A 144179-nucleotide genomic window follows, 5' to 3' on the forward strand; every position below is an offset into this window, starting at 1 on the left:
TAAGAACAGGAAGAAAAGCAAGATGAAAAAGGATGAGGAGGAAAAAAGTGAGGAGAGGAGAAGGATGAGGAAGAAGAGAAAGTGGAGGACCACAAAGAAGAGGAAGAAGATGAGGAGGAGGAGGACAGTCTTCCTCGTAGAAGCTTTTATCTGTGATCATCGGGTCTGTGGCGCCATCTGGTGTCTGACCGGAGAACTGCAGCAGCTCCACGTTTATTTACCCTGTAGCTCCATCTAGTGGACGAACTACAACATGACAAGATAAACCTGCTGTCACCTGTTCTACCTGAGAAACAAGAGAGGAAGAGGAGGAGAGAGGAAGAGGAAGAATAGGAGGAAGAATAAGAGGTGAAGGTTTATGGAGTCCTTCAGTCTCTTAGAAAATAAAACACATTCATTTCTGATCAATCTCAGGATCATTTTGGAGCCGTTTTTATTTTTAATAAACTCCTTTTCTTTCCTCCTTGCTCTTCGTCTCCTTCCTTGGTTCGTGTAAAAAGAAGAAGTTTTTAAAATAAAAATCTTCTTGTGGAACAATCCCGTCGTCAAAGTCCCCCGCCCGTATCCCCCCCCTCCTCCCCCTTAACTCCCCCCCCCCAGGAAATAAATCAATTCAGCGTCTGGGCTTTATCACAAAACAGGTTTAATTTAATATCTCTTTATTTTTTAAAATAATTAAACATTTGTATTTCTCCAACCCTTTTTTATCTTTTTTTTTTTTCAGCTTTTAAATCATATTATATCTGGGCCATTCTAAAGCACACATTAATCCTGCAGGGGGGAGGAAGGAGGGAGGGAGGGAGGGAGGGAAGGGGGGGAGGAGGTTCACCGTCAAAGCTCCACAACAGGGCAAGAAAAAAAAAACAAAAAAAAGCATCTGCCCTCCATTCTCAGCCTCCCCCCCTTCCCTCTCCCCTCCCCTCCCCTCCCCTCCCTCACCCCCTCCCCTCCCCTCCCTTCCCTTCCCCAACTAAAAAATATATCCAATGGTCAAAAGAAACTTCATCAAAATATCCAAAAATTAGATAAAAAGTGAGAGAAGAGGGGAGGACAGAAAAAGAAGAAACAGACTAAAAAGAGGGGTGGGGGAGGGAGGGAGGGAGGGAGGGGGGACACTATCATAAATACCAGGAAGTCTTGTTCCATAATACCTCTTTATATACTGGATACTCCTCTCCACAGGTTCCTAAGCAAAAAACTAAATTACTACAAGATACAAGATTATCAGTGTACTGCATTCAATAACAATGTACAGGGTTGTCTCTTTTTTGTTGTTGTTGTTGTTGTTAATACTGTGAAGTCAACGCGGCGCCCCCCCCACCCCTGGTGGAGGAGCAAGGGGGAAGAGAGGTGAGGTGAGGGTGAGGCGCTCAGTTTGTGGCGCTCCTCTGAAGATTTTTTTTTTTGTTTTTGAGCTGTAAGTCCTCATTGATGGCCGGACGATGGTACCAGTACCAGACTGATACCAGCCAATCAATACCTGGGGGGGTGGGAGGGAGGGGGGAGAAGGGGGGAGTCCATCATTTCCAGAGCAGGGTTGAAGTGTACGGAGTGTGTTTACATGCTGAATCTGAAATGATTATGTCTTTAAAAGCCATAAATCCAAAGTATTTTTATTTTAATTTAAAGGGATTTATTCACCGTTTATCCTCAAATTAAAAGACTCTTATTTTGAAGGAGCCACAGGAAGTGAGACGCATGTAAACACACTCAAAGAAAAGCCGTCTGTGGTTGTGAGGAGGTCCCTGGTGGTTAATTTAACGTGTTGTTCAGTTTATTGCCTGTTTAAAAAAAAAAAAATCCTTTGGGAGGGAGGGGGGCGTCCCATGAGGAGGAGGGCGAGGGGGGGGGGGCACAAAGATGGGAGGCGACGAGAGGAAAAGCAAAGAGGAGAACCAGGAAAATAAAAATTACATATGGGACTGTACTGAAGAAGAGGAGGAGGAGGAGGAGGAGGAGGAGGAGGAGGAGTGGGATGAAGAGTTCAAATCAAACTATCTTCTCTTTTTTTGTGTTTTTTTCTGTTTTCAAAGAGTTCTGTTCATGTCCTACAGTCCAAAAATGTTTTTTATTTTTATTTTTTTTGTTTAAATCCCCTCTCACACAAGTCATTTTCTCATTTTCTATTTTTCTTCCTTTTTTTTATTCTTATTTTTTTTTGTTTTTCCGTTTGCAATAATATCAGTTTAAGGGAAAAAAAAAAAGAAAAAATAATTATTTACAGTGCTGTTGAAATAATGAAAACAGACGTGATGAATCTACTGTAAAGTAAGTCGCACAAACACAGGAGAAAAAAAAAACAACATAAGAAAAAACAAAAAGGAGAACGATTAAGAAACCAGCGGCGCTGCGTGTCCTCCCAGAGACGACGCCTGGACCAGGAGCTCTGGGCAGACATGGCTGATGTGGAGGAGGGTGAGGACGGGGGGAGTTTGGGGGTCAGGATCGGGGGAGTAGGAGTCAGATGGGGGGAGGACGAAGGAGGGGAGAGGGGAGCGCGGCGCTGTCTTCGTTAAGTTGGGATGATCCCGTCGCTCCTAAGGCCCCGCTTCAGCTCCAGGTCCTCCAGCTTCTTCCACAGCTCCTCCCGCTCCTTCTCCTTCTTCTTCTCACTGGGACACGAAACAAGGAGACACGGGGTTAGAGCTCTGAATAAAGTTTAAACATCGCAATGAAGGCACACTTAAAGCCCAGAATAAAGTTTAAGCTCTAATTTAAATTGAAGCTTTAAATAAAGTTTAGGCTCTAAATAAAGTTTAAGATCGATCTAATTTAAATTTAAGCTCTATATAAAGTTTAAGTTCTAAATAAAGTTCAAGCCCCAATTAAATTTTAAGCTCTAATAGAGGAAAAGCTCTTTATAAAGTTTAAACTCTAAAGTTTAAGCTTCAATTTAAATTTAAGCTCTAATAAACTTTAAACTCTATTTTAGATGTAAGCTCTAAATAAAGTTTAAGCACCAATTTAAGTTTAATTTGAAATAAAGTTTAAGCTACAATTAAAGTTGAAGCTCTAATAAAGCTTAAACTCAAATTTAATTTTAAGCTCTATATGAAGTTTAAGCTTCAATTAAAGTTTAATTCAAAATAAAGTTTTTACAATTAAAGTTTAAGCTCTAATAAAATTTAAACTCAACTATACATTTAAGCTCTATTTAAAGTGTAAGCTCAAATTAAAGTTTAATTTGAAATAAAGTTTAAGCTCTAATAGAGTTCAAGCTCTATATAAAGTTCTAAATCAAGTTTAATTTCTAATTAAAGTTTAAACTCTAATCAAGTTGAAGCTCTAAATTTAGGCTCTAAATAAAGTTAAGTTTGGCTTTAAAGGTAAAGCTCTAAATCAGGTCAAAGCTCTTAAAAGAAAGTTGAAGCTCTAGTTAAAGTTTAAGCTCTGACTAAAACTGATAGCCCCCGTTAAAGTGAAAGCTCTAAATCAAGGTTAACCTCTAAATAAAGTCAAACTTTGATAACAAAGTTAAAGCTCTAAATAAATGTAAGCTCTAATACAAGTTGCTAAAAGTTAATAAAAGTAAAGTATCTGTAAACGTCTAATAGGATTTATTACCGTTTGTTTTACTCTCAGTCAGATCATCTGTGGAGTTTGAGCTCACTTTGAGCTCTGGAGAGAACATCTATGGTTGAAACTATTTTCAGTTTAAAACATATTTAATTAACTGATGAAAACAGTTTCCTGGTCCTGAGACCGTCCCTGTCTGTGTCTGGTATCAGTCCAGATGTTTATAGAGTGACAGCGACCGTCTCCATCAGAGCTTCTTACCGCTGGCGGTCCGACTTGTAAGTGGCTGTGAGTTCATCAAATAAGGTACTGTTCATCTCCATGAAGGCCTTCAGTACGTTGTAGACCAGCGCCACGATGGCCCTGAGAGGAGGAGGGGGGGCAACAATGAGACAACAACTCAGACTCTTCATCTGACAGTATGTGCTTCACATATACACCAGTCAGCCATAACATTATGACCACTATAGCCTAATATAGTGGTCGAGGCCTGGACTCCTCTAGAGCTCTGAACGTGAGCTGTGGTATCTGGAACCAGGATGGTAACAGCAGACCCTTTAAGTCCTTCAAGTTGAGAACTGGGGCCTCTGTGGATCAGACTTGTTTGTCCAGAACGTCCCACAGATGCTGGACTGGACGCTGGAGGGGACACTGTCTCCATCTGCAGTAATGCTGAGGTAGGAGCTACGAGTCAAAGGATCATCTACATGAAGGACCCAAGGTCTCCTACACCTGAATCCACCTGCTTGTCTTCAGACCTGAACCACCGTCCTCCATGTCTCCTTGGTCCAGGTCTGATGTGTCCATTCTAGGACGTTCTATCAGAGGTCAAAGGTCAGCATAGACGCCCTGACTGGTCTGAGATCCACTCAGTGTTCTGACTCTTTTCAATCAGAACCAGAACCACACGGGTCAGAGTCAAAGATCCTGACAGGAGCCATGACAACCAGAGTGGTCATAATGTTATGGCTGGCTGGTGTACTGATTTAACCGTTATGTATTTAAAGCTCTCACGGGTTCCAGTGCTCTTTGGAGATCCTGTAGAGGCTGGCGAACATGATGGGCAGGATGACGCTGGAGTTCTCCTCGATCAGACTCATGATGTACTCGTTGTTCCAGTAGTACAGAGCTCGCTCCGCCACCTGGAACCACAACCACCGAGTCACGTCTACGTTTTTTATTTAGTTCACTGTAAAAACACGTTGGCCGCGCGCCGACCGGCGGGACGGACCACGCCACCGACCTGGAAATGTGGGCTGGACACGCATCTGGAGATCTGCTTGAAGAGTGGCTCCTGGATCTTGACGAACTGCGTGGGTTCGATGACGTCCAGGATCTCCTCCAGCTCCCCGAGAAACATCACCTGCACGCACACCAAAAAACATTAAAGCCATTATCTACACATCCACACACACACACACACACACACACACACACACACACACACACACACACACGGTTGAAGCCAGAGGAAATAACGACCTCACCTCTTTTTGACTGCAGGTTTTTGGCCAGAACTTCAGTAAGCCTCTGATGACCTGAGGGTGGAGAGGACGGAGAGGTCAAACATAGGAGACCTTGGTCAAACCAAACACAAACTCTGAGACCCTGAACACAACAAGATACTCACTGGTTCTGTTAATGTTGGGTCTTTCTCTAGGAACTGTACAATGCAATACGCCAACTGCAACAAGAGAGGAGACCAGAGGTTACTAAGAATCTAAACACTTTAGAAAAGTTTACAACAGCAGCTCACACACACATTTAACATGGATTCATACTCTACAGATACCTACAAGGGTCTGTGTAGATTTTGGGGTTTTGAAGTTTGGTTGAATTTATCTTTGGTCTGAACACAATGATCCATGGACCAGAGAGACCTGGACCAGGGGTCACCATGGAGACTACGTCCAGGACCAGAGAGACCTGGACCAGTGGTCACCATGGAGACTACTTCCTGGTTCATTCAAGGAGAATACAGAAGTAGAAATAAAATAAAATCTAATATTAACTTTCTGTTTTTCATTTAAGGCTACAGAATAAGAGAAAGGTTTTATTATTTAAAAAAATAAATAAATAAATAAATAAAATAAAATAAATAATAATAATAAAAAAAAACACACAGGCCACCGATGTGTCAAACATATGGCCTGTGGCCTAAAAGCAGACCGTCAGAGGGTCTAATCTGGCCCGAAGCATGAATTTGCAAAGTGACTAGAAGACAGTGAATAGAAGATGACAATTTTTCAATGAAAATAACTGCTATCCCTAATTTGTCCACTGTTTTTAGTCAGAGAAGTGAACAGAACACAACACTGAGACCCAGGAGGAAACAGCTGACAGCAATGTGCCCAAATTTCACTTATTATTCTTAAGATATTTCATTGTTTTTAAAGGATAGTTACATTCTCCTAATTTACATCTTATTCCTTGCACTACAACAAATGGAAAAAGTCTGGAGTTGTCTTTACTTATATGTTATTATTCTGTTATGTTACTGGTCCGGCCCACTGGAGATCAAATTAGACCGTATGTGGCCCGCTGTTGTTAACTGGGAAAAAAACCATTTCTGTATATTTAAAAGTATTTGAATCTTCAACATTTCTGCATAAAAATAAAACTCAAATCATTCCATAATGTTTCAGTGTCATGCGTCTGACTGAGTTATATCTCTGTCTACTTTCAGGACTTTTTCTTTTTCAGTTCCAGACTCTGCAGCCGTCAGATATTAACACAAATGACCTGTGGAGACACGAGCAGACGTTACCTGTGCATGGAAGAGGGACAGACTCCTGACGGTGTGGAGGGGGATCAACACTTTGACCAGAAACTGTTTATGCTCCGCTTTGAGCGGCAGAGCGAAACCATTGATTATACTGCAACAGAGAGAGACAGAGAGAGAGAGAGAGGAGATGAACACATCAAAGAGCTTCACTGTGATCGTCTGAAAGAAGAAGACGATGCAGCCTGAAGGAGAAATAAAGACACAGAGACATCTGAGGAACATCTTTACAAACAATCGTACAGTTCATGTGTTTATCACTGACTATAAACCGAGTGTTCTGCTGAGAGAAGGGTTCATTTCAGATCCTCAGATTAAATACGGTCTAAAAACAGACGATACCAGAGCAGGGCTGGAAATGTGTGTGAGGCTCGGAGGCGTCCACATACCTCCCCAGGATCTCCAGCAACTCAGCCACCCCGTTGAAGTGCTCCGTCTCTGCAGGACAGAGGAGGAAGAGGAGGAAGAGGAGGAGGAGGAGAAACACAGGAGAACAGAAGAAGGTTGAAAACAAATTCACAAAAACGACAAAACCAGATGAACACACTGAGTGAAAACATTTAAAAGGTTTATTCTGACGTCCTACTTTATTTCTTTATCGTTTGGTCTCTTGTTCTTTTTAACTTGTTGCTTTTGTCACTTTTGTTTTTCTGTCGTGTCGAGAACGGTTCAGGGATTCAGCTCTACTGTTGGTTCACTGTTTTTATTAATTCACATTCACTTCTATTGTACTGAATTTCTATTTTTTTTTTTTTGTATTTATTTAATGCTACATCCTTTAAACCATCTGCTGCTGCAACACTGTTAATTCCCCCGCTGTGGGATAAATAAAGGATTAACTTAATTCTGACTATATACTCCGATCAGGCATAACATTATGACCACCTTCCTAATATTGTGCAGGTCTCCCTTGTGGTGACTCATCAGAGAATGGACATGGGCCTTCTGAGGGTGTCCTGTTGTTAGTGGGGGGGTCTTTGAGGGGAGGGGCCTCTGTGGATCATCCCACAGATACTTGATCAGTTTGGGATCTAGTGAATTTGGAGGCCAGGTCAACACCTTGTGCTGTTCTTCATGTTTTTTTTTAGTTGTTCCTAAAGTGTTTTTGTGTGTGTGTCTGTGTCAGGCTGCATCCTGCTGGGGATGGCTGCTGCCATCAAGGAGTGTCATTGCTATGGGGTGGGCGTGCCTGGTCTGGTCTAGGTGGGTGCTACATGTCTAAGTAACATCCACACCAATGAATGCCAGGTCCAGAAGTTTCCCAGCAGAACATTGAACTGTCACAAGATGGTTTAAATGTTATTCACTTGTCCTGTCAGTGGTCATAATTTTGTGGCTGATCGGAGTAGATAATGTATAACAGTACATATCTACCTACCTACACTGTCCTCACTCAATCCTGAATAATAACAGAAAGTAAATCCTCTCACAGTTCAGTTTGTAATAAATCTCTTTTCTTGTCACTTGTTTTCCTGCTGTGTTATTTTTTTTTTTTTAGTTAATACAGAGAATAAGTTATTTCTACATTCATTAGAGAAGCAGCAGCATTACTATTCAGCAGTGGTTGTGTTTGTGACCTGTCAGCTGTCTGAAACATCAGAGGAAGTGGACTCACCGTAGAAAAATATTATTGATCTGTTTTCGTATAAAAGCCCTCAGCCCCAGGAATTTGCCGTAGATTCTATGCAAGACTGTCTTCAGATAGTCCCTCTCCCGAGGATCCTCGCTGTCGAACAACTCCAAGAGCTGCAGAGACAGACGGACAGACGGATGAAGAGGAGAGGAGCAAGTGTAAAGATAAAAGAAAGCTTCATGTTCAAACGACAGACGGGAGACGCTTGAAGACGATCCAGAAACTCACCTGTAGGACAAACTTCTGGTCTATGTACTTTTTGGCAATGCTGGGCTGGAATTCCTGACTCTCCAAGAACCGAATGAAGAACTCGTATACCAACTGAGGAGGGGAGGAGAAGAAAGAACAAACAAGGTTAATAAGAAAGTTGTGCTTCGTCTGTCTTGTGCAGGAAGTTAGGCAGGCACAGCTGTAGTCCTGAGCAGCAGCATCTCCTCAAGTAGCATGTTGAGAAATATTCTTATTCACTTTCTCTGTGAGAGTAAGATGACAAACAGCCAGTATGACTAGCTCAGTGTAAGACCGGCCTGGAAACAGATCTAGAGCTCACTGATGAACGTGTTTTATCTTGATCGATTCATTTAAACTCAAGCAAATAATCAACTGACTCGTTTTATTTCTGAGGCTTAAATGACGTGTGTTGAGAAGCGTGAAGGTGTGAGTTCTGTTCACCTGTAAGTGCGGCCAGGAGGCCTCGAGTGTGGGCTCGTCCTCCTCAGGGTCAAACTCGTTACTGTCGCTGGGCGGAAGGGTCCGGAATATGTTGTGAGACACCTGAGAGGAGACGGAAACAGGCTTTAAACAGCTGACTGAGGAAATGTCTGAACGTCTGGCTGCTCTTAATAAACGACGACATTAATATGTTAACGCTTCTAAACGATCCTCTTTCATGTCTCATCCTATAGATTCACGTAAAGTAAACGATCTCATTGGAGCAAATGAGCAGAGGTCAGATTTATACTCTAATCTAATTTAGTTCTCATCTCAGTCTGGTAACAGTCCGTTGGGGTTAGACTGTATTATGGGTCACGTTTCAATCAATACAGAGCAAAAGAAAACGCTCTGCACACTCAGAGCAACCAAGTATGTGACATTAAGTGATTTAGGCATTTGTTGGGGATGCCTTAATTATATAATTAACTGTTTAGCCCTTTAAAGTCATTACTCTGTCAGGAGACAAGGTAGCGGACTATAAACAGCTCGCTTATCCCAAGGCAGTCATTCAGTTGTAAACAACTTAAACTCCATGGTATCACCACATTAAGCCCCGCCCCCAAGTGATCTGATTGGCTGGAGCATAATTAGTTAGAGACTTCAGTAACAAAACAATTTGTAGACAAGGAAGTCAGTCTTGTCATGAATTTATGTTTTTTTGTGCAAAGGTTTCAGAAAGGTCAGCTAAGCACTATGCTAATTTAATGAATGTAAACTGCCATAGGAGTATGCTAAATGTATTAGCATGTCATTTACAAGTTAGACCATGGGATGTCTTCAGCCAATCAGCTGGTTTCTAATATTAAAAACAAAAGAAGAACATTAAACTGTGTAAATTATTATGGTGCAAAGTAAAGATGTGCTGTGAACTGTTTTGCTTGTGCTCCTAACATTTAAAGTGATAAAACATTAATATATTCAAGATTTTAATATTTCTTTACCATTTTGACGACCTCAGGGTAGGCCTGCTCCGTCAGGTAGCCCCGGCTGACGGTCACGTAGTCCACCAGCTCGTTGAGCGTGGATCGCTTGTACTCCTTCATCTTGAGATCCGACAGCGTGTCCATGAAGTCAAAGACAGTACAGCACTGCTGCAGCTTCTTCAGGAACAGCTCCGGCTGCTCCGGCGCTGGCACGTCTGCAAGAACGAAGCAAACAAGAGAGGCCATCAGACACCAGAGCATCACCTCAGGTGTACTTAATATTGTGGCCGACCAGCCCAGGTGAGTCCCCAGAATGTAATAAATGGAATAATAAAATCAAACGTTTCTGCAGCGAGATAAAGGGAGCGCTGAAAATAAGACTGGGTTTATAGATGGTTTTTACTTGTTGAGACGTTTATTGTTTTATCACTGAAAGACAAGAACTTTTTGAAAAAACATAAAGTTCATCCTGTTTTTGGTAAAGTTGGAGTAAGAACTGTAAAATAAAACATAGCCCAGTGTAACACAGCCATCACCTAGCTCAAATAAAAGGACGTATTATTAAATTTTTGTAGTAAGAAGAAGAAGAAGCAGGAAGAAGAAGGAGGACTAGAAGAAGAAGAAAAAACAAGAAGAAGACAAGAAAAAGAAAAATGAGGACAAGACAAAGAGGAAGAAGACAAGAAGAAGAAGGACAGAAGAGGACAAGAGGACAAGAAGAAAAAGGAGGACAAGACGAAGAAGAAAAAGGAGGACAAGACGAAGAAGAAGACAAAAAGAGGAAGAAGCTGGAAGACAAGAAGAAAAAGAAGAAGAGGATGAAGAAGTGGAAGAAGAAGAAGAAAAGAAGACAAGAACAAGGAGGACAACACAAAGAAGACAAGAGGAAGTAGAAGAAAAAGGAGGACAAGACGAAGAAGAAAAGAAGGAGAAGGAGAACTAGAAGAAGAAGAAAAAACAAGAAGACAAGAAAAAGAAAAATGAGGACAAAACAAAGAGGAAGAAGACAAGAAGAAGGAGGACAGAAGAGGACAAGACGAAGAAAAAGGAGGACAAGACAAAGAAGAAGGAGGAGGAGGACGAGACAAAGAAGACAAAAAGAGGAAGAAGCTGGAAGACAAGAAGAAAAAGAAGAGGATGAAGAAGAGGAAGAAGAAGAAGAAAAGAAGACAAGAACAAGGAGGACAACACAAAGAAGACAAGACGAAGTAGAAGAAGAAGGAGGACAAGACGAAGAAGACAAAAAGAGGAAGAAGCTGGAAGACAAGAAGAAAGAAGAAGATGAAGAAGAAGAAGACAAGAAAAAGGGGGACAAGAAGAAGAAGAAGCAGGAAGTAAGAGAAGAATGATCAATGACAGACGTTTCCAATAAGTTTTAAATCTCTCTAGAAACATTTCTGAATGGATTTTAATAAAGGATGCTGCCACCGCTCAGACTCCCGTCTTACATCAACTCATCAATCTTCCCTCATAAAGAGCTTCTGCTCATGGAGGACGAGTGTGACGGCTCATTATCTGGCAGAGCTGAGACAGAGGCAGGTGTCTTCATTCAAACCTCACAGTGACAGACATGGTAGAGGGTCGCATGGAGTTCAGACCTCCCCCCCCCCCCCCCCCCCCCCATCCATCCCATCCCAGCAGGACCGGCCCGTTATTATGCAACAGATAAGCTGCTGTTGCTGCTGCTGCTGCTCTGAAGAAGTGGATGAGTCTGAAGAGTAAGTATGATTAAAAAATTACACTTCAAAGCGTCAGTGTGTCGCCTTTAATTCTGCAGCAATTTATGTCGAGCAGCAAACTACGTTAGAATGAAAGAGAGAGAATAGGACTCTTTCACTCTTTCACCTCATCGTGAAGCCGTTGATTCATTCATTCATACACATGAAGAAGAAGAAGCAGAAGAAGCAGAAGAAGCAGAAGAAGTGTTTTCCTGTCCTGGGAAAGGAGCCTGCGCAGATCTCATCAAGCGCATTTAAACTAATTCTACCCAGAGTGTTTTCGGTCCAAATACCCACGACCTGCTGCCCTCCTGCTTCAGCTCAGCTCATTGAGGCTGCGTCCAACCGGGCCAGCCACAAACAAAACCCAAACCTGGACCGAGTGCCAGGAGTCCCGGGCTCTGCAGGGTTTCATTCCAGCTGGACAAACTTTTACTGGGATGGAAGAAGACTCCTGCAACAACCGCTCATTTATCAGTGAACGTGCAAAAATAATCCACAATCTAGTCTGTATGATATGATCAGTGCTACACATATCTAAAACCTGTGCTGAGCAGAATATTAAGGCTCCATGTGCTCGAGGAAGACATTCACTTTCTTTTCTGCTCATTCTTAGAATATTACGATAACGATGAACCCAGAAAATCATCGCACAGCTCTGCAGCTCCTCTGTGTCTCTAAGACGTCAAAGAACAAGAAGAGCTACTACTAGCTGGGATGCTAGGAAGCTTGGGGGAGCTGCTAACCGCCGTACAGAGCCTCCTAGATCTCTACGGTTTATTCCGTATCATCATGCCGTTGTGGAAAGTATTTGTTTATTTCCGATCAGATCGTTGTAGCACATGCTTCTTGTTGTTGTTGTGTGTGATCTTGCTGTCTCAGGTTTTCATGTACAGTACGCTGTGGTTCATTACAGTAACTACTGGCAGCACATTTCGGGGCCGGCTCGTGTTGCAGGAGCCCGGGACCTCCGGGTCCTGCAGCTCTGCCTCTATAGGAGCATGTGAACGACCTTAAAGGAAGCTATTAATAGACAGATAATCACACAGGACACTGTAATCCCTCTACAGAGACAGAGAGATAGAGAGAGAGAGAATACAGCTAAGTGGTTGGGTGAGGGAAGTACGACTGTGAATGAAGCAGAGAGAGAGACAGAGAGAGAGCATGAAAGAGTTTTCAGCTGTAGTTAAAGTGTGAGAGAAAGTGTGTAGCCTGGAATAACCCAGAAACTAGGCCTGCTGCACACACTCAGTCTAGTCCTAACATCAGCCAGCCACAACTCAAAGCTCTGCTCAGCCACAGCTTGTTAGCCTACCGATCCAATACTAATCTTTTAATATCGAGTCCCGACCTGATCTTAAATGTCCTGAAGTCTGTCTCCTGTAGCTTCCTAAAGTCTTTCCTTGTCTTCTCCTAGAGTCATGAAATGTTCCGGTCATCCAGCGCTGCCATAAACTCCCTCACCCTCTCTGGAAGACTTCACCCCGACAGATGACTACAGTTCTTTCTGATGCTAGTTCCTAAATGACTGAATATCCCGTAAAATACTTCCATGAGTCACAAGAACTGCATGGTTTATAGTTGAGTGAGTAGATTTTTTTTTTTTTTTTTACTTCTCTAATTTCTCTACAAGTATTTCATGTTCAGTTAAGTTAAACAAACCAGAGACCAGAATGTAAGACTCATGGATGTGTCAAATTCGGTGGAATACTGTGCTTACGTCTTATCCCCAGTTATGACAGCTCCAACTGCCAGGAAGACTGAAAATATCCACGAATAAGTTAGCCATAAGTGAGTACGATAAGATACTTGAATCAACTCTTTGAATTTAATTTAATCTAGAGTCAAACATCTGCCAGAGGATGATCAGTCCCAAACAGAGAGGTTCCAGACAAACAAATCTGAGTAAATGTGGAGTTTTGTCACTTCATGTTGCCGAGCAGAGACGCCACATCGACCAAATGTGTCCGCAGACAGAAACACAAACACCTGACAAAGCACCCTGCCACCTTACCACACCCATACAAGCTGCTGCAAGTCGAGGTTGATAAAGTCAACACTGGCTCAGGAAGGTTTAGATCACACCGATCAACTGAAAACAACTGTTTAACAACCGCTAACAACAGCTGTTCCTAATTTGTCCGCTGCTTCAGTCAGAGCAGGTTTGTCTGCTGGTCTGGTTAACGGAGCGGGGGGCGAGTTTTGTTTCGTGTCTATACGCGAGGAAGCTGTACTGAAGGTGAGTAAGGATTAAATAAGAGAGGTAAAACATAGATGCTGACACTGAAGGTCCTTCCTCAGCAGGTGGAGGCGCTGTTGAGTTTTTTCTGCACGCTGGGGAAGAGGAGAGGCAGTTGTCCAGGTCAGTTCTCAGGTGTTTGAAGGACTCAACCTGCTCCACCAGCTGACCCTGGATGCTGAGAGTTACTGACTCTCCTCTGGTGATTACTACGTTACTGGTCCGGCCCGTTTGAGATCAAATCAGGCTGAACTAAAAAGAGTTTGACCCCCTGATCCGGACTCATCAGAGACAGATCAACGTCAACATATTTATCACTAAACAACAATGGATCTCTTCTGTGTCTGTGTCTGTGTCTGTGTCAGAGCTCGGAGCAGGATATAACTTCTGGGGGAATGAACGACCGTCGAGGATTAAACGCTGACACCGGGTCGTACGACTGTAAACGCGTTCCAACTTCCTATGTTCTCAAACTCCTCTCGTATCAACGCGACTATTCTGAGATGCTTTATGAGCGCTGCGCCCCGGCCTGTGGAAACACTGATGCTCTGCTCTGGATTCAGCCTCCTCGGCTTTGGAGAGAGAGACTCTCATCTGGGCTCTCTTGGCAGAGGAAGAGAGAAGTCGCTGCTGCTTAATTAATGGTGGAAAAAAAAAAGAAAAGCTTAACGACTCGCAGTACGAGAGAGAGAGAGATAGAGAGAGAGGGAGGGAGGGAAGTCGGATGTCTCACCACAGGAACTCCTATAAGTTAGGCTAATTACATAACAGCATCAACGATTCAGCACGGGGTCAGCATCCAGCAGCTCACATCCGTTTTTAAGAAAGAAACTGTTAATATTTAATTATGTAAAGCTTAATCAGTTTATATACATTCAGCCAAACACAGGCTTAAAAAAAAAAAACAGATTTAAAAAACTAAACTAAAACTAAGAGGATGCAAGCAAAGCAAACAGAAGCATATTTTTCTCCACCTGCCAAATGACATGCAGATTAGATCAGCCTCTGATCAGTTTAACGACCAAAACAAGGAGCTCACATGGTTTATTTCCATACAGGCTCCATATGTCTGCCCAAGACGGAAATCTGAGAGTTCAGCGTTTGTAAAATGTGTTTTAAATTGAATTCTCATACTGCAGTGAAAGAGAAACCGGTCCGGGTTTCTGCCTGACGGTGCCAAGCAGTGAAAGTGGAGTGCAGCCAGTTAACTGCAGCTAACAGCGTGGCCTGAGATGAACTCACAGTCTACCGTGTTGATGCTGTATAAATAAATACTAGGGCATCGCTATTCCAGATAAATATAAAGGATTATTTTAAGAGAGCAGCCGGTCTGTAAACTGAGACAAAGAACACGTCAAGAGGACCGAACGCTACGGTTAAGAAAACTACAGGAAACAAAAGGTAGAGACCAGAATAAATCACTTAAGACTAAACTGATTCAAGGAGGAACTGTTTCTATGGAGACTAAATAAAATGATCTGATCAGATATGTGTGTATATATGTGTCACATCAAAATGTTAATCACTGTAGAAGTTTATTGATAAAGTGGTTCTGCTGCTGTGGAGCATTACACCTACTGGAAATAAAACAGAAGAAGAAGACGAAGCTGAAGAGGATGAAGAGATAAAGGAGAAAGAAAAAAAGTAGGAAAAGGAGGTGGAAGAGAGGGAAGGATAAAGAAGAAGGATGAAGAGGGAAAGGAGGAGTAGAAGAAGAAGAAGACGACAAAGAAGGAGGAGGAGGAGGAGGAGGAGGGGGGTTGGAGGAGAAGAACAGAGAAGTCAGAGAAGAAGAAGGAAGAGAAGAAGACGGAGGGAGTGAATGAGAAGAAGAGAAAAATGAAGAAGGATGAAGAGGGAAAGGAGAAGGGGGGTGAGGTGGAGGAGAGGGGGAGTGAAGGAGAAGGACAGGGAAAGAGAAGAAGAATATGAAGACGAATAAAGAGGGAAATGAGAATGAGAAAAAAGTAGGAGAAGATAGAAGGCAGAAGAAGAAGAAGAAGGAGGAGGAGGAGGGAGTGGAGGAAGAGGATGAGAAGAATGATCCAACAAATGAGGAGGGAGGCAAAGAAGGAGAACAAAGAGGACAAGACGAAGGAGGAAGTGGAGGAGTAGCACACAGAAGAAGAACTTCCAGTGTGTGTCCTGAATTGACAGAGTAGAAGACGACGACCAAGATGTCTCCACGTCTCCAGGTCTGATCTGACGGGACGGGGCTGCTACAGAAACATCTAAACTCTCTGGACGTCCCGGGCTACGATACGGCGGGGAAATCCATGAGTATTTTTAAACAGCCTGCGTTCAGTGGAAACACAAGTCTAGGAAGGTGTAAGACGAGCGGTGGACACACTCTTTAAGAACAGTCCACACACACACACACACACACACACACACACACACACACACACACACACACACACACACACACAGTGTCCAGGGGAAAGCCCCTTGTCTCTAAAAGCAGTGAATGTGTGTGACAGGGCGATCGGGCTTGAGTTACAGCAGGAGAGAGAGAGAGAGAGAGAGAGTAGCTCCAGCAGATGGACTCAGCAGGTGACTGAAGGTTAATGTGGAGAATATAATGTGCTGGCTATGACGAAACACAGAAACACTAAGAGCTGGAGATCAGTGCAGACGTGGGGGGGGGGGGGTTGAGGAGGCCGTGACCTCTCACCTCCTGATTGGTTATCGGTGGCTTCCAATTAGAGTGATTTACAGTAATAAAGGTGTCCTGCAGGAGAACCAGCAGCTATTTGTCCCAGCTCTAGATGTCGAGACGTCCCGATCAGTGTCTCTACTTGGTCCACGTATCTGGGACTGGAGGACATTTTGGGAAATGATCTGATGTTGATCTTGCGTCACCTGATCATCCGTTATCGAGGCTGCAGATATTTAGGAAGAATATCGGCCGATAATCATATTTAGTTGTGTGATTTATTGGTCAGTGTGCAACAAGTCAAGTGTCAGAAGGAGATTGTGTTCTGGCAGATGTTAAAACATCTGGTTTGGAGATGAAAACTGTTCAGGACTATTTTTCCCTCCACACATTAAACTAATCAGGAACTGAAAAGGGACTTGAACAGGCCTGTAACTGACTTAAGGGCTTAGTTTTCAAATCAGGTATTAAAACTAATAAAACATCTGGATTCACTCAACTCTGTGGCTGATGAATTGATTTTTAAGCTGTATGCAAAACATAAATAATCCAACCGTAAATTATATAACTCAGAAACGCAGCAATCAACGTCCTTAAAGATCAAACGGAGACTGAATCTGTGTCTTTACTCAAGCAACGACGACTAAAGGCTAGACTTTAAATGCACGGCGCTGATTAGTCGAACACGTTTCTAACTCAAAGCTTCTGAATCTCTGGAAATTGTACCGACTTTGTCCTGTGAAAAAAAGAACCTGGAGTTTTAGAGATCAGTATCTGATGGCCAATAATAACAATAAGAATCTCAACGAACTATTAAATACGGTCTCAACTTCTGCAGCGGCGAGCAAAAAGAAAAAGAAATCCAGGCACGTAAGCAAGTTCCTCAAAGTGAAAACGCGTGTCATGTTTCCTCGTCTCCGTTTCCCAGCAGTCGCTGCCGTCGATACATAAGCCGCCGAGGTTAAACATTACATAAAGGATTACAGGGACGACACAAGCTGACATCTGTTCCGTTTGGTCCTCAAACAGATGTGACCCAGGAACACGGCGGCCATCAGCTGTCAGCTGTCAGCTGATGAAAATCTCCACAGGACGCAGAGTCACGACAAACCGACCCAACAACGACAACGATGTGTTGACATTAACACGCATGTAGATATGAACACGGATACTCTGAGTCAGGCACACGGAACAAAGCAAGGTCAATCTGACTCATGGGTATGTTGAGATGAGTCAGACAGCGGCTAGCAAACAGGTAGAAGAAGGAGGAGGAGGAGGAGGAGGAGGAGGAGGTGTGAAGAAGGAGTACTAAAGGAGGAGGAGGAGGAGGAGGTATGAAGAAGAAGGAGGACTGAAGGAGAAGAAGGAGGACTGAAGAAGAAGAAGAAGAAGAAGAAGAAGGAGGAGGAGGAGGACTGAAGAAGAAGGAGGAGGAGGACTGAAGAAGGAGGAGGAGGACTGAAGAAGAAGAAGAAGAAGGAGGACTGAAGAAGAAGAAGAAGGAGGACTAAAGAAGAAGGACTGAATAAGAAGGAGGAGGAGGAGGACAGAAGACGAAGAAGAAGAAGAAGGAGGAGGACTGCAGAAGAAGAAGGAGGAGGAGGACAGAAGACGAAGAAGAAGAAGAAGGAGGAGGACTGCAGAAGAAGAAGGAGGAGGAGGACAGAAGACGAAGAAGAAGAAGAAGGAGGAGGACTGAAGAAGGACTACTGAAGAAGAAGAAAAGGAAGGACTACTGAAGAAGAAGGACTACTGAAGAAGAAGAAGACGGACTACTGAAGAAGAAAGACGAGGACTGAAGGAGGACTGAAGAAGAAGAAAAAGGAGGAGGACTGAAGAAGAAGAAGAAGAAGAAGAAGAAGAAGAAGTACCGTATTTTCCGGACTATAAGCCGCACCCGACTATAAACCGCTGGTGTTTTAATGTTTAATTACCGTAAGGGTTTCTTCTACCACGGAGGGGATTGTCGGGACAGAAATGACTGTTTGGAAACGCAAAGCGTCCCATTTAGTTACATTTGACAAACATAAATCTTTCGATCAATCAAACAAAAAATCAATCGATCAAACTTTCACATCTTTGACATTACAAACAGCATTCGTGCAGTGCACAAATAATACAACGGTGCGATCCTAGCGCACTTCCTGCAGTCATAGTAGCGTATAACAAGAAACAGAGCTTACAACGCTTGACGAGGCAATAACGTTAAATGGCTAAATTTAATTTGTTTGTAAAAGTGCTTGCCTGTAACACGGCAGCAAAAGTGCAGTAACCCTGCTGCTCAACAAAATAACCAGCATCTTTTTCGAAAACAGCCAACACAGCAGTAAAGGTGCAGTAACACGGTTTACTGTATCAAAATAACCAGAAAAGTCAGTTCTTAATCCTCGTGTCATCGTCTATGACATGATAGTGCGCACCTGGTGACCGTTAGCTGTAAAAATCCATCCGCCGTTGTATGAGCCGCAGGGTCCAAAGCAAGTGACAAAAGTAGCGGCTTATAGTCCGGAGTTTACGGTAGTAGTAGTAGTCAGTGATACCGAATGTTGTTGAATGTGGCTGTCTGGTGAGGTGGTAGTAGTTGATCATCATTCAGTACTATCAACAATAAAATGACTAAACAGAAGAAGGAGTCCATGGAGTCCACTCAGGTTAAAGGCTGCAGCCAAACAGCAACAACATTTAAAAGAGGAGAAACATCTTCCAGAGAGGGTTAGGGAGTTTATGGCAGCGTTGGATGACCAGAACATTTCTGGAGTAGAGAACACAAGGTACCAGCTACCCTCTCCACACTACATTAACTCTGACACAAAGATTTATTATTCATCTTTCTCAGACATGTTTTGGATCTCCCTCACACGTCGACTAATCTCGTTGTGTCGTGAGAAAGCATTCCCGCAGGACGACTTTTAAACCCAGCCTTAGAGGGAACAGATCTTAAAATCACGTCATACAGGAAGTCTGGAGTGAGAGAATTTTAGAGATTTAAATCTAACAGGTAACTAACTGGAGCAGCAGCTTTACAAGCAGGTCATTTAACTCATTTAAAGTCTAGAACAAAATAAGAGACCGATGTGCAGAGAGACAGAGTGACAGACGTGCATGAGCTGTACATACATGCACTGAGCCGGTCCAGGTAACAGGGCAGAGCTTGTGTAACGGAAAACTTGAACATATAAATATATATTGGTGACCCAGATAGAAACTATCCCTATCTCCATGTTCTCGCGTCTCATATAAGCGCCCGTTGCGAGGCGCCAGGTTGCTGTCAATCATTAACACATGCAGTCAGGCGTCCCGGGTAAACTTTGCTCCCTGCTCCTGCAGCCAGCAACACGACAGATGGCAGCGCCCCGGAGGCCCCGGAGGCCCCCGGCCACTCTCTCTGCAGTGTTTAGGCAACAAGGCGCTGCAGGTACTAAACACCTGAACTACTGACAGACTGCAACCTGTACTCTGGAGCTTAAACCCTCAGAGGGGTCAGAGGTTACAGTCACTCTTCAGTTTAATGAGTAAACAACATAAAATCAGGTTTCTTTACTCCCACCTGATCGGTTCATGCTAATGAGGCTAATGAAAACACAATCATGGATCATTACGTTGGTTTCTCTGTGGAGTTAACGGGACCTAATCAGGTCAGCTGACTCTGTGATCGCCTTCAGATCTCTACTTCAAACATACTTCTTATATCTGAGTGAGTTTTAAGTTTTTAACAGTTCGCTGAGTGTTCTCTTGTTGCAGATTTCTATGTTTGTTAAATAAAGAAGAAGAACTAATAGACTAAAAGACAGCTTCTACCCTCAAGTCGTCACATCCCTCACACCTTCATAGGCTGCTGTATAATAACCCATCTCTAGTCCCCAGTCCACCTTCCTCAATAGACTTATTTGCACAAACATACATACCATTTGCACTATTGTAGGGCCCTATGATTTCCGTGATCACGGAATCGCGGAATTGGCCGATAAAAACGGAATCTATTTTTTAACGCGGAATATCATGGAATTTGACATAATTTGACATAATTTGCTGTTTTCATGTAGAAGAGGAACGTACGTCTGGGGAAAACTGCACGGAGGGAAGCGAATCTGGGCGGCACAACGAGCCCTTTTCCAAAGACTGAGCCCCTCCCCCTTCAAAACATCGTAAGCATGGCGAAGCAGCTGCCTATGCCTATGTCTTCGTCGGCGACAAAAAACGCGAAACTCGACGCTAACCCCCCACTACAGAGCCGAGCAGTTCCCAAACGACTTCTATGCGTCAGGCAGAGGTGGCGCTGGACATTTTGACTGACAGGGTCATAAAAATCCCGTCATAATCTATTTTTACCTGTCACTTTATTTTTAAATGATAATAATGACATATTCAATAGCATTTAATTTTCATTCATTTTTAATTATTACTTAAAACTTTGCTGCTTGTTTTTGATGCACTTTAATTTTGCCATATTGAGGAAACGTGTCGTCTGTCACCTCAGTAAAGTTAATTTCTATTTAATTTGTGTACATTTTAGTCATTTACATTAAAACACACTGTTTTTGAAAGTAAAATAAGAGTAAAAGGTAAAAAAAATGAGATTCGCAAAAACTATAATGGAAAAAACGGAATTTGGGAAAAAATAAAACGGACTGTATAGGGCCCTACTATTGTTTAATTGTTTACCGTTTTAAAAAGCTGCTATTTTTTTTGCTACTGTGTGCTTGTATTGTATATATTGTATTTTATTGTGTAAAGCTGTTATAGTTTTTTATTCCTTCCGAATCAAAGAGCTGCCAAACTTCTTATTCTTTGCATTATTCTTTGTAAAGATTCGTATTATTATTCCCTCTATTATTAGTGTGAGATACTGGGCCAAGGTTACTGAAGTACTTTTACTGCAGGAGGATTTTATTAACTTTGTCATTTATGAATGTTATTGAAAGTCTTATTAATTCAAGTGTCACATGTTCAAGTTATTACATTCTGCTGCAGTAAGTAACGTCTTGTTTTTGTCGTGATTTAAGCACCATATGATGCAAACCTCAGATTTGAAACTTACACACGCTTTGAAAGAAGCTTAACGCATATAATCATTAAATTATAACATTTTAACAGCTGCATTATTAATACGATCTCATGTATTTCAACGTTGTTTTACACAAGCAGCTATAAAGATCCTGCAGATGCTTCAAATCCTCTCGATCAAAGGTGACATTTATTATTTTAATATAACTCAATCAGAAATCTTAAATGCTTTATTTAGTGGCAGCGTTGCTCAGAACCAGCTGGACGCACCGACACGTAACTGAAAGGTCAGCGGTGTGACAGCTGAAGCTCTGCGTCAGACTTTCCTGGAGTAAGACGCTGCATCGTTAAAAAACAAATCTGAAATCTCTCGAGGCGGCGGAGGGAGCGATCGTCGCACAAAGACGGCTTTCACGAGTCCAGGTGAGACGCTGGCAGGTCTCACATAGCAGGGATTCCAGCAGCCGAGAGCACGGACCGACCTGAATCAGGAGGGTCTCAAACACCGGCAGCTTCCAGACACGGCAGCCGAGTGAAGCGTCGGTCGACTTGTTCTAGTGTTTGAGACGTCCAAAATAAATAAATAAAAAGAAGCTTAACTCATGTGACAGAGCCGGATTTTACGATGTGTGCAACCATGTGAGCACAGAGTGAAGAAAACCACGAGTTACAAAACCTGAGATGTGCAAAAAAAGTCCCGTTCAACATATTCATATGAGACTGAAACTAATAGTTCCCAATAGTTTGGTTACTTCCAGATGGTTGTACTCAGTCAAAACTCATTCCTTATGCTCGCCTCGTCTCAAGACAACATTGGAGAACTGAGATTTCTGGCTGTGTGTAAACTGAACAGATTCCTTTCAGGGGAGAACAGGAGGTTTTAGGATCATGTCTAAAGGACTTCTCTGCAAAGTTTCAAACGTTACCGACAGCAACTCAACTCCTGTTTCTTCTTAATCCTGATTGAGACTCTTGACATATTATTTGAGTGATAACAGAAGCAATTAGTCGAACATTTTGTGACTCGTTTCAGTAAAACTTAGTGCTGTTTAATATAACCGCTCTACATTTCTACGTTTGTGCGCTGAGACGGGCAGAACAACAAAGTAGATGGAAGCTCAGCGGGCCCAAACTTCGCCTCTAAGACTTCCTCTGCAACAAACCAACACATCAGAAGGATAGAATGTACTCCGTCCACCGCTGAACTTTCCATTCTCCTCTCGGCCAATGAAAACACTCGTCTTCTGTTACCATTCCCAGTCCATTTTAAGTCCACCTTTCCATCTGCCTCACGGCTGGTAGCAGAGGCTAACTTTAACACTCTGCTTTGCTAGCAGCTATGTGTTTCCACCCCCCCCCCCCCCCCCCACCTTCTCCTCCACACACACCACAATACCCGCGCATAAAAGCTGTCACTCACTTAATCGGGTTTCCTCTCCGCGTTGGGAACCGACGGTCATGAACGTGGCCGTGTGAGCCGACCCGACTCGAACATGTGGACGGCAGAAGTTTGACAAAGCCACGCTCCTCCTGTGGCTTGTTTGTAGCCGAGTGGAGCTTGAAACATGTAAAGAGACACCTCGTGGATCGGGTTTCTCCTGAGGGGACGTGGAGGGGAGGGAAGACGAGGCAGCGTGCCGGTGGGCTTCATTGGCCGAACGGAGACACCAGAGGAAGACTCAGAGAGGGAGAGGCAGGGGGTGGGCTGGGGCAACACTGAACATCTCCCTCTTTCTTTCTTTCTATTTATTGCTCTTCTCTTTTTTTTTTTTAAAGCCCTCTGCCCAGGGAGGTCAGAGAAAGATCAGTCCTCCTACAATCCAGGTTGAAAATGCCAACAACGCTCTTAAACCACAGGAGGATCTGGCCCACGTTATCCCGGGGTTAGTTTCAAAAAGTTTTCCCCCTCATTTATTCCACGGTGTCTACGATGGGGGGGGGTTATACAACGCCATGGAGACTAATGTCAGAGAACACCCACAGCAGAGAAGGAAGCCTGAAGGTTTACTTCAGATTTATCACCAGATAGACAGAACAGGTGAATTTTCTATTGGTGTTATCATTTATTTGTTCTAGATATCTAGATAAAAATGACTTAATCCTCCTCATTGGCTGGTGTCAAAGGTGTCAACAATTGAAGGGAGGAGGAGGAAAGAAGAATGAGGAGGAATGAAGAATGAGGAGGAATGAAGAATGAGAACAAGAAGAGGGAGGAGGAATGATGTAGAAGAATGAGGAGGGATGATGATGACGATGAAGAAGAAAAAGAATGAGAACGAGAAAAAGAAGAAGAAGGGAGTGGAGAAGACTTTAACTTTTGGAGAAGAAGGGAGTGGAGGAGAGGAAGAAGAAGAAGAAGGGTGAAGAAGAAGAAGAAGAAGAAGAAGAATGAAGAAAAATAAGGATGAAGAAGAAGAATGAAGAAGAAGGATGAAGAAGAATAAGAAGGATGGAGTGAATGAAGAAGAAGAAGAATGGAGAAAAAGAAGAATGAAGAAAAAGAAGGAGGGAGTGGAGAAGAAGAAGGGTGAAGAAGGATGAAGAAGAAAAAGAAGGAGGGAGGGGAGGGGAGGAGGAAGAAGAAGAAGGGTGAAGAAAAAGAATGAAGAAGAAGGATGAAAAAGGATGAAGAAGAAAAAGAAGAAGAAGAAGAAGGGAGTGGAGAATGTTCATTAAGAGAATTACTATCCATTAACATTATATAGTTACTGGATACGAGATAGATGAAGTTTAAAGTCAACCCCTCAACCTTTGACTTTGGTTTCAAGTTGTCAGCTAAAAGCACGCTAGTCCAGTTAGCTTGTGAGACGACTGAGAGAAAGAATAGAATTACAGTCAAATGGATTTAAAATAAAAAAGGTGCAGTATCTTCAAATGAACGTGTTAGAGGCTCCTACGTTTCTTCAGGTGACACACTGTGCTCTAAAAAGAAGTGTTTTAGGATTTTGTCTCTGGTCTCGTAGAAAGGAACCCATAACAAGAACATAAGAACACAACTGGGACAAGTGTTAAAACCAGGTGGGGGGGGGGGGTTGGCTATGAAGTGGCACCGACTTGAGTCTATTGTGAAAGATTCCTGACGGCGTGCGTCATCCTCCTGCCCGGGGTATCCCTGGAGGAAACTGCTCCTTCCTCGCTCGTCTTCCTATTAAAGACGTTTAGGATCGAGCTGATCCACAGACCAACTGATTTATGTAATCCAGCGTTTTACCAAGACCCTGCTTGTCATCTCTGGCTCAAGTCTGACCTGTGACTGTGACTAACTCGTGAAGAGGAGGAGGAGGAGGAAGAGGGAGGGGGTGGCAGAGAGCTTATGGAAATGATGGATTATCTTCACTATGGTCTTATATTATAAAAGATATTGAGGCATCCTACAAAACAATCACGCATATATATATCTCCTGCTTCTTTGTCTAAACGCTGGTGTATAACACTGAGCCTTAGGGCGGCCGGTTAATAAAACACTCGATACACATCACCCTGCAGTTATATAATGCAGAGAGATTAGAGGTGGGAGAGGCTCTCGAAACAAAATAAAAAAGAGAGAGACGACAAAAGGCAGTCGCTGTGAGGTGAACCTGAAGACCGCGAGTGCACTACGGCCTCCTGAGTCTGTCTGGTGGTTTGAGTTATTGATTCTAATTTTCCTGGTTGGTGGTTTAACGCCGGGACTTTAGGAATTCCTCGCCGAGGTTCCGGCTGTTTATGAGCGGCTTACAGTTCACGACAGACGAGGAAGGAAGAGACGAACCTAATCCTCGGCCTTCCACTCGGTTCACGTGGACATATATGGAGCGGACGGAGGCTCAGGAGCTGCACGGATACAAATCCTGGGAAATAAATGAGACACTTCAGCTCTTTTACAGACTCCAGGCAGAGGTACGCATGCAGCTCAGCAGCTCAGGATGAACGGAAGCGTGAGGAAGTGTCTGTACGACTGTCAAAGCCACCTCTACTGGCTCTCTGCAACTGATCTAGGATATGTTGAGCTACGTTTCCTTTAAGTTTTAAAAGGAAACGTGTCAGCGTCTGTGTGCCGACTCAGTTTGTGCTCACCTATCAGCATTTATGACTACCAGAAAGTTTATTAACTGAAGTAATAACTCAATGACCTGCGACATCTTTGCTGATTGCATCTTAAAGAAACAGTTCTGTATTTTCAGAAATTAAAATATTCACTTTTCTTTAAAAAGGGGGCCAGGTGAGGAGGTTCAGGCCTCTGGTGAGGTCTACCAGGCGCTATGAGGAGATCAAGGGTTAGACCAAGAATTTGAGGACACCTTGGGATTCCTCATGAGGAAGTAGGGGATGCTTAGCCTGCTGCTACTACGACCCAACTCTGGATAAAACAGAAGGACGGATGTTGTTTGTCCCTTTCCGTTCATGACTTAATCGCACTTTTGTAAACAAACAAGATACGAGTGTTTAGAGTTGGTGACATTTATGAGTATAAGTAATGTCTGGCTAGGTTTATCCAACTAATTCCAGTCGCTACGCTAAGCTATCATACATGATTCACTTCTGGTATCACTACTGATTCCCTGGATCGACACAGTACATATTCGATTTGATTCAATGTCAATTTATTTAGAGATTTGCTGTCGTCCAGCTCTTCTCCGTCATCATACTTCTTAAATCCAATCAGCTTCTAGTCCTGACGGTGCTCTCAAGAGTTGGAGCTTTGGATCCGACTCACACGTCGACTCATTTCATTTTAAATCCGAAACCACAACGAGATGCAGGAATGCATTTTCATGAAGCTATATCTGATCTTTTGGAATATGAAAGTCTATTTTTTAAACCCAACCCCATTTAAAAACATTGTAAAGCAAAATTCAGACAAGCAGCTAAAACTGGGAAATTAAACTTACAAGCCAACAAAAACAAACATCAGCATCACTTGACAAAACATCAGTGCCAGAAGACTCTCTGTCCAGCTCCAACGCTCAGTGAATACCTGTTTGCCAAGTTGCTTGTGGAGAGAGAACATAACACTAAAACTAAAACACGTCTCTGACTAGGATCTAGTTACTACTACACACTACTGCAGCGCTGCGTTTCTACTTTATAACGTGCAGTACGTCTAAAAAAGAATCCAGTAGAGACGCGGCAGACACTGAGCCGATCCGTTATCGGTGGCTGTGTTTCTAAATGCAGAGAGCCCCGCTCTGCTGGACGTAGAGCGCCTGCTGAGGGCTAAAAGAGGAGCTGCTGAGACGAGGAGGTGGTCGGGAGCAGGAGCAGACGCACCATCGTACCGAGGAGGTGAGAAACGAGCCGAGCGTCGTGAATTTGATGTGAACGTGTGAAGCTGCAGCACGAAGGAACGTGTGGCGGCTCAGTCACCGAGACACAAATACACAGATACAGTAACTACAGTAAATACATTAGAACCATAGAAACAGCTGACGACTGAAATAAACTACGACATGAACTGAGAGAACAATAACACACACTCACTGTGGACGACTAAAATATATACTAATGCAAACATTCACTTCAAGGAGAGATAGAATCAGTGTCAGAGCATATTTATATCAATCTGCCACAACATTATGACCACTGACAGGAGATGTGAGTAACATTTAAACCAGGGGTGTCAAACTGATCCGTGAAAGGGCCGCTGTGGCTGCAGGTTTTCATTCCAACCATGCAGCACCCATGCAGTGGGTGTGGCTGGCAAGTTTTTGTTCCAATCAAGCAAGAGGACACCTGAAATGACTGTGTGAAGGCAGTTCAGTTGATTGATTAAGCCAAGTCAGGTGTGCTGCTGCATGGTTGGAATGAAAACCTGCAGCCACAGCGGCCCTTTCACGGATCAGTTTGACACCCCTGATTTAAACCATCTTGTGACAGTTCAGTGTTCTGCTGGGAAACTTCTGGACCTGGCATTCATTGGTGTGGATGTTACTTAGACATGTAGCACCCACCTAGACCAGACCAGGCACCCCCACCCCACCTAGACCAGACCAGGCACCCCCACCCCATAGCAATGACACTCCTTGATGGCAGCAGCCATCCCCAGCAGGATGCAGCCTGACACAGACACACACACAAAAACACTTTAGGAACAACTAAAAAAAAAACATGAAGAACAGCACAAGGGGTTGACCTGGCCTCCAAATTCACTAGATCCCAAACTGATCAAGTATCTGTGGGATGATCCACAGAGGCCCCTCCCATCAAAGACCCCCCCACTAACACTACAGGACACCCTCAGAAGGCCCATGTCCATTCTCTGATGAGTCACAACTGTTTGAGACCTACACAATATCAGGAAGGTGGTCATAATGTTATGCCTGATTGGTGTACACATTCTGCACATGGCTTACTAAAGTGTTGCGCAAAACTTCAGCGGAGATGAAAACACACTTCAGATAAAATAATGTGGTTTCATGACGGGTTGATTTCCTGCCGTCGCTTTCAACACAGATAAAAGAAACGCTGCTTTCTAGGAACGATGGCGCAGCTTTTCTATGAAACAATAAAAAAACTACAAACTAAATATATATGCAGGTTATGGAGTGAACAGGTTTTTTTTATAGATGCACATACAGTGAATTATAATATTTTAAGATATTTAGTGACATTTAAAATAAGTTAATTTAGGTTTAAACCATCACTAGTCTTATTATGAGCCTCACTAAACAGACATTTTTTCCAAAAGTCTTGGTTCTGCTCTTCAGCCGTTCCTTCAAACCACTCCCTCAGAGTCCGGTCCCTCCCCAGAGCTGCATTTAAAGGTTTATTATTGTTATCATTACAATGACGCTACGGCAGCTAATCTCCAGCCTGTTTATAGCATAGTTCCCTGTTGAGTCTGGTTGGAGCAGCTCCTCCGTCTGTTGTTGTTTCTGCGCTCACTACTAGACGAGTGTCTGTTAGCGACGTGTCCAGACAGGTAGACAGTCTCAGCGATCGCGCGGTGTGACGTAGGACGATCTTTAATCTCCTGTTTCCTCAACCGTTGAGCTTCGGGGAAAATGTATGCGTCATTTGCATCATACGTATTATTTTACGAGCTCTGCGTGCTTTACTCTTTACTGTATTTACCCTAAAAACTCCAAGCTTGCCGTCTTGAATCCTCTGAAAGTAAAAAGAAATAAAAATAATAAAACTAAAACTGTCCACAAATCTTCACCAAATGTCTGAAACTGCTGAACCACATGCAGAGATATCATTTGGAAGTCTGGGCGTTTAATCAGATTGCATTTAGCGCTGCGTGTTTTCGGTCGTGTTATGCTATTAGGGACTTTTGTTGGGTGGTGAAAGTATGCCAACGCGTTGCTAAGCAGTGGAGCGTAGTCAAATGTCACTGCTCGTGTCGTTTGGCACATCGCGATGCAGGTCAAAGTCAATAAAGCATCCGTGCTATGCAGCAGGGTGTAGTAACACACAATGAAGACACTCCCGCCACGTTTCACCTGAGCAAACACAGAGGCGGAGCGGTTCGGCGGTGACAGCAGGAATGCAGCGAGACAGAAACCAGACTGATCCTCCACCTGCCTCCAGATCGAAGGAGAAAAAAAACACTTCCTGGTTTCTCCTCTGGCTGCGAGCAGACGATCACGTGACCGAAGGCTGCTGCAGGCTCACTTTATTAAAATCAGACTACAGCCCTATTCACAGGGAACTAGTTTTACATGTGGACATATAGCAAATAGTAATAATAGCGCTGGTCTTTATCCCCTGCTAATCTGTTGTGTTTGTAATTTCTATGAAGGCATCTTTGTGATCCACAGGTGTGTTTTTATTTTATTTTATTAAGAGTTTTGTTCTGTTCACTCGCTTTTCTTCTGCCTCTTTTTAAGAATTATGAAGGCTGTGTAATAAATCAAAATGTGGACAGATGTCAGGGTGCAAAGTCAAGATGATGTAGCTGCAGAGCGTGAAGATCCATTCATTCAACAAAAAAACAAAACAAAACCACAGGCTCAAAATAATGAGGAACAAACTGAAGGACATGTGCTGCAGCACGTTCTGATTTCACGTGTCGCTGTGATGTTTTAGAGTTTATATATATATATATATATATATATATATATTTAAATGACAGTAAAGTATGTAACAAACATGATTATATGTTAGAAACACAATGACCTAATTCCCTCTAAATGTCACCTTCAAACACATCTTCCATATAAAGTAAACTCCTTCATGCTGTGATGCTAACCGATGCTAATGTTTGCAAACTTAGAGCACAGGGTTCCTGGAAATCAACCTGGTTTAGTTTTAACAAATTGCTGGAAAGCAGCTCTGACATGTTAACCATTAGCATCTTCATTAGCATCACTGTTAGTACCTGCTCTGGAGTCTCTGTCGAGTTCTTTTCCCAAAAACAACCGATGAGGACACCACGACGAGGACGAGGACGTCTCCCAGGCTCTGATCACCAACCAACACTCAGTCCAAATACTCAGCGGCTCAGCTACTCTTTCAATTTTGAAATTCAGGTGGATGGTGTCAACGTGTCGCTGAACCACTCCCACACACACACACACACACCACACCTTGCATGTATTATGATCTATGCATCAAACATTTAATGGATCTGCGTTGGAATTTCTGCCGCCCACAACAACTCACGTTCCTCTTGTCAGCTCACTTCTATCTCACCGGAACAAACAGCCGCTCCAACAGGTAGTCAGTGACTTCTGTTTTTAACGCGCTCTGATCTGCTGTCCTGTTAAAGTCAAGACTGCTCTAATCACTAAAAGGAAATCCGCTAGTGAACGCAGCTCTGAGGCAAACACATCAACTCATCTATTTATAAAAAATATAATTATGTTCGCAGAAACAAAACAGTTTCAACATCCCCCCGCCCCCCCTGACGTGTTCCCTTCTTACCCTTGAGCAGCGGCAAGGGCGTGAGCTCTATGGGTTTGCCCTGAGAGCGGAACTGGGACGAACTCTGCGACCGCTTCTGCTTGGCCTTCCTGACAGACTTCCGTGAAAATCCGTCCACTTTGTCCACAGATGGAGACGTGGTGGCTGCCGAGGACATAGCCCTGCTGGGAGAGACAGAGGAGGAGGGAGGAGTTAACACCATCACATCACAGCACACTCAGAAGCTCGGCTCGTTTCTTGAACTTTCATCTTATAAAAACGTGTCTGAGCATCAGTAGCTTTAATAACCACAGTCTGACCTTCTGGTGTTTTTTTTTTTTTTTTTTTATTTCAATTTCAGTTTCCTGATGACGGTTATATTTCACAACACTTATTTTCATGGTGTCGTAACCGCTCACTACCTCTCCTGACTTCTCAGACAACTATTAAAGAGGTTTAATAATTCAACTGTTTCACTGAATGCTTCATTCATTCATATACGTCTTTAATCAGTTATTCATTCCAGTAATTATTTCTCTACGAGAAGCCAGATTAAATATTAATCTTCTGCAAAAGTAATTCTGTTTGGACTGGACTAATGCATTTTAATATTACACCATTGTTTCCAACATGCATTAAACACATATGTACAGAATAATAATTGTAGATTTCCTACTTGCATTGATTTGAGTTAAAGCAGAGGAAGCAGCAGGTTTAATCATAAACCATTTCCAGCCACAGTCATGCAGCAGATCAGGACTTCTTTATTTATTTTTAGCTAGTGAGCACATGCAAATGCAAAACAGGAAAAAAGAGACAACAAACGCTGACTTATATTTATTGTTTTGCTCAATTTCAGCTCGTCTTCCTGCAGCATTTTACTGGTCTCACAACAAACCAGTCCACCGTCCCGGCCTCGCTCGTAGGAGGGAAAAAAACAAAACAGCGTCACCCACAAGAAACGAGAGGAAGCTGAGGAAACGTTCACTTCTGTGTCTGCTGCCGATTACGTATGAAAACAAGACTCTTGCAAAGTGACTTTTAAAGGCGGCGGCGGCGACAAATACAACACGGGCCCTGTGTGCTGAAGCACGCCCAGGAGGAAGTGGCGGTAAGAATAAAGTGAAGGTTTCTTTCCTGCCAAAGGAGAGCGGTGTGACGAGGACGGCGATGATGGGGCTGACAACCAGGGCTAGATTATGACACATCGGTGTTTATAAATGCTCAGGAACGTGCAGGACATGGAGTAAAAACATTCTTGCACGTGGCGCTGTGGTCATACGGAAGAATCTTCTATATTTCTGCATAAAATGACTCAAAACATCAGCAAATTTTCAAACAAGTGCTAAATGGAGCCAATATTACATATCAGGGAGGTGCACCTCTAGGATTACAAGTTGCTTTCAAGGTCAAATTCGAGACCATCTGTTCAGAAGTGGTTCCAGAACCATCTCTAAAGAGTTACCCACAAATAATCCACAGTCAGACAGATTGAAGACGACTGTTCCCCTCCACAGGAGTGGTCCACCAACAAAGATCACTCCATAATAGTCTGAGAGGTCCCAGAGGAACCCAGGGGAACTTCTAAGCAGCTAAAGGCCTCTCTCTCATTGGCTGATGTTAATGTTGATGAATCCACTGAACAACCATGGTGTGATGGACAAAGACACTGCTCTCCAAGAAGAACATTTCTAAACATCATGTGGACAAGACAGAAGACTATTGGGACAATGTTTAGTGGACCTGATCTGATGTTCTGAGACACGTTTATGCAGAAATGTTGTCTCTTAACTTAAAGTGCAGGTTAGACCAGATTGTGTTGCTGTGGGGTTTTTAAATTCAAATATAATTTTATTATGTTTCTTGTTTGTTTGATGAAACAATCTTGTAATTTACACACGGTTTCTTTGCAGGCATTACTGCTGCAAACGCAACGTCAACCCAATTAGAAGTTGAGATTTTTCCATTTGAACCAATAAACTAAACCAAACTTTAAATGGCAGCAACCACCACTGGACTAAAACGAGCTTTAACTGCTGATTAATTAATTAATTAATTAAAGCGTCAGTCTAATGGTTCTCTTGTCACGTTTCAACTTCAGTATGATGTAGGACATAAGGATGTCAGGAGGAGACGCAGAGCCTCATCAGCTTCACACCAACTCAACTACACAACACGAAGAGAAGGAATGAATTAGCGCCCCAGCTCTAAAGATCATTACGTAACAAGACATGAGCGAGAGGCTGCAGGCTCTGAGCCAAAGTCACACAGTGTGTCCAACAGGCCTCGTACGTATGAGTGGACACACACGGAGAGGACACGCTCGGCCTTCAGCACAAACACTCGTCACCCCGCCGCCTGAGGACGTGGACAGCACAGTCAGCGGCGGCCGCCCAGCTGACCGTCCATCGTCTCGTACAGTCGACTGCAGCGTTAGAAGTGATGAACGACGTTCCCGTGTGCCCGCAGACCACCAGGCTGCTGACGCAATGCCACTGTAAGAGGAGGGAGATCTGAATCTGTGATTAAGACGGGGGAGACGGCGACGGAGGGCGGCCTCAGTGTTACAGTTTTTAGTTTTCCTAAAAATAACTGGTTTGCAGACGTCAGCGGTAAAGATAATGCGTCCGCGTTTACATTACGTTGTCATTACAAATCAAACGGCTGCAAACAAAAGGCTTATATTAGAACGGGAGTGAGAAGACGGACAGACCCGTGAAAGACGGTTCCCAGAGACGGGTCTTCTTCTTAAAGCTGCAAGGCTCCACTTCACACAGTTAAACAGGTTAGCATCCGCGCTAGCGTGTTAGCACGGAGATCAAACACAGGCTACGTTTACATGGACAGTCTTCCTACACCATGATCAGGAATGAACCGTTTCCATGGAGACTAAAATAAAATGATCTGATCAGATACACGTGTTCCCCTTTAAAACATCAATCACTGTAGAAGTTTATTAATGAAGAGGTTCTGATGCTGTGGAGCATCACATCTACAGGAAATAGAACAGAAGAAGGAGGAGGAGGAGGAGGAGGAGGAGGAGGAGGAGGGGACATAAGGAGTAGAAGAACGCTGAAGATAAGGACGAAGAAAGAAGACGTAAAAGAAGGAGGAGGAGGAGAAAGAGAATAACTGTGAGGTGAAGAAACACGAGAAGGATGAGGAGATAGGAGGAGGAGGATATATAAGAAGAATAAGAAGAAGGAAAAGATGAAGAAGAAGGAGGAGAAGGAGGAAGAAGAAGGGGAGGCAGGAGGTGAAGAAGGAGAAGCAAAACAAGGAGGAGGATAAGAACATTGGAAGAGGAGGAGACAGGAGACAGAAGAAAAAGAAGAAGACGATGAAGAAGGTGAAAAGAAAAAGGAGAAGAAGAAGGAGTAGAAGGAAGAGAAGGGGGACAAAGGGAGGAAGAGGAGGAAGAGGACATGGAGAAGGAGTAAAAAAAAAAAAAAGGAGGAGGAGAAGTAGTAAAAGTGGGAGGTGAAGAAGGATAAGAAGGACGAAGACACAGGAGGTGGAGGAGGAAAGGAGGAAGAAGAAGTAGTTCCTCCTCCATGTCCTGAATGTCTAGAGTCTTAGAAGACGACCAAGATGTCTCCACGTCTCCATCGTCTCTGTCCACATGGACTCCATCTTGGTCCATCTTGTCTTTCTGTCCCTCTCCTGATGTTTCCTCCACGTGGAGCAGAGATGCTCAGAGAGAACAGATTTATTCCAGGAACCAGAGAGAAAGCAGCAGCATCCAGAGTCTATACCTGGTTAGTGAAGGTCTCCAGCAGACACCTCTGGTTACAAGAGGAAGTTTTATTCTGATTATCAGTGGAATAGCAGAGTCCATGTAAACGTAGCCACCGTCTGATTTAACTCTGTTTAGTTTCCTCCAGTTATTAAATCACACACTGAACACACTGGTTCAACAGAGAAAGCTGCCAAGTTTGTCATCCTGTGGACGAGACATACTCTTCCTCAGAAACCCGCCGCATTTAACTGGAGGTGTTCTTGAGAATTTACTTTCTCTGGTTCTACAGGAACACGTGTATACCACGATACCGGAGGAGTAAGAACCATCTCAGCCCTGATCACCTCAGAGCTCGTAGTAATTATTCACGTTAACACGAGGAAACGGGATAGTTTTTAAACTCTACCGACACAGACTGGTGTGTGACAGCGCCGATCAGATGAGCAGGGAGTCATCTGTCAGCTCCACTCGTCGTCTCCTCTTTCATAACCAGCCTCCAGTTAATGATCCAGCTGTGGGAACGTCTCCACCGCGGCGGGAAAACACCTGCAGCTAAACACGGATCCTGCTCACTTTGAATTCTTCTGCAGCCAGTTGGGCAGGTATCAAACTGAAAGTCCTGCAGGGCTGCGTTAAAGAGATAAAAACAAATAAATAAAAACCTAAAGGAGTCCGTGCAGTATGTGAACGTCTCATTTCCTGCCTCAGTTGAGCGTTTTTGCCTTTCAAAACTATTCAAATGTCAAACAAAGTGAGTCCTTAGAGCGGACCAGGACCAGGACCGGACTTAACGCAGGGGTCGGTGTAAACCACTAAAAACTGAAAGTGGACACTCAGACACCTGTCCTGTGTTCAGCGGAGCAGAAACAAAGCAGGACGAGGCCTCAGATGATCACCTTCACTCTGAGATTACCTCTGGTTAATGGCTTACGGCGGAACAGCTGACGTACACACTCCTCGACACCTATCGGACAATCAGCTTTCATTCTTAGTTAAAAAAATAAATAAATAAACACAATCGACGCCGGCTGCCATCAAATGTTTGAAGACGTCTCAGAGAAGGAGTTTTATTTTCAGAAAGCAGGGAGGGGCTGCATTCACTGTTGACAAGAGTAGAAAACTGATTTTATGATCCAGATCTGAAGGATTTGATGTCGATTAATAAAATCCTTCGACTGATTTTTGTAAACATACGTCGTGTCCTGCAGCCTCTCTTTAGACACCTCTGGTTTTCCTGTAACTTTTTCACCAATGTGCCTAAAATACAAAACACAACTCTACCTCATTGATCCTGGTCAGGTCATAAGCTGTAAAGGCTCTGGTCTAATGTATTATTAGACATAGATAAGATAACAGACCCAGTGTCTCCAAACCAAGACTGTAAAATTAACAAATGAGAGACTGTACTGGAGCCTGACGTCTCTGCAGTCATGTTGTTATTCTGTGGCGTCCAGATACTCGAGATCGTGCAGCGAGATTAGTCCACGTGTGTGAGGAAGATCCAAAACAAAGACACGGACAGAAGCTCCAGCTCTGAGAGGACCGAGAGCTGATTGGATTTAAAACGTGTGACGACAGAGACGAGCCGGACACAAGCAAAGACACACGAGAGACGAGGAAACTACAGGGGACGAGAGACTGTGGGACTGACACGAAGCTCCGGAACCAAACTGATGAATCTCTAAATGAATCCAATCAGGAGCTCGTTAATCGGAATCAAATTGATGCAGGAAATCAGCAGGGAGACCTTTTAATCCGCAAATAAATGTTCTTTAATGATTGTAAAGCAAAACCCACATGGTTATCTGGCTGCAGGTCGTCCAGTGTGAGGGTTTTGACAGAAGCAAAGCAGTGAATCGGTTAAAGAGGAATATTATGAACAGACTGAGCGATGAACGATGGCAGTTTGATTTCTGAGGATAATAACACGGAGCTTCCTTCGTCTCTGATCAGAGCAGCCGTCTGCCTCGGTGAAGCCGTACGTCAGGAGACCGACTCCGACTGCTGCATCACAACAATGAACACAAAGACAGTCTGACGCTCTCGTGCGTTCAGCGCTTATGAAAGTGGACAGACGCCAATCCAGCCCCCGTCAGATCAAATCTGATTTTCTCTTACCTGTGCAAAGGGGAAGTGGAATCCCCATGAACAACCATCAGGCAGTTTACAGCTTCCTCTCTGAACAGACGGCTAACGCTCCGGCACCGTCACCACCACCTCAACACAACCAGGGAGAGCAGGACTACGCTGTACGGCTGTACGGCTGCACGGCTGGTCGGGCGTACAGCAGCCCGAGCACCAAAGCTGCCCCCCCCACCCCATCCCATCCCGCCCCGTGCTCCTTACATAAGAGGCCAGATGACATCTGAACAGGCTCGGGGAGGGTTGGGATTAAAGAACAAGGAGGAAAGAGAGGGGAGGGGGGGGGTGCGGAGAGCAACAGGGAGAGCAACAGAAAGGGAGGAAGAGGAGGGAGGGAGGGAGGGATGGACGGAGCTGCTGGTTGACAGGAAGTCAACAAACTGAGAGAGGGAACAAACTGCAAAGACGCACAGGAACCCACTCAAGAGGGATAAAAGGAGGATGTCGCCTTTGTTTTTGTTTTTAGTATAAAACCTTAAAAGCTGCAGAAATATCTGACTAAAGTAAAAACATGCAGCCTTTACAAGCAGGGACATGTCAGCTGTCCCTCTCATTGTGAATATTATCTACAGCTGACACACTTAACACAAAATAAAGACAGCATCGCTTGGTATCGATCCAACTACAGCCGTAAAATTATCTTCACACAGAAAAAAAACAGGGATGCAATTAGTAGTTTGGTCTTTAAATGTCAACAGGCCCTCGGTGACGTCTTTAAATGTCCTGGTCCTGTCACATCCACAGTCCAGACTATTAAAACATATTCTGTCTCACAGTAACTGATAAATGTTAAGTCTCAAGAACACGACGGTTATTTCTTACTGACGGATCATTTCTGGTGTGACATGGATTGATCTTCTTGCATCTGTATTCACATCCTGTGTTTTTGTTTTTGAACAGAGCGGAGCTTCAAACCGTCATCTGTGATGATATAACACGAGGAACTGAAGGAAATGTACTTAAACTGAGGCCGCAGATATTCTCCTCTCCATTAACAGATTAACTGTTAAGCTTAGAAAAACACTGGAGGGGAAAAAAACACGACTTAGGGGACAATGTGATTCACAATTTCAGTTTTTTTTTTGTTTTGGATGTGTGACTTGATAACCAACGCCCTCTAAACAACACATTTAGCTTCATTTACCTATCACACGGACGCATCAAGAAGCGGCCGGTCTGTGTTGCAGATCCAGGGTTACTACTAAACAGCTCCAGTAACCTCAGCATGAATCTATTACACATCGCTCACTTCTGCAAAAAGTCTCCTGTTGCCACTGTCAACCGAATGCTGCAACCTGACGGCACGTCCTAATCGCTGCGGTTCATTCACGGGATAATCGTTCACACAAGAGTCAAATCAGCCGAGCGACTTGAAATCACACACACACACACACACACGCCACGCGGCGCTGATAAGGAGGAGGCAGCTGTAAACACAGGGAGACTTTGGATGTTGAGTTATCTCAGGCAGGGCTGGACGTGCCCCTCGCCGTGGTCTGGGTACGTGTGTCACATTCAGAAACCGTGACGGTGACCCAGCGTGACAAGGCCAACACTAAGAGCACGCCTCCACCAAACACACACACACACACACACACACACACACACACCATCGACATGCATTACACCCAACCACACCTGGGCTCCGGCACGCTGCAGGTGGAAATACAAGTAAAAGGTCTGAGTCTTTTGTTCTCTATCAAGAGTACACTCACCAAACCTTCACCTCTATTATACTACTGGAATTCTATAACTATGTGAAGTATGCATCATGCAGGACAGGTGATCTCTGCTCACCTATTCAACTTAGAAATGATCCTTACTAGTTCATTAACATGTAATAAAACTAAATTGTTTGCATCATTCTGTCGTATTTGTTTGTACTCAGTTGCTTCCTCTATTTTTTATTTCAATTTGTCTCTAATAATCAGGTTTGAAGTAGTTTATTTTTCTTTTTGTCGTCCTTTTGTGTCACTTTCGGTGCAGTAGCTTTGCATCTCTCTGAAGTTGTTAGGTTTTTCTCTCTAGTCAGTCTGCGTCTCTGACGGTTGAGCTTTGTTTTGAAGTAGTTCTGAACATCATTCTGGATTATTTTGGAGTTGTTTTGCACCTGTTTGTTCTCATCATTTACTGGAAGGCATTTTAGTCAAACTGCATCTCTCTAATTAGTCTTGTTTTTTTAATAGTTTTGCATCTTCTAACACTTTACATCTGCCAGGAGCTGTGTCTTTACCTGTTTTTGCTTTTTGTTGACATTTTGTCTAATGTTTCATTCATTTGTATATCTTATCATTAGTTTTTGTTTTCTCTCTTTGTTGCCACTTAGCCGCTTTGTATCTCTCCAGTCCATTTGCTTAGTGTCTAAATGAATTTGCAACTCACGCTGCATCCTTCTTTGGTTGCTTTGTGCGTCTTAGTGGTTGTTTTGCACCTTTGTGTGGTGTTTTGCATTTATTTGCATCCCTCTGTAATAGTTTTTTTTTTTTTGTCTCTTGTTAACACATGCAGGTGAGCCATGCTCTTTGGGCCTCTGAGCCTGTGTACTCTAATTTACTGCATCATATTTTAGTTTATATTAAACTCTTAACGTATATCTGCCTTGTTCTGTAGTAGTTTTGCATCTTAACATAACACTGTGCATCTCCCAGGAGACATTCTGTGTGTCTTTGTGGTTGCTCTGCACCGTAGCGTTGTCACTGAGACGCTTTCTATCTAATAATCATTTTGAAATATTTTTTCATCTCACATTACGTCCTTCTTGGGTTGTTTTGTTCGTCTTAGTGGTTATTTTGCCCCTTTTTGCATCCACCTGTAGTAGTTTTTTGTCTCTTTTATTAACACTTACACACTTTTTGGACCTCAGAGACTGCATCATCTTTTATATTCCCTTAAAGATTTTTAAACTAGTAAATATAGCTGCCATATAACACTAGTAGAAGGAAGAATACATCTCCTTAAAACATGTTTTCACCAGGAGACGTTTTGTGTTTTATATTTTACTTTTTGTCGTCATTTGTATCCCTCTAGTTTTGCACCACACGCTGAATCTTATTATTTTTTTTACTTCACAAAACACACAAAAAGCAAAAATTGTGTAACGCTGCTAACACTTCTTTCTGCTCTCTGTCAAATAAAGCCCTCGTCTTTCTCCATCGCCACGTCTCTCAATCATCAGCAGGTCTCCCACCTCTCATCATCCGTGTCACTACACTGTCATTACAGGTGATGATCACATCCCTTCACAGGTTGCACACAATCACACACACACAATCCCAGAAACAGTGCTGGCCTATGCATCCTCAAGAGTTTTCCAGACACAGGTATCTTGGTGCAAAGTTCACATCTGACAGTTGGCTTCACCTGAGAGGAAAACTAAGGTTCATGAGCCTTTTTTTTTTTTTTTTTTTTCCTCCAACTCACGAGGATTAAACATCAGCATGTACTTCTAGAAAACCTGCCCATGACTTAGTGCTTCCCTGACATCAAGCTCTTGCCTGGAAAGATCAGCTACTAAGCCCAACCACCCACCCAACCCAAGCTAAATGACACAATAAAGATTATATCAGCGCGATCTGATGTCTCTTATTTACTGTTGCCAGCAAAAGCAGTGAAATAGCCCATTAACCGCATGAGGTCAAAAAAATAAAAATAAAAAAAAATCCAGCCGTTTTAGGCAGGGCTGGCGTTAGCTTGGCCATGTTGGGCCTGGCAGCAGCGAGCAGCGTAATATTCAAAACTTGACAGCGCGATAGCCGCACTAACGTTACCTAGCTAGCTAGCTAGCAGCGTTAGCTTCCAGATTAACCGTTACAAAGCAGCACACACCGTCAGCTAACCGTCTCCCGTGAGCACGTAAAAACAGTTCGGTGCTCTAAACACGGAGACAAAATATTTTTTTAACCATAGCCGTGAAGCTTCATTTCAAAACACGGTATTTTAGTCAGCTAGCTAAGCTAACGTTAGCGCTGCGGTTATCGCGGGTTAGCTCAAGTTGAGCGTGTAGCATTAGCTCAGCAGCCGCCGCCGCTAGCAGCTAGCTTAGTGTGCACACTGCAAAGGCAACACAAGGAGCTGATCCAAAGCGGTTAATAAATTAAATATGAATTAATCACATGTGTACTAATGAGGTAACATTACCTGGGCGGGCTCGGGCGATCACCCATCATCCCAGATGTAAATACAGGGGGCAGTTGCTAATGCTGCTACCGTTAGCTAGCGCTCACAGACTGACAAGACCGACTGGGCTGTGAGAGAGAGAGGAGGGAGGGGGGGCGCACACACACACACCGTCCCGAGTCTCGACCCGAGCCCGACAAGCTGCAGCCGACCGGGGTGGCTGTTTTAACTCTCTCCGATCGTAGTACTTTACCTTGATCCTCTGCGGTTCGCAACGGAGACGGCGGCGAGGAGGAGTTATCCTATGTTGGTGGAAACCTATCGGGCTAACAGTTAGGCTACCTCCAGCTCGGTGCGAACAGCCTTTCCCAAGCAGCGGCGGAAGAGCAGGAAAATCTTGGCCTGAAACAGCCAAACCCACGAGTACCTTTCCTTCCAACGGAATAATCCTCAAACTCCCATTAATAACAAAATACGGCTGTATAAAACGATTAGTTTAACGCAATTACATTCCTGTTACTGAGTCTACTGCTGGTCTTCCCCTAAACCCCTGGATTTTGGTGTTTTCCTCAGCTCGTTTATGGTCCGGGGCTGTTTCTTTTCACCCTATTGTCAACACTGCTGGGCTGAGACCATGGCACACATAACAGAGACGCACCGTAGCGTGCTGGACGGGTTCAGCGCCACGTACGACGCCGATTGGCTGCCGGGAGCAACGGCCGGGGTTGTGATTGGCTGCCGGGAGCTGTCAATCACCGCCGGAGCGAAAACGAGGCTCCCGGATCCGTCGGTTAGGTGGAGGAGGAGGAGAAGGGGACAAGGGAAGAGATCGGGGCAGAAAGTGAAGACTCCGCCACACGGCGCTGCCGGAATGAGGTTAGACCTGTCCGAGGCCCAGCCCCGGCGCCTCGACGCTCCCTGCCCGGACTGCGGCGGCCTTTAGCCCCGTTCAACGCTGTGCTCCAGCCCGGTGTGAGGAGGAGGAGGAGGAGGAGGAGGAGGAGGAGGAGGAGAGGGTTTCTGTTTCTGCAAACCCCGAGATTAAGAGAGGGATTCTGCAGGAGGAGAGTTACATAACTGAGACACATCAGCTAACGCTACAGCATCCAGCCTGTCTGCAGCTTTATCTACTACATTAGAGCCAAATAAAAAGGAAACTTATTATCTGGTTTTAGTTCAGGAGGCCGCACTCAGCACACAACACAGTAATGACATAGAAACAACAACAACTACAGATGTTTCCTTTTGTTTTAGTGCAAAACATGTTAACATTTAGTAAAAATGTGCATCTGTCTGTTGTTTAGTTCTTTCTTCTTCTTTGACTAAAATAGATAGATAGATAGATAGACGACTTTATTGATCCCTTTGGGAGGTTCCCGCAGGGAAATTGACATCTCCATCGCAACCAGCACTTTCAGACATACATGTAGGAGACAGTATAAAAAGCCCAGAATACCAATACACCCAGTGAAGAATAATAAAAATAGTAATACAAAAATAAATATTGACTGTACATGCATGGTTGTTGCATAAATAGAGAAATAAATATTGTGACTGTACATGACTGTACATACACTGTTATTGCACTTTACTTTACTATTGCAGATTAGTTAAAAAAGTCATTCAGGCCCTTTCCTTTTTGTCCTCCTCCCCCCAAGTGAGTGGTGGTTGTACAGTCTGATGGCACGGGGGACAAAAGAGTTCCTCAGTCTATTTGTCCTGCACCTTGGGAGGAGCAGCCTCTCGCTGAAGGTGCTTCTCTGGCTACTGATGGTCGTGTGCAGAGGGTGACTGGCATTGTCCAGGATACTTGTTAGTTTTTTAAGTGTCCTGCTCTCTGCTACAGTAGCCAGAGGGTCCAGCCTCGTGCCAACCACAGAGCCAGCCCGCCTGATTAGTTTCTCCAACCTGGAGAGGTCTGCCTTGGAGGTGCTCCCACCCCAGCACACCACAGCGTAGGACAGGACGCTGGCGACCACAGACTGGTAGAAGATCCCCAGGAGCTTCTTGCAGATGTTGAAGGATCTTAACCTCCTCAAGAAGTACATCCTGCTCTGGGTCTTCTTGTACAGCTGCCCCGTGTTGCTCGTCCAGTCCAGTTTGTTGTCCAGCCACAGCCCAAGATATTTGTAGGTCTGCACGACCTCCACCTCCTCTGCTCCTATCAGAACTGGTCTGGGGTTGGGTCTGTCCCTCCCAAAGTCAATGACCAGTTCCTTAGTCTTTGAGGTGTTGAGCTGTAGATTGTTTGTGTGGCTCCAGACAACAAAATCCCTCACCAGGCTCCTGTACTCCTCCTCTTCGTCGCCACTGATACACCCCACAATGGCCGTGTCATCTGCAAACTTCTGGACGTGACACGTGTCTGAGATGTAGCAGAAGTCCGCGGTGTACAGGGTGAAGAGGATAGGGGAAAGTACAGTCCCCTGTGGAGCTCCAGTGCTGCTGACCACAGTGTCAGACGTGATGTCCTTCAGCCTGACGTACTGTGGTCTATCGGTGAGGTAGCTGGAAATCCAAGCAACCAGGCAGGGGTCCACTCGCATTCTGGAGAGTTTTTCCTGGAGTACAAGGGGCTGGATTGTGTTGAAGGCACTCGAAAAGTCCAGGAAGGTAATCCTGACAGTGCCTTTTCCCTTGTCCAGATGCGAGTGGGCTCTGTGTAAGAGGTAGAGGATGGCATCCTCTACACCAACCTCTGCCCGGTAGGCAAACTGTAGAGGGTCCTCAGCGTGCTGCACCTGAGGTCTGAGGAGCTGGAGGAAGAGCCGCTCCATCGTCTTCATCAGATGTGATGTGAGTGCCACCGGTCTGAAGTCATTCAGCTCGCTGGGCCGGTTCCTCTTGGGGACAGGAACGATGCATGAAGTCTTCCAGAGGGTGGGCACTCTCCCGAGTTGCAGGCTCAGGTTGAAGATGCGTTGTAGCGGCTCCCCGAGTTCAGCAGCGCAGGTCTTCAGAAGCCGTGGACACACCATGTCGGGTCCTGCTGCCTTCCGGGGACGGAGCTTCCTCAGTTCACCCCTCACTTGATCAGCTGTGAAGCAAGGGGGGGGTTGAGAGGAGGGTGAGGGGGTTGGGGGGCTGTCCAGCTCCCATGGAAGAGGAGGGGAGAGTCGGGGGATTCTGTGCAAGAAAGGTGCGAGTGGGAGGGCTAGGTGGGGGGATGGCTGTGGCAGCTGGGGGGGAGACATTAGGAATTATTTTACTTTACTTTTAAGTTGCAGGTGATGTCTTCTGTGTAATTAACGCTCTTTGCAAATTCAGATTCATGCTGTGAGTCAGATTGGACCCTCTGGGGGGTGGGGGGCCATATGTTTGACACCCCTGCTTCAAGTTCTTCAGCCTTTCTAGAAAATAAAATGAAAACTTTCATTCCCTGTTATGCATCAGGAAGTAGGAATGATCCTTATTATTATTATTATTATTATTACACATTAATGTGCAATAAATATTATTTTCCCTCTTCCGTCTGAGTTTGTTGTCATCTTCCATCATAGTTCGACGTCTCTGTCGATCAGTTTGTCTCGTTGTGTTGTAGTTCTGCATCCTGCTGTCCTCACTTTGTTTTCTAAAGAGACATTTAATGTTTTAGTGCCTTATGTGCAGACGTCCAGAGGGAGAGGTGTCCCAGCCCGTCCATTCAAGTTCTTGTCTTTCTAGAAAATAAAAGCTGAAAACTTCTGCTGCAATAAGACGATGATGTGTTATATTATGATCACACCCCACAAACTCACCCACTTGGACTGCACCCCTCCCTCTGTGACTGGCTCCTGGTCTTTCTGACCGAGGGTCCCCAGTCCGTCAGGATCGGGAACAGGACTTCAGTGTCTCCACTAACATTGGGACCCCACAGAGTTGTGTCCTCAGCCCCGTCCTCTACACCCTTCGGCATGTCGCCTAAGATCCTCAGCAACTTCTACAGCTGCATCGTTCAGAGCATCTTGAGCAGCAGCGTCACGGCTGAAGAGAGTGAAGAAGACTGCTCAGAGGATCACCAGGACTCAGCTCCCGTCTCTGCAGAGCATCTACCAGCACAGAGTCCACAGGAGAGCTGCCTCCATCACTGAGGACCCCACCCACCCCCAACATGGACCGTTCACACTCCTACCAGAGGACGGAGGTACAGGAGTGTGAAATGTAGGACCTCCAGTCTGAAGAAGAAGTCCTTCCTCAAAAGAACTATCCCTGTCAGTTAATTAAAAACGATGCATCTGGAATTACGAATTATCCTTACTGACACATTAACGTTTGCATATTTTTGTCATTATTGTGGTCATATTTAGTCTATTTGTGTATCTAATCACTTGCTTTGGTGCAGTTTAGCTGTTTGTATGTTTTTATAATCATTTCTGCACACTGTATTTCCTTTTTGTAATAGTTTTGCATCTTAACACCTTGCATCTGCCAGGAGCCATTTTGTGTCTCATTGCGTTAGTTTTGCCTCTTTTTGTCGCCATTTAGCTGATTTACATCCCTCTAATCATTTTGTAATAGTTTTGCATCTCACACCGAGTCCTTCTGGTTTTATTTCGTGCTCCTCAGCAGCTGTTTTAAAACCTTTGTCTTTGTCGTTAAATGTCTCTGTATTCAGTCGTCTGGTCTCATTTTGAAGTACATTTATTTGTCACGCTGTGTCTGAGTGTGTTTTGTCTCTGAAGGTCAGTTTATTTGTAGAACACAGGTTTATAAAGTACAGTTTAGTGTGTTTTTAGTTGATAACATCATCATCATTTATGGGTTTCGCTTCCCAATGCCAACATCCAGCCTCCTCCAGTGAATCATCTACAAACAGGCAGCGGTTCTATTCATGAGTCACGTCTCATCAACATAAGAAGGTATCTATGATTAAAACCTCTGCACCAACGTTAACGTGACGGAGATTAAAACCTACGGCCTGGATCCCTGCACGAGTCAGACACACTCACACCTGTAGCATCACCTGTAGCATCACCTGTAGCATCCTCATTAAATATCAGACAGAGCCTCCCCCAGAGGAGGAGCTGACGGAAGAAGAAGAAGAAGAAGAAGAAGAAGAAGAAGAAGAAGAAGGAGAAAACCTTTGACAGTTTCATATCAGCTCTGATCGAACACAGTCGGACAAACCACCTGATCAACGGGCATCGTGTTAAAATCGTGTCATTTATTTTTTTTATTTTTTACAGCAGACATCAGTCTTAAGCAATAATTTATATCTGGAAGTGGGACGTCCCAGTTAGAAGAGCAGAATGAGACGAGCTGAATGTTCCTGGTCTGATGTTTTGACAGAAGAAGAGTCCTACGTCGTCGTCTTCTTCTCTCTCTGGTAGCCGTGCTTCTTGTGCGGCCTGGATTTCAGTCTTAAAGCCGACTCGCTCTTCATCGATTCCCTCTTTCTTGCCGTGAGCTCCTCCCGTCCTGGTTTCCATAGCAACAGCTGAGCGTCCTCCCCGCCGGTGTACAGGGCCTCCCCCGCCGCGTCCCACAGGAAGCAGCGCACCGTCGCCGAGTGGCCGCCCTCGAGGCTCCTCAGCAGGCGGAGCCCTCGGCCGTCGCACTCCATCAGGTGGAGGTCGCCGCCGTTCTCCCCGCCCACCACCAGCAGCTTCTGGGCCTCCTCCAGCCAGCCGCCCCCCACCAGGTAATCCAGACGCCCGCCGTCGCCCATCGGGGTCAGGCCGCGAGCGTCGGGGGTGCTGTAGACGGTCAGAGGCTCGTCCGTGTCCAGCTGGCTCAGGTCCCACAGGTGCAGCCCCTCGTCGTGGCTCAGACACAGCAGCTGGTCGTAGTCGGCGCCGCTCCAGCACACGGAGCCGGCCGAGGAGTCGCTGTTACAGGTGGCCAGCAGCGCCTCCTCCTCGGCCCCCCGGCTCAGGTCAAACACGTTGACGAGGCCGTCGGTGGAGCTGGACGCCAGGCGGTCTTTATCCCGGGGGTGGAAGCGCACCTGCGTGATGTCATCACTGTGCGACTCAGAATAGACCCCGAGGAGCCCCCCACCCGGCTTCCTCGAGTCCCAGAACACCAGGAAGCTGTCCTCGTCGTTGACCTGCTCGGTGCCGGCACACAGCAGCGCGTCGCTGCAGCTCAGGTCCAGGCTGCAGTAGCAGTGAGACGGGTCGCTCTTAAACACCTGGACCGCCTCGGTCCCGGGCCGGCGCACGTCCCACGCCCGGACCGTCCCGTCAGCAGAACCGGAGTAGAGGAGGTCAGAGGAGGTGTGGGCGAATGTGACCCCGCATACAGGCCCAGTGTGGCCCCGGTACTCCCCCACCAGGGTCAGAGTGTCCTTGTTGTGCAGGTGGATGGTGAAGTTGGAGCAGGACACCGCCAGGAGGCCGGCCGGCTGCAGGGCCACGTCCAGCAGGTAGGTGGGCTCCTCCGGACGGGACCGCCGAGCGATGGAGAGACCTTTGAGTTTCTCCTCCAGACCGTCCATGGAAGCTCAGGCTGATGACACTAATCTGGACAGGAAGTAAAATCATCAGTAATGAGAAATTCAACTCTTCATAAAAACATAGATCTGATGAGTTGAGTTGATGACTCCTCCTCTCCAGCAAGACTCCATTCAAAATACTGATTATTTTATGATTTCCTGGTTATTCTCCACACATGGGGCATGGAAGGACTCAGTCATGAAGATGAAAATCAACAAGATTCCTCTTTGTTATTTGGCATCTAACTCAGTACAATAAATGCTTTCATTTAATGCTCATCACAGATTAGTATTAGCCATATTTTTTCACGTTTCTTCTATTTAAATAAAAATCAAAGATATTTGGATGGTAAACGTTTGCCGAATGATGCAGTACAACACGTCTTTGTACACGGCTGTAAGTCATTACTAAGTGTCTCATGTATATTTGTAATTAAACGAAAACACACAAAATTTGCAAATTTTTCAATGGAGTTCTGTGGAGGGTTATTTAATTTGAAATAAGAAGACAGAGCAGAAAACATGACCGTTTCCGTCAACCATTATCTTTTATATGAAAAAAAATACTAATAATAAATCTAACGTGTGATAAATGTTGAAGTCAACCTACCTGCTTTCTAGAATTTTACACAAATAGAAGAAAAACGTCTGTTAAACTTTACAGACTAACGTTTCTTCTCGTCGGCCGCCATTTCTTTTTTGTAAACCGCTGCGACACACAGTGAAAATAAAACAGAGTCATTTAACATTAATGTTCATTAAAAATCTTCTAAAATAAACTAAAAATGTAATCACGACGTTTTAACTCAATTCACGCATGGAGGAAGTTTTCTGTGTCACGGTATCAACAGTCCGTACGGAACCTCAACTCCGAAAGGAAGGTTCCGCTCCTCTTGAACGTTGATAATTATACTTTATTCATTTATTTTAATTTTTTAATATATTTATTTATTTAAATCTTTTATTTATTTAGATGTTTTTAATTTCTTTATTGTTACTTTGAATAAATATAAATAAAAATGTAAAAGTAAAACTCGAGTGTGTGTCCTTCATCGTCCAGCAGGGGGCAGCAGAACATCTATAAACTGGAACTCAAAGCACAGAGACTAATTCAGACAAACTTCAGTTTTATTTTACTGTTCGTCTCTTTTCATACAAGTCTGCTTTCTTCTTTTACACCTGCTTCCTTTGAATCTTGTTTTGGTTCCACTTTATGGTCATTAAACATCATTTTCAGTCTCTTTGCAGTCATTTAGCGTCACTTCTTAAGGACTTTTAATGCTGTTTGTGGTAATTATTCTTGCCTAATGTCATTTTCTGTCACTTTGGGGTTGTTCTGTGTCTGTTCATGTTTATTTGTGTCTCATTTCAGTCCCTTCTCTTCATTTTGCTTCATTTTCAGAATGTTTTGTGTGACTTTGGGCCTTTTAGAATCGTTCTGTGGCCACTTTTAGTCTTTTTAAGGTCATTTGTGGCCATTCTGGATCAGTCTGAAGTCATCTTGCGTTGCTTTAGGGCAGTTCTGTGTCTATTCATGTTCATTTACCCATCTTGCATGACTTTGGGCTTTTAGGAATCGTTTTGTGGCCATGTTGAGTCTCCTCATCGTCACTTAACAATGATTTTATCCTTTTGTCTTTAGTTTAAGTGTCATTGTGGCCATTTTGCATTTGATTAAGGTCATTTTTCATAACCCTGAGAATGTTTTTCAACACTTTGTCGTCATTAAGCATCCTTTAGAGTCTCTTCAAGTCATTTTACGTCACTCTGTAATGACTTTAAATCTCTTTGTGGTCATTTTGCTCGTCTATTTCTTGTATGTGAGATAATTCAGTCACTTTATGAATGTCTCACATCATTAAACACGGTTTTGAGCCTCTTCACTAATTTTCTGTCACTTTAGGATTGTTTTCCATCACTTTTTTTCCATCTTCTGGAGGCTCTTTGTGATCATTTCATTGACTTTCTATCAAACAGTTTCTTGCAGCTTCAGCCTCCGTCTGCAGCAGGTGTCTCTGCCTCTTCAGTCCAGCCTTCGTGACTCAGTCTTTTCCATCCAGACGTTCCCTGAGCTTCGCCCACCGCCCTGCTTCCACCTCCAGAAAACAAAAAGAAACGTCTTTAATGTTCAGGCCAGCAGCTGCAGCCCAGCTCTCTCTGGTTCAGCTGCTGGCAGGGCCGAGTGGAAAACTGGTCGTCACACCACGAAGCATCTGCAGCGCCGCGGTCTCCTCTTCCTCAGCAGCAGCAGCAGCAGCAGAAACCTGATCACATGTCACACGTTGGAGGCTCCACAGGCGTCGTTCAGGATCAGAGGAGACGTTTAGAATGTGACCGACGGTCTCTGCAGAGAACCAGACCAAATAACATCATCGCTCCTAAACTCCAGATCTGCCTGGTGTCTCTGCAGCTGCAGTTTGGTCAGAGATGAATCAGACGTCTGTTAGTCTCATCCAGACGAGACAACGACTTCAACGGCTCAAAGTCTAAAAGGAAAGAGAGGAAAATGTTGCGCTCCTCGTCCAGCTTCAGTCGTCTGTGAGGGAGCATGAATACGTCCAGAATGAAGACGTTAGCAGCTTTTAACTGAGGAGAAACAGCATCTTTATTTCATCGGATTCTTTTTATTTCACTCAATCACAGGTTCAGATCCAAACAATAAACAGAAACAGAACAATCTAAGGTTTTAACATCAGTGTGAAGACAGAGATTTAAACCAGAAGCTTTTCATCAGGAATCTTCTCGTTTATTTAGACACAAAGTGCAAAAAGCAAACAGACATCACACAGGAAATCGTTTTGGTCGTGTCTCTCAGGTCCAGAGAGTCGAGAGCAGAGCAGGTCCTCCACTTTTAGCATCAATCAGTCGACAGTTCTATTTCCAGAGGAAACTTTCCCACAGAGAAAAACGCTGCGACAGAAGAGGAGGAACGAGGGAAGGCCACAGGAAGTGAACGGAGCCGGGCAGACGTCAAAATAAAAGCTTGGATGGAGTCTGAGCTCAATCAACTCAGGTTTTAACTTCAGTTAGAAATCAATTCAAACATATTTTATTTCAGTCATAATTAAAACTCTGCATTCAGAAGGATTTAAAACTAAACGTAAGGGCTTTTGGCAGCCATTTCCAAGATGGCTGCTCTCATGGACTGACTGTATCCAGATGTTAGAGTAAAATCTAGTATGATATAACAGCTGTATAACTGGCTACTGTTTGGTTTTATTTTAAAAATGAGAATAAAAGAAAACAATCAAACCGTTTGGAGCAAAATGATAAATAATAAAAATCAACTTATGATGTGGTGAAAGTTTAGGAGCGACGTCGCGCTCTCTGCCCGGCTCACGGGAGAAGCAGTGCATTCTGGGAACAGTGCATTCATCGTAGGACAGTACCGTTTACAACAACACCACAGGTCAGCTTGAATTAAGGCAGAAAGAAAAGTCAGAGGAAGGAAAGTAAATGTCCTCCACGTGTCCTGGAGCAAGGCACTACGGCCACAGAGGACAAGAGCAAACGTCAGGACCAACCAGAGACGTCTCACGTTCACTCAGCCCGGAGCTTTGACTCCAACGACCAACAGCTTCTGGTCACGTGAGGAAGATCATGTGACGTCCCTGAAAGCTCCAGAACAAACGGTCAGAAGTTTAGAAACGAGTTCTTATCTTGGACAAACATTTAGTCGACCGTTTCAACATTGAGGTTAGCAGAAGAAAGAGCACTTAGAGGATTCTAGAAAACATGAGCTCTGTTTCTTGTTGCAGTCCGTTCACTGATCAGTCTCTTTATTAAACCCACTAAACGTTTGTGTTTTTCATCCTGAAGCAGCAGCGTCAGCAGCAGCAGCAGCTTTGGTCCAGTTCGAGGCCTCGTTCAGGTTTTAATCAGTCGCCGGGTGGAAGCGTTTACGTTTCATAAGAAGTCCATGTTTGTTTTAGTTTTTCTTCCTTGTTCAGGTTCAGACGGACGCACCAAACCAACTTCAGACCAAACTGTGACGCTGCCTCACGTCTCGAGTGTCTGGAGCAAAGAGCTGCACATGAACACAACGTGAAGGACACAGCAAACTAACAGCTGGTTAAAGGGGATAAATAAGTCTTCATACCAGCAGGGGGCAGTAGTCTGCATTCATTACTCTAAAGGAGAAACAGGAAGAGCTACTGTTAGCTGGGATGCTAGGAAGATCAGCTGTTAGCTGGGATGCTAGGAAGATCAGCTGATGTTTGATTTATTTATTCTAGGTAATCATGTCGTCGGGAAAATATTTGTGGATTTGAACGTTCAGAAGAGATGAGCCTTCGTCACTTTGTTCAGCTTCATCACTTCCTGTTTCTCTTCCCTTGCTCTGGTCCTCTAAGCTAATCAGCCAATCAGAGTGGTCTGTCTGACCGACTCATTCTGATTCAGCTAGTAGCAACAGACACGTCAAAAACACTAGAGTCACAGACGCTCACCGCTGGACTGTCCGTCGGCTTGGTGTGTCCTAAAACAGGAAGTCTAACATCTGTTCTATTAATTATAAGGCATATGATGTCTGCACGTTTGACATTTAACTGGTTCCACAGGAAGTGTTCTTGGCAAAGGTGCTTTAAAGGTGGAAAAGGTGAGTTTGGTTCTTCCAACGTCCTGCGTTCATTAAAAAAAAAAAAAAAAAAAAAAAAAAAAAAAAAAAATAGATGTCAGGAGGTCAATCAGGAGTTTAAAGGAGCAGTCTGTAGGATCTGTCATCAGGCTACAATCACCTGTAAATAGTTAAAGTGATGTTTCTACAGCAGCTCAGGAGAAACAAACCACACATTTAGAAAGGGAGGGGCATTCAGTTGGTTGCAGTCTGCAGCCTCACCACCAGGTGGCACTAAATCACAGACACTGGTCCTTTAATATCGCTAATTCTGGTTGTCGTGACGATGCTACACTTGGTTAAGAAGCTACTATATCTGACTGTGTGTCCTAATAATTATTATAATAATAAACCTGTGCTTCATCTGTTCATTATAGCAAAGGTAAAAAAAAAAACATGAAATATTCTGAATAAAGTTTTTTTTTTTAAAAGTCATAAATTATTGTCAGAATTAAGTTTTAATTTGTCTTTTAATATTTAGTAAGAAGCTCGAACTTTACAAAATATTTATACTGTTACAAAACTGTATAATATTCAGATTTATTTTAAGTATTAACTTCATACTTATGATCAAAAATGCCGCAAAATTTCCAGAATGAAGTCTTAAAATTTTGCATATTTTTCTTTAAATGTTAAAACTTTTTCACGTAATTTTTTTCTCTTTATTTATTTTATAATTATAAAATCTTTCCCATTTTCCTCCCAATTGTTTTCACTTCCGTCCTTTCTGCTGTGAAAAAAAATCCCAAACTAAGATTTTAAAATGCATACACATATATATTTATATATATATTTTAGTTTTGCCTGAGTCATCACGTCTTAACCTCCTTTTCTTTGTCAGCACACGACTCATCTTCCCTCCAGACACCAGGAAGTGGATGTGAGTATCACATCAGTCTCTAACAGGAAGTCAGTTTACAGTGTGAGGTTAGAACAAAATAACTTGTTCTCTCTGTACATTTCCCAAACAGAGTTCCTTCCTTTGCCTCTGGATGGTACAGTATGTGCCCGGTCGCTGCTTCGTCAGGAGAAAGCAGTCGATCACAGAACGGACGATAAACGCCGCCTGAATAAAGACGATAATAGTGGGGGGAGCCCTTTAGGAAATCAACTCTACACATGTGCGATTAAAACAAACTCAAAACAAACAAACGCCCACGCAGCGATCTGGATCAGGATGAACTCTGACACAGAAACAAGGAATCATTTAAAATCACAGGAATCTTATTGCTTTGAAAGTTTAAGAGGCTTCCAGACAAAGAACCAGAAAAAAACACCAAGAGATGATAAACTGAGCCGTCAGTCAGTCAGTCACCAAATAAATCTATTTTATTGTCAACTGATGAATTTGTTGTTGCTTTTAACTGAATTTTAACTTTTAATCTAAAGATCTTCAGACATTTTTAGGTTTAGATGCTTCTTGGTTCTTTGTCTGAACTCCTCATAATAACTGCATTAATACAAAATATAAATCATAAAACACAGGTAATCTATCAGTGGCTGCTTCTTTTTTTCTTGGCCTTTCAGTGGCAGCAGAGGAGGATGAGGATGAGGAGGAGGAGGAGGAGGAGGAGTGGATGTTGGGCTCTGAAACAGTCAAACCGTCAAACGGTTTTTAAATAAATCTTAAAGAACAGAGGAATCACTGGCCTCAGGCTGGACCGGTTCACCACCAGGAGACACTCGGCTGTTTAGATGCAGTCAGCTGGTCCTGATTCCTTCGGTCTACAGAGCTAACCTGAATAAAACAAAACCCAGCCCTCTGCACCCAGGCCAGCGCTGAGGCTGATCCTCTGTCAGAGCTCGAGGCAGAGACGTGGCATCCAATCAGGAGAGCTGCAGGAATCTGAAGAGCAGCGGGACCAGGAAGAGAACGTTGAAGCCCATCGTCCCGTACACGATGTAGCGGTAGGGAAGCTCCACCTCCATGTGCTGCCGGGCCTTCCTCACGTCCCCGCTCGGCACCCCGGCCACGCGGCACACCAGCGGGATGGTGACGGCCTTCATCAGCGCCCGCGTGGCCACCAGCACCAGCACGCCCAGGGCGTGGCGCAGCATGGCGACGCCCACCAGGCCGGCGCTGAGAGGGGGCATGGTGAGGGGGAGCTGGTCCGCCGTCAGGTCGGGCATCAGGCCCAGGAGGTGGTTGACGTGGGACGCCAGGGCCACGCCGGCCCCGGTGCCCAGGATCTGAGCGGTGTCGCCCCGCGAGGTGCTCCAGGTGTCCAGGGTGAAGGAGAAGAGGCCCAGGCCCAGGTGGAGGGAGACGATGATGAGCGGAGCGTAGCGGCACGTCAGGTTGAAGCCGTCGATCAGGTCCAAGGCCGGCAGGAAGAAGAGCAGGATGAGGGCGCTGTACAGGACACCGACTATGACGTCCTGGAGGACAGACACACAAATGATAAATGAACTCAGACAGGAGGTCAGTGCAGAGGAGGGTGGAGGATTAAGAAACAGGACAAAGAGATTCATTCACTCTTAGACTCATGGAGCAGGAGAACAAGTTAAGAAGTTGTTGTCTTTGGAAATAACTGGAGAAAAGCTGGAAGGCATTTTAACGGAGGGAAGTTGTTCTGGAGTCTCTCTGTTCGGAACTGATTCTGCTCCAGGAAAGATCTGAGAGTATGTGGTCGTAGTCTGGATCATTTAAATCTGTTGTTTATCTGATGTTTATCAGTCTTGCAGCAAACTGACTGATGTAATCTGGCTTCAAACCAAAGCTCTTCCCTGGACACACGTCAGAGAGATAAAATGTCCTGATTGTGCTCTTGGATTTGAGTCTTGACCGTAACAGGACTTGCAGATATTTGCTGGAGCATTTCCTGGTGGAGGACACAGGAAGCTGACGAGTGTTGACAGGAAACAGGAAAGCAGGACGCTCTACATGGCAGTGAACTCTGGACTTTGGTCGCTGCAGCTGTTTATTTACTGACACCAGCAGTAAACCGGATCAATGAATCCACCACAACGACAAGAGCTTCTGCTGAAACCCTGAACCCTCTGCAGACGGATCTGATCAGATGAATCAGACGTAGAGATCTGGTGTAGACCTTCACTAACCAGGTAGACTCTTGATGTCCTGGTTTCTCTCTGGAATAAATCCATTCTCTCTGAGCTTGTCTGCTCCACGTGGAGTAAACATCAGGAGGGACAGAAAAACAAAATGAACCAAGATGGAATCCATGTGGACAGAGACGATGGAGACGTGGAGACATCTTGGTCGTCTTCTAAGACTCTAGACATTCAGGGTTGGAGATGAAGGTGGAGGAAAACGTCTTCTTCTGTTGTATTTCCAGTAGATTTGAAACGATCTGAAGCAGAATCGGTTCCAAACAGAGAGACTCCAGACCAACTTTCCTGATGCACAATATTAGAAACTGAACTTCTCATTGTCTGCTGCTGGTTCCTGTTTCATATCACTTTAAACTGAATACCAAGGGCTTCAGACTGCTGACCAGGCAAAACCACACTGCCAAAGACATGTTGGTTCATTTCAGACCTCAATTTCAACAGCTGGCACATAAAAGGATTATATAAGAACGAGAAGTTTGCAGGTTTTAATACGAGGAGAATGAAAATGTGTTATTTAATTACGCGCTTCTGCTTTTACTCTAGTGGTATTTGTTTCTGTTTCCTCTTTTAAGTTAGAGTCTTTCCTGCTTATAGATGACATGAATGAATACACTAATAATTAGCATATGCTGATAAAAGCTGATAAAATTAGATTTGTTGGTCATTTCCACATCGTTATAGAAGTGTATGTGCGTGCAAAGGAGACTGTAAGGTAAGCCGCCTCAGTGTGTATGCAGACAGATGGTGTAAGGTGTAAATCAACACCTGATAGTCGGCCATTGTGCCGAGGTGGTGGTGGTGCTTCAGCAGGTGTCTAAATGAAGGCTGCTGTAACTTTAAACCAGGATCCATCCAGCAGCCAAACGGTCCTGTTAGAGTTTAAATGTCTGTTTGGCTGCTTCAACACATGTAGTAGTTGATGTACGGTCTGATCTAAGGCCACGCTGAACCACCAGAGCTGCAGAGTCACATGGAGTCTGACGGACAAGGACACGTTTCACTGTCAGAACGTTAAAAAGGCGACTCAGCGCGGAGATAACCGACAGGAAGGGCCTCTCAGAAAGCAAACCGCCATTCGTCACTTTACTGCTGCCGCTGCAAACTTTTATCAGCCCTCTCTCTCCTAACGACAAAACACGCAGAGAGAAAGACTGAAAGGCTGTAATTTTCTCCTCCACTGACACGAGCAGAAGGAAACAAAACGTGAAGCGAGAGGACGAGAGCGAGGTGCCCTGAGGGGACGAGGAGAGGCTTTTATCTAAAGTGGAAACTGGGAATAAATGAGAGCAGATGCAGTCGGACTGGGTGGCCTGGATGTTAACAGGACCACAACATAACCCCGTATAGAAAACCACATGTGGACCAAACAACTGTCCTCAGTCACTTAATGGACGCAGCCATTAAACGTCTGGACATCATGTACACGTTCAGTTTGTGCAGCGGCTCTATGGAGCAGAGGGTTACAGTATTTAAATCTGCTTCATAAGAGAGAATAAAGGAGAGAGGATGGAGGTAAATAACAAGAAGAGGTGGAGTTTCTGTTGAGCCTCGTTCAGACTCTGTAATAACATCCCCTCCTGAGCAATCTGATCGCAGCCGGTGGTGTGAACGTACAACAAGTCCTGGGTCACATTAGTGACCGTCTACTCGTATATAAGCAGAGTTTTACCTCATCTGTTCAGAATGAAAACAAGAACACAAGCCCCTATTATAAAGGAGAAAGCACCATAAGTGATGTCTGTTCACTAATGAGAGGGTTTAAAAATATTACAGACACATAAAATTATCTTTAAAACTTTATTCAACCCTGGTTCCTCCGGTGGACATGGAGGTTATTCCCCCGTCCACTTGTTGCCCATCGCTTTGTAGCACGTCAACTCTCGTTGCCAAGGTATATTTCTGTTCTCCAGCATCTGGATGGAGCTAGCTCTTCTTCTATTTGAGAAGGAAATACTGGTGAATTTGGTGGACGGTGTTTCCTTCAGGTAACTGTTTGGGGAGCTCTGTGTTCAATCAACTCTACCAGTCGCTCTCACTGGTCCTCAAAGTTGAGATAAGTTCAACTTGGTACCCATGAACTTGACGTCTCCAGAGGTTCGTCTCTTCCTGTGTTATCCTAAATAATCTGAAAACCTTGTGAGTGAAAGTCTGGTAAAAGTCTTCCAGATGTCAACAGCATCCTCAGTAGCAGAGCAGCTGTTTGTCCCTGAGCTCTCTTCCTGTAGAACAAAGGGGGAGGAAGTGGTTTCACTGGGCGTGATGATTTCCAGAGGCAGAGCAGACCTCAAATGGCTCACGATGTGTTCAGGCTCCACTCCCTCAAACACAACAGTCCTGCTACAGACGGTGTTATCGGGTGGAAACGAGCTCCGTGCCCGTCCAGACTGATTCAGCTCACGTAACTTCACGTCTGAGGCCTCGACCTGAATGTTGTGTTTCTGAGATCACGGTTTGGACGAATGGAGTTCATGGTGGTCAAAAGGAAACGGAAGACTCATTTAGACCGCGCACATAACGAGTCCCACCTCAACACAGATATGATGAATATATTATTACGCTCACTGTGAATGGATGTCACTAAATCTACTTATAAATCAAATTTAAAAGAAATGTTTAGAAGAGAAAGTCGACAGTGACACTTTCAATTAGTGAAATAGATGAAATTTATACCGTGGCACACGTAAATCTACATTTGGTCCTTTAATATATGAAAAAAGAAAACAGAATTTTTTAAAATTTCCTTTTTTATTTTAGACTAGAGAATAAAAATATCCAAACTAACCTTAATACTGCTCTACATGGCTGTTTAATGCATCTGGTGATTCTGCAAACTAAACGTCTGAGAGCGACTTCCTTCTAAACTCCAGCTCAGTCTCAGTCTCAGTCTGAATTCCATGGATTTGGGTGAAATGATGAAACAGGACGAGCAGATTTTCCCCCAGACGACGTAATGACGCAGCCATCGAAAAACCGCAGCGGCTGAAATGGCCTGAATGTTTCAAGCAGAAGCGTAATGTCATCTCTTAATCTTTTAATGAAGGGCTGCGAGTCATAAAGTACGGGTCACGTGTCCCGGTGACACTGTGGTCAGATATGGTTCCTGAGACGGTTACTGATGGGGGGGAATGAATTATAGATCATGATCTTTGAGATAAAAGGTCATCGCTTGCCACTAAAAACAGGCCTGGTTTGTAATGTGATGGTTGCTATGGTTACAGACGTTATTTACATCCAGGGATGAGACAGTGGGGAACGACAGCAGGAGAGCAGATGGTTTTATGGAGAGCTATGAGGAAAATAATAAAAATAAGAACGATGTTAACACTTATATATAAAAATGTTAAATTAATCTGTCGACTCCCTAAGTTATAAAATATGTTATCACAAAATATGAGCCCAGATAGCTCAGTGGTATAGCATCAGACTTTAGGGGAGCTGTGGAGCAGTGGTTACGGTGCAGCTTGGGTCCCCGTCCCCCCCGTCTCCATGGCCGCGGTGCCTTGAGTAACTGCCCCGTGGGCCCGTTCTGCTTGAGGCCCACTGCTCCAGCTGTACACACTGCTGCGTCTGGAGACGGTGACGAGGATTATTATTTAGATGACGAGGACTGAAGCATCGTCTCACTGTCCCAACCATAACCACAGCCCTGAACGTCCTCGCAGCCAGAACGCTTATTCATTAAATAAACCCTAGATCGTAACGTCAGTGACAAGATGCGCTCACATCTGGAGACAGGCCAGAAACAGTCAGGCCTGTCTCAAGCTGCTCAACGTGACTCAGACGTGTTTTCTATAATATGATTAACTGCTCCGTTAATCATTATTAAACGCCTTTTGAGGTCAGGGCTTGTTTATTCAGAGATTTTTCTCATGAGATCTAAAGCAATGGGAACATGCCGATGTGGTTCCTGAGGTTCCTGAGGTTCCTGAGGTGGAGGTCTTTACCAGGACACCACCTGCGTGCAGCCACAAAGCCCTTAAAGAGAGTCTGTCATGTGGAATTACTTTAGTCAGTTTGTTTGGGAAGACGGCCAGCGAGCTGTAACGTCTGCTGGACGTCCATCCGTCACTAAGAGGGCTGTGACCACGGAGACTGTTGCCTCGACGACGGGAGGCCCGGGCCCTAGCGAGGCACCAAGACCGGCATCACTCACCAGGGAGAGAAATGAAACCATACGAGGTTAATGTAATCAACCCAGGGTCCATGATTAACTCTGGAGCTCCTCCAGATACTAAACGGAACCTGAAGGGATATTTGTCATGTTTCTGTAACTCTCATCAACATCTCAGCTGCTCAATAATTCAGTTCACAAGCAGAAAAAATGATTTACTACATCTGCACTTCAGACTCTGCTTGCTTTCCACAGCGTTCCCTTTGCTTTAATCTCTTCCTGATAACCCAAACTACTACAAGTAAAAGAACTTTGACTAAAACATTGAATTACAGAAACCAGAACATGATCAGAGGCCTCGCTTCAACCCTCATCAGGAAGAATGACGAACGCCGGGTATCGCTTCTGATGTGATTCCAATTCACAAGGTTTTGATTTGATTCAATTTATTTAGAAATAATTTTGCTTAGTTATAAAACAGATTTTCACTAGACTAAAGACGTGATTCGTGGTATTTCTCCGCCTCTAGTTTCTCATCCTTCTCGTGTCTTTGCTTTTGTCCAGCTCTTCTCTGTTGAGACACTCTTTTGTTTGAACGATTCTAATCAAACCCTTCGTATCAAATAAAAAAAGCTGGCTGATTATTTGTTGTGTCGATCCATCTCTTGGCAACACACTTTGGGAAACGCCGTAACGCTGCACCTGAGGCAAACACACCCATTCCGTGGTAACGACAGATTAAAGATGGAGTGGCAGGTTTTTGCAGGCACCAACACTTCCCTTTCTACACAGCTCCTCTAGCTGTTTATGGCCTTCACCACACACACACACACACACACACACAATAGAGCATGGGCAGATACAGGCCTAAGCACGCTGGCGACATGATGACTGATCCTGATTAGCTGAGACGTATAAAAGAAACCCTACATACAGGAAGAGAATATGGAAAGTGTTGAGATGGAACCAAGTGGCTCCTTCACCATATTTGTACATTTATTGAAGCCCCAGTGAGAGTGAAGTATTCAGACTGAAGTGCATGGAATGATATCAGGGACGTCACATCAGTGATGGTCACAGCGGCTCTCCTGACAGATGCTGCTCAGCTTGGGCTGGTTCCTCTACATTTTAACACAGGGAAGCTTTTGTCCCGAGACCAGGGCTCAGATTACACCTCCAGCTTAACATCTTAAAACGGCTTGAAAGGTTTCCTGTTACCCGCCCCGCCTGATTGTCACAGCGCACAACAAGGACAATTCAAAGTCCCCCGTTCATTCAGGAACACGCTTGTTGTCGCTGCACTGAGAGCTCTGGTGCTGAATGATGAGGAGAGTCAACGGTCATCTGAGTGGAAGTTGTGTAGCTCTGATTGGTTGGAGGACGACATCAGAATATGAGTCTGGCTACGTTAAACTAACAGTTTGCTTCTTTTGCGACCTTTTCTCTGAAAACGAGTCCACTGAGACTGAACTGAAAGAATAAAGTTGTAGCTGGAAAACTAAACAATGAGCTGAAACTTACTTTGAAGCCCAATAAAGTCAAGGAGAGTCTTATTTCCTCTCACTGCAAGTGTTTCAGTTCACTGTTACTATAAAAACATTAGCTGTGGCTGCTTCAAGGTCATTTTGAAATCATTTCCTCTGGTCTCATGAAATACATCCCTGCACATACACGACATGTTTTCTAGATTAAAATTTGAAACCTTTAATCTGGGTTTGTGGTTTTAACAGACACTTACCACTAAAGTATTACAACAGTATCCCACTTGTTCCTGGACGAATACAGAGACATGAGCTTGAGTTTAGATTATTTCTTCTGTGGAGCTAAATGTGTGTCCAGCTATGAGCAGAGAGTCTTTTCCAGTTTATCCCCCCCCCCCCCCAGACAAATGATTTGTGTTGTACGTCTACAGTTACTCCGGCCGTTGGTGTGCATGACACCCAAACCCTGACGTCAGATCCAGAGCTGACACAGCTGCCGCTCCACAGGTCGGCTATCACGTTCAAAAGCGCAGGACGACGCTAAACGTGCAGGACGAGTGACGAGGCTGGCATCGTCTGTCAGTGTCTTAATGTGTGAGAGAGAGAGAGAGAGAGATGAGGCTCACCAGGACCGAGTGCATCCCCATGTAGATCCGGCTGGTACAGACCAGCAGACACCAGCAGAGAGCCAGGCTGAAGCCCAGGGCCGGGGGGTACTGTGGAGGAGAGAGGACACGGTTTTAAACAACGACTCAGAGATAGAATACTTTCTAATATTTGAGAAGTTATATTCCAGCACATGGATTAAAAGATTCATTTATGAGGACACTAATGAATTTCACATTTGTTATAATCAAAAAGAACAAACACCATGAAGCACATTTAAGGATAAAGTATAAATATACTTGTGTAAATATTTTAATTATGGCTGTCAATCACCTAAAATATTTATTCGTAGTACATGCATGATTAATTGCACATTTTCTGAACAGTTTGTCCCCAGACTACGGGTCAGGATGAGACAGAGAGAGACAGAGACAGAGATATTTCAGTTTCAAACCAATAAAAGTAAAAACTGATGCTGTCATTGATTCCAGAGATTAGTGGCGTCTCCTTCATCGTCTCCCTCCAGCTCCTCGTCTTTCTCGTGTCTTTTCTTTTGTCCAGCTTTTCTCTGTCGTCACACTTTTTAAATCTCATCAGCTTTCAGACCTGACGTCGCTCTCAGAGCTGGAGCTTGTCGTTGTGTGCTCTTGCAAAACATCTGTTATGCAAAATAATTCTCGCGAGGCCACAGCGAGATTTCTGCGTAAAAAGAGCATTTTAAAAGACTGATCCGGGGATTTTATGAATCAAATTTAATCTAAAAGTCTTAACTTTAAACCCAGCCCTAACCACAAAGCATACATGTGTTCACTGTGGAGTGTAAATGTCATATATTCTGTCACTGCTCTCAATCTACGCACCATAGACGACGTCTGTTAATGAATTCCTGAATGTTTATTGTTCATTCTTTTGCCCTGGCGATAAAAACGTTAATAATAACTGCAGGGCTACACTTTGGTCAGACTGAAGCAGCTTCTAAGCAGCCGTGATAAAATGTTGCAGTGGTGCAGTGGATATGATTATCTGCTAATGTGCACTGGACTCTAATGACCTCATAAATACTTGAGCTGTTTCTTTATCAGATATTCTTGTTCCTGCAGCAGAGAGGAGGGAGGCCGGTCCATATCACACCTCTCCACACAAAGGCAACCTGAGGCGCTTTACATGAGCCACAGGAAGAATTATTGGGTTTTAATGAGTAAAATAAAAATACAAAACAGAATAAGCCCGAGATTAGAGGAAGACTGTTCACACTGCAGCTTAAAGTCAGATCTTTTCTCCCTCATGTGACTCTGATTAGCAGTTTTCTAGTGAGTTCTGGGTCACATGAACACGAGGCTTAAAATCTAAATCAGAGCCACGAGATCAACACGTGGAGCTCTGAAGCTATCAGCAGCTTCTCTGAGCATCGTCAGCACGATGAGACGCAACAAAACGAGACAGATGAGATTTGTTCACGAGCTCCGATAAGACTGGAGTCTGATAATCATATCAGCAGCAGAGAGTGGAGGACTGGTGCTCCTTTACTGTAGAAATGTCTGATTTATGTTCAGTAGAAAGAAGAACACAGTCACACCACGTGAAACCCCGCCCACATGATCTGATTGGCCCAGCAGATCTTTGCTGGAGCAGGATCAGTTCCTAACAGAGAGACTCCAGATCCTCCGTCATAGTTGGATCTGCCGCCCAAGGCTGATCAGATGACGCAACGGTAGTGAGATAATTGTTTGTCTCGCGGCCAAACTTTCCTTCGTTCTATCAGATCTGAAGAAGAAAATAGGTGACACTGTTTTTTGTTCATACTGGGATTTATTTTCACATCTTCCCTAAAACATCACTGCGTCTCTCAGGCGTCAAACCTTCAGGGGGACATTTCCCATCAGAGCTGCTCAGAGTCGGCTGATTAAACCCAGATACGTCTGTTTCATGCTGCAGCCTGACTTCACTACCATTCACAACCACAACACAGCGGAGCAGACTGTTTGTTTTGTGGCAGTAAAGTTGTCGAAGCGATAAACACCAACACTGAATCACAATCAGGACTTCAGTGAACCGTCTCCAGCTTTTAAGGCACCGACACCAACCACGTAACACAAATGTTGTGTCTTTGTTTAAAGCTCTGGGCCAGTGTTGACATAAAAACACCCAGAGGTAACACGGCACGCTGCACTGAGGAAGACCATGAAGGAACTCTGTTTTGTGTTCAGTTTGTGAAGAAAACTAATTCTGTATTTCACAATAAAGTACACAACTAACTAACGGACCAGCTAACTAACTGTTTACATTCACTTGTCAAAACATTAGGTACACTAGAGAAAATGAATGCATTCTTTAATAACCGTCCCGCACTAAATCCCTTTTCATGACTGTTCTAATGTTCAGTTTATGCTGAAAAAGCAGAAGAAGGGTTGTAATTCAACTGGTTGATCAATGAAGGAGGAGTTTGTGATACGACTGGGTTTAAATAGATGTCATTTCCTGCATTTGGAAATTGATTCAAAACTGAATTAAATAATATAAGGCGAGGGAGGGTTTGTTCAGTTAGTTGCAATCTGCAGCCTCACCACTAGAGGCCACTAAATACCACACACTGGTCCTTTAAGAGTCTAGTTTTGTGTTCGTTAGCTCTAATTCACCTTTGGCTAAGCCACACCCTAGAATGTAGATTGACCAATCACAGCCAAGAGAGCTCCCACAGGGGTCCGACACTTTTTCACAGCGCTCCATTGACTTTAACGCAGGCGTCTCATATTTTGGGTCTCGGCAGGCTATACTGTCGGTATATATCCAGCATCCAGGGTATGGATAAGCCCAATGATGTGCGCGCAAAACCCTGTGGAGCTAACCAAAACATCACCGTTACAGCTTAAGTTGCATAGTTGTTGATACGCTAGCACACGCTGAAGAAATACAACGTTATACGTGCGTAACGTTAGTCCGTTTGCTTCGTAATAACGATTATAGAAGTGAATAGAGACGTACCCAGCTTTGCATGAACAGTGTTGCTCCTTGATATTGTCAGTCTCAGCCTCCGTCTCGATTAATAGGATATGCGGTGGTTCATTTTTTGACTGTGACCGGTAGCTTTTGCCTCTATTTGGATGCCTTGTTGTTCGTTGCGTTTCACTTGTATGTCCTGAATATAGCCTTCAAACGCATGTTGCAGCCCCTTTTGCTTACTTCTATCGGACACTTTATTTGCTGCTTTATAAAAGTTTGACAAAAGTTCAGCAGGAAGAGCTGTCACAGCATAAGCCATGTTGATACCAGAGCCTTATAGATAACCAGAAAACCACAGCCCAGAAGACAATGTCGGACGTAGCAACAGTAACTAAGGGGGGCGGGGCTTAGCCAAAGGCGAATTGGTCTCAGTTTCAAGAACCAACTGGTGTGACAGAGTATTATGGGAATTGTTATGTCTCATACTCTGAGAATGAATCAGAGTCAAGACGCAGCTTAATGTCAAGACACTCATTTAATTCTGATTCAATTCAACATCGATGTATTTGGAGATATTTCAGTTACAAAACAATTTTGCTTAATTGTGAAAGAGATTTTCACAAAACTACCGTTGTCATTTGTTTCTGAGGTTTGTGTTATTTCTCAGTATTTTCCCTCCAGCGTCTCATCTTTCATGTGTCTTTGCTTTTCTCCAGCTATTATCTGTCGTCATACTTTTTAAATGTGAAAAATGTTCTGCTGGAACTGGCCTAACTTTTAAAAAGATCCATTTAAGGATTTAATGCAAGGGTGTCAAACATAAGGCCCGTGGGCCAAAACCAGCACGCCAGAGGGTTTGACACCCCTGATTTAATGAATTTATATCAGATCTTTCAAACGAAGATCAGTTTGAAAACTCAGCCCTACATTTAGACTCTCCTTGCAGGTGTTTCTTTAACTAGGAGGCTTTTATACTCTAGTGTCAATCATAAACTCTGAGAGCTGTGATAAAAATGAGGTCAGTGCAGAGGGTGGTGTAGATTAGCTGGAGCTGGGTCAGACGTGGCCGACCGACAGATCAACACGAGCTCAAAGTTAGCAGAGAGTCTGAGGGGGAGGAAGATGGGAGGACGGAGGAAACGTTGTCCAAACACCGTCCCCTGTCCGTGCGCAAACACAACATCTGTCACTGGGTTGTGTTTGCTCGCTCGCTCTGGCCTCGCGGCTGTGACCACAGCGGTGCAGCGGCGGTCGCCTCGTGCAAACTTTCATGGACGTGCTGTGCTTTTTGTGTGGCTTGTGGTTCTCACCGACTGTTAGCCTCAGTGTTAGCTTAGATCCACGTTCCCACACATGGTAGATGCTGCGAATGCATACGTCCACACACACACAACCCACGCCGATCCCAGGGTGTGCTGTGTTTCACTTGCAGGATTGCCAAGATGTAAACTGCACCGCTTAGAGGCTTCAGAGGACCACTAAAACGGACCGAGCCCTGAGCTAATCACTTAGATTGGTGACAACAAACTGCAGCTTCACACATCTGCAGCTGAGCGTCAAATAAAAGAGAAGAAATCATGTGAAATCATTTTTGAAAACCACACAAACTCATTGTTATTAATTCAAGATGCTTTTCTCTTTACAATGTGATATTTTCTTTTGACCAACCAATAAATTAACCACTGCAACATGTGCTTTCAGTGAGAAAGACAGACTTTACGTGTCTCCAAGTCAACCAGCAGCTGTAGATGGTTCTGATCCAGCGGTAGGTAGAGATCCATTAGAGACAGCAGCTGCTACAATATTCTACTGACCACATGATGGCGCTGCTGATTTACAGACACACAAACTGAGATCAGATCTCAAGTGCTGGCTGGGGACACATGTGGAGACACGTTTAGATTAAGACCAGGTGTCAACACGGGGACTTAAAGCTGAACCAGGTCGGATGTTAAGGTCTGAACAGAGGCCACGTGGTTATTTAGTCAAAAGTGTTGCATGTCTTGGATTAACTGCCACTCCCTGCTCCAGGTGTTTCTTTTAACATCTCTTTTCCTTGATTAAATCACAAACAGACACATGACGACGACGACAATAGCCTGCGGTCATAAAATCAAATATTTGAGTGGAAACGGGCAACAACCATCTGTTTAACATCCCCTCTCTGCTCTGAAACACTGGACCGAGGTGTAAAGCTCCCAGGGCCACTCTGTTAAACTCACTGGTGCCTGCAGGAAAGGCTCAGCTGTTCCCACCTAATGTTCCTGCTCCAAAGAGGAAGTCCCACACAAAGCCTGTTTACACTATTGTTCTGTGTTCTGGCTCAACTTGATAATCAACTTGATAATGTAACGCCCTAAAAACGTGCTCCATCTCACGCAGTAACTTTCATCTTCGTCCTCATAAATCACTCCATCCCTCTCAACACTCTTTCATTTCCTCTCTTTGCCGTTCAGTCAAGTCTCTGACTCTGCTCTGCTTCCTCCATCTCTTGCCGTCCAGTCTCATCCCCTCTAATCCACCATTTAATCTTTCTCTTTACTTCCTGTGCTCATCGTCTTCCTCCTCCTCCTCCTCTTCCTCCTCCTCCTCCTCGTCTCAAGCTGCTCTTTTCTGTCCTCCCGTCGACAGAGAAACATCTGGCTCAGGTTAGTGTCTGGGACGGGAGGAGGACCATCTGAATCCAAACATTCCTGCTGTGCTCAGACAAGCTGGCCTGGGAACCTCTGATCCTACAGAGGTCTACACGCTCTACGTTTAACAGCCTGGCATTCTGTCGGCTTTTTAAAGATCGCTCTGATCGGCATCGACGCCGCTGGGACTGATGCAGAAGTCTGGACGTAGTTTACTGTACCGAGAAGAGATTTCTGTTTCTGTTATTTTGAGCTAAAGGAAGCAAACGCTGATGTTGTGTTTGTGCCCGTACACTCTTAGTTTCTCTGCTGTTATTTATTTTGCACAGTGACCAAGGCTCAAATGTTGTGAAGTGAAATGTAAATCTTAACTGTTGACAAATAGGTGAACATTTGGGTGATTTGGGAGTTTATTGTTCTACATTTGCACAGTGCACATGTGATAGGAGGAGACAGATTTTAAAAAGCCGTTATGAATCAAAATATTCAAAATAAAACAAAAATAAATTCAAGTTCTGCATGATACAGCAGATGTAGGACACAGTTATTTTCACACGTCTTTAGTGTGAAATGACATCATTTATGAAGTCATTCATTCAGGCCGTTCAGTTTAATGATTAGCCTGATCTTTGTTTCATTCACTTTAAATCATAAATTCATAAAACTCACTTAAGTGATAGTAAAGACAGAACAGGTATTGGACATAATGAGCCCTTCTCTGACTTGTAGCCCAGATTCTGACGCTGCCGTCTTGTTTCCAGGTCAGAAAGCCGGTGGCTCTTCTCCGTTAAGATGCCACCTTATCAGCGTCTTATCAGGTCTCTGACTTACCACACTTCTGACGAGTGAGTCTGGGCTTTCACCAACTTATCGAATTTACGAACTTTATCATCATCAGGTCCGTGTGTGTGTGTGTGTGTGTGTGTGTGTGTGTGTGTGTGTGACCTTAAGTCGAGTCACAGTAACTTGCACCTTCATTGTCCTGAAAACTACTTTCATTGAGTATTTACGTCTGAAACAAATCAGTTTCTTCAGAACATTTGAACATTTCTGTGACGACAAAGTTGCAGAACGGACGTCTGAAACGAGGCCAGTGTCTTATCTGCTTTTCCACACAACGACAGCAGATTGTACTTTTCGACCCTGAATAGAGACCAAGCACAGGAGGCTGAGGTCGTGTCGTTTGTTCTTCTTTAAGCGTTTATAAATGTGAAAGAGAAACGCCGCGGCCGCGTGGATGAAGAAAAGACGCCGACACTAAATCAGTCTTATCACAGAGCTGCACACTAGAGGGTCAGGGGCCGGCTCCCTTATCTCCAGCTCCGGCTCAGACAGACGGGGAGGTAGAGTGTCGTAAATCAATCGCACCTCTGCTGTGATTCAGACCTTACAACACAAAGCTGGTTTTTTTTTAAACCCCCCATGCCAAAGTAAGACCTGGCACAGCTAACGGTTATTTGCACTGACCTATTATTTATTCTGGTAATAAAAAGCAGAAGCTGCCACCAGCTTTAAAAAACTGACTCTAACGTAGGAGTGCTCTTGAGCAATGCTGCCTCAGACCAGCTGATGAATGTGGACGAATGAACAGGACTAATAGTTTATTAATGTGTCATAAAAGCTTCTTTCAGCTGACAAACTGGAGCAAACACCGGCTGAGTTATTTCTGCAGGAATCAAGTGGACTTCCTGCAGTTTGGCCGAGCCCGTCTCTCGCCGTGTGGACACGCGGTGAGACAATGGAAGTGGACGACACGGACTTTGTGTTGCGTTTCACAGACTGCGCTACAATGCAGCGCTGTTCCCCCGTCAGTGAATGGGAGGAGATGAAGAGAAGAATAACAGAGGACGGCTTGTTAAAACAAAATTCCTGCATGAATGTTGTTCCAGCGATCTAGGACACGATTGTGGACTTTAACAGTGATGGGAAAACAGGAGGCTGAATGTGAGACGCTTCTGATCATCATCTGCTGAGCTGCAGCGTCCAGCAGGTGTAGCTCAGACTAAGACATCATCACTGAATCAGAAGAAAACTAAAACGAGCAAATATTCACACAGTCAGAACTGTTCCTGACTCTGCTGTGGATTCAGTGAGGTTGTTGTATAAAGGTAAACTTTATAGAGTCTATAAATGTGCTCACACAGCTTCTGTCACTGTATCCACTGAGCTGACTGCTCGTACATTGTTAATGACGCAGCTTCAGAGGGCAAAGTCTCAGTGATCTCGTAACAGCGGTTAACTTGTGTTGATATGCAATGACATGCAAATACTATTGGCTGAGAGGCTAGGAAGATAGGAGGAGCTGCTATTAGCTGCTATTAGCTGGGGCGCTAGGAGGAGCTGCTATGAGCTGGGACGCTAGGAGGAGCTGGGACGCTAGGAGGAGCTGCTATGAGCTGGGGCGCTAGGAGGAGCTGGGACGCTAGGAGGAGCTGCTATGAGCTGGGACGCTAGGAGGAGCTGCTATGAGCTGGGACGCTAGGAGGAGCTGCTAATAGCTGGGAAGATAGGAGGAGCTGCTATGAGCTGGGACGCTAGGAGGAGCTGCTATGAGCTGGGACGCTAGGAGGAGCTGCTATTAGCTGGGACGCTAGGAGGAGCTGCTATTAGCTGGGACGCTAGGAGGAGCTGCTATCAGCTGGGACGCTAGGAGGAGCTGCTATGAGCTGGGACGCTAGGAGGAGCTGCTATCAGCTGGGACGCTAGGAGGAGCTGCTATGAGCTGGGACGCTAGGAGGAGCTGCTATCAGCTGGGACGCTAGGAGGAGCTGCTATCAGCTGGGACGCTAGGAGGAGCTACGAAGCGTCTCGTAGCTTAACATAATTTAGCGACTGGCAGGTGAAGACTGCAGTGTCTCTGGGGTTCGTCTTGGGCATATATAAAGAATATAAAGTATATAAATATATAAAGTCCCTTCACACAGAAGCTTTGGAGGGATTCCTCTCCTGAATCCTGCTGATCTGTTGGTCTACACTTCATTTATTCCAGATGATCGTGTTGCTGTGAAAATATTTGTGAATTTTAATGTAAGATGAAAAAACAGAAGCGGCTTCGTTTGTTTGTTTGTTTACTTTCATCACTTCCTGTTTCTCTTCTCGTGGTCTCGTTCTCTAAGCTCATCAGCCAATCAGAGTCATCCGGTTCCGATTCAAAACGTTGGTCCAACTAGAGCCAAGAGTTCAGGACACAGCGCTAAGACCAGAGGCTCCTTTCAATCAGAACAACCCAGATCTGTCCTGTGCCTTTAAAACAAATCGGAGCGATCCTCGTTAAAATATCTGGGTAATTCTGAAAAGTGAAAATGGGACCTGATCAAACGATCTGTTATCTGTGTTACAACCAAAGCTACAGAACCAGATATAGAAATATTCACTTTCACTGTTTATTTATCTCTGTTAATAGTTTTTTTCTAATCAGAATCAGAATCAGAATAACTTATTAATCCTTCAAGGAAATTGTTTTGTTGCCGTTGTAATAACGTTCAAACAGATAAGGTGTTAACTTTGAAAGCTTCCAGTTAATTATTAACGACTAACCGCTGGGGAGAGCTGAGAGGAAGCATCAGTTCATTAATGAGGAAATCAGCAACTAATCGATGAGAGAAAAGGGAGGATGTTTATGGTTCGTTTTGGATTAATTGAGGCAGACAGTAATTTCCACCATTTCCTGAGAATAAATAATAATTAAAAGTTTGTTTTAGTCAGTGCACAATGACGACTCTAGAGAATAATTAAATAAAAGCTCCTCCACTTTATGTTTAGGTTTGCAGGAAGCTGCTGGATGGTTTTATATTGCTCTTATCAGACCTGTAAGACGAAGAGTCAACAACTAGTATGATGCACAATTTAGCAATAAATGCAGCAGTTATTACGCTTAATTACCCTTCATGTTTGTGAAAGTTAACTGTAAAGGGAAAGTTCTGAGTCATCCAGGTCATAGTATATCCTGAAAGGTTCAAAAAAGGCAACTTCTTTTTTGAGAAGACGTTTCACCACTACTCAGATGAGCGGTGAAACGTCCAGCTGCCTTTTTTTTTAACCTTTCTAGATATCTGTAAAGAGAGACAAAAAGTCTTCAGATGCAATATAGAAAAAGTAGATTTCTTTTAGTTTTAACTTGGTTTCTAAAAGGAAACCTGGACTTTCTGTTCACAGATTGAACGGTTTCTCTTGGGAATTTGCAAATATTGTGAAAGATCTCAACTTCCTCTGTTCCAAGGTAGAGACCAGGAGGAAGTGTCTCCTTCCACTTCTCCTTTCTCTCATGCCCAGCTCTGACAGTGTGTGTGTTAGCAGTGACTTTACCTCCCAGCGGCCGTAGGTCATGAAGAACAGGGAGAAGGGGATGGCTGTCCCGGACATGGCGTGTGTGGACGGCATGCTGTACTCCGAGTTGTAGAACACCTCCACCTTGACCACCGGAGGGGAGGCCGGCCGGGACCAGCCGAACACATCCTTGGTGCACTGTCCCAGATACATGACCCACACCCACACCATGATCAGCCGCCTGCTCACGACGGCGTCCACGTTCCACATGATGAACGAGAAGAAGATGATGTAGAAGAGCTCGTTGCCCAGCTCGGTTCCGAAGGTGAACAGGTAGTACAGGAACCGGTCCTCGACCAGGAACTCCTGCCCGACGTCGCCCGTTAGAGAGTTCTTGCGGAGGGGCTTCACCGTGCTGCTCCGCGGAGGACAGCCGGGCTCCCGCTCGGTTTCCCCGGAGGAGTCCGGTCCAGTTCTCCTGTGGCCGTCCTCTCCTCTGGCGGTGCCTGCAGAAACAGCAGAGCCGTTCTGGGGAGCGTTTTCACTTTCATGCGTGAGGTTTGTGTCGCTGCTAGAATCTGTAATCCTCTTCCGAAGACCTGCTGCTGTGGTCTGAATGTTCTCCCCTTCTCCGGCTCCTATAACGGACAGAGTGTCACTCTCTGCTCCGGCGGCGTGATGATGGCAAGCCCCGTTGTTGTGTGAGTGAGTCCGGTCAGCCGCCTTGCCGCCGTCGGTGGTCGTGACGCCTCTCGAAAACGTCCCTCGCACCCCGCAGATGTGCTGAAAGCGCGCGACGAGGTGAGGGTCTTGGAGATCATGGAAGAGCTCTTTAATTTTCTCCATTTTAAGCCCGGTTTTAAAGGCACAGAGCCCCGGGAGCAGGGAACACGGTCTGCGCTACTTTCTCCCCGAGCACTTGATGCTAGCTGCCCGGCTAACGTTAGCTAGCTAACTAACCCGAGCATCACGACAAAGCTGCGCTCAAAAGACAACCCGCAAAAAACCGCTTGTAAAGTACAGCAAAGTGTAACAGCGACTCGTTTTATTTAAAACAAAATAAGAAAAACGGCTTTCAGTTGGATGATAACGGACGAACCGAACTGTGAGACGAGGTCCGGGCGCGTTCAGTGTCCCGCTACCTGCAACTGACAGATGCACGGGGAACACTGGGAGCGCGCCTTTCCTGTTGCCTTTCGGTGCAGTCGGAAATCTCGCGATTCTTTCTCCAACCGTCAATTTGGATCACATTTGAAAGCATGTAGACGCACGAACTCAAATAAATTTACACTTTTAATCCTAACTCAAGATTAATTGTTACACAGGCAATATGTAGGCTTTTGTAGTTAATAGAAAAGTTTAAAAATCAAGTGGAGATTACTGTAAACGGTATACATTCGTGGCTGGTTTAACTTTGAACATAAAAGGCGCGAGGAAACATGTAAACAAAAACATAAACACGGTGTTTGCTAAAACTGACAGTGAAAATAATATTTTATTCCTAAAGTTTTCCTGAATTGATGTTTGTTAAACCAAAACCCTACGTTTACAGGGAGTTCATGAAGGCAGCAGCGGTTTCGGCGTGCACGTACAATAGATGTGCTCCGAACGTCATGACGCAACGTGACCGCGCTTTGCAAACGAGCTGGATAGATAGATAGATAGATAGATAGATAGATAGATAGATAGATAGATGAAAAAGGAAAGACATCAAACCATCGTCACATTCCTTTATTATTATCTGATAATCAATCACCTGAAAAAAACGTTTTAAGGCCCTTTTTTCAAAATAGTTTATCTTAAATATGGAATAAGCATTTTCATCAAAATATAAATTCTTGCTCTAAAATATTAAGCTTCTCCTGAATAGTTGCCTTTAGTTTTTTCCTTCTTTTCTTTTCTTCTCTTGTAGTGATTGTTATCGAGATGCACATTTTCCCGAGTCGGTAAAACTCCTGGACAGACACTGAACACTCAGAACACACAGATGAATCATCAATAATCACATTAGTGTCCGCTTTAGAAACGTAAAAAACAAAAAACTAACAAAAAACATCTCAGCTGTTGTTTAAATATCAGTTTAAAGGAATTCTGCTTTCTGGAAATAAATCTTTAAAACACCTCATTCACAAAAACTCCATTTGGTCGCATGACTTTTGTTCTTTTTTTAAAAATAAAAAGGTTAAACAAAGTAAAATGACTGCTGCCACATTTGAACATTTTAAGCACATTGAATATAAACTTTAATATGTGTGACACGTTTTTAATGTGCAGTATTTGGCATCAATTCTATGATTAAAACAGTGTTGTTGTTGTTTTTTACATGTATACTAGAGCAGGATGTGTAACTTCATTACTAAGCCCTTGTGTTTGTTAATTTTGGAGTCCAGGTTTAAACAGGATCCACTGATGAAGTGTTCCTCCAGCAGAGGACAGCAGAGCGCTGACGACGTCTAATCGTGATCATGGAGTGCAGAGAGGAGCAGTCAGACGAGGAGACTTCACACCGTCCAGGGAATGTTACGCAGAATATTTCATAATTCACACAGGAGCATAAAAAGACAAGCACACCGGCGGAGGTTCTGCATCAGAAGTAGCCTGCGTATGGTCCGCATAGATCCCTGAATCTGCTCACGCTTCACATGAGCAGCAGTGACAATAAAAAATAATAAATCAGCGACACAACAGCAAGCTGCCGGTTTCAGCTCTGGCACGTCTGCACAAAGAGTAAATAGCAGTGACTGCAGCATCACCACCAGAGACTCTGTTGATCCTGAGGCAGAAGAAGAAGAAGAAGAAGTCTCAGAGCTGGAGACACGAGTCCCTCGGAGGGTTTTAGTCGTAAACATATGGGGAACAACTTCCCTCCTGCCTGATTCTTCCAGTTTTCAGCATGTCATTGAGGAGAGGACGCTCAGCCGTTGTCGTCCAGGTTGTACAGGAGGACCTGGTGGTTTGGGACGAGTCCCGTGCAGGAGCCCAGGCTGTACAGGCAGCCAGCCGACGGGTAACAGGGCACCAGGCGGTAACGCTGCAGCTCCTCCAGGTCGAACGGCTGAGAGCAGCAGTCTGTCACCAGCACCTTCACCCTCTTCCTGTCCGGGTACATAAGCCTCCGCTGCCCCCTCCCCCCGATAACCCCCTGCTCCTCCTCCTCTTCTTCTTCCTCTACTTCATCATCATCTCCTTCCTCTTCCTCCTCTTCCTCCTCCTCCTCGGCCTCCGGCTCCTCCTCCTCATGGTGGATCTTCCTCAGCAGGTTGTTGATGAGGACGGAGCGTCGCAGGTAGGCCTCAGGGTCCTCCAGGAACCTCAGCTTCTCCAGGGACAGCTTCAGGATGCAGCTCCGGTCTTCCTGCAGGATCAAGTGCTGCGAGTGGAAACAGAAAAGGAAGGAGATCAGAGTTTGGTCTAACGTTACCTCAACAGATTAGAAAAATAAATACAGAAAAAGATTGAAATACAACAGAGAAGTGTGATCCTTTAACACTGAATTTAATTTAATGTGGTGGAGACCAAAAACAGAGCTAACAGAGCTGTCTGATCTGGTCTTGTCTTGTCTTGTCTCTGTCTGGTCTGGTCTGGTCTGGTCTCTGTCTTATCTGGTCTGGTCTGGTCTGGTCTGGTCTGTTCTCTGTCTTGTCTTGTCTTGTCTTGTCTTGTCTTGTCTGGTCTGGTCTGTTCTGGTCTTGTCCCTGCCTGGCCTGGTCTGGTCTTGTCTTGTCTTGTCTTGTCTTGTCTTGTCTCTGTATGGTCTGGTCTGGTCTGGTCTGGTCTGGTCTCCTCTGGTCTTGTCTCTGCCTGGTCTGGTCTTGTTTAATCTGGTCTGGTCTTGTTTAATCTGGTCTCTGTCTGGTCTGCTCTGGTCTGGTCTGGATTTTATGATGGGATGTGTTCCAGCTGAATACCTCTTCATCATCTGGATAGTCCTCCAACCAATCAGAGACATGTAAACTAATTCTGTCACTCTTCTGTCCATCACCACATTAAGCCCCGCCCCAAAATGATGTGATTGGTCCGGCGGATATTTGACAGACAGGAGTTGAGTCTTTCTGCAGAGCAGCATTAGTTCTTTGTGTTAAAGGTTTCATTCAGAGGCAGAGGAGGATTATTAGACTCTACACGACCTCTGAATGAAGCTGAAGGACACGAGGAAGGACGAAGAGTGAAAGTAATGGAGGGACGGTAGAACAGAAGGACTTGTACTTTTTGTAAATATCCATGTAGGCCTCCGTGTAGATCCTCCTCCTCCGCATACTTCCTCTTGAAGTAAGCAACTTTCGACGTTGTTGAATGGTTTGGTCTCTCTCTGGGGGAAGGGGCCGCTGCAGGAGAAGAAGAAGAAGAAGAAGAAGAACAGAGACCAGAACGATCAGAACAAAACGCTGCTTTGGTTTGTGTTTGAATGAAAAGCTGCTGAATCAAACCGTGACTCATCACAGGACCTTCAGTCTAACTGAGAATCATTTAAAGGTGACGGCTGACGTCAGATTGATGTGAGACAACAACCAGGAGGTCAGGAGGGAGCTAATCTCTTTCCATCATAGTTTAGACTTCTCTTTCTTGACAATCTGGAGCATCGGTTAGCACTGACGCCTCACAGCCATAAGGTTCTGGGTTCTAATCCAGTCCACCGTCCAAAGACATGCTGGTTAGGTTAATTGGTGATTCTAAATTGGCCGAGGTCTACCCCACCTCACGCCCAGCCCCCCCACGACCCTCCAGAGGACAAGGTCTTACAGACAGAGCGTCTCTCTGTGTCTGTTTGGGGTCATTTTTAAAGGATCTGTGTCTTTTTATTGTGTTTTTTTGTGTTCATTTTGTTTTTGTGTCTCTTGCATCTCTTATTTTACACTTTTTTATTTTTGCATGTTACATTCTATCATCTCTGTATTAGTTTATTTATGTACATCAGTTATGACCCACCTACATTTTATAACACTACACTAAGGATTTATTACTTTGTTGATGGTTTATTTTTATTCTTGTGAATTTGGGACAGAAAAGAAAAAATGTGTGTGAATAGTTGATTATTTATTTATTTGTTTATTTGAATAAAGACTGAAACCTATCCAACTAATCTGTGTCAGGTGTTGTTGTTCTCTTGGCCACTAGAGGTCGACCAAGTCAACATAAACAAGAGGCCACTTCTCCAGGAGACACTTCAAACACAGGATTTAACATTTAAAAGGATGAAGAGCATTAAAGAAGAATGTTAGACAGAGAGACGTTAAACTGCAGGAGGAGGTTACCTGCCGCTGATGCTCCTCAGACAGACTCTCAGATCTCTGACTGGAGTTTAAACCAGAGCTGATCTGAGCCTCCACATCGCCCTCAGACTCCTGCAGAGAAGACGAGCAGAGAGAGGAGGAGGAGTGAGGAAGTGGGTCAAAGACACCAGAACACAAACACAGAAACTTCTTCATCTTGAATTTCTGGATGCAAAAGGAGCCGATGGTATTTTAGAGCTTCCACAACACCAGAACGTCTTCTGTAATCTTGGGTTACAGCTAAAAGCCGCGCGAGCAGAACAGAAAGCTTTAATCTGAGCTGATATGAGCAACAGAACAAGAAGCACCGTCTGATTATTATGGACCTGGAGCAGGAGGAACAAAACAGGAAGGAGGAGGAAGGGAAAAATATATTAAAAATATATAAATAAATGATTAAAAATATAAACTAAAAAATTAAAATGAAAGATGAGAAAAATTAAAAATAATTACATAAAAAAATGAAAATAAATAAAAATGATTAAAACAGGGAATTAAAAAAATAAAATAAAAGATGAGAAAAAAATAAAAAATATATAAATAAAAAAAATATATAAAAAATTAAACAGGTGAAACAATAAAATATTTGAGAAGAAAAATATGAGGGAAAAAAAAAACAAATAAAAAAAAATCATCTGACTGGGTCCATTCATTTTGTTGCGTGTTGATGTTTTGTTGAAATGCATTTAGAGATGTGTGTTACTGAAAATCTGCTCATTTGAATGTGTGAGAGAGAAGAAGAGGATGAGGAGGAGGAGGATGAGGAGGAGGAGAGATAAGATGCTGCATGAGGGGGCTGTTATTGAAAAACAATCAGAAACAGAGTGGGAAGCTCGGCGGTTGCGAAACGTCCACGCCGGCTCCCCTGAAGCTGCCGCGGTGACTCACACACTTTCTACCGTCCAACTGCTGCATGTGATGGAGGCTGCGTGGGACGAGTGTGTGTCTGTGCGTCGCACGCCGTGTTTCATGTGTGTGTTTATTTGTTTGTTTTTTTGCAGCAGCAGAAATAAGTTGGAACAGGAGGTCGGTGTCTTAGGGTGAACTTTGCCAAGATTAAATGTGCACGGATTAATAAACAGATTAATCTGATTATTTTTATAGTTTGCATCATAAACCCAAGGTCTGACTAGAACCTTGTAACAACAAGTCAATCATTTGCAGCAGCACACATGAAATGAGGAATTAAAGGAGCTGCTGCAGACTTTACTCTGCAGAAACCACAGATAAAAGCAATAAAAGCAGCTTTTATCTGCAGCTTATATATGTTTATATGAAGAGTCACAAAAGCTTCATTTTTAAATAAATGACATGTTATCAGTTTCAATCTTCCTTTAGGAATTAGCAGAATCTGTCACCAGCTTAGTTTGTTATGGAACATTTTATTTTATTTTATTATTTATTAATATTTAAAATCAGTTTTCTTTATTTTAAATCGTAGGATGAATCTGTGCTTGTGTCATTTTGTTCATCAGTTAAAATAATAGCCAACATGTGATGCATGAATTACTTTCTTATTGTGAAAAAATGAGCAGTGTGTGATGTGTTTTTCTTTTTACCTTTTAGTTGCAGCTGACACACACAAATAAAACTATTCTTTCCTCATTGCTAATTTGAGAGATTCTCAACACATTTCTTGTTTTTCTAAACATAACATACATGTTTAAGTAAATTTAAAAACCATTTTCATTTCTTTAATACGTGCATCTTAACTAAAAGCCACTTTCAGAGGCTGAACTTCCATCATTAAATCTTAATTAAAGATTCTTACCTTTGAATGTAACCGTGTCCTGCAGCAGTAAATCCCGGTTAAAGAGTCTTTCTCTCTCTCTCTCTCTCCGCGGAACATCCAGCGTCCTCACGCCGACCTATCGTCGCTCCAGCTCGGCCTGAAGTCTGAGTCCGTGTCGGTTCCTGCGGGCGGAGGGACGGAGGGTGGAGGCGGAGGTGCAGAGCTCCAGCTCCTAGTCGAGGGGTGAGACGCGCTGCCGCTCTCCAGACTCCTAAAATATCTCCGTTCACAGCAACAGGAGACGACGCTGATTGGTCCTCTCGGAGGCAGATGTTTCGTGTTGCTAGGAGACTGCGGGAGCATCAGCTCTCGTCTCCCCGCATCCAACCAGCGCAGCTCGGTCTCTGCTGCTTTTACCACAACTTCTCCTCAGACTCATCTTTGCTTTTTCCTGTTTGAGATTTGATCTTCACCAAACTTTTATAATTCAAGGACCCGACTCTGACTTCGTCCAAAAAAATAAATAAATAAAATAGACCTTAAAACTCCTCAGAAGCTCCACAGAATCATTTAATCACCACAAAACGGGGATTCAAGATTCATTTTTAAATCTTGAGTAAAACCAGGTTATTAGGTGTAAAGCTGGAACCAGGAAACAACTAGCTTAGCTTAGCATGAACATTGATAGTAGAGGTAAACGTCTAGCATGTCTTAGCGTTGTTTATTAGTCTTTGTGCTAAGCTAAGCTCCATTATGAACAAATATGTTTTGCTGAGAGTTATGCAGAAAGATAGATACTACTCGCATGTTCTTGCACAAGACATGAAGCAGCAACTGGGAGGTGTTTTTAACCTAGCTTAGCATAAACATTAGTACCAAATATCTAGCATGGATTTGTCCAAAAAACAAACCTAACAACTCGTCTAAAGGATCTTTACAAACATGTAGATTCCAGATGTCGCTAGAATAATTTTTCCAGATTGAACAAAGGCAGGAGATTAGGCATGAAGCTATTAGCCTAGCTTAGCATAAACATTAGTATTAGAAGTAAACGACTAGCCTGGCTCTTGTTTTCAGTCTTTATGCTAAGCTAAGCTCTGTTGAGACTGTTTTGCTGAAATTTAGGCAAGAATACTACTCCTATCAGGAGGCAAGTAGCTTAGCATAAACATTAGTGGCAAATATCTAGCCTGGGTTTGTTCAAAGTTAAAAAACAAAACAAAAAAAGAACTTAACAGCTCTTTTAAAGCTCTTCACAATCATTTAATCCTGACAAAAACTGTCAGGTGAAACTGGAACCAGGGTATAATTAGCTTAGCTTAGCATAAACATTAGCAGTAGCGGTAAATGGCTAGCCAGGCCCGGCTTTGTTTTCAGTTGTTTATGTCTTTGTGGCCATTTGCAGACATTTTTCATACATTTGTGGTCGTTTCATAAGCTGTTGAAACAAATCAAAATATCTTGATAAATTAGGGAATAATAAGAATTTGTGTCCAGCATTTATTATTTAGCTAAATCCTTAAAAGTCAGGCAGGTTACTTAAAACAATTAAGGGAGTCAATTCTTTTCAACATGCCAACATACATGAACAATTTGTAAATATTTTATTCATAATAAGATAGAATTATCTTACCTAGCCCATTTTCAAAATAAACACCAGCTGTAGTTGTGGCTGTACGTCGCCAAAACTCATTTCCAAAGCTGTGTATCCAAAGTAAACAAAGACTAAAGGCTCCCAGATCATGGACTTGACACTGAACAGCTAATGAACAAGCAGCAAATCTGAGTTTGTAGGTTAAATCGAAGACATCTGCTACCAAAGATTAGGAGAGATTCTCCCAAAAAAAAACAAAAAAAAAAAAACACAAGATACGTTCCCTAATCTCTAATCCGGAGATTTCCTCTGACAACGGTTTAAAATTGGAAATCTCCACCGACGATCACTATGTTGTTTTGTTTTTTTACACCTAAACAGAGCTCAGGAAGAAGAGGAAGCCCCAAGAAAACAGATGGCAGCCAGACGTTACCACAGCAAGGATCTTCTGGGTTTTATTGGCAACGACACAACTTGGTACAAAAAAGGTGCTTCCTGGGTGCTCAGCATGCACGGCCCAGACCAGGGCTACGGGACCACAGTCTGAACAGAATCAGGATCAGACTCATCTGTGCTGTTTGGTTCGTTTAATCTCAACTGTCTTTAGTGCAACATATGTCCTGGCTGAAGATGTGAACTGCATCATTGTCAGCAGGAGGTGGTTGGGGTGGATTGTGGGCGTTCAAACTCTCACCAAAGTCTCACCTTGGTGATTATGATTAACTGTTAACAAACAACTCGTGTCTAAAGTTCCTGTGGATGGTTTTTCTCTCTTGTTTCAAGGAGCTATAGCTACAATAGTTAGCAGGCAATAGGTGTGAGGCTAGAGCCAGGAAGCAATTAGCCTAGCTTAGCATAAACAACAGTAGCAGAAGTAAACTGTCATTACGCTTCTGCTCATTTTCTCCAAAAGACGTCGGAATATTGTTTTAAACTTATGTTAAAGAATAAAATCTAACAGAAAGAAGGCTTGTAACTTTAGATACACAAGCTGGGCATTTCAACACATTTATTCTTTTGTTGATCGTTGTGCGAAAAGCTAAAACTGGAAGTAGGGGCTGATTAGCCTAGCTTTGCAAAACCATAGGCAGCAGCAGAGGTAAACAGCTAACCTGGCTTTGTTTAGAGTTTAAAACGATTTTAAACAACTGCACCACGTTTAAACCTTCCAGAACGTGGCGCAAAGTTGCTAATGGTTTGATTGTTGTTTGCTAAGAAATAGATGAACGCCAAACTGTAGCTTGTACCCTTTGGAGCCTTCAAATATGCTAGTAGAGGAAATTTTAAAGTTTAAACAGAACCTGGCTAAGTGTGTCCAGTCGTTATGCTAAGCTAAGCTAATTGCACCTCGACTCTAGCTCCATACTTAATGCATAAACATGATACACATTTAGACTGAATGTCTGGAAAGAGTTTCTTGCAGGGCCAAAGTGGGAAATACAATTAATTAAATGGATTGTACTAAATTATACAGATGAAGTAACTGAGCCATATAAAGCTATATAAGAAAAAATCATGCCTTCACGTTGCACTTTTTTATACTCAAAGCGTATCAGTGATTAATGTGTGAAAAAAAAGTTACTTTCAAAAAGTTTAAGACCTGCTTTGTGAGAGTTTTTATCTCTGGTCCGGGTTTTCCAGAGTCTGGACTTCCTTCCTTCCTGACTGAGTCTGAAAACCTCCGCCCTGGTCCAGGCCCTGACGAGTAAACCTTCCACGCATGCAGTCTTACAGCAGCAGCATTCACAGGAACAACAACAAAGGCTTCATGCTTCATCTCTTTGTCACGGCGGATATGTTTCATGTCCAAATGTTACAGGCACTTCATCAGAATTATCGAAACGGTAAAACATCTGCAGCACAATCTGATTATCTCACATCTGTAATACAACCCTCGGGGATCTTAAACTGAGCATGCAGATATGTAAACACGATCTCTTAACAATATTTAAGAACATTAAACACTATCTTAAAAAATATAATAGATGTGAGAGATTCTGTACAACAGTTCGACATGCATCAAATATATCCATCTGTGCAGTAAATATAGTTCAGGTCACTGCTCTACACCCACCAGAATGAAGCCAGTAGAATAGGAGTGCTGATATCAAGTCTGGTGACAGGTATGACTCATCCGCCAAACAAAACCTATTTATAGTTCAGACCATCACACTGTACAGCAGCCCAAAACCCCATGTTTCTGTTCAAACACTGAAAAATTGCTTTGGAGTTTGGAAACTTTGCCTTTAACAGTTAAAGCCAAAGAAACAGTTTTCTGGAAGCGAGATCCAACTAAGCTATCGCTAACCCTAAGAGGGAATTAACTGTTTGTTAAAACCTCTTTCCTTAAATACCTAATCTTTAAACAGTAGTTATTTGTCAGCTACACCATTAGATGCTAACATTAGCATGCCTAGATTAGTAACCTTGTGAAACAGATAAGTTTAGGCTATATTGAGTAAGGTTAGCGTTAGCTATAGCGAGTTACTGGTTAGCCATGACAGGAATTTAGCTTACATACAGAGATTAGGAGCGTTTGAGTTTAGGCTAGTTTCAGTTAGCATTAGTATAAAAAAGCTAACTCTTAATACAACTTCCCATTTCATAACTACAAGCTCACAAGTTCCATTTGAAGACAGCGTTAGACAGTTTCAAATTTTTCTGGGCACTATTTGGAGTTTTTTAACCCACTCATAGGGGTTACATTAATTAGCTAGCATGCTACAGCTATCATAATCTGTTTTCATTGTAACAGCCGCTTGTTGAAAATGATCTGGTTTTTGTCTGAATGCCATCAATTTCATTTACGGACAGAAAAAACCTGCACATTTTGTTGCACAAGCTAACGCAACAGAAGCTAACGCAACAGAAGCTAATGCAACAGAAGCTAATGGAATAGAAGCTAATGCAACAGAAGCTAATGGAATAGAAGCTAATGCAACAGAAGCTAATGGGACTTTGGTCTTTGTTGTGGTCTTAGACTTTAACTATTTAAAACTATTTTGGTCTTTTAGTATTTAGCATTCTTTTATAAAATAATAATAACAACAAATACAAAAAAAATAAATAAAATAAAGTTAATGCCCTGGGAAGCTAGCTGCAGCACTCCTATTCTTCATCCATGCTTCATTTATACCTGGAATAGTCGTCATTACACATCTGCAGTTTAAACCTACAGCTTGGTTCCTGCATTCAACACATACATAACGACTTTATTCAACACATCAACTCATCTTTGTAATAAAAACAAAAAAAACTCCTTTGTCTGCTGCTGGAAGCTTCCCTGATTACCATGCGACATAATTAACAGAAGTCATTTAAGTGTTCTTGACAAGCACTTGTACAAAAGGTCGTGGTAAATGAGAAGTGTTGAAGATTTTATGGGTTCAGTGGTGAAATAATAATTTGTTGTAATTCCACTGAACTAACTCCTGAATATGAGCATCAGCCTTAATTAGTAACGCTTGGCGTCGCGAAAGTAATTACTCTCTGACTTCTACTTAGCTATTAAATGTCTTGTAACTGCCTCTGGTTACAGTTTGAAAAGCTGCCCCCCCTCCAAAAAAAATACCTCCAACAAACGCTCAAGTAAACAGACCTCTGCTGTTAGTGTGTGAACCCCTGAGGGCTTTGCAGCAACAGTATCTGTCGACACAAACACATCTAATCCCACCTCCGGGCTGAACCGCTGCCTTATGACTTATGACTATGATGCTCAGACGGGAAGAAGATGAGCACCAGCAGCGGCAGCATTACCGTCATCGCACTATACGATTCCACAGCTGTAACAGCTAATTACCGCAGAGAGAGTGCTGGATGGTGAGGAACACTTCCAGGGCTCTTCAGTGCATGTTATTAACAGCTGCAGCGAGATATTTAAAGCCTCTTTTCAGCTCAGCATTAGCGGGTGCTGAAATCAGCTTTGCCGCGTGAAGGAGGCTGAGCCGAAGCCAAATAACATCATTCAGTGTTGATGAGGCTCATCCCAACGGGGTTAAGAGTCTCCAGCTGCTGGGCTTCCTGCCTGTAGTAGCACGAGTGTTTGGGGAATATGAATGAGCGCTGAATGTGAATGAAACGTCTTTGAAAGATCTGTGCTTCTGTTCCGTTTTACATTTTAACGGCACACTGTAAAATAAAACTCATACCACTAACTATTCCCTTGATTTAACAGACTTAGATCCTTAAATTTACTGGAATGCTTGGTAGACTGTCATGTAAACTAGTTTCTTTGAATGTCAAGCTAGTACGTGTTAACTTAACTTAAAGCTTGTATGGAAATAGGGGAACAAACATTTGGTCAATTATCCAAATAACTTGCCATCTTTTCCACCATGTTAATTAGCTGTAGTCACTTTTTTTGAGTCCAGTGTAACTACAGCATACAGAAATGCATCATTAGTTGGTTAGACGCAAGAAAAATCATATTTAAAAACATAATTTAATGAAGTAAACAAACTATCAGCAGCCAACTCATATTTATAAGTTTGGGAAATAAGCAGAATTAACTTGTAAAGAATGTTTGTTTTTTTTAAAAAGTGAGATTGTGGCGACGCCTGTGGCAATAAGTCGTAACTGCAGGCGTGAATCCCATCACTTGTTATGGTTTTTGGTGGGATTGTCTCCCCAGACATCCCGTTGCAAATACAACAATGCAATATTACCACAGTTAGCAGGAGATATTAATTTAATTACTCAATTAAAATATTCTAGATCGCCACGTTAAGTTAAACTAAAAAGATTAGCTGTTTGCACTAAATTCCTGCGTGATGTTTTACAGTGTAACTCTGACTTAAAATACCAAAAAAACTAAGTATTTGGTCTAAACATTTGGTCTAAACATTTGGTCTAAACATACACTTATCGTGATATCGATATTGTGTCAATATCGTGACGTGAACTCTTAAAAGCTCGCCTCTCTAACGTTCGGCCATTTTGCTGTAAACAAATTAACCTCCATGGAGCTCAGATGACGTGTATGACTACTGTCCATTACCACATAAAGCCCCCCCCCCCCCAAGCGATCTGATTGGCCCGGCTGATCTTTGCAGGAGCAGAATCAGTTCCCAACGGAGAGACTCCAGAACAACTATCTGACACAAACAAGTTGTGGGCAGGGGAAGCTTGTCTAATTTAGAGTGGTCTTTAAGATCCAACATGAAAATGTCTGCTGTCGCAAAAATAGTCAGTTTTTGGCAGTTTCAGTTCAGGTTTTGTCAAACTAAATAACAAAAAAAGAAAAGTTGATGGTTGGTTAGTTGAAGCCCAAATTGCAGGTTGCATCTATGGACATGGTTTGTGAAGGAAACTGTGGTGGTTGGTAAAGAAAGGTTTGTCTATCTTGACTCAGGTGACATTTTAATCTCTTATTAATTCTATTATTCTAGATTTGACTCTCATGGGATGGAGTCAAACAACGATCTACTTATGTGCCTCCTTCTGCTCTTCTGTGTCTACAAATGCAAATGTGAGCTTTTTACCAGACAGAGCTGCTTTAGCTTCTGGGAACGAACTGGTTTAATGGTGGAGGCGGTTGTGCAGATCGATGCTCTTGTGCTCTGTGATGAACGACTGTGGAAAGACGTCTGATATATATTCTATTTGTTATTGTGCCTTTTGTTGCTAAGTGTTAGCCGACGGTGGACTTCAGTCTGAGACAAACCTTGGGCGTTTTTAACACGACGTGACGCTAATGTTAACCACCTCACTTACTTCAGTGATTTGTCAAAGAAACAACACACACACCTCCGACCTCTGAGTTCTTTCTGACACGACACGGCAAAGTGCAGCAGGAAGAACAAACTCTCGGCGAATCCTCGAGGCTGACAGAGCTTCCTTTTGTTTTGTTTTTTACTGAGGCAAAGTGAAGTTCAGAAATGTTTTATCTTCATCCGTGCCACTTCAGAAATCTCACCAGTGAATTCAATTTCAGTGTCTTTTGTGGAGTAGCCTTGAATCATTATTCTCCTTTGAAGCTTCTGCTGCCAGCCTCTGAGGGTTGATGAGTTCGTTCTCGGTGCTGACTCAAACCAGCCAGCCGGGTGCTTGACGCTCTTCCAGGTTTGGATGGATGCGACGACGAGGTGGAGAGGCCTTGAATCCTTGAGCTGTGCAAACGTCACCCACGATCCTCCACTCTGCAAGTCAATAACAAACTCCCTTCCGCTTTAAAACACAAGACAAAGAGAAGGTAGGTGTTTCTTTATAGTGTTTTTTTCTTGCTTTTCTGTCTTTGTCCTGGTGAATTCTGGACAAGCAGACACAAACAGCCCCTCCTCCGCCTAAAAAGGAAACTTTCCTTAAGGTCCTGCTGGACAGGGAGCGTTACGCCTCCAGCAGGACGTGCCAGCGGCAGACCTGCTGACCTCGACCCTCCTTCATGTCCTGCCAGTGGAGCTGCTCCTCCTCGCCGCTGCTGTTCTGGCCCAGGGCGATCCAGCCCACCATCTCTTTACGCTTCATGCTGCGGCGGTTGTAGATGGAGACGAGCAGCGTGACGTCCGACAGCTGGAACAGCGCCACCTGGAAGACGAACGTCTCCTTGTAGACGGGGTTGGGCTGGCCACGACGCACCGACGTCTTACACCGAGAGATCTCCTGACCCACCGAGTTCAGCAGAGTCAGCCGGCCATAGGTGTCTGGACCAGAGAAGAAGAAGTGGAGAAGGTGTCAAGAGTGAGGTTTGTCATGTTGGTAACTGAACATAAATATATATATTTTTAATATTTTATATATTCGTGGCTCCCTGCAGACCTGGTGGCCTGTTGATGGCCAGGTTTCTGAAGTGGCTGCCCTTGACGAGCTCCACAGACATGCGTCCCGTGGTGGCGTTGTAGGAGAGACCCACCAGCAGCTCAGGGACGCCACCGTGGGTCAGGGACTGAGTGGACGAGGCGCTGTCGCTCTGAGACACAGCAGATAGACTCAGCTGGGAGCCCAGGCTCTGAGGAGACCAAACAGAGATCTAAATACACCAAAGGGAGACTCTGTGATGTAGTAGGAGGTAGTTTCAATCTCCATCAACCCTGTAATAAACACTACTGTTGGAGCTAGCTGCTGTAGCTCATTGACTCATGAGGGGAAACAGGTTTTGGGTCATTTTTATGGGTACAAAAACTTTTAAGCAGCGTTGTATGTGCATTCAAAAGTCTTAGATTTAATTTGATGATCATTGCACCATCAAGTAAACAAGTTATTTGACTGTCTCGTGTCATGAGAAACTATAAAGAATTGGCCACGCCCTCTTTTGGTCAATTCAATCAAATGAAAACAGCGCCCTCTGTTGGTTTCTAATCATAACCACACTTCAAACACTGCTCTTACCTTGAGGTTACTTCGAGGCTCCAGAACCAGCGTCGTCTCCATCGTCCCGCCATTCGGGTTGAGCCCTCCTAAGCGCAGCACTTTCTCCCCCATCATCCTCTCACGGGACATCCGGCCCCCCAGCGCGTACAGCCTGAACCTGATGGCCGACACCTGCAGGTCGGACGGCTCCAGGCGCGAGAAGCGGAAGTTCTCGTTGAAGTGCGGCAGCGAGCCTTTCTGGACCGACGTCTTGTGCCGCTGCTTCTTGGCGGGCAGCAGGACCATGTGCACCTGCCAGGAGTCCATGCCGCTGCGAGCCTTGTCCGGGATGTCCCGGGCCGCGACCACGGAAAGCAGCAGCTTCTCCGAGTCGGGCCGGTACTCCAGAGAGAGGACCAGGTCTCCACATTTAGAGATGGGGACTCGAGGGGAAGAAGAGACCGCCTGAGTTGAGACTTCATCGCGGGGAGGCTGCTCTTGCTGGCAAGAAAAAAAGGGATAAATAAAGAAATGTTTATTCTTCATTAAAATTAGAGGCATCAAACCTGTGGACGGGTCTATATTCTGCCCAAAGCTGCTTATGAAGGCCTCACAGATGTGGAGATGTTGCAGACTGATCTGCAGATCTGACATAACATCTGACTGTGAAGATGATGGCTGAATGAACGCAGGTTTGGAGCTTTAAAGTCGTACACTTTTTTGATATTTATTTGAAATTAAGGGTGTCCTGATCCGTATCTTGGCCAAATCCGCGCATTTTTTAAATTACTGGATGAGTATTAGGCTATAGTCAAACCTGATCTTTTGTAGTTATTGGTTTTAGCTCTGACAAACCAAAACCACGTCCCTGTAGGGACTAATTTGCATCCGCAGTCCCTTGGCAAGTAACACAAAAACATGATAAGACATAGGAAAGGACAATAGATCAGGACATTACTAAGAAGATAAAAGTCAATGGTTACAAGACGGGTTTGCTTTCAACCACTGCTTGAGGTACGTTTTGAAGGTTTGTAATGTGGGACACTCTCTTATGGAGAGAGGAAGACTAAAAGAGCATTTTGTCCAAAGGCTGTTTTGCTGTGTGGGACCTCTCTGTCCCCTCTAGAGAAGACCCTGGTCCTGAGACTGCTGTGGGCCCTTTTTTTAGTATTATTATTAGCAGTGGTAGTTCTAGTTGTAGCTGTAGCATCGGCAGGTCTGTTATATCACGGTATAAATAAACTGCTACAACATTGACTGTGGCAGGATTTCTGTAGCTCCACTGATCCAGCCTGGTTTGTTATTTATGAAGCTTTTCTAGACAATCACATGGACCAGTGTGTGTGTGTGTGTGTGTGTGTGTGTGTGAGGCCCACAGCACAGATTGCTCCCAATTTCAAAGTGCGATTCATTTGATGACTGAGAGGCTGTTAGATCCCACACTGCCGCCCGCTCTCCTACGAACACGTCTCAGAAAATGTATTCCCACACACACTTTGTTTGCACACATTATTATTCATGAGCTTCTGTTTGTTAGACAACGCTGCGCGGGGAGAGAAGGAAATATATCAACTATTTATACGGAAAGAAAACCTCGAGGCCCCCCCCCCCAGAGGAGCCGTGTCTGGTTCGTTTTCTTCCAGATCGAACCTGATCAGATTATTACGGCAGACTGATAATCCTCTCATAGCCAAGACTGATGGGTAACAGCGGTCAGCTCGCCGAGCCCGTTAAGTAATCCCTGCATCTGTTTATTAATTTATTCACTAATTATTGGGACCGGGGTGTGTGAATTATTTCAACACTATTTTGGATCTTTCCAGTTCTGATCAGTATTTATAAACTGTTTAGACCCTGTATAAACATATGTCCAGTGTCCAGGTTAAACAGGTCCAGGTGTGAACACTGATCTAGTCTCTAGTGTTCAGGTTAAACAGGTCCAGGTGTGAACACTGATCTAGTCTCTAGTGTTCAGGTTAGAGTCCAGGCGTGAACACTGATCTGATCTCTAGTGTCCAGGTTAAACAGGTCCAGGTGTGAACACTGATCTAGTCTCTAGTGTTCAGGTTAGAGTCCAGGTGTGAACACTGATCTGGTCTCTAGTGTTCAGGTTAGAGTCCAGGTGTGAACACTGATCTAGTCTCTAGTGTTCAGGTTAGAGTCCAGGTGTGAACACTGATCTGGTCTCTAGTGTCCAGGTGTGAACACTGCTCTGGTCTCTGGTGTCCAGGTTAGAATCCTGGTGTGAACACTGATCTGGTCTCTAGTGTCCAGTTTATAGTCCAGGTGTGAACACTGATCTGGTCTCTAGAGTCCAGGTTAGAGTCCAGGTGTGAACACTGATCTGGTCTCTAGACTCAAGGTTAAACAGGTCCAGGTGTGAACACTGATCCGGTCTCTAGAGTCCAGGTTAGAGTCCAGGTGTGAACACTGATCTGGTCTCTAGAGTCCAGGTTAAAGTGTGTGGACATTTTCAGGGTTCAGTTAGAATACGAGTGTTCGGTATCTCTGGGGTAAAGACCTGCCGCCATCTGGATGAAGTGACTTGTAATTCTTAATTTCAAGATTTGAAGAATGTAGTTGAGGTTCAAGATGCCGTCTCTTAAACTGAGGCGACATTGAACTGACTAGTTTTGTTTCAGCTGAGTCTGTCAGTCAGTGATGTTTAAGATGATTTTAACAGCTTTAAAGCTACTCATGTTTAACATCAGGGTTCAGTACCTCCGGGCTCCAAGTGGAGGAGCTGTCTGTGGCCTCATTTTTGTCCTCATCCAGAATCTTCTCCGTGTCCTCGCTGCCGTCGGCGGCCTGCCGGTTGGTGCTCGGGGCGGGGCTGGCCCTGGCGGCCGATGCCTCGTCTGCAGCAGGTTTGTCCAGAGAGTCGACGGACGCCTTCTCCATCTCTTCTACCGCTGCAGAGAGCGGGTCCTTGAAACCCTGATGGCTCTGAGCCTCCATTTCTGCAGGAGGAAGGCGACAGGGTTTTAAACCGTGGGAGGAGAGATGTTTGCACCTCTTTTCATCAAACTCACTTTTAATTCAGACAAACACCGGCTTTTAACTACATGTTTACATGAGCATGTAACTTATGAGGTGACAGTGTGAGGATGGCAGAGATTGTGACTTTGCTAGAGACAGTGTTTCAGAGACAGTATCCCTGATATGAACGCTTCATGCTACTCCTTCTAATTAAATCACAAAGATCTAAAAGCAGCTTGTTAAACCTGTGTGTTAACAGAGGCCACATTGTTCAATCTGTCAAACCTCAGCCTTTTCCTGACACAGGAACGCTCTGTGAACAGTCTGTACCTCAGACCAATCAATACCAATTATCTCCAATTCTCCGTCATTAAGGTCGGGCTGACTGTTATATCAATGGCAGCACGGAGACTTCACCATGGCAACGGCTGTGGTGAGTCATCGCTGTGTGTGTGTGTCGTTCATTTGTGGGTTATGTCACCGTGGCGCTCACGTGTCGGTTAAAGATGGAAAACATAATCTACATGTTGAGACGGAGTGACCTGACTGAACGGGGTCACCGCCCACCAACCACCAGCTGTTCTCTTAAAGGTGGAGGCGATGAGTTACAGCTTCAGCCCAAACATCGGACCTGTGCTCAGGTGGAAATGTTTTTCACAAAATTTCTCAGCACAAGAGATAATTCTGGTTTAAATCAACCTGGTACATTTCACATTAATGTGTCTGTAGCTCTTCCTGTTTACTAGCTTCTCAGCTAATAGTAGCTCTTTCTAGCTTCCTAACCTCCCAGCTAATAGAAGCACTTCGTAGCTTCCTAGCTTCCTAGCCTCCCAGCTAATAGTAGCTCTTCATAGCTTCCTAGCCTCCCAGCTAATATTAGCGCTTCGTAGCATCCTAGCCTCCCAGCTAACAGCAGCTCTTCCTAGCTTCCCAGCTAATAGTAGCTCTTCATAGCTTCCTAGCCTCCCTGCTAATAGCAGCTCTTACTAGCTTCTTGGCCTCCCAGCTAATAGAAGCTCTTCCTAGCTTCTTAGCCTCCCAGCTAACAGTAGCTCTTCCTGTTTCCCCTTTCGAATGATTAATACAGACTACTGCCACCTGCTGGTACGAAGAGTTATTTACCCTCAGGTGGAATCAGAGGAATTATTAATATAAAAGTCATTATGGATGAATCTGGGAGTTGGCTCTTTGTTATTACTAACATGACAGAAATAAGTTTTTGATAAAAGGCCTCAAATGTAACCACGAATGCCAAATAAAAATTCTCTGGTTTGGTATTTCTAATCCTCCTTTTGCTAAATACACACGGCCGAGCACAAACACGTGTCGTTGCGACCGATGCTGTTTGCCATCACAGCAGAGTCCAACCTCGCTGGGCCACGCTGAGCTCTTCACAGCCTCTAATCTGCAGTAAAAACAGTATTTACACAGATTAGAGGAAGATCTGTCTGGTTTTCAGCTTGTTGGGAGTTTCGGGCCTCTAGTTTAGCTGCAGTAAACGACATAATCACCTCTCTAGTTTAAAATAGATAGGCACCAGGTCAGTTGGCAGCTGCCTGCTCAGCACTGATCACAAAGATTGGAAAGAAACACATCGGTGTGAATAAAATTTACCAATACCATAAATAGATACCTTTGGGTCCAGTACCTTCACAGTCAGAAGGCTCAGTGCTGCCCTCCTCCTGGTCTGACAGGCGAGTGAATTTGTGGCGTCGACCCAACGACAGATGACTCTGTTGCGCCTGCTGCTGTTCGCCGCCGTTCGCCGCAGCGTTGCGGAAGCTCTGCGAGCGTGACACCGAGATTTCAAACTGCTTCAGGACCTCGTCTTCGCTGTCGGAGGAGCTGGTGGCATCATCGTCGTCGTCGTCACCGTAGCTGTTCACTGGAGGGGAGGCAAACACAGAGGGAAACGAGAGGGATTGACAAACGGGAAAAGCTGGGAGAGTTCAGGAGAGGAGAGGAAAACTGGACGGAAGGAAAGCTGCGACAAATCAAAGGAGAAGTGATGGAAAACCATGAATGTTAGTGGAGGAAGGTTCATCGCTATGCAGACGATACACTACTATTTGTCTCAAGGTCTGTCGTGATTAACCATAGACTGTAAAACAAGTGGACTCCTCCAACTCCTCAAAAATGAAGCTAAAGCATGTGGTGCTCCCCCTAGTGGCTGGCTCCAGTATAGGTCATAAGCCCCACCCCCTCCATGTTGGTGAATGGGACAAACTAAAACACTTTTAGTGTACGCGTCACATACATGTTTTTCCACAGATGTTTTGTTGTCATTTTAGGTTGCAGATATTATGCAGAGAAGTTTCGTTTTTGGCGCTGTAAAAACAGGAAGTGACATCACGATGATTGACAGTTGCCATTGCCAATGGCTCAGTGAAGAGTCCCTGAAGGAACATCAAACATCTGTTTGAAACCTACTAAATGAGCAGGTTTTTGGTGACAAAATAAAAGAAGCACATGTTTACTGTAAATCTGACTGATGAGGAATACGTCAACATGTAAATACAAATTGTTAGGCTCTGAAATATGCTTCATACAAATGGAGCTAAATGAGATAAAGGTGCACCAACCGTCATGTTTTGGCCCTGAAACAGCAAACCCATAGTTTCCCTGATTTGCATTGCACACACTTTATTATAATTAGGTTATTTCAGAGTAAAGAAAACGTCAGTAAACGGTGTTTGTGTGTTTAAATAGAAGCAACGTCTCAACACCTTCAGCGACACCCTCCAGCTCTGGAGCTCTGTCAAACAAACCCTTGTGACGTGACGGGTTTTCTGCCGGTGTAACGGACACAGAGGAAATTTTCTGAAAGCATAATAAACTAACACAGATGCAGCATGTGGGAAGCGCTGGGTGCTGTGGGGGAGAGAAACACATGTAAAGCTATGATGACGATGAGCATTAGCGGGGGTCGAGTGTCACTTCTCTCCCTTCATAATTTAATCATAATTGGCGGCTGAGTGAATGACGGCGCAGCGATCAACCCCGTCTTCTTCGCTAAAGTGCAGGTCACCGTGCCTACCTGGGTGGTCGCCATGGTTACCCAGACAACAGGAAGAAAGCCGTACTCTTGAGTTGGCGAGTGGCGGCTGATTGGTCGTCTAAAGGCTTTCAGATAGAGAAGTAATGTGATTATTCTGCAGGCACCTGCTGAGTTAGTAGCTGAGTCATATAATTCTGGATTGCTGCATAAAACTCCTGCTGTTATTTGCCTTTTTTTGACTCTGCATATAAAGTCCAATAGACAAGAGAACAGTTTGAATCTGGTCTTGGATGGAGAGGCTGCTCATTTGGCACCAAGCTCTCAATATTCAGAATTCTTCAATTTTCAATAGAATCACGTTTTACTTACTTTTACTTTTTACTTAAGATGAGACAATCCTTTAATTTATGCCACAGTGATAACCTTTTGTTCAAACTGTGTCATTTCACACTTTTTTTCATTAATGAATGAAGAACAAAGCATAAATAAACAAATGCATTTTTACATTACTTCATTTATTTGACCTATTGATATATTTATTTCTATATATAAATATCAAAATATATTTATGTGTCACTACATTTATGGATTTACTTTAATTTAAATTAATTTATGAATTTCATCATTTGTATATTAATGTTTTTTTACATTAGTAATTATTTAATCTATTGATTCATTCATTTCTATGTTTATTTCAGATTATATTCGTTTATTTATTTCGATTTTCTGCATTTATGGTTTTACTTATTTTTTTAATTTAACGAATGAATGAATTAACTAAATCATTTACACATTTATTTTCTTGTATTTCTACAGTACCTATACATTTTTAGATATTATTTATTTATTTATTCTTAATCCGCTATAGAAACCCCAGCTGCTGTTATTATCAAGAGATTATTAGGAGATACCTTGACATCTTCTGGACCAAATCATTAATGGATTAATAGAGAAAATAATTATTTTCTACAGCTCTAATTACCAAACCATACAGTCACAGAGCTGAGGTGAGGTGGAGTCATGTGACGGAAGAACTGAGTCAATTTAAACTGAGTAAATATAGATTTCATAACGCTGCACAAAATGTTTCCAAGCCACATGTAAACACAGTAAACCTCATAATCCTCATAAGAGTCAGAACAAAGGCCCATCTTGGATTTTTGCTTCAGTTCGATGTAAACACGAAACCTTCATTTCTGTAAACATATGTTGGACAGCTGAAGGTTTTTTACTCCAATCTGTTTCTTGTTTTCTACAGGAGTAAAACTTTTCTTTAATCACAGTTTCCAGGTTAAATCTACATTTTCACACAGTTTGACTGAACCTGTGGTCACAAACAGCCCCTACCTCGTCCCGTGGAGATCCAGGTGAGTTGAGAATGCTATGGAGAGACTCCGAGCTGAATGTGCTGTTTGCTCAAGGAAGCACCTGGAAATTAGGCTCCACCTGCTGCAGGTGAGGAACCGACGAACCAGATCAATGTTTGCTCAGTTTGACTCACGGTCTAGAGCAGCCAGCTACTGGGAACAAGGTTTCCTTTCTTTAACTGCTGATATAAAAGTACATTTTTGTTAACTTCTGAGTTTATTCTCTTTATTTATGTCTTTTTTTGAAAAAGGACTCAGAGGAGCTCAGAAAGAACTGAATAATTCTGCAGGATTTACCGTCTTCAGCGGACATGGATGAAGCTCTCGCTGAATTTTAGCATTTCTGTTACAAAAACTGCCAGTTCTTCTGTAGTTAGAATTAGGCAGCAAAAAGCTTTATTCACTTGAGGAATGTGTTGTTTAAAGGACCAGCATTTGGGATTTTGGGACATCTAGTGGTGGGGTAGCAGATTGCAGCTCTTTATTTCGTGTTGCTCTTTGGTTTGTCTGGTTCCAGGACCTCTGGGGAAGAATGACGGCACAAAACTTGAGATCTGACTGACATGTTTTATGGCATTTTGGACATCGTTGTAAACAAAGATGGGTGAACCTTCCGTGACATCACGCAGAGTGGGTTTCGAAGCTCAGAGCGATGTTTTTCAGATCATGTCGCCATCTTGTCAGTGGCTGACTCCACCTAACTCCCTGCTAATTCAAAAATCTTCAAAGAGGTGCAGCGTGAGTGGAGCTGGCAACCTGCGAGGACACCGATCTGTCACTCAAAGCAGCCACACCCTTAATTTTGCATAAATTAATATAATTTTAGGAACAGTTTTTGTGCCAGGCTGTAAACAAAGTTGGACATTTTAACATCTACAGGGATTGACTTGCTTTCTGGAGCCCCCAGTGGTCACTAGAGGAACTGCAGTTTGTGGTACTTTGTGTTGGTTTCATTTTTCTTTTGTCTCTTGTGCAGCACGTACAGTATAAACACAGCAAAAAATATATTCTAAGTTCAACTAATACAGTTTCTACATCTAAGAGGTCATTAGAGGAACTGCAGTTTCAGTCTTTTGTCTCTTGTGTGACATTTACAGTATAAACACAATAAAAATGTAATCTAAATCCATCTAACACTGTTTCTAAAGCCAACATCACGTCTTTAGTTAAAGCCGTTAAGCCTTTGTTCTTGGATGTTTGAATTTAACAGAGGAAAACCTTGTGTTTAGTTAACCTTTGGTAGCACTGTTTGACAAGTGGGAGGAAAAGAAAAAGAAAAAGAAAGATGACGAAGGCCGAAAGAAAGCCACAAACTGAGCGTCCTGCTCTCATCCTCTCAGCGGCACTTTCTTTCCTCTGTGCTGCGTTTGTCTTCCAAGGTTTTATGATGTGAATATTGTTGTTGTGAGCTTTGTGGCAGTATGTGGCTGACTCACACAGCTCTTTCACTCATGCAGACTCGCCCACAGAAATCTCTGCACAAATACAAACTCGCCCACGTTCACTTGCCGCCACTGAACAGTTTAATTGGAGTCATAATGCGTACGGGAGCTTCAGCTTGTATAACACATAAACCTTGGACTTGAAAGCAACAGCGCTTACTCGCGAAGTACAATCTGAAAAACAGAGACAGTTGTTCTCCTGTTTCATTAAAATTCAATGTTTGACATAAATGTATATGTAATTAATTATGGCGCATCATTCAGGCTTGGCTCGGCTGAGCGTAAAGACTGGAATCAGGGTGAAATGACCAACCCTGGCCCTGTTCAAATTTAAAAATAGGGCAGGGTTCAAAAATGTTCTGATTCAATTCATTCGATTCATTTGAAAGATTTAAAAAGTTTAAAAAGCACAACGACAGAGAAGAGCTGCACAAAAACAAAGACACAGGAAAGATGTGAAACTAGAGGGAGAATATTGAGGAGATCCAATGAAAACATATACCCATATATTTAAACATATATTTATTTATTAATGCCGTTTTTATACTTGCTTTGAGATTGTTTAGTTTTATTTATTTTTCTATCTTTGTTAGATATTTTTTTTCTAATGTGCTGGGACTGGACCTCAGTACTTGGTTTCATTCACTTTCATGCACCTCATGTTCTGGAATTACAGCCTTGTCGTAAAATTGTTTTGAAACCAAAATATATGCAAAATATCTATATTATAATTACAATATATTTTTTTGTGTATGTTGTTTGCAAGTGACAGAAAAATAAAGACAAATGTGAAAGTACCCAAATAACTGCAGTTCCTCAAATGTCCACTTGAGGCTCCAGAAGCGAGTTTTAGGGGCGATTAGGGGCGTGGCTGCTTTGAGTGACAGGTGGGTGTCCTCCTAGGTTGCTAGCTGCCGTTAGCCTCAGCTCCACTCATGCACCACCTCTTTGACTATTTTTGAATGAGCCAGGAGATAGATGGAGTGAGGCGAGATGGATGACGGCCGGCGACGCCACACTGAGCTTCAAAACTTCAGGAAACATGTCGTTAGCCTCATAGCATAATCGCCTAAGTCATTTCTTGGCCACTGTTACAATATCAATAGAAAAAAATACCAATGTGCTTGCTAAAAATGGTGTTTTTTCTTGTTTTCCGAAAACGTTAAAATATGACTTAGGCAATTATGCTATGAGGCTAACGACATGGGAACTACCAGGATGTCTTCCCAATGGCAGCGCAAATGTAAACAGAAGCAGTCTGGTCTAAAACCGACTTACTGACACGATGCATCTCTTTTGTTTAACCTGCAGATACAGAAATAAAAAAAATAGAGTAACTATAGGATGAAGCTCGTGTGATGTGAGCCATGGCTACAGAAAAGCTACTGGACAAACCTCGAGGTTAAATGGTTTGGTTGACTTTTGTTGCTCTGATAAACAAGCTCCAATCACAAACTCAGACAAGCCTTCACAAAGAAAATTAAAAACTAGCTGAAACAAGAGCAACTGGAGCTGTAGGGTGTCTTGAAGACGTTTCATCCAAGTTCTTAAAGACTGGTGGAGGGTTGTGGTTTATATAGGAGCATCTGTGGGTGGTGCACAACTAAAAATCTAATGACAACGGTTTGTTGTTGATCACATACTCACCTGTGACTGGAGGAAATCAATGAACGGTACCATAACAACCCGACTATACCTCGTCAGCTCAAATGCTTCACATCATTTATTCAGTCACTCACCGAGCCCCTGGCGGATTCCCGGTCGGTTTTTCTTGCGGCGTCCGTGTTGCTCAAGGCAGGGCAGTCCGCCGACGCGCGAGAAACACAGCTTCTTGTTGATGAAGAGGAAGAGGACGGCCAGAGCCACGATGAAGACGCCCACTGCCGACAGGAAGCCGATGGCCTCTGGGGTGACTGGCAGGAGGAGGGAGAGGGAGAGGGGACACACAATGACACACTGATCAGACCAGACGAACAGACAGTCTGGATACATGCACACAAACACACACAGTACACATGGTACATGTGATGCACACAAACAGAACGAGTGACACTTTAGTATTTGGGTTTCCCTCGGTGCCTTGCTCAAGAGCAGAGTCAGTGTAAAAACGGCTACAAGAAATAAACAGTTTCCTGGGCTCAAACTGCAGCTTGTGCCTTGCTCAAGAGCACATGAGGGGTAGTAAAATTAAAAACAAACATTCACATGTTCTACCTGTCAAGGTGTACCCACCTGCACAGATGTACGCAGTGCAAGTACCTGGACGATATAATATGCTGAGCTAAGGGTATTCTGTTTATTCACCTGTGAAACCGCTCGCTCATTAACCAAACCTAATGTCTCTATCACAAGAAGATAACTCTATGAACAAATAAATCAACATTTATAACTAGTACTGTTGTTTAGGATTCTACAAAGCACACATATCCTACAAACGTTTTAGTAAAAACTGAAAATAATACCATGAGGACTCTCCATGTGGATAACAAAAGTACCCAAAGTGTTCCAAATTGGATTTTTACCTCTTGAATTGAAATCTCAATGGGAAAACACAACTGATTTCAAAAACAGGATGCAACGTTCACACAACTCAACCTTTGGCCATTTTATTTAGCCTCTAAATCATCACATTCTACCGTTGTGCACATTATACAATCCATAAAAATACTGACATTTCCTTAATAAGGCAGTTGAACACACATGTCCCCACCAAGGCATGTTACACATCAGTGCAAAGATTTCGTTAATTGCAAGACGGCTATATTTTGATTAAAATTTGCAAATTCATCATTAATTAGCCCACGAGATGAAGGCAAAGAACCATGTATGACGTTGAAGCACAAGGGATCAGATTCTGTCAGGCAAGTCACCATCTGGTGCATAGCTGATGGAGTTTCATGTGGACGATTTTAATGAAATACTGAGACATAAGAATAAAGTGTTGGCTGCGAAATTCGAAGTTTGGCTGCGTGATTTCGGTTTGCAGAGACCAGCTGTTTACTTAGCTCGATGGTTGCTGTCCATTTTCAAAAATATTCAAATTAGTAACAAACAAAGTTGAAAAAAATATAACTGGACAGTTGTTTTGATCCGTTTGAATCCTGATCTTTTAGAGACATTATTGTTGTTAGCTCGGTTGCCAATTTTTGTGTCCAACAACGCAAAAATATCCCCAAAAATTCTTCAAATATTAATTTGATCTCGGCAGCAGCCAGACACAGGTGCAAAAATAAATAATATAATAAAATAAGAACTTACAATTTTATCTGTGTATAACAATATTTCTATATTGCTCTTGGTAATAAATATTCTACACACTGTATGTGTACGTTGTATACGGTTGCTGTGACAGGAAAATATTTTTAACCTTTTCCGACTTTCGCACTAATACAAAAATGTCCTGGATGGCTGTGGTGGAAAACACAAATCTAAGGCGTTTAGGGTGGATCATAAATCCTACTTCTGTTTGACTAAACTCAGAGGAAAGACTCCTGGAAACAACTGTAAGCAACAAACACAACATCAGCAGCTTCAGCTTATGTGAATATTTTTATATTCTCTGTTGATGTTTATGGACCTTTATTGGTGCTGAAATGAAAAAAGAAAGAGCCATTACCACCTCTCTACAACGTTACAGAGAAGGAAGGCGAAAAGAAAAGTGAAGGAGAAAAATACCTGGACCAAATGAGAAGGAAAGGAAAAAATATGAGTGAAGAACACACAGAGACAGAGAGATGAGGCGATGCATGTCGTAGTACTCTGCTCAGTCTCCTTCAGTACCATGAATAGAGGTGTATAATGGTGGGGGGGGGGGGGGTGAAGGGGTGCATCGCTGTCTCCCGTTCCCACGGCAACGTTTGCGGCGAACAGAAATCGATGCCAGCAAACAGAGACGAGTGCACATCCTGCTGAGAGCCGACGGCAAAGAAAGGCCTGAGCAGCGTAGGAGTGTGTGTGTGTGTGTGTGTGTGTGTGTGTGTGTGTTCCGCTTTTCTTTTTTTTCTGACTCCCACACTTTACAAATGTAGCTCACAAACCTGCTCTAAAAACATCCACTCACGTACCGAAAATACTGAGCAACGACGGCATCTTTACTCGACATGCAATACTTATTTATAATATTACGTCTATTATGGAAAGAACAGAGAGAGGTGAAACTGGAACTCCCTGGTTGATGTATTTGAAATGTGTTATCTATTAAGAGACAGAAGAGACGAGTCCATGAATGAGTCCAGGGTTTGCCATGAGCTCAGACATAACTGTAACAGCCAATAACAGAGAGGAATGAACAAATGCAAGAATTATTTTTTTTAAAAAAGCATGTGGACAAAGCCTGAACTCTTTATATGCTCACAAAGTAATCACTGTTTAAATCACAGGAGGTTACCCTTTCAACAGTGCTGAGAACAGTAGATGTGAAAGGACCTGAAATAACTATCTGACAGAGGTTGAAAACGTGCTTCCCATTTATAGCTGCTGCTGTCTATTAATGGTTGACACGCAAACACAGCATGATTTTGTACAGTGGGTCTTCAGTGACAGGCTTTAAAGGATATTTCTGGTCAAATTACCCATTAACGTAGTGATTGTGTCTCTGTAGGTCAGGCTAACATTGTGCCAAAGTTGACTTTAAGATGAATATGGAAAACTTGAAAAACGGCTCAGTGGAAACCTTAGTTTATACTTCCTGCAACCGGTCTATGCAGAGCGTAGACATACAAGTGAGAGCCAACTATAAACCAAGCTGATGAAGGTTCTCAGTCATCCAGGTCATGGTATATCAAAACAACAAAGCTGAAACAAGAGACTTGTAGAGTTTCTTGAAGATGTTTCACCGAATTCTTCAGTTCTAAAAAGACTGGTGGTGAGTTGGGAACATCTGGATTTCAACATCAAATTAATTCAGGTGCAACTAAAGACATTTTGTAAAGGCTTTCCTGAGATACTGCATTAAAAAGTTGATTTATGGCTTAAAAAACTAGTTCTGCAAGGTCACAGTGACCTGAATTTTTTGACCTTTGACTCATGAATTCAAGTTTTCTCATCCTTAAATCCCAGTGGGCGTTTGTGCCAAATTTGAAGACATTTTGTAAATGCGTTCCTGTCATCTAAATCTGAATCTGAATCTAAAATGTTCATCCTTGAGTCCCAGTGGACAGTTGTGCCAAACTTGAAGGAATTCCATCAATACTTTCCTGAGATATCACGCTCACAAGAGAGGGACGGACATGAGGTCACAGCAACCAGCTAATTTTTATCAGCTCGTTCAAATTTGAGTTTGGGCCAAATTTGAATTGACTTTCTCAAGACCTTCCTAAAGTATCGCAATCACCGACTCATCAGCATTGGCCTTGTTTCTTGGCCCCACTTGGATGAACATAGCAGCAACGGTTCACCAAGTACTGAACATCAATCTCCAGCCTGATATTCTTTGATTCATTCATTCATTGTCATTAGAGGCAGGGTACACCCTGGACAGGTCTCCAGTCTTGATACTCTTTGATTAAATTCAGAGCATGTCAAATTACTAAAACAAACAAACAATGTGCTGCATTCACTTCAAAATGCAGCGCAACAGTTAAGTGTTTGGATGGTGAGTTCGGGTGCGGCCGTAAAGTGGAGTTTCCCCTCTCAGCTGCTCTGACAGCCAGACACTGAGCTCAGTGTTGGAGACTCTGAGCCTCCTACTGTCTTGCATCCAGATGGACAGGAAGAAACCCCCCGGGGTCATAGTCTGTCCTCACACCTGCTCTACAAACACACAACGGGACTTTAATTCCACCACTTTCATTACACTCGCTCATTTCTAACAATATTTATTTGTGGAAATATTTAGAGAAGAAGTAGCTGAATGTTTGCACCAGAGGTAAAAATAGCACCAATGGAGAATACTGATGAATCAATGAAAGCGTGTGTTGAATGTGCAAACGGAGAAACCTAATGAATTATTGCACAAACACGGATTAGGGAGGCGATGTGACCCAGAAGTCAATGAGAGGCATGAGATCAGGCTAATGAGACGGAGAGAACGAAGCAACACTGATTTAAAAAAAAATAATAAAAAAATGCTGTGTGTGTGTGAATACTAAATCCTTATCCCCTGATTACTATGCAGCTGCTGACTTTTCCAGCCTCGGCTTTGATGTGAGGAGCTGGAGAGGAGAGAGGAGAGCACTTTGATGTGAGCGCTGGATCAGTGATGGAGCAGCGGCAGCGAACGCCACGTTGTTACTGCTAATTAATGAGAGAGACGAGTGACGCTGAGGAGGAGGAGGAGGAGGAGGAGGAGGAGGAGGGGGAGGAACATGCGGCTTTGTGGATCTTTCTTTCTTCTTTTAGGGAATGAATAAAAGGAGGGCCCGCTGTCTTTCTGGGTTCGTTTAAAGGTGACTCATTAATGTGGGTAATTAGCTCCAGGGCTGCAGGTCTGAGTGTATGTCCTCAACTTTTGTCGACTTATTATAACTATGACACACAGCTGGATGCTCTCTGCTCACATTAGGCTGAAGCCTGGAGGATAAAGGAGGAGTCTTAATCTGTAGTAATCAGTTTGGACGTCAGTGACATGGTTCCATGCTGATTTTTCCATTCTCTATCCTGACTATGGATGCACCAAATTATTATTTCCATCATCAATTAATCAGCTAATATTGTTTATGTCCTAAGATGTCCTAAGATGTTTTGTTTTGTCCAGTCCATGGATGCAGGAGCACTTAGCATGCTCATAAGCATGACTTCCTGTTGGCTAACCAGGTGTCCATCCTTGAAACCCTTTGTGTGATTATGACAAATTCATTTGCTGATTAAAGGGCAAATCATTTGTTTTGCATGGTCACATTGCACAGCCAATATTTGACCCGTAACCCCCAAAATCTAATCCATTTATCCTCGAGTCCCAGTGGATGGTTGTGCCACATTTTGTGAAATTTCGTGAAGGCCTTCCTGATATATGACATTCATAAATTCATTTATGGCCAAAAAGTTTGTTTTACGAGGTCACAGTAACCTTGTTTTTTGTGCTTTGACCGACTAACTCTAATCTGTTTATCCTCGAGTCCCAATGGATGGTTGAGCTGAATTTGAAAACGTTTCATGAAGACTTTCTTGAGATATTGCATTCAAAAGCTGATTTATGGCCAAAAACATTGTTTTGGAAGGTCACAGCGACCTTGATGTTTGACCCTTAACCCCCAAAATCTAATCCATTTATCCTCAAGCTCCAGTGGATGGTTGTGCCAAATTTGAAGAAATTCCTTGAAGGCCTTCCTGATATATGGCATTCAAAAGTTGATTTATGGCCCGAAAAGTTTGTTTTGCAACGTCACAGTGACCTTGACGTTTGACCCTTAACTTCCAAAATCAAATATGTCCATTCCTGAGTCCAGGTGAACGTTTGTGCCAAATGTGAAGTAATTTCATAAAGGCTTTATTGAGATATTGCATTCAGAAGCAGATTTATGGCCAAAAATATTGTTTTGAAAGGTCACAGTGACCTTGTTTTTTGTTCTTTGACCCACTAAATCTAATCTCTTTATCTCTGAGTCTCAGTGGATGGTTGTACCAAATTTGAAAACATTTCATGAAGACTTTTCTGAGATATCACATTCATAAAGTGATTTCTGGACAGAAAATATGTCTTTAACGTTTGACAGTGACCTGGATTTTTTACCTTTCACCTCAGATTTGAAGAACTTGAATCAACGCATTCCTGAGATATCATGTTCACCAAAGAGTCATGGACGTGAGCTCACAGCACAACTGACCGTCAGATTCTAATCAGTCAGTCATTTAGGTGAAATGGACTTTGATGATGATGGCAGCTCATTAGCCTTCTTTTCAGGGAAGCTCATACAGAAGTTCACAAACGAGGCCGCTGACTGAATGGCTTCCTGGTGACTACACACACACACATGAATACTGAGTTGAACTGTGGCCATAAAAGTGTCCATCCTTGAGTCCCAGTGGACATTTGTGCTGAACTGAGTTGAAATGTGCCCAATTTTTGAGTCCAAGTGAATGTTTGCACCAAATCTGAAGACATTTTGTAAAGGCTTCCCAAAGATATCGCACACAAAAGTTGATTTATGGCCTCAGAAATCTGTTTAGCAAGGTCACAGTGATCTGGAGTTTTGTCCTTTGTCCCACTACATCTTGGAGTGCTGGTCCAAGTGTATGTTTGTGCCAAATTTGCATGAAGGCATTTCTGAGATATCACAAGAAGGAGCCGGATTGGCAGACATGCATAAACCGGCACAGAGGCTGGAAGATTTGCTGCTCTGGTGAGTGTGTCGAATGGTGCTCCCTGACCAGGAATCAAACCTGTGGCAGCTACACAAACGCCTGAGCCATATCTAACAACCTAACAAACGCCTGAGCCATATCCTAGACCAGTCTGATCACACGGACCGAACAAAGAAGCCGATCCCTGAACACAACAAACACTAGCTGTATGATAATAGAGCCGAATGAATACACGTGACTGCTAAACACTACAAGACAGCAGGATGCTGAACCGTGGTGTAACACAAACCAGTGACTGGTACAAGTCATAATCTTCATTTAAAGATGAAGTCCAGAGCCATGTGACGTTCACTGACCCTGCAACACTAAACACACAAACAGCCGAGCAGTTGCTCTCAGGACGAGAGGTCAAATCAACCCGGTAACATCAGCACATCATGTTTTCAGTCTTGAACACATTGACTGCAAGGCAAACACACACACACACACACACCTGAAAATCATAGTTTCCCTGGTAACAGTCCAGTGGCTCTATTAAGGTATAATGAATGTGCTTTTTCCCACCCACGTGCGAGGAGGGCTCACGTTACCATGACGCCGTCTGTCTTGTTTGTCCTGATTGGCCGGGGAGGACGAGCGTCTCGGGGTGGAAATGGAAGAGATGGTGAATAGGAAAGAAAAGAAAAAAACCCTCAGGAGTGGCTTCACCTGGAGACAAGCTCCAAGACGATAAAACTATTCATGAAGACCTGAGGTCCTCAAAATCCAAGCTTGATTCTTAAGTAGAGACTCTGGAGCCTCGATGATGATTCTCAAAATCCAAGAGACAACAAACCTCCGTCCTCCAGGGGGCGATAGAGAGCTCAGTCATAAAACATGGGATCAGTTATTAATATGCGTTATTGTCTGTTTTTGTGTTCTGTGAAACGTCATCAGTTGCTGCCCAGTTACTGTTCCAATTCAAAGTAGCATCTGATCAAGTACAGTCCAAATACCCAGATGTGTTCTTGTCCCACCCATTTTATTGAGGGCGCATCTGGAGGTAACTTGTGTGGACTCAGGGTGTTTATCTAGTATACCTAGAATGGAAACTTTAGACTTGCGTTCTCGGTAGCTTGGAGTTGACAAGCTCGATTTGGAAATAGAGACTCTGGAGCCTCAAAAATGTTTTTTTAAAATCCAAGAGTCAACAAACCTCCGTCCTCCAGGGGGCGATAGAGAGCTCTGTCATAAAAACGGTTCTTTAATATCTCAAAGTTACAAACATGGAACATTTATCAAAATTAGTTCTTGTGAAACGTCATCAGTCGCTGCCCAAGTTCATAGACCGCACCTGACCAAGTACAGTCCAAATACCCAGATGTGTTCTGTTCTTGCCCCGCCCCTTTTATCAAGGATGCATCTGGAGGTAACTAGTGTGGACTTGGGGTATTTATCTGGTATACCCAGTATGGAAACTTTAGACCAAGTAGGGTTGGATTTAAATTGTTCGAACTTAAAGGTTGAGTGTTACAGGAGCTATTGGCTGATTAGCATTATAACTTTTACTCTACCCAAGTTTAAAAAACTAACAATCATGGACTCAAACAGATTAAAAGTTTTATAACCTATGGCAGATTGACCTGTATGCAGATTGCATTTAGCAATGATTTAATTCAAGTTACATTCATTTTTTGTCCTTTCAGTGGAATTTCTAATAAAGAGATGCTTATTTTGCATTTTTTTTACTGTTATTTCTGATAATAAAGTTCACATTTCATCTGTGAAACTTTTTCAAAAGGAGAAATAATTTGATCTCTGTGGAGTATCTGTAGTGGTCCCTCAGATTTAAATAACATATTTGCTTAAAACATTCAGACTTTAAATTAAATTTACACCTTTAAGTTTTTTATGGTCTATTGTTTGTCCATTGGTTTAAAAATACTGATCAGTAATAAAGAGATATGTCTGTTATCAGGAATCCAAGCTTTACAATACTAGTGTTGAGGCGCCATCTGCTGGTGGGAGGCTGCATTACATCAACATGAGAGCAGCGCAAACAGAGAAGCTGCTAAAACACTGGGTCTAATAGACGTCACTGACCCCCTGACAAAGATTTAACCTTCAGATTTCAACACTTTAGGCTCTAAACTGGACCATGGGCTTTAAGTATATTTGTCAGAGCGTTAAAATGGTAAAACAGACTCTAAAACTGAAAAAGATGGATCTCTACAGCATCTTTTAATCTTTTCCTACTTTTTATTAGACTTGGATGGTTGCCCTTGTTTCAGTCTTGTTTTCTGGACACACCTCCACAGACAGATATCTCAATTAAGACTTTTTTTCACATCATGCAAAAACAAAAACTTTGATTAATTTACATTAGCAAATGACTACCAAATAATGCAAAACAGCCAGAAGGGTGCAAAGTGACCACAAATACACAAGAAATGGCCACAGAAATATACAAAATGCCCACAAAGCAGCAAGAAATAACTATGAAATGTTCAAAACAACCAGAATCGCACAAAACAATCACAAGCAGACATAAAATACTCACAAATCAACTGCAAAATTATGCAAAATGACCAGAAATCGACATGGAATGATGGCAAAAGAATGCAAAACAACCAGAAAGGCACAAAATCATGACAAATACACATAGAATTAGCGTTAGTAGACATAAAACAACCACACAGAGTAGCTAAATGACAAATAAGATTCATAAATCAACCTTAAAGAGTAGACGATGACTAAAGACCAAAGTAAAACTACCACAGAGAAATAGAAAATGAATCCTCGGCTCCTCACATCTCATCGTCACCTGTTTGGGACTCTATTGATCATGTTACGCTTCTTGTTTGTTTGAGCCACGTTTGCAACGACACATCTCATCCATCTATTTGTTCTGTGTGGATCTGCCTTCTCCTCTATGTCCTGAACGAGCCGGGTATTAATCCACAACCAGATGTAAGATGACCACATGGAAACAACTGCAGACAAGTTATTCTGCTCTGCTTTTAAACCAGAGCTTAGTGGTAGAGCCTCACATTTCTCAGGGTAAAACAAGCTTTAGTGTCTCGGTATCATTCCCCCATCAGTCATTTACTAATTTCAAGGAATAAGACACAAGAATGAAAAGCTGTTCATCTTTTGACCTACTTTCTCTCTCTCCTTGAGTTTCAACCGTTCCTCCTTCGCTGGCCATGCCTGTCCTCCTCTTCCTCCGTCTTTTTATCTTTTTTACTCTTCCGACACTAATTCGTACTCGTGCAGAGAGCAAACTTGTCTCTCCAAACTGTCCTCCTCTTTCTTTGAATGAAATCTGACCCTCAGCCTGAGCCGTCACTCAGCGAGGCTTTCCTGCCTCCCAGAGGGCGAGGCAGGCGTCCCTTCCTGGGGACGCCTTCCCAGGAAGACGAGTGGAGAAAGTGGACGCACTGCAGGACAATAACAGGACAATAATGGCCACAACTTCTAGACTGGAAGACGTGTTTTCAAAGAGTTACAAGTCATCTGGTGTGGCAGGATTTAGGGGCATGGCTCCATCGTATGTCAACTAATAAGACTGATGTCAGCTGAGAGGTTTTAAATATAAAACATAACACTGTCATACAGAGCTACAACAGAGATTGTGTTATAAGTATTCTACTTACATTCATCATTCATTTGTTATACGTGTCCAACACTGTAAGTCTGGTTTAAAATGAGCACAAAGAGACATGAACAGACTAAAGAAGAATGGAAAACAACCAGAAGCACACATTAGACATTAAATAAGCACAACAAGCTATGAAATGACTGAAAATACACAAAAAGGACCACAAATAGACACTAACTAGTCAGAGAACAACCACAAGAACACACAGTGACCACAAATAAACATAAAATGATCACAAATCAACATGAAATGCCAACAAAATAATACAAAACAACAAGAAGTGCACAAAATTATCGCAAATAGACACAAAATGTCCACAAAAAGACAAAGTATGTCCTCAGATCAACATGAAATGACTGCAAAATAAAGCAAAATAACCAGAAGGGCACTGAATTACCCCATGTACACTTAAAATGATCACAAAAAGACACAAAATGACATGAAATGACAACAAAATAATGCAAAACATCGAGAAGTGCACAAAATGATCACAAATCCACATAAAATTATCACAAATAGACACAATATGTCCACAAATCAACATGAAACAGAATAATGCAAAACAACCTGAAGCACATAAACTGATCACAAACAGATATTAAATTACCACAAGGTGATTTAAGCAGCACTGAGGAGCAGCTTCAGACTGTGTGAAGGAAAGATTGAGAAGCTCTTTCCCTCCTGCTGCTGTTAGGCTCCACAGCTAACACTCCTAATGTGTGTAATATTATTACACCTCAAGGTTTAACACTTTTAGTTTTTACTGTGTGCAACTTCATAACCCAGTTACACCTGGTGCATCTGTGCAATTCAAAACCCTGTACGGTCCATTGTACTTTTAGCATATATGCCAGTACTGCCAGTATTTTTTATTAATCTTTTATACCCTACACTTTTTACTCTTGATATTTTTGCTGCTCTTTTGTAATTCTGTTCTAAACTGCAGGACAAATAAAGGTTTTCTTAATCTTTAATCACAAAAAGCCAAAGAATGTCCACAGATCAACAAGAACTGCACAAACTGACCAGAAATAGACACACAATGACCAGACTTCAGCATAAAATGCCCACAAATGAACATGGGATTCATATAAATAATACTTTTTGCACATAGCTAAAAGAGAGAAAGTATTCTTCTTCAGTTCATCAGACAGTAGATTAACCAGAGCATGTGTGTCTGCTGGATAGCACCTTGTGGACAGTTTTAACTGTGGATCACAAACTTTAACATCCAGTCCTCTGAGAAATCTTTGGAGCAAAGTGTCTGAATCACCGACATGAGGCCGACTTCCCGTCCACCATTAAGCTCCCAGCTCTCAGACAAACAGGAACAAACACGGATCAGAAGCCAGTTTCCATTCCCTGATACAGATAATCACACAGCAGCAGCAGCAGCAGCAGCAGAGCGCCTCTCTCCCCCATCAGAGGGGGGAGAGGGCCATGAATTAGACATCGAAGCGGTCTGTAACTAGGCCACCATAACCAGAAACGACGGCCGACTGCTCCCTCCTGTTCAGCGGAGCAAACAGAGGAGGAACCTGAGGACGTCCTGGGTATCAGATCAGACGCACCCGTCACATCCAGACACGTCCAGGAGCAGGTTTGGATGCTTTGCCAACATGCGGCAAAAGACGCATCAGGCATTTGTCTTGGTGGCTCACCACATGTTTTCATCCAACAATTCTTTTCCTAGAGGCAGGTTTCTAATTTCCAGTTTCTTAAAACCACCAGAGACGTGTAAAGTGAGCACAGATATTTACTGGAAGACATTCAAGTTACCCCACTTTCCCAGACTCCTGCTTGAAAATGACTAAATAAATGGAGTATAATTTATCTCATAATAAAAGAAACACTTGGAGTTTACTGCGCAAGAGTAAGAATCACACTGTATCAGAGTAAATGAAGATGGAGTAGCAGTGTTTCTGTACAAGTTGCTGCCCCTAATACCAGGGTGACCAACAGGGTTTTATGGCTTTAATGGATGATAAACAGTCTTGGATATTTCTTTTCTTGCCTGTTTGGACAAAAACATTATTTTTTTTAGTTGTTGACTCATAAACGGAGAGGTTAATCTGACTGGTGATTTATTTTGTTTGTTTTTCTGGATCCTGGCATGTATGGTTTATGACACACTCGCCACCTAAAGCTGAATGAAACCTGTCTAGACAAGCTTCCACTCACTGTTCACCTGCGATCTGTGAAGTAAAGGTTGTATTAATCCTGCATGACTGGTCTGTTGTGTTTACTTTTGACACCTGTACGTGGAGAGGACTGTTAACAATGCAGAATGAGAGGAAAGCACGCCTGGGATAGTAAACAGCCTCTATTGCTTTCATTATTTGCACAAATAATTACATTTTAGTTGAAAACTAGATTATTTTTGCATCTATATCTTATGATATATTAAAACAGAATCAAAAAAATCAAATCAAAAGGAAGATTGAATTCAAAATTGAACATAAAATGCAAAAAATGAACAGTATTTTCCTTCTAGTTGTGTCTTATTAAACATTTAATCCTGCATAAAGCTGCTGTGTATTTAAAACTACAACTATGCGTCATGTTTTATAAGATGCATGCATTAAACCACACAGGCTCTCAGAAGGCCCGTTATAGAAGCACAAATGGAAAATAAAATATACCTACTTTTATTTTCCCCAATGCAAATGAACTATCTTTGCAGTACCATGCAGATCTGATAGAGACAGGCCTCCATGAAGTGGCCATGATGAGGCAACTATCAACTCTCCACTGAGTGCTACTGATTCACTGCGAGCCTCTGCAGGAATACACTGAGGAAATATATAATTTAGTCTTATTTTCTGACTGGAAAATGGTGTTAAATATCAATAACGTCGCTATAAACCAAACGCACCAGTAATAGATGAAAATAGGATAAACTGGCCTGCACATAATGTCCCTCCCAGTCAGACAATATAAATAAACCTGTAAACAGAACGCATCTCCAGCAACGACACGGTAAAAAAAATATATATATATAAATGAGCCCCGGATGCGGCTATGGGTGAAGAAACGGGGGGTACTTACTGTCCGAGGCCATGGCAGCGGCTGTTTCCCTTCAAACCGACAGCTGAAGCGAGTGTGTGATCGGCGGAGAGGAGGCAGCAGCATCCCCGCCGCTCCTCATCCTCCAGACCCGCAGACCTGCAGCCCCTCAGCGGCGAGCGATGGCGCCTTCACGGACTGTAGGAAATATTCACTCCCTATAGTTCTCCACTTGTTTCGATTTCTGTTTTTGTTCGTTTAGATATCCAAATATTATTTTTCCTCTCTACAGTTATTAATATGCACCATACAATTAGGAAACATTTATCAAAATCGCCCCAAGTAAATACAAATAAACCAACAATCGCTTTTCTCATACTTAGCTCAAGGTTTTTGAACTTTACACAACCACCAAGCGCTAGCAAACTGCTGCTAATTAACGCTAAAGCTACATATTTTTGCTAAAAACGTACATATTTAACATCAGTCAAGTCATTGGTTTTACAACACATAAAGTTAGTAATGCCTTTTAAATGATTAAATACAAAGAAATCTTGCTGTTAAATGATACGTCGCAAAAGCAAAATGTGCAACTGACGAATACTAGCTCGCACAGCTAATGCTGCTAATACCAAAAGTAGCTAGCTAGAGAAGCTAAGCCTAGCTTAGCTTTGACGGTTAAATTCAATCAAAATAATGAAATAACAATATTGTGTTTGTATACTGTATTGTATTTTTGTTGTTACCCCAAATAAAATGCTAAATATGTGAAATTTACCAACTAGCTGCTAATACTGCTAATATTGTTTGTGTGTAAACCTAGCCAAAAGCTAATTTAATTTTATCCCTTTGCTACATACTGAGGTGTCTATGAAAAATAATAAATATAATTACAAACATTTATGAAAATAATAATGGTTATTTAAGGGTAACTTTAAAACATGAAGTGTCAATTTTTTTTAAATTCAAATGGTTGATTTTTGTTGTAAAATAACAAGTTTAAAAATCTGGATAATATAATGACAATTAAAATACTATAAATTCAAGTACTTGCATGTTATGCTAGTAAAAAAGGAGCACTTAAACTGGTCGTCGACGTTTTACAACCTCTGAAATGTCACGCAAGAAAAAGACGGACCAAAATAAGAACAGTATAAAACAATTTTTTTTTTTTATATAAAACACTAAATATTATTTTTCTAAGTTTCAAACAGGCCCGAGAAAAGCTGCAGCCCAGAAAAGAAGCAGCACATCAGCTTTATGAGGAATAAAGTTCACATTATATTCATCTGTTCGTTTGTTGTTGTTGTTTTTTTTTGCTGTAGACGAAGTTTACAGGTGATTTTTCAATGGAAATCTGAAGTTCTGCTCAATAAATAAATACATGTTAAAAATATAAAAAATAACATTTAGTTTCTGACCATCATAGATCCTGATAGTCTGAAAAGGAATTACAATAATAAGACAAACATCCATAAAACAGCAGCTCCAGTCTTCAGCATTTTCTTCTCATCACCACTTGAATCTTTTGTATGATTTTGGTTTTTCTGGAAGACATAAGACATACGATATGTTTACTGGAACATGTTTTCTGGAAGGAGACAAGAGAAAAAAAAATTGCACCATATATGTTAATGACTGAGACGTTTACCTTTCTGATCAGAGTCCAGAGAGACCAGACGATGGATGTGAGTGCTCGTCGTGGCGTCTTTCAGCAGGTCGCCTGAGAAAGACGCAGCCAGATGTGAAAAAGCAAAACTCACCTTTGCCCCTTGACTCAGGTTAAACTTTGTTCTACTGATATTTTATCTGTGATGCTCGATTGTGACGGCCGTAGGAGGAGGTTTACCTGAGACATGGACGCTCTCATTGGTTCTGGTTTTGAGTGACGGTCTGATTATTCGGGACAGACCCGGCTCGTGGCTGGGTCCGGCCTTGTTACTGGTAAAATCCACCTCCACCTGCCGATGACGCCTCGACTTGGAGGTCTGACAAACAAACAGACACACACAGAAATATATCAACTACATCAAATAAAAACCTACAACTTAAAAATAAATTTTACAATAAAATAAATTTAAAAATAATAAATAATATGTTATGTTTATGTATATTTATACTAGTAATAAAATACAAAATGATAAAACATGGCACAAAATAATTAGATTCCAATGCAACAGTAAATAAAATAAATATCTAGGACTGTACATGAAGCAGGTCTAAGCCAAAAAAAATAAACTAATGCTATATATTATATATAAATATATAAAATTAAAAGCAATATAAGCTCTTAAAGGTGACACAAACCTCTGCTGCTTGTCCGTACGCCTTTGACTTGATGGAGGCGAGGAGGTCGGCTCTCTGGGAGCACTGAGGACAAAAAACAGGAAGTCAGTCAACGGCGCTGCTCTCTGGACGGAGAGATGGAGTGTTTGTCATCCTGAGGGGTTACTGATGAAGAACCTGACTCACCTCCTGCTGAGAAGACGTCCCCTCTCCGCTGTCTTCAGCTTCATCGACACGTTCCTGTCAAAACAGAACAAGATGCAGCGTCAGAGTAACGGGCAAAAAACAAAAGACAGATGAAACCAAAGCTCCAAAAGGATACGGATACATTTGTGTCCATAGATTAGCTGTAATTATTAAAGTTAATGTAGATATTTTGTCTAGGGGAACATAAACCAGGTTTGATTTCATTAAAGACCTCACCTTCCTTTTCTGCCACGTGTAGAAGTCCATCACGGTGCTGCGAAGCTGAGGGACCAGGTTTTTACGGATCAGGTTGACGGACTGATCCGCCCCTGGCGACGTCGCAGACACGGTGGTCTTCATCTTCTCATAGAGCTCGTGAATGTTGGACAGCTCCTGCGAGAAGACAAACATAGTACTTTGACAAACTGTCCGCTGACGTCTTGAGAATTGAGGGGCAGGAGAAGAAAGGGTCTGTGCAGACCTCCAGCAGCTCGATGTTGATCAGCTCCTGAGGACGAGACGCTCGCTCCACGAACTCCTCGCGCACCGCTGACGTCTCCGCCTTCCTCTTCTTCTTGTAGGTGAGCTGGAGGGAGAGGAGAAGAAATGGGACCGTTTGAACACCACACACACATCATCCTCATTGAGAAGCATGGTGGTGGCAGTATCATGATTTTGGGCAGACGGCCCAGGACAGCGTGTGGAGTGAATGCAGAAAGATATATTCAAATCAGATATTCGGTCAGGCAGCTCACCAGAGAGGGCATGGCAGTGAACTGGAAAGCTTTGCAGCACATCAGTTTTCGGAGGATGTAGACGGCGTCAAAGTGCTGAGCGTCCACAGCGTCCTTCTCAAACTTGTTAACGTCCTCCCAGTCCTTCAGCGCCAGGCGGATCTGCACCCGGGACAAAAGAGGAAGTTTACTAAAAGCGTGACCGAGCCTTTAAACACCGGGCGCCAGATGTGTGCTGCGGTCCAGACCTGCTCCGAGGGCGAGGTGGTCTGGCAGTGGTACAGACTGTACAGCAGGTAAAGACCTCCCACTCGGATCTGGAAGCTGAACGGAGGCAGGAAGAAGCTGCAGGCCGTGTCCAGAACCAGACGACTGAACGCCCGCTTCTCTGGCTTCGTTGTGCCGCTGCGACAAGGAAAAATACACTTTAAGTGAAGGTTTGTATTATTATGATGTATTTGACTTTTCCTGCGCATCAATAAGTTGCCCCATTGCTCCTAAAAAAAGTGGGTAATAAAGTTGCTCCCTGGGGAAATGATGAGGTTTAACTTTAGCTTTCATTTTGACTCTGGAATAAACGAATACAGTCAGACTTATCTAACTAATAAAATATTTCTTATTATCTAGATTAGTATCAATAATAAAAACACAACTTTACTGATGTTTTTCAGCATGTCAAAGCCAAGAAGACGAGTTAAAAGTGTAAAGATAGACATTTAAACATTAAGGCAGAAAATGAGGATTGGTTTAAACTCACTAGAAAATCTGTGAGAACTCCATCTCCCTCCATATTTTGGAGAAAACCTCGAAGCGGACAGAGTCTGTTCTCTGGAAGCGGCTCAGCAGCTCCTCGCAGTCTGCTCTCACCTGTTTCCTGCAGAAATCCATCTGACTACGAGGCAACGTTAAAATATATTTAATAAAACCTCCGAGAGCTCATATTTATTAGTTTAACCTCTACATGTCTGTCTTTTTTACAGCTAGAACTACAAAACGGTTCAGTTTTTGGGCTCCGGCAACGTAAACAAACGATTTGACAACGGCTGTCGAGGATTTAGTACGTCATCAGCAGCCGACGGCGCTCTGTCAAGTGATGCCTTCAAAGACCGTAGTAAATGAGACCGATTAGGCAAATATTATCTCAAAAACTTACAACTTAGAGTTTTACATCTAGATTATTATTAGTCTGACAACAAATCATTGTAATGTAATTAATTTATTACATCTGAAATCACACTCAGCACAAAATATGACATTAAAATTAAGGTTTTCTGGAAAAAATAATTTGTATGCCGTTTGTATGCTGTTCTGCCGTTAAATGCAAATGGAATAAATCTGAATAAACAGAATGATTGAAAACTGATGCAGCAGAAGACATGAAAACCTAGCGGGTCTCCAAAAAAAGGCTGAATACTAAATTACTCATAAATGCATGGGTGGAAGTCAAGAAATTAGCCGAAAGTTTTACACTGAGGCGTGGTGCACTAACCTGAACGCATCACTAGAGAGCAGCATGTCCTCACATATGTCAGATGAATATCACTCACATCTCTGGGAGGCCTTCAGGACAGGACTCTGTAAATCAGACACCTGCTGATGCTGCTGTATTTCTAACTTAACTCTTCATGTGTTTTACTGGATGTTTAAATGCATTGAAAGCATTTTTTAAATAATTAAAGGTGAAGGAAACTGACCCGCATGGACGCCAATGGCTGAAAAAAAAAAGATCATTATAAGACTCTAAATGTGGAGTCATGCAGAAGAATTTGGGTCTTGTGGTTTATGCAGATGAGGTGGAGAACCTGTGTCCCACTCTGCAGGGAAGTCCAGCTCTTTCTCTAATACTCCAGAATCCCAGATTTTTGTTTTTATAAAAAGTAAATCAGTGTGTGTCCTTTTAAACATGTGGTACTGTGCAAAGAATTTCAGGATGTTCAGAGTCTTGTGTTTCTTCATCTGGGAGAAATCCGACTAATCTCAGATTCATTCTGCAGGAGAGGGCTGCAGGCAGAATATTCAAGAGCCACCGGAAAATACAGAACAACACGATGAGATGCTCTGACTAGTAAAACGTGAGAAGCGTCAGCATTTAAAGCCAAAGAATGTTCACAACAAATATGGATCTGATTTAGTTTTTTGTGTCTGTGAAGGTTCTCAGTCCTCCAAGTCAGGGTGTATCCAGAATAAAAAAAAACAAGCTGAAACAAGGACAACTGGACGTGTAGAGTTTATTGAAGACATTTCATCCAAGTCTTCAGTTGTGAGAGACTGGTGGAGGAGTTGGGCTTTAAACAGGAACATCTGCGGGTCTGAAAGCGGTTCCTGTAATCCCACAGTTTCCTTGATGTCCTCAAATACCCCCACATCAGCACTGATCCTCCAACCAGTGATAAAAACTACAGTTAATTTCAGGAGGAGCCGTCCCGTCATTATAGGACAATTACACAACCAGGAGAGGCCACAACATCAGAGAGGACGGTGCACGCTGGGGACGTCCTGGTCGGGAACCCGGCGTCGATCCAGACATTTCTAAGATGATCGGATCAGATCGGTATCAGGCTTCAGCCAAACCATTTATTTTAGCTCTGCCATGAACCAAAACCACGTCCCTGCAGGCTCCCTTCCTCATCACTCCTGGGTTTAAACTTTGAAATTAACCGATTTCTCCTGCGTCTTTCGGGAGACTTTCATTGCACCGTCTAAGCTTCTGTTTCTACTTCTGCACACGACAATAAACTTCTCGGTAAACTCTTGTGCTAAAGCATGTCGAGGTATGGTTCTCAGTCCTCCAGGTCATGGTAGGATTCATGCATTCATGCAAACCCCAGCTCCCCACCAGTCTTCAAGAACTGAAGACTCGGATGAAACATCTTCAAGAAAGTCCAGCCACAACGGTGGATCAAGCTTCCAGACCTCCTGTCTCCTACTTTCAGTTAAAGTTTGCACCTTTAAAACTTTTGTGACGATCTCGAGGTTCGATCTTGGACGCCTGCTTCAAATAGCCACCACATAACAACTCTACAAATACAGCCGCTGTTCTTTCACATCTGGGTGAATGAAGGTCTTTACACCAGCTTTACTAGACCTACAGTAGTAGAAGTAATTGCTGAGAGGATCTGGATTGGAGTTTGGGGGTCTGAGGTTTGGTCTGGGCTTCATGTATCTCCAACATAAGCTCCAAACATCGAACCCACAAGAAATAAAACAACCCCGACAGTAACGGGACGGAGCACAACGTGAGTCAGCTGCAGTTTTATGGGTTTCAGTGCGTGTTCTTGTTTTAGTTTCCTTCATCTTTTATAGACCTCTTTTACGCGGTAATCATAGCTCAACAATGTAAAAACCGTTGTCCTTGAATCAAGAGATGTGGATGTAAAGCCTCCTGCAGCTGAAATCCAGAGTCTCTGCTCTTTTCCTTAGTGACAGTTTCATCAGATTCATTTAACCTTTAACCCTCCTGTTATCTTTGAGGCAGCAAAATTTAATGTTTAACGTCTCTAAATATGTGATTAACATAATTCTATTTTAAAGACTTTTCCTAATTTAATGGGGACACTGACACGGACTCTGGCCGCCACATAATATACGTCACCAGATTTATTTCCATCCAGTGTTGCATTCATTTTTCACCAAGATCTTGTACTGATGTCTGAGTCTGACCACTGCACAAAGCCTTCTCCAGCACATCCCAAAGATTCTCAATGGGGTTAAGGTCTGGACTCTGTGGTGGCCAATCCATGTGTGAAAATGATGTCTCATGCTCCCTGAACCACTCTTTCACAATCTGAGCCCCATGAATCCTGGCATTGTCATCTTGGAATATGATCCATTGATGGAATAACCTGGTCATTCAGTATATTCAGGTAGTCAGCTGACCTCATTCTTTGGACACATAATGTTGCTGAACCTAGACCTGAGCAACTGCAGCAACCCCAGATCATAGCACTGCCCCCACAGGCTTGTACAGTAGACACTAGGCATGATGGGTGCATCACTTCATCTGCCTCTCTTCTTACCCTGATGGTTCTCCACTATCCTTCCAGTTTTTAATAATGCCTTGGACAGTTCTTAACCCAGTTTTAGTAGTTTCTACAATCTCCTTGGATGTTTTCTCTGCTTGATGCATGCCAATGATTTGACCCTTCTCAATCAGACTAACATCTTTCCCACGACCACAGGATGTGTCTTTAGACATGGTTGTTGAAGAAATGAGAAGCTACTCATTGCATCAGTTGGGCTTAAATAACTTGTTTCCAGCTGAAAGATAATCACCCATGCTGTAATTATCCAATAGGAGGCTCCTACCTTCCTTTCAACCTTTGAAAACCTGACACATAAACTTGGGATTTTATTTTTAATTGTAATCATTTTTTAGAGGTTTAAATTGCTGGGGAGAAAGAGAGCAGGAGGGTTAAGGTTCAAACAAACCAAACAACTACAAGAAACGATAGCTGACCTCTCCACTGGATGTGTCCCGGGTCATCACTCTGAATTAACCACATTCTGAGTCCAGCTGGAGTTTCTGTTGGGATTTAACAGTAAAACCGCGTCAGTAGCTTGATTAATGAGTTATTTTTAAATAACATCTGGTCAAATTTTCTTATCTCATTTTCAGCTGTATTATAGATTTTATTTTATTGCCTTTAATTTAGCTTTTGTAGTTTGTCTGATTAAGAAATTCATCTAACATTTACTGGTGCAAGATGTCAATTAAAGTGAATCATCCTTTTGATGCATTAGTAGACAACATCTGTGAATATGAGGTTATATCTGCATCAGTTATGCATAAAAATATCTAAAAATACCTAAATAACAAGCCACCTTTTTTTGCAAAAACTGTGACATGAGGTTTTATAGACGCTTCCATTCTAGGTCAATGGATGCAGCAAACACTGTTCATTATGTGGAGCGGTGACACCAGCGACGTGCAGCCGGCTGAGAGCTCCATTAGGCTAATTGCTTTTGCAGCTGGGAGGTGTAGTGGCACTCTACCGGCACCAAAACACCAGAGCCCGGGCCAGATCCTGCACCGCCGATGTCGATCAGCGTCCCTGAAGTGGCCCCCGTCCGCCGCCACGCAGCCCTCTCAGCTCCGGTAAGTGGCCCCTCCCTCCTCGGTGGAAACGGCTAATTGTGCGGCTCATTGTGGTGGTGGGCCCGGCCCGAAACCGCTCGCATTGTTTTCACATTTCCATGTTTTGTTGCCATGGCAGGAGAGGCATGGAAACGTGGGGGTCAGGCCTCATATTTTCAATAGGAGCTCTGAGCTGAAATGAAACCTTCTTATTCTCTATTCAAGCACTTCAGTTACACAGAGGGACAGCGTGCGACGGCGGTAGGGTTACAACACCAGGAAAAAAAACGTCCCGTGCTATGTTATTTGTTGGTGTCATGGTCTCTTCCAGCACCCATTATAACATTACACAACTACCATGCTGAGCGCCAGAGGACAAACCCTGCATGGTGAAACTGTGACCAACGTTTGTCCTGGCTGAACAAATACATCATTTCAAGTGGTGCAATAAAGGTTCGTTACACCAGCTTCTGCTGCAGAGCCGTTTTTAGGAGACGTAGTGGAAGTAATATTAGACACGACAGCGGCCGTTGGATTGTGGGGGTCTGAGGTTTGGTCTGGGCTTCATGTCGTAGACAAGCTTTCTGCCAACATCTGCAAACATCCACCCGCAAGAAATAAAACAAACAGTAACAGGATTGAACACAACTGGTATCGGCTGCAGTTTTATGGGTTTTTGAGCTTTTTCCTTTTTTTTTTCCAGATTCCTTCATCTTTTATCCCCGTACAATCATCTACAGTAGTACACAGTAATCATAGCTCAACAATATAAAAACCATTGTCCTTGAATCAAGAGATTTGGATGTATTTTGGTGGCTAGGAAGCTAGGCAGAGTCACTGTTAGCTAGGAGGGTAGGAAGCTAGGAAGAGCTACAACCACCTCGGAGGCTAGGAAGCTAGGAAGAGCTACTGTTAGCTAGAAGGCTAGGAAGCCAGACAAAGTCACTGTTAGCTAGGAAGCTAGGAAGAGCTACCATTCGCTGGGAGGCTAGGGAGGCAGGAAGAGCTACCTTGAGTTGGGAGAGGCTATGCTAGGAAGTGATCAGCCTATTATGTGGTGCAGATGCAGAGCCTAGCAGAGCGTTACATACTGTGGGCGTCATTATGATCACAGACACCAGAGAGGTCAGAAATAATCTGCAGAGGTCACAGCAGGTCAAACTCAGCCAGAGCTGGTGGAGTCACACTGAACTCTGCAGGATTTCCTCTGAAGTCGTTGTTTATCAGCAACAGTGACAATCCTGCGGCCATTTTGGCTCCACGGATCTGATGGAAACCCAGAATGAGGGGCTGCGGTGGAAGGGGGTCACGGTGGGTCAGATTTGGTTCATGCCATCAGCTTTGTGGATTTCCTAAAACAAACTCAAACCCTGAGAGTTCTACGGTTTCACCGGGAATGAATGGACCACAAAATAAAAAATTCTGTCCAAAATTCATTTTGAATCTTTACAGAAATCAAACATTAACGGTCGTGGAGCTTTCAGTCATTTCACGTGATCTTCATCTGCAGCAGGTAAAGTGTAGTTGGGTCACGTCTGACTGATTTGACCAGGTTTACCTCCAACCTTACTGCTGCTTCTGTACACCATGCACTTTTTCTATGTGTGTTAAGTGTTGTTACCTCTGCTATTTATGTGCCTATTCTTTTTTGGCTTTAGTACTGTGATGCTGTGTTGTCATTATGTGTGTTACATGTGAGAATACCAAAACACATTCCTATCAACTGTATTGTTATATTGTTGAAATGGCTATAATAAACTTGAACTTGAACTTGAACTTGATTTCTTGCCCGTGTTGGTTCTGAAATGCTCAGAAAAACCTGATGCTCACGTCTCATAACAGACGATCAAACCATATCTGCTGATGAAGACCATGTCACATGGCTGAAAGCTTCAGAGCAGTTTCTAAATGAACCCTGAAACTATAGATAGTTTCAGTCTGAGCCGAATGTCATAAGATCCGTAGAAACCTGTCCCATAAATCAACCACAGATCGTAACTAATCGATCGTGGGCGGTGGCGTCATCTCCTGCAGCCTGAGAGCAAAGATAACTTTCCTCAGCCGCCTACACAAATATTCTGGACACACCTTCATCGACACAGATCTTAAACAATAAGACTCCTCCTCATCCTTTAAGATCACGCTACGACCTGCTGAAACTTTATCGGGGATTAAACGTTCTGATGAAATAAAAGGGCGTGGCAGCTTTGAGTGACAGCTGGGTGTCCACACAGGTTGCTCGCTACACCTCCATGACCACTGCTGAATTAGCCCAGGAGTTTAGATGGAGCCAGGTAAGATGGAGACGTCTGGAGACGCCACCACTGACCCAGCAAACATGAGGACCAATGTGGGCCCTGCCGCCACCATGTGGTGCCACACAAACACCATACACAGTGACAAACGGGGGTGACACTAAGCAGAGTGGGGCCCTACTTGGGCACATTGTGGGCCCACAATATGAGCCTGCAGCATGGTCACGGTGTGGGCTGCCTCACTGTGACTCCACAAAAGCCATAATTCTAGATCCCACTGTAAGCTCACACCATGGACCCACGGTGGGCCCCACCCGTTCCGTGCACATGCCCATAATGTGGACTGTGGACACATTTTTGGACGTGCTATGGGCCCCACTGTGTCCGGATCTGCTACCATGCTCACAGCGTGCCCTCAGTGTGAACATCTTGTTCCCTGAGTGTGCTATTTGAGTTGAATTAACAAAATTAGTTTTGTATCAATGCATATGCAGATTATGCACTTCAAGCGTTCAATGCTTCAACGCTATTTGCTTCAAGACTTCATCCATCTCTATGTACAGTCAACAGGTCCCGTTGAAGATTAGCATGTTGTTGTGTCTTAAAAATCATCTCAAAGCGATCACAGAAAAATGCCGCAAAGAAAACTCATCACGCTGGAAGGAAGAACTTCTTCATCTTCTTAATGTTTGTCTCAAAAACTGTTTAGTTTGACAGAAACAGAGTTTTTCTGTCCATTTACACCTAAAGGTCAAACATTAGCATGCTAATACGCTAGTGGTGGTTCCATCAGGGCCAGCAAATCTTTCTCTGCTGGTCTAAACTTTATCAAAATCACTGACTTAATATTTTCCCATTAATCTTATTAAATTATTCCTTTCATGTTCTGTCTTGTCTGTCTCTCAGCTGTGGTGCCTCTGTCAGTGTAGCTTAGCGTTAGAGCTTTTATCCAATCATATTTCAGCCATCATGTGTTGCTGGAGTCAAAGAAATCTGCCTGGGCCTTCACAATTAAAACTGAAACACATTGTAATGACGCTGTTCCTTTAACCAATCACATTTCTAGTTGATATTCTTAGTCCTTCTCTGTGGTGTCAGCGTTTTACCGTCCTCTGATTGGACGGTCAGAGAGCCGCTCTGTTTAAGCTAAGCTAGTGGTTCATGTTCATCTGTTGCTAGCTGCACAACGTTAACGTTTTGATAGCTATTTGTTGAAGCCACCATGGAGGAAGGAGGAGAGGCTATCCATTTGGTTGCAGATCTTCTTAGAAAGACATTTTCACGGTGGACTTTGAAGGAAAAGCTGGATATTGTGAGGAAAGGCCGCCCAACCCTGGAGCTAGCTAGCCTGACCCAGCCGGGGAAACTTTCAGGTCAGCAACTATGAGCGCTACCCTTGGTTGACGTTGTTTCTCAAGTTCTGATGAGTAAAATGAATTATATTTACATCTTTTATGTATATTTTTGTCATCTTATTGGGTCGACATTGATGCTTCTGCTGGATTGAGTTCCTTTCTTTAGTAATGACATTCATCTCGTTATATCAGATACCTGTCAACGATGCAACGTCCTGTTTTATTGCGTATCCGTATGTTGTTGATGGTTTCTATAGCAGTGGAGTCATAACGATTAAATTAAGACGTGTTTTGAATGAGGTTGGAGGCGTAGGTGGAAAATGCACAGCCCTCCACTGCTAATACTAATGCTAATGCCAGAGTCTGGTGATGAAACTGTTGAGAATCATAAACTAAAAGATAAAAGCTGAATAATTAACGACCAAACGTTTTGTCAAGACCTGCTCCGTCTCCGAGAGGAAAAATAGAAACTAATGATGTCAGGGCGATGAATTCCTTCAACGAGTCAGAGAGTCATCTATCACAGCTGAAAACATTTTTTATTTTTTTTTCATTGCATCCATATAAAACAGTAATTATGTCAGTGAAGCCAATAACTTGATCCGGGCTGCTGGAGGGATGCCACCTCATCCAGCGTTTACAAGACTCTTTTATTTGACGGCTCTGACTCTGAAGCTTTTCTATTTTCAGAAACAAAAGCGCCGCTCTCTGATGCAGGAGGGGTCTGATTTACACCAAAGACAATAAAAAAAAAAATATCCTCCACATTTGACTTTTATTAACGGCGGTGCAGAATTGAGAAAGCAGATCTGACGGGGCCTGGTGCCGCCGAGCGTCTCCACGTCGTCCTGTGTCTCTCGTCCCTGCCTGACTGACTACATCATATCTTGGCATGCAGATAAAAAAATAAAAAGTAAAAAAAAAAACCTCAGGACATTTTTTTGGACAATGAATTATAACCACATGAGGGTAATTACTGCACAAAACTAAAAAGTAAAAGCCCTCTATCGGTAAATCAAGCGGGAATGAGTGTGGGCTCTTAAAAAGACACTAGATGTGGTGGGGTTATTTGTGAAAATGTGTTTAAAAGGCAATAAAGCGTGGAGGCGCTGTGGAGTGTGTGGTGTGTTGCATTTCAGTCACATTCAGTCATCCCATCAGTGACTGGGACACCCGTCCCGTCTGCACGCCGCCGCCATCAAAGCACCGGGATTTATCAGAGTTGATTTAAGCAGCGGAGAGAAAGAAAAGGTCGACATATGGAGCTCATTGTCCCTGACAGGTGAAGTCAATAGATAGATAGATAGACACTACGCTCAAAAAGGAGGTGAACTGGCAAGAAGAGAGCGAAGTCTCTGACACTGATTATCTCGTAGTCAGTGTCTGGGATGTATTAGAGCAGGGGTGACAAACATGCAAATTGCAAAGGAAGAGGAGAAGAAGAAGTAGGAGGAGGAGGAAGACAGTGAGGAGCAGGACAAGAAGAAGGAAGAGTATAAGAATGGGGAGGAGATGAAAGAGGAGAATAAAAAGGAAGAAGAAGAAGAAAAGAGAACAGGATGAGGAGAAGTAGTACATGGGGAGGGAGGAGAAGGAGGAGGAGGAAGAAGATGAAAATTAGAAGGAAGGAAGGAAGAGGAGAAGAAAGCAGAGGGCGAGGAGAAGGAAAAGTAGATGGGGAAGGAGGAAAAATGGAAAAAGGAAGCGAGGACGAAGAGGGACAAGAGAAGAAAGTGAGAAAATGACATAGAAGAGTGTAATTTTTCAGTCAAATTGTCTCCTAGTCCTAATTTGTCCTCGACACTGAAACCAAGTGTAGACGGCAGCAATGTGCTTCTTTTATTTTAAATTTCAGGTTCGTCATAAAATGTTTATTAAGTTTATTAAATTTGAGCATTTTGATAATTTACTTCTCTGAATTAAAACAAAGGGAAAATTTTAAGTCGTCATTATTTATAGGTTGTTATTCTGTTGTGTTACTGTTCAGATCAAACTGGTTCTGCGTGTGTGGCCCCTAAACTAAAATGAGTTTGACACATGTACGAGTTAAACAGAATAAGGATTTAATCATCACAGCAGGGAATGAATGCAGGAGATCATGTGCTGTAATCAAATCGCTTCTTCCAGTCAATCAAACATTTATTTTTATGTTCAATTAAAACACAGTGTATGCAAACACAGCGTGTCCACAGAGCAGGATGAACGGATGTTAACAAGCTGAGACACATCAGAGACTGTCTGCACCGCTGCTGACCAGATGTTGGACGCGACGGCGGCTTTTACAGTTTTGCCAACAGTGGAGAGATTCAGACGTTTCTGGAGATCTTTAGAGAAAGTGAATAAACTCTGGTGTTAGCACTGGTGTAGTCCAGGGTATACGCAGGTATACGGAGTACACCTACTTATTTGTCAGTCAGCATTATGTATACCCACTTCTAAATCCCCCCTGATGCGGCTTGTACTCGCTGCCAGGGCCTTCACTGATAAACCTGGTTAACTTTAGGCACGAGGACTAATGAGACAGTCAGAGGCAGAGTAGGGCGGGGGATGCGCTGACCGCCTCTGGAACCTGATTGGACACCTCAGGTGCCTCCAGTTGATTGATTGATTCACTGCACGTCCCGTTGAAAGATGCGTGATTCGAATGAATGGAATGTGATTGAGAAACGCAGTGTCTTCCAAGTAATTTTGAGGTAAGTTTTAAAGTAATTTCCAAATGAGTCATTGTTTTAAACTACTTGCAAAATGACTGCACATTTAGAGAAGAGATTTGATGCCAGTAGTTACAGTAGGCTACAGTTATGAAAGACTAATGTTATGTTAGCCTGGACCTATGAAGGTATGTGGCTATGGCGGGGGAGCTTCATGGACATATCAATGTCCATGAAGCTCGTTTGTTATCGTAAAGGTCTAAAAGTATAACGTTAACCAAGTTAGTTCACCTGACTGACTGAGCTACATGATCTAGTTTAAGTTTATAATAGCTGGGCTGGTGGTTGATTTTAAGTTAAAGTACAAGAATGGAGACAAATAGTTGAAGATTCGACCTAACATAACACTGAGGTCGAACCAGTCTGTCTTATTTTGTGTAGGGACGGATAACAATGAAAAGCAAAGGGAAATATTCCAGACTTGTTTATAAAGAAGCACAAGTCTCCAGCGTCACGTTTTTGTTCTGTTGGCTTCAGCCTAGTTACTGTGCTTTACAGACACACTGATACTCAAACCACATTTCTTTCTTGGTTGTTGACTTTATTTAAATAAAGTGGTTAAACTTTACGCTTAATCTGTGTCTCTCCTTTTGTTGCCATGGCTTATGAGCCAGGTCATGACAAAAGGCAAAACTGAGAGTATAAAAGTGGATCCGGGTGCGCACATCCAAATAAAATAGTTCAGGTGCTAGACAAAAAGGATATATATTGAAAAAATGGTCTGCACACTGTGTATGCTCCAAGTGCAATTTATTTATTTATTTTAAACAGGCAACGTTTCGATCCTATGGGATCTTCATCAGGCGAAAACTGAGAGTATACCCACTTCTCCAGGGACCACCACTGGGTGTTAGTGAAGCTATGAGTTGGAGTAGAAGTCTCCTACTGTCATTAAACGCATCGATTAGCCATGACGCTTTAAGCATCACGTCGACTAGTCACTAATCACGTGACAATAACAACATGGACGCCTCCTAGAAGACAGTGGGTCGTTGGTTCATCAAGTGTGTGGAAATCATAGATCATACTACCATGACATGTCAGTCCTGAAATACAACTAAAGTATTACTGCAATGCATCTGAAAAGGCTAACGCTAACGCTAGCAGAGGAACGGTCCAAATCCTCTGGACAGCAGTCAGTTAACAACTTCACCAAACGTCCTGTGGTAACAGAGAGAAGGAGGCTGCACATCAACTATTTGATAAAGTTATTAGACCCTTAGCTGCTGCACTATCCCATCTAACAACGCGCTGTGGAGTACTATTAAATGCTACTGATGGTGCTGAGGTGCTGCATGTTTTTATACAGGCTATACATATCTGCAGCTCACAGTATGTAGCACATGAGCTGTCTGTTCTCAGCAGATGGATTCAGGTCAAGAATATAGATTATACGACTTTAAAAAAAATTCTGAAGTCTCCACTGCTTCAGTTTAAAGTCTGTCATCCCTCGGGGGCCCCCTACTGGCCCCATACTGGCCCCATACTGGCCCCCTACTGGCCCAAGGCCCTCAAGCAGTTTCCCTGCGTTTCACAGGCTGCTCCTCCGTTTAGACGGCCTTTGTTGTGGCGGCAGGAAATGAAGACTGTCAGTGTGAGAAATCTGTTTACACGAAGCCCAACACATGATTACACATTATGTCTGAGCAGAAACACACACATGTTCCTCTCCGTCACCTCCAACTTGACAGAAGCCATTTCCTTCCATAAACGCTCGTCTTTCTGAGGCGATAATTACACGTCCCGTCAGAGGAGGCGAGCGAGGGATCAAAATAAACATAAAACACTCTCCCTTTTCTTCCCACCGTCAATCAGGAGGCGGCCGCGGGGCAGAGCCGAGGTGACGGAGGTGAAACGGCGACGGAGGAGAGGGAGAAAGGAGACACGGATAGGAGGAGAGATAATGGTGGAAATAAGGAGGTGACAGAGAGGGAGATGGAGGTGATAAGAGGAGGGAGAGAGAATGAGGGCGAGGATGGGAGAGGAAGACAAAGAGAGGAGAGACGTTAGAGACCTCCTACTCAACAAGTCTGAAATTTAAAAAGAAAGAGAGAGAGACAGAGGTGTTAAAATTTAGAGGAGGAATGCAAAAAATGCAAACGTGAGAAAAACAGAAACAGAAGTGAGGAGTGTGGAGGAGTGGATGGAAATAAAACAAGAATGAGTGAGGTTGTGGATGAAGGAGAGATGGGAGGAGAACGACGGGAGGAGGGAGGGAAGGAGGACGGCCATCGTCACCCCTCCTGCCTGTGATGGAGGGATTTCCGGCTCTTGGTGGTGGTGGTGGTGGTGGTGTTTTCTCTCCTTCATGTGGTTTCCCAGCCCTCGGGATACGAGGAAACATCCGAGTATCTTTGCACACTTCCTGTACGACACAAAGCTGCTCCGCCGATCACGAGATAAACCGACACCAGATCCAGAAACAGGAGAACGATGCTTCGTGTGTTCACACTCAGCGACAACAACAGCTGTGAATCAGCTGAGCTTCACTGATGCAAGAGTTCTCACCGTCCTTCCATCTGATTATTCTGAGCAGATTCAAGCGTAACTGTTTCCATGCACACTAAATAAACTGCTTTACAAAGTGGTTCTGCTGCTGTGGAGAATCAAATTAGCTGGAAATAGAACAGAAGAAGAAGAAGAGGTAGTAGAAGTATCTCCTCCTCCTCCTCCTGTTCTCCTGTCTGACTTTCATATATTGTGTGTTACTAAGCAAACTGCCACTGGTGGTTATTGGGATTTTCTATTCTGATGGAGGCAGCAACAAGTGTTTGAGAAGATGAACCAAGCTGGAATCCATGTGGACAGCAACGTTGGAGACGTGGAGACATCTTGGTCGTCTTCTAAGACTCTGGTTTGACACTCAACAGCAGCCGGAACCAATTTGTTAATAAAGTTCTGTTGCAATGGATGCTTTGTAGTCCTTATTTGTAGTTCATTATGAGGAGTGTTTCAACACATAGACTGTATATAAATATGTATGACGTGTCCCCACTTCCTCTCATTGGTCCAACTGACCTCAAATTTCCTGGGGATACAGGCGGCGCCATCTTGTGAGGTTGGATCCAGAGTCAGATCCGAGGGTGGAGTCACGTGGAGCCGTGATATCGATGCCCCGCCCACACTTCCTCCAGACTCACTCGCGTTTTTCATTTAATTAATACTACGCTCTGCTCTACCTCCACCAGTTACAGGGAAATGTTGGATTATACACTGGACTTATTTATTTTTTAACAACTCTCACGGTCCAACTTTCCTCTTCCAGGATAGATGTTTAGGATAATCAGATCATTTTTATTTTGCGTCGATGGAAACAGTTAACTCAGAATCTCTGATCAGAATAATTGAGTGTATATAACCTGCAGCTCTACTCTGCTTTGTGGCGTTTTATAGTGAGTTTCAGCTGTCCAGCCTGCAGCTTTACGGGTTTGTTTCACTTTTGCCACTTTCACTTTGTGCGCCAGGGTAGAGAGTCTGCTCAAGAACCTCCTACGAGCCAAAGAAATTATCAGTAGAGTAAAAAAAACACTCTCACAGGGCTTCCTTCATAGTTCCACTACTAGTGGGACATTTTTGTGGACTCATCACAGAGTTGCAGAACAAGTGGGAAACTGAAAGGAGAATTTACGCCACACAACCCTCGACGATGCTGGGTGACGGGTTATGAAACGGGTTTACACTTTTTAGGTTAGGGTTTGGAACGCCCCAACGACGAGTGGGTCCAACTACAACCCCAGGGTCCAGCCCACATGTTTTTTTTTTTCTTCTCTCCAGACCTCCAAGAGCTCGATAAAGCAAAGGTCGCGCAACTCACATTATATTGCAGGTCCCAAGACTTCAGGGCAGCGTCTCTTGTTTTCCAAGAGAAACTGTTCTAATCTAATGTACCTTATTGAGAAATTTACATGAAGCGCAGCTTGTTACAGCAACATTTCCTCCATTACAGCCCTCCAGAGTTTTTCGAAATCCTTACAAAAGTCTTATTGGATTAGGTTTCTGGTTTGCCAACAGTACGAGCAGCAGCAGAGAAGAATGCAAGGGTGAAAAAGCTCCTTATTCTCATGACACGACAACACCCACGTCTGCTGCCAGGAAACCAGCCTCTCGGGCCTCTTCGGCTTCAACAAAAGAACATCGCTTCACTCAACCTGCAGAGGCTTCTCGGGCCACCTCTGTCTCAGCCGACGGACGCGTTTGTCGGTCTGAATAACGACACTTGTTGGCCGCACAAAGGCAGCTCTGGCAGCTTTTGTTGCCAGTGACGGTGAGCAGAATCGCCTTACCGCTGCCGGACAATGGAGGGCTGCGTCGATATGCGCGTATTGTGTGTCAGCATTATCCTCCCCGCCCGGAACAAGATTTGATTTCTGGAGAACCCCCCCCCAAACAACAAAGAGGCTGAACCCGTGGCTGAAACGCTTCCTTTTTTTCCCGCTGGAAGTCGTGAAGGATGAAGGCGAAACAAAGCGCCTGGGATCACAGAGGTACAGCTGTTTGTGCAGCGCAGGCCTTATGAGGCTTAGGGGGAAAATCCAACTTAAAACACGAGTCACATACGTTACCCCTGTGATCTACACACATAATGATGATCTTCCTGTGTCTGATCTGGGAATTCAGACTTACAAACAACTCCTTCAGAAAGCTGCAATAAAAACAAAAACGGGGACCGTCTGTGGCGACGTCAAAAAAACGTTAATCCTGCAGCTGCTCTGCTGAAAACAAACACTGGATGATCTCACACACATCTAGACTGTGCAGACATCTACTGAAAGTTGAACCAGCTGAAAGTTTGATAGCTCAGAGTTGTGCCTTCTGAAAAAAGATGATTTGATATCAATGATTTGATTGGTCCGGCAGATCTTTGCAGGAGCATAAAATCAGTTCCTCAACTGAGAGACTCCAGATCATAGACTGTATAAAACGTGGACGCCATGACAGCTCCTCTAAAGTGGAGCTAAAGCTTGTAGAGCTCCCCCTGGTGGCTGGCTGCAGTATAGGTCATATAAGCTCCGCCCCTTCCATGTTAGTAGATGGGTCCTGGGCCATTTTCTGCAAAGACGATTTGTGTCACACTGATGTATGTTCAAGTTTTGCATTTTTCTTAGTTATTTGACGAATCATCATTATGATTGACAGTTGCCACTGACAACCCCAAAAGAAAAGAAAGGTTGACTCTTGAACATACATCAGCTTTACAATGACAGAAAGCATCCTCGAAAAATAATTATTTGTTGTTTTTTTACAGGCTATAGTTTGGTTATTATGCCTCATGCAGTATGTGGCCACTTGGGGGCAGCATAGGAGCTCATGGGGGGGGGGGGGGGGGGGGGGTGTTCTATCACACACGGGGGGTCGGGTCAACCCAGACACACTGCCCCAACTTTTAAAGTCTCATCTTCCACCAACGCTCCAGGAGGAAATCAATAACACAGAGCCGCCAACCCCCACCCCCACCTCCCTGTGACTAAATGACAGGTGATCAGCTGCAAATGTGTGACGGAGTGAGGGAGGGAGGGAGTGAGGGAGGGAGGGGGAGACAATTCATCACCCTCAGGGCTGTCACCGTCCCCCCCTCCCTCCCTTCCTCCCTGAAGACACACACACACTGTAACAGACATCTCCATTTAAGAGCACTTGATCGGCAGCTAAACAAACTCGGGCCCTCGGGTCGACTGCTCCGGGTGGGTGGGGGTGCTGGGGGGGCTCCATAGCTGGGTCTGGAGCCCGGCCTCCTGTTAAGGCGAAGTTCAAAGAGCGCGCACACATTTTCAATCACAGGCGACGCGGCAGGCAGGGGTGAGGCGGGGTGAGGCGGGGTGAGGCCAGGTCGACGGATCAAACGGGGGGGGGCGGCGTGCTGCTGAGCAAACAGAGGCAACGTGTGACGACTGATCAGAAGTTTGACACAGTATTTTTTATATTACTGTGTCAGAAAACTATGTGTGCGTGATTAAATAAGTCCGATTTTAGAAGAAAGAAATGTCTTGAATAAAAATATGGTACATTAGAGATGTTTGTTGTTTACTTCCTGTATTTATTCTAATACATCAGCACTGAGCAACAGCAACAAATCTGCACGCCAACTTTTAAAACTAACAACATCATGCATGCTCAAGGCAACATCATGTTAAAGAGGAGATAATAACGTCTGAGTCTGTTGTGTCCTGTTAGCGGGGTCAGAGACGTTGGACTCGTCCCGTGTGCTGCACAGACGTCGTCTCCTGTCCTGGTGTCACAGCTGTTCTAACACCGTTTGATCTGTTTTATCACTTTCATCGTTCAGGGACATCAGCTGATAATTACACAGAGTATGGGACTGTCCCAGATGATTAACAGCAGGAAACTGTTTAACATAAAGGAAATAAAAGAAACACATAAAATGACACAAAACAAGGAGAAATGATCTGAGACACATTCACTGTCAGAATATAACGTAGGAAAAATATGAGAACAGACGCTGTTTGTCTCATCTGAGGCCTCGTTTCCATTAACATCCTGAGTGATCTGGTCTCTAGTGTCCAGGTTAGAGTCCAGGTCCAGGTCCTTCCTTCCTTCCTTCCTTCCTCCTTGCTTCATTCCTTCTTTCTTTGTTTCCTCCTTCCTTCCTCATTTCCTTTCTTCCTAAACTCCTTCCCTCCCCTCCTTTCTTCCTTCTTCCCTCCCTCCCTCCCTCATTTCCTTTCTTCCCTCCCTCCCTCCTTTCGTTTCCTCTTTCCCTCCTCGTTGCCCTTCTTCCCTCCTTCCTTTCTCCCTCCCTTCCTCCCTCCATTCGCTTCCTTCTTACTTCCTCAGTTCCTTCCTTCCTTCCCTCTTTCTTTCCCTCCCTCCCTCCCTCCCTCCACTTCCTTCCTTCCTTCCTTCCCTCTTTATTTCCCTCCTTCCCTTTTCTTCCTTCCTTCCTTCCTCCCTTCCTTCCTTCCTTCCTTCACCAGTGACCTGATTCCTCTGAGGATGGAAGCTTCCAGGGTTCAGGTCTAATCTGAGCTTCGTCTCTAAAATAAATCAGATCTTAACATGTGAGAGTCTTTCCATCTTGTTCCAACATCTGGATCATGTCTCCAAGTCAACAACCAGCTGTTGATGGTTCTGATCCAGCGGTAGGTAGAGATCCATTAGAGACAGCAGCTGCTACAATATTCTACTGACCACATGATGGCGCTGCTGATTTACAGACACACAAACTGAGATCAGATCTCAAGTGCTGGCTGGGGACGCATGTGGAGACACATTTATATTAAGACAGAGGTAAGTCAGACGTTAAAACAAGGTCTGAACGTGGCCCGTGTTTAACTCTGAGCTTCATGCTTTAGTGTTTTCCTTCAGTTTCACTCCTTGTAAATCAGCTGAGAGGTGAGACCGGCCATCAGCGACCCCCTGACCTCTGACCTCCACCGGAGCCCACACTACGATTTGGAATCACACTCACAGAACAATCTACAAATAAAAATAAAAGCAGCTTGGTCCACGTTTAGGATTTCATACTTTTCCACCCGGGGGCGCTACAGACCTCAGCCTGGTGACACTGTTGGGAGCTGATCTCTTAAATTACTGTACACTCAACAGCCGGGGGAAATCAACACGGGGGCAAAGCTGCGTCCAGGCTCAATCTCATAAGTGCAGCCTGGAGCAGCAGCAGCTTAGCGTCTGTTTATGCTCGTTCACCAGAGGTTGTGATTACCGGCGAACGGTGGCGTCACGGAGGGAAGCTCAGTCAGCAGGTGCAGACGGAGAGCTGCTGACCAAGATCACGGGCCTGGGAGACGTAACGAGCATCTGGACGTCCAGCGCTGCCGTAAAGCTCTCCAGCTGCTGATAACGGTAATTTGTTGACGTCGGCTTCTTCGGCCTGTTCAGACTAATTGCTCAGCAGCAAGGCTGCAGCACAGACCACGTACAGGCATTTAATGACAGCAGAGACACTCAGAAATTGACGGATACGTCTCTAAATCACTGTTGTCGGTGCAGAGATGTGTCACCACACCTTGGATTCAGTCTCAAGTTTGTTGTATTTCTTCCTTAAAGGTGACAGTTTCTTTATTTTGCTAATCCCCAGCTGATCGAGCATTTTGTTCGCAACCCTCGCAGCTGGAGATGAGATGAGGTCGACAGGAGGATGGATGTCTGCAGACTGCCCCGAGGGCCTCTACCGCTGCACGACACACCTCTGGAGGCCAGAGTTCATGAGGCCAAGGTCTAAATCCTGGATTTACCAAACACGTTACCCTCTGTGTCTTCTGTGTGCCCCCCCCCCCCCCCGTGAGTTGTGCTGTACTGTGGTGGATGTGTTCATCTGGGAGGACGCCAACATGATTTAAGACGCTGTAACTTAACCCAGAGTCTGAGCCCTCTCCCTCCGTGAAGCCACGTGACAACCCACGGACCGTTACCTGAACCTCTGCAGCGTCTACTGCCACCCCCCACCTCACGCCCCCCTCCCCTTCAAACATTCCTCTGGTTCCTTAGATCTGCAGAGCGGTCACTCCACATGTCTGGACACGTCCTCTGGCTACTCCCTGACTGCAGCGTGGATCACTGAGCTGGGACCTGTCGTTACCATGACGCTGTCCTCACCTGATCCACTTCACATCCCCGACCGGTTTCTAGGTTCTTTACATTTTTATTCAGATAGTTAAAGCTGTGTGACGCTTCCACTCAGAGGAACCTGTGATTTAATTCATGCAAGCTGCATAAAGTGTCAGTTCCTGGTCTCCAGAGGATTCATCCTAAAGATTTTACATCTACAACATGGACTGAAACTAAATTTAGTGCATGCATTCACGTTCTAGTTAGAATATGAATATATATCTGCAAACACTCTGCCTAAATGCCATACACCGATCAGCCACAACATTAAAACCACTGACAGGAGAAGTGAATAACATTGACCATCTTGTGACAGTTCAATGTTCTGCTGGGAAACTTCTGGACCTGGCATTCATTGGTGTGGATGTTACTTAGACATGTAGCACCCACCTAGACCAGACCAGGCACCCCCACCCCATAGCAATGACACTCCTTGATGGCAGCAGCCATCCCCAGCAGGATGCAGCCTGACACAGACACACACACAAAAACACTTTAGGAACAACCCCCCACTAACATCATTCTATTCCCAGACACCACAGGACGTCCTCAGAAGACCCATGTCCATTGCCCGATGAGTCACAACTGTTTTGGAGACACAAGGGAGACCTTCCACCACATAATAGAAAGACAACAGAGCATCTTCTCTAAAAAAGCTCAGACGTCATTGTCTCAAAGAATGCTACAGGAAATCCGCAATGCCACAACACATCCGTCTGTACAACGCCACGACTTATTGCTACTGGCACATTTCACACAGTAATTAATTTAATTTCATTGCAATTTAATTTTAATATACAATAATTGTATTATTCTTGCCAGCAGTGTGTGTTGTATCGTCTGCAGGTCGACTGATCTTTGCCGGAGCAGAATCAGGTCCCAGTGGAGAGACTCCAGAGAGACTTTCTAAAACAAACAAAACCCTGTAGGTGGGGAAATTGTGGTTGAAAAATGAGGAAGCAAAATTGTAAAGAACTATTTGGACATTTATAATAATAAAACATTAGAACAGAGGACCAATATTAATGACTTGTCAGAAAACATTAGAAGCCTCTCCTCCACTCCTGGTGGATGCAGCCGTCACCAAACCTCTGCCATTAATCGCACGCTTTTAACCGAGCAGCGGGTCAGAAAGGCCTGCGCGTGGGATGGAAATAGGTTTTTCTCCTCCAATAATTAGCCTATCGGACCATTTACACGGCTAAGAATCATTAGCAGCCGTTTAATGAGGTGGCTAAAAATAGGAGGAAGCTCATAAAGGATCAGAGGAGCCTGCCAGAGCCAGGACTTCACACTCCAGAGCGTGAGCGAGCATAAATTCACAACTTCACTCTTCATGTGCGGCTTCTGACGTTCACGGGTAAAAGTTGGCGTTTGTGCACATGTGTTTGTGTTTGTGTTGTCGATCTGAACAAAATAGCTACAACCAATAAACAGCTCAACTGTGTGAACGTACACTCTCCATCCCGTGGTTCCAGATGTAAATCCTTAAAAATAGTTCCTTGATCCTTAAAACAAATAGTTTTATTGGATCAAAAAAGGACCGGGTCATTTGGTGGAACAGCTGGACACTGCAGTTTGAAACGAAAGCTCCTTAAATGGGAGGAAATGGTTTGTTTTTCAGTAATGTATGAATCCACATTTAGATTATTTGCAGGACGCGTGCAGCTCGCTAATGTGTTTTTAATAGTTTGAGGACAAAAATGGAGCAGGAAGGAATAATGAGAAAAGTTTGGAATAATATTAGTGTATGTATATATATTCTAATGTTATGTTTTATGACTTTCTTCATCGCTCGTCTCATTCTTCCTGTAATTACGTCTTTGGTAATAGTTTTCTATCTTTATCTTTCTTTCCACTCGCTCACTGCTCGTCTATTCTTTGCTGCACTTCCTAAAAAGAAACATATATATAAATATATATGTAAACACTTAATAATAAACAGGATGCGTCTAAACATAGAGGAGGGCTTTTCCCCAGGAAGGAGCTTCTTTACAACGAGTTATTTAAAAACAGCAACGGTCGAGTTCAGCAGAGTTTAAATGTTTAGTGTACAGAAGAGTCTCAGCAGCGAGTACAGACACAGGAAGAAAAGATTAAACAGTCACCATGTGAAAAGTTTCTGTTACTGTAAACTGCTCAGCGTTAGTTCATCTAGACCCGTCAGCTGGAAGGAGGAAGGAGGACGGGTTCATGTCAGACTTTAGAGCAAACATATACGGATATTTCTCAAGGACACTAATGAATAAATCACAGCAGTCTCCCCTGGAGGGATGGGTTCAGATCCCACTTCTGACACCTCTGCACTGAAGTTGGTTATTTTAGAGATAGAGGCTTTGCAGCTCTGACTGGAGAAAAGAAGACGACTGGTTCTGGTTTCTGCTACCGGCTAGCCAACTAGTCAACTAGCCGCTGCCCACTGAGGCGTCCATGTTGTTATTGTCATATTTGGCGATGAGTCAACGTCCTACTTAAAGCGTCACGGCCCATTTACGTAGGTTATACATATGTGCAGTTTAGTTCTGTTGTGTTCTATTAGTTGCTGTTTTTTTGTTTTGTCCTTGATGTCAGTGAACGCATCGTGCGAGAGACCGAAGTTATGGTAGAGTTGAGAGTTTGCTGAGCGAGAGCCGCATATTAGAAGTGTCAGACTGACTGTATTTATGGTGTTGCCATGGGTTACGGCTGACAGTAGTTTGTTTTCAAGGTGCAGTAAACTTGCAGAAAAGCCTCCGTTGTCACACGGTGGTGATTTGGTTTTGTTTGTCTTGTCATTTCCGGTTTTATTTTGAAATTCTAACTCTCCTCTCGTTTCAGGTCACTTGCCCTTCCTCTTGTGTCACCGGTCTGATTGTCCTCCTGATCCCTGATTGTTTCCACCTGTTCCCCATTACCCTCGTGTGTATATATGGTCCGTGTTTTTCCTTGTCCTGTGCCAGTGTGTCATGTCTCATGCCCAAGTGTCCTCGTGTTTCCTGCCTTTGCTACCCAAGAAGTCGTTAAGTATCTTCGTTTTTTTGATTTGTTTTTGCAACGTTTTTTCCTCTACGGAGTGATCTTTTGTTTGTTACTTTTGTTTGCTTCTGGAGACTTTGAGTTTGATTTAAATAAAGTGCCTCGTATACTGGAACCTCTGCATCTGAGTCCAGCTCTTTTGTACCGTCGTGTCATCCGTAGCTTCCGTCCTTTCTACTGAGTTTTTATGTCAACTGACACTTAAAAAATTCGGAAGTCGTTCAACCCTACTACCTACTGGAATTTAATTAAGAAATACATTACAATAATGCACTAATAATAATAATAATAATAATAACGAAACCAGAATCCATGTGCAACATTGAAAACATTGAAAACACTGAATCAACTTCTTCTTCTGTTCTATTTTCAGTAGATTCGTTGCTCCGCAGCAGCATAAATCACTTCATCAATAAAGTTGTAGACTGATGTTCTGATGTAAAATTATCATTTTATTTGGTGTCCATGGAAACGCAGAAGCAGAGCGGGACGTCACAAACTGTGAAACCGGCCACAGAGACACTGGGGGGGAGGGGGTTGCAGGATTTCGACGGTAACCGTTTGATTGTGGAGCAGAGTCTGGCTGCTCTCGCCTCCAGTGAAGTGACGTGAGCAACTGTTCGGGGCTGAGGGGGTCACGGAGTGGGATGTGGGCGGGTAGGGTAGGTTACAGTCTGGGGCAGCTGGAGAAACAACAACGAACACAAAATAAAACATCAACTCACTGGGAAGAATGTTATGTCATATGTGTCTGAAGCTCTTTCACTGACAGTTTATCAGCTGGTTGATAATTTGTCATTAATTGCATGAAACAATTGAGAGTTGGAGGTTTCAGTCTGATCACATGACAATAACAACATGGACGCCACCGAGAAGACAGGTGAGGAGCCCAGTGGGTCAATACTTCCGTGACATGTCAGTCCTGAAATACAACTAAAGTACTACTGCAATCTGCATCTGGAAAGGCTAATGCTAACGCTAGCAGAGGAACAGCAGTCAGTTAACAACTTCACCAAACGTCCTGTGGTAGCAGAGAGGAGGAGGCTGCACATCAACTATCTGATAAAGTTATTAGACCTTTAGCTGCTACTCTATCCCATCTAACAACACGCTGTGGAGTACTATTAAATGCTACTGATGGTGCTGAGGTGCTGCATGTTTTATACAGGCTATATACATCTGCAGCTAACAGTATGTAGCACATGAGCTGTCTGTTCTCAGCATATATATTCAGGTCAAGAATATAGATTTCATTATTTTCTACTGGGTAGTCGGTGTTAAAAAATCTGAACTTGTGCATCCCTGATTTAAACTACTCTGATTTATGTTGGTTTACACCTTGAGTTACTGTGCTGCTCTCCTTTCCCCGGCTGGTTTTGTCATCCGTGACCTTCCATTAACACTCATACTGTAGAGACACATGCAGCAACAACAACACACACTGGAAGCAGAGTGTGTTGTATCGTCTACGGGGGGCGGGGGGATTATTCTTGCCAGCCTCTCGGCCTTTCTTCCCCTCCAGTTTGTAGCTGTTACTAAACCTCTAGCCGAATGTAGCAACTGCAGCCATTACTCAGACTGACAGCAGCGACCCCCCCTAAACCCCGACCCCAGACCCCCCCTGCTGCTGCTCCTCCTCTGAGCGGCAGCCTCAGCCTTCGTTTCAACACCACAAAACACAACCTGAGCTCCGAGCACGGGGCTTCTAACAAGCTAGTTTAAATGAAAACTGCACGGCCCACGTGTGCAGAAAATTCAATAAAAACTAAAAGTCAGAAGGTGAATGAGCAGCGCTGACTGTGGACTCTTGGTTGTGCAAAGTTACAAAGCGATTGCATGGTGAAGTCCAACCGATTCAACTCTGCAAAAGAGGGAGTTTCAGATGCTTGAGAACAGGTTGGTGGTGAGCAAAAGTTGAAGCTTCTTTAGGTCTAAAAGAGTCGTGGTGGGTTGGATGAGTGGTGAAACATCTTCAAGAAACTCCACAACTCCAATCGCCCTTTCACGAAAACCTGCAAGGGGCCTTCTGGGTCCTATGGGTGAGGGGATACTTGATCAGTTTGGGATCTAGTGAATTTGAAGGCCAGGTCAACACCTTGTGCTGTTCTTCATTTTTTTTTTGAGTTGTTCCTAAGGCGTTTTTCCATGCATCCTGCTGGGGATGGCTGCTGCCTTCAAGGAGTGTCCTTGCTATGGGGTGGGGGTGTCTGGTCTGGTCTAGGTGGGTGAACGTAACACAAGCCTGAGAGACCCAGAACTAAACATCAGATGGCAGCAATGCCCCAAAATCACACTGATTTTACTAAAAACATGTCAAGATAGTTCATTAACTACAGACATAATGTTCTTCTTTGCACTAACTATGTTACTGGTCCGGGCCCCTTGAGATCAAACATGTGGCCCTTGAACTAAAAATAGTTTGGTTTAGTTTTTATAAAATGTGTTTTGTATTGTGTTAATCAAGAATCTGTAATGTGTGCATTTAGTTTTCTTTTTTATTATTGTGGCCCAGTAAAGGAATGATCAAAGGTCAAAGGTCAGGGATGCTGGAGCCTCTTAATAATAATAATATTTGGGAGCTTATTCAGCTGATGTCATCGTTCCATGACATCCTCCTCCTCTCCTTTCTTTCCTGTGAGAACTCTGGTCGGTGACTCACCGCTCTGTTGCAAGAAGACGATGAGACATGCTAACGTCTTCATGCAGGCAGCTCTTCATGCTTTATTGCCCTTCTGTGTGACCCCCGCCTCCCCGGTGCAGTTTGGAGAGTGCAGAGGCTATCATTAGCGGGACCTTTGGCCCTCCCCTTCACTCTGCAGCCGGGCAGCCAGCTGCTCCTGCACTCCCTCATTAGCTCCAGTCCATCTCGGCACCAGTCTACCTGCTGGTCACGTCACTGCCCTCCTCTTATCGCTAACACCACATAACCAGCTCTCTTTAACCTTGCCCCCCACCACCACCCTCCCTCTACCTCCACCTCCTCCTCTCTTAATCTGTCTAATGTGTGTGTAAATAACGCTTGCGTGGTCCAGATAGCTTTTGTTTTAGCATCAAACAAGCCCCGGCCATGGGAACCTGGTCATTAATTACCATGTGATTCATGGTTATGGCTCTGTGTCTCGTCTCACCACCAGTCTGTCATTAAGACTTTCCCAGACTTCCCATGGCGGCCTCTCCCAGCTAACGGCTCTCACCCACACCAGCACTCAGCGAAGTCATCGCGCGGTATCAGCACCTTCTCTTCCTCCAGGAAACGCACACTTGTTTCCACGCGGACGACAATTAACACGTCTCGTTTGTGGCTGAAAAATTACAGAAGACTGGAGGTTTTAAATACACAGATAGAAACGACGTGGTTTAAAATGAATGAACAATGATCATAACTGAAACGGAGGGTTTTCAGCCTTTAATGAGACTGTGAAAGGATCCGCCACAACATTACGACCACTGACAGGAGAAGTAAATAACATTGACCATCTTGTGACAGTTCAGTGTTCTGCTGGGAAACTTCTGGACCTGGCATTCATTGGTGTGGATGTTACTTAGACATGTAGCACCCACCTAGACCAGACCAGGCACCCCCACCCCATAGCAATGACACTCCTTGATGGCAGCAGCCATCCCCAGCAGGATGCAGCCTGACACAGACACACACACAAAAACACTTTAGGAACAACTAAAAAAAAAAACATGAAGAACAGCACAAGGTGTTGACCTGGCCTCCAGATTCACTAGATCCCAAACTGATCAAGTATCTGTGGGATGATCCACAGAGGCCCCTCCCCTCAAAGCCCCCCCACTAACAACACTGTGTTACCAGACACCACAGGACACCCTCAGAAGGCCCATGTCCATTCTCTGATGGACAGACCCGCACAATATTAGGAAGGTGGTCATAATGTTATGCCAGATCGGTGTACTTCCTCTTATATAATTTTCTGTTACATGATTCTATTTTGTTAGCTGCAGCTTTTTATTTATTTAGCATCTACTTTAACTCTTGTCACATGGTTTGAACTTTTAAACCAATCCCAGTGTCTGTAAGTTTAACTTTTATTGTCCTGTAATTAAATGATTAAAGATTTTAAGATGTTTCATCGTCATACGCTGAGGAAAAACAGCCGTTCAAACCATGCAATGAAATTCTTACTTTGCAAGCCTCCCTGACGAACAACACTGTAGAAAAAAATAAATAAATAAAAGAACTAAATATGAAAAACGCCATCAAGCTTAAAAGCTTTAAACCTTCAAATGAAATAAATATATAAAAACACAGGTGTGGCTCTTTAAAGCTCCTCTACATGTTTTTTTTACAAGTCTCCTGGAAGAATAACTTGCTAGACAAGCAGTTATTATGACCACTTACTGCAAATAAATCTAAATAAATACACTTTTTGACTCATCCCTGCATAAGAACCATCTACTCTGTTGATGAGAGCCGGTGAAACGGACCAGAGAGCATCACAGAGACGTTCACTGAGCTATAAATCCCCGTCTGCTCTTACAAACGTGTCTGGAGTTAATTATACCTGCGGCAGAGCATCTTGGTTTCCCGCAGATGTCCAACTCCTTTGTTTTACTCGCCGCACACAAACACATGCACCTCCTCTCACAATGACCTCCACCACCAACACGCTTCAGAGTGCGTAATGACACAGTCCAATTAGAGGGGGGGATGGTGCAATCAAAGGGAAGGAAGTGCACCGCTGCAGTGACAGCTAGAGAGGGGCCACGCAAGAGGGCGGGGCCCGGGCGGGGCGTGAGCAGGAAGTCCTGACAGCCGTGAGAACAGGAAGATGAAAGGCCCGGGTGGAGTCTGGATCTTGGAGGACTCCTCGCACACAAACACACAGAAAACACTGGTGGGACGTTCTCACGCTTTAGCAACAATGCTAATCACACTGCTCCTCAGTGTAGCTGCTGAAGTGAGTGATGGTGCTAGTGGAGGGGTTGGGTTGGGGGGGAGAGATTGTGGAAAGATGCTTCACTCCCCCACACGGTTTCAGAATAGATGCATTGTGCAAAAGATGCAACAAGATCATACAGAGGATATTAAACATCTACACCCTCCCTGAAAATGTTCAAAGGTGAATCATATCAGTATAGTTCACAAACCGCAACCACAGCTGCCCAGAGAGGAAATACAAAACAGAGCAATGACCGTATTAAGTTTACAGTGATATTCAGTAAACTTGTTTAGATACTAATCTATTTATTTTCAGTCTTAAAACACATGTTTTGCGATATCTCCAGGTTCTTTGAGACTACTTTCCTTATATTAAGTTGTGTTTTTGCAGCGTACAGTTATCTGCAAATGTGCTGCAGGTCCCTGTTAGTGCGAACCATAGACTGTATAAAAAGCGGACGCCATGACAGCTCCTGAAAAGTGAAGCCAAAACATATGGAGCTCCCCCTGGTGGCTGGCTGCAGTATATATCATATAAGTAGACCCCGCCCCCTCCATCTTTCTACAGTCTCTGATGCAAATTTCTCCAAATGCTCCTCTGAGACTAGATGTGTTTTTCCAAGAACAGTGATGCTCAAATATGTTGCAGATGCCTACAGCGCAAATCACAGACTGTGGTTGCACTCCTTAAAGGTGAAGCCAAAGCAAGTAGAGCTCCCCCTGGTGGCTGTCTGCAGTATTCGTCATAAGCTCCACCCCCTCCATGTTAGTGGGCGGGACTTGGGCCAAACTAAAACACCAAAATACACGTCAGATACTTATTTTTCCAAGAAGGATATCTGCCATTTTAGTGAATATAACGCTGATGAATGTTCAAGGGTCAGCTATTTTGAGAAGCTTAGTTTTAATTACTTGACAGGATGTGAGGTCATGACTCAGACTCTGGCTCCAAACTCACAAGATGTCACCGCCCACATCCTGGGGATACTGGCGTCAGTTTGACTAATGGGAGGAAGTGGAGACATGTAGTGCATTTTCTTTTACAGTCTATGTTGAAAACCTGTCAGATCATGCTTCTGTGAGACTGGATGTGTTTTTGCAAAGTTTGTCCAATCTGGGAAAGCTTGCATGTTCTCGTCCTCCAGCCCCACAGCCCAGAAACGAGAAGAATAAAGAGAAAGTCATCACATGTGGGGAGGAACCAGTATTTGAAACAGCTGCACTGAATGAAGCTGCAGACCTAATGTTGTTTAAGTGAACTAAGACTGAACATCTTTGTTGTCAGTTCTTTAAAGTCTGAGAACCACCCTTGGTAAAGCTGCTGTTTGGCTCCATTGTTCGACTAATACTCTTCTTTCTCCACAGATTATTTAAGCTACAAAAGTACTGCTTTATCTAAGCGTTTGAGGAGTAAAAAGCGTCTACACCAACTTAACTTTACCCACGCACGGCCCACAGCTGAGCTCCAGGAGAGCGTGCTCCAACACTCGATGATATCTAAGAGGATCAGTGGGCGGAATTTCCCTTTAAGAGAAGTTTCCACCCACGGCGGCGCTCTTGTCACATCCCACAGCCTCGTACTGTTCCTCCGCGGGGCCACACAATCAGCTGCGAGAGCCCCGGACACTTCACACACCGACAGCACGGAGCTATTTTCAGCCGGCGTCAGAGGGGAGCGCTGTGGAAAATGTGCACCGTGTGTTATGTGTGTGTGTGTGTGTTAGATGTGTGTGTGTGTGTGTGTGTGTGTGTGAAGGAGCGCAGTCTGCAGCAAGTGCGTGTGCATATGTTTGCATGCATGGAAGTGCATGCATGTGTGACTGTTTTATGTTTTATTGTGTGTGCCTACATGTTGACGCCGATGTGATTATGTGTGCAGGCTTAAACACCACGACGGCCACAAACAGAAGAGGATTTTTGAAATTTGAAAAGCTTTTTTGTTGTATATTCAATCTGTAATTAGGAAATCTGTACAGAACCGTGATGATTTATTGCTTTTAATATAGGTCGTCCTTTGAAACAGGGTCGTTGCATTTGAGTTACGGTAATACAGTTACAAACAGGGGAAACAGGCACATTAGTCCACTGAAAAAACCTCTAATAGATGACGTACCAGTCTGATCATGTAGAGGTGTCTGCTGTAGACCTTTACTAACCATGTAGACTCTTGATGTTGCTGGTTTCTCTCTGGAATAAATCCATTCTCTATGAGCATGTCTGATCCACGTAGAGTAAACATCAGGTGAGGGACAGAAAAACAAGATGAACCAAGATGGAATCCATGTGGATGGAGACGATGGAGACGTGGAGACATCTTCTTCCAGACTTCTTCTTCCGGTTTAAATGGAGTTCAGCAGAAAGTTCACTAAGGAAGATCTGTTGATGCATCGTTGACCCAGCTCAATGGTTCCATCGCTCTATTACCTTTCATGTTCATGTTCCCTCAAAACATGAACGTGCACTTGAATTCAGGGCTGGAGATAAAGCTGGAGATGAAATATCACATTTGCACATTTGTGGAACGTTTCATGGACCGTGTTGAAGCATCGGCATGGGTGAGCTGAATCTGAAATCTCTTCTTCTTCTATGGAATCAATTGAGTTTTGTTAATAACTTCTTCTGTTGTATTTCCAGTAGATTTGATGCTCCACAGCAGCAGAACCGCTTTGTGATCGAGGTCCTCAGGGCTGCAGCTAAATACAAAACTTACTTTGTGTGATTTATCTTACTCTGATTTTTATCTGTGAACCAAAATACGGGCTTAAAACACGTTCAATAAATAAAACCTCTTGTGCCGTTTGACCCGTTCCTGCTCCATTGTTGTATTCATATCTCTGCTGTCACAAAACAAAAAAGTAGCTGCAGCTATTTAGATATATTCGATAACCTGACCCTTGTAAAATGCAAAAAAACCAAACATATATGCGTTTAAAAAACTTTAAAAAGGACAATTTCATTAGTTTCTGTTTGGATGAATACCTAACGTGTGAAGTCAGGTCGACAGGTGCTAACACGTCAGCAGCTAACCAGGAGGAAAAGGGCATCTGAATGTGGTGAGGACAAAATCGCCTCCGACTGACGACCCGCCCTGCTGCTATCATCATCATCTTCATCGTGAGTAGAGGCAGAAGAAAGGGCAGCAGTGAGCTGAGACCAGAGGTAACAACGCCGGTTACTATAACGCTGCCAGACGTCCTGTGTTTACGTGATAACCTGCTCAGCGTGGGCGTGTGTTAATCTGCGTACGTGGCTGTTCTCAGGCGTTTAAAGGCTTCGTCTTCGTATGTGTTTACGTGTGCCAGCCTTTGTGTGTTTGTGCTTTACTCCATGTTCAGCTCTGCACCGTCTGCAGCCAAACAAGCAGTGAATCGCTC

The 144179-nt window shown here is 43.6% G+C and overlaps 6 protein-coding genes across 7 annotated transcripts; all 6 read right to left on the reverse strand.

Annotated features, from left to right (window-relative positions):
- Positions 1 to 957: 957 nt before the first annotated feature.
- On the reverse strand, positions 958 to 40638 carry ppp2r5eb (protein phosphatase 2, regulatory subunit B', epsilon isoform b). Of its 2 annotated transcripts, none has more exons than XM_084568575.1 (14): positions 40030 to 40638; positions 30033 to 30193; positions 9587 to 9783; positions 8604 to 8705; positions 8160 to 8252; positions 7914 to 8044; positions 6688 to 6747; positions 6284 to 6392; positions 5147 to 5200; positions 5004 to 5054; positions 4760 to 4879; positions 4531 to 4658; positions 3778 to 3879; positions 958 to 2612 (listed from the first exon to the last, which is right to left on the reverse strand). In XM_084568575.1, exons 1-14 carry the CDS (start codon positions 40056 to 40058, stop codon positions 2513 to 2515), a joined length of 1437 nt encoding a protein of 478 aa, XP_084424701.1. In that variant the 5' UTR covers positions 40059 to 40638; the 3' UTR covers positions 958 to 2512. The 2 variants fall into 2 exon arrangements, with proteins under 2 accessions (XP_084424701.1, XP_084424700.1); XM_084568574.1 differs by having other exon boundaries at positions 30033 to 30196.
- A 4501-nt stretch (positions 40639 to 45139) lies between these two features.
- Positions 45140 to 47222, reverse strand: wdr89 (WD repeat domain 89). The gene is made up of 2 exons (XM_084568458.1): positions 47034 to 47222; positions 45140 to 46451 (listed from the first exon to the last, which is right to left on the reverse strand). The coding sequence occupies exon 2, from the start codon at positions 46424 to 46426 to the stop codon at positions 45287 to 45289; it is 1140 nt and encodes a 379-aa protein (XP_084424584.1). The 5' UTR covers positions 46427 to 46451; positions 47034 to 47222; the 3' UTR covers positions 45140 to 45286.
- Positions 47223 to 51061: 3839 nt separating this feature from the next.
- Positions 51062 to 71440, reverse strand: sgpp1b (sphingosine-1-phosphate phosphatase 1b). Its single transcript, XM_084569347.1, has 3 exons — positions 70187 to 71440; positions 60329 to 60418; positions 51062 to 53417 (listed from the first exon to the last, which is right to left on the reverse strand). The coding sequence occupies exons 1-3, from the start codon at positions 70991 to 70993 to the stop codon at positions 52866 to 52868; spliced, it is 1449 nt and encodes a 482-aa protein (XP_084425473.1). The 5' UTR covers positions 70994 to 71440; the 3' UTR covers positions 51062 to 52865.
- Positions 71441 to 72556: 1116 nt separating this feature from the next.
- On the reverse strand, positions 72557 to 75573 carry LOC311505077 (uncharacterized protein; the record flags this gene model as incomplete). The annotated part of the gene is made up of 3 exons (XM_084568480.1): positions 72557 to 73517; positions 74354 to 74472; positions 75426 to 75573. The coding sequence occupies 3 exons, from the start codon at positions 75571 to 75573 to the stop codon at positions 73062 to 73064; spliced, it is 723 nt and encodes a 240-aa protein (XP_084424606.1). The 3' UTR covers positions 72557 to 73061.
- Positions 75574 to 85067: 9494 nt separating this feature from the next.
- Positions 85068 to 97238, reverse strand: syt16 (synaptotagmin XVI; the record flags this gene model as incomplete). Its single annotated transcript, XM_084568665.1, has 6 exons — positions 96553 to 97238; positions 90640 to 90891; positions 88749 to 88987; positions 86067 to 86528; positions 85497 to 85686; positions 85068 to 85381 (listed from the first exon to the last, which is right to left on the reverse strand). Exons 1-6 carry the CDS (start codon positions 96803 to 96805, stop codon positions 85068 to 85070), a joined length of 1710 nt encoding a protein of 569 aa, XP_084424791.1. The 5' UTR covers positions 96806 to 97238.
- A 13634-nt stretch (positions 97239 to 110872) lies between these two features.
- Positions 110873 to 113989, reverse strand: snapc1b (small nuclear RNA activating complex, polypeptide 1b). The gene is made up of 10 exons (XM_084568778.1): positions 113664 to 113989; positions 113155 to 113311; positions 112928 to 113068; positions 112654 to 112758; positions 112410 to 112565; positions 112173 to 112226; positions 112008 to 112070; positions 111550 to 111688; positions 111352 to 111423; positions 110873 to 111247 (listed from the first exon to the last, which is right to left on the reverse strand). Exons 1-10 carry the CDS (start codon positions 113792 to 113794, stop codon positions 111213 to 111215), a joined length of 1053 nt encoding a protein of 350 aa, XP_084424904.1. The 5' UTR covers positions 113795 to 113989; the 3' UTR covers positions 110873 to 111212.
- Between the last annotated feature and the right edge of the window lie 30190 nt (positions 113990 to 144179).

The sequence above is a fragment of the Chelon labrosus genome (genome assembly GCF_963514085.1).
Source record: "Chelon labrosus genome assembly, chromosome: 20".
Lineage (NCBI taxonomy): Eukaryota > Metazoa > Chordata > Actinopteri > Mugiliformes > Mugilidae > Chelon > Chelon labrosus.

What these genes read in the sequence shown, in the direction of transcription:
- ppp2r5eb (XM_084568574.1), bottom strand. Translation starts at nt 40,058, where the DNA reads ATGATGGGTGATCGCCCGAGCCCGCCCAG. An exon ending in TGTCCCTCTTCCATGCACAG is followed by an intron (nt 5,201 to 6,283) that starts GTAACGTCTGCT and finishes CTCTTGTTGCAG; the next exon opens with TTGGCGTATTGCATTGTACA. An exon ending in TGTCCAGCCCACATTTCCAG is followed by an intron (nt 4,659 to 4,759) that starts GTCGGTGGCGTG and finishes TTGTGGTTCCAG; the next exon opens with GTGGCGGAGCGAGCTCTGTA.
- wdr89 (XM_084568458.1), bottom strand. Translation starts at nt 46,426, where the DNA reads ATGGACGGTCTGGAGGAGAAACTCAAAGGTCTCTCCATCGCTCGGCGG.
- sgpp1b (XM_084569347.1), bottom strand. Translation starts at nt 70,993, where the DNA reads ATGGAGAAAATTAAAGAGCTCTTCCATGATCTCCAAGACCCTCACCTC. An exon ending in TGACCTACGGCCGCTGGGAG is followed by an intron (nt 60,419 to 70,186) that starts GTAAAGTCACTG and finishes TCTCCTCCACAG; the next exon opens with TACCCCCCGGCCCTGGGCTT. An exon ending in TGGGGATGCACTCGGTCCTG is followed by an intron (nt 53,418 to 60,328) that starts GTGAGCCTCATC and finishes TCTGTCCTCCAG; the next exon opens with GACGTCATAGTCGGTGTCCT.
- snapc1b (XM_084568778.1), bottom strand. Translation starts at nt 113,794, where the DNA reads ATGGATTTCTGCAGGAAACAGGTGAGAGCAGACTGCGAGGAGCTGCTG. An exon ending in CCACCTCGCCCTCGGAGCAG is followed by an intron (nt 113,069 to 113,154) that starts GTCTGGACCGCA and finishes TCCCGGGTGCAG; the next exon opens with ATCCGCCTGGCGCTGAAGGA. An exon ending in TCAACATCGAGCTGCTGGAG is followed by an intron (nt 112,566 to 112,653) that starts GTCTGCACAGAC and finishes GTCTTCTCGCAG; the next exon opens with GAGCTGTCCAACATTCACGA.